This window comes from Carcharodon carcharias, chromosome 2, assembly GCF_017639515.1.
Source record: "Carcharodon carcharias isolate sCarCar2 chromosome 2, sCarCar2.pri, whole genome shotgun sequence".
Taxonomy (NCBI): Eukaryota; Metazoa; Chordata; class Chondrichthyes; order Lamniformes; family Lamnidae; genus Carcharodon; species Carcharodon carcharias.
In genome coordinates, this window is record NC_054468.1 from 113370928 (window position 1) to 113492823 (window position 121896).

The 121896-nt window shown below is 45.4% G+C and overlaps 1 protein-coding gene across 1 annotated transcript; it reads right to left on the reverse strand.

Moving 5' to 3' along the window:
* Nucleotides 1-72493: 72493 nt before the first annotated feature.
* hao1 (hydroxyacid oxidase (glycolate oxidase) 1) lies at nucleotides 72494-121470 on the reverse strand. The gene is made up of 7 exons (XM_041175928.1): nucleotides 118534-121470; nucleotides 104739-104890; nucleotides 81028-81283; nucleotides 78018-78190; nucleotides 75705-75796; nucleotides 73337-73495; nucleotides 72494-72568 (listed from the first exon to the last, which is right to left on the reverse strand). Exons 1-7 carry the CDS (start codon nucleotides 118677-118679, stop codon nucleotides 72494-72496), a joined length of 1053 nt encoding a protein of 350 aa, XP_041031862.1. The 5' UTR covers nucleotides 118680-121470.
* Nucleotides 121471-121896: the final 426 nt, after the last annotated feature.

The window sequence follows — 121896 nt, forward strand, 5'->3', positions numbered from 1 at the left end:
GAAGGAGGATTTTCTTATGAGCTGAGGTTGAGTAGGTTGGGCCTGTACTCATTGGAATTTAGAAGAATGAGAGGTGACCTTATTGAAACATATAAGATTCTTAGGGGGCATTTCAGGGTAGATGCTGAGGGGTTGTTTCCCTTTGTGGGCGAGTTAGGACGAGAGGGCATAATCTCAGAGTAAGGGGGCACCCATTTAAAACAGAGATGAGGAGGAATTTCTTCTCTCAGAGGGTAGTCAATCTGTGGAATTCTTTACCGCAGAGGACTGTAGATGCTGGGTCCTTGAGTATATTCAAGGCTGAAATAGACAGATTTTTAATCAGTAAGGGAATCAAGGGCTATGGGGAAAAGACAAGAAAGTGGAACTGAGGATTATCAGATCAGCCATGATCTCATTGAATGGTGGAGCAGACTCGATGGGCCGAATGGCCTACTTCTTCTATGTCTTATGGTTAGTACTCTTATTTCCAAGTTTTTACTGCATTTTCTTTATGAGCTGCATGCAGTAGGTTGGCAGGGGGTGGGGGGTGGGGGGGTTTTGGAGGAGGGCATCAAAGCCTGAGGAGCCACCAGCAGGGAAGGCTGCTCCTGCATTCAAATGATTCTGCCAGATGATCTTATCCCCTCCGAGGGGCCTGCCTGTTTGGCCTGTCTGGAATTTCTTACTTAAATTGACACTCTTGAGGGCACCTCCATGTGGCAGCACCCTCACTGTTTACCAACCGACCTCAGCAGTGCCCACTTCACCCAGCAGTGCCACCGAGGTCCTAGAGCGGTTTGCCCTCTGATTGGGTCGCGAGTATCGGTGGCCCACCTGCTGCCTTTAATATAATAGCGAGTGCAGAGGTGGGCATTTAGGAGGCGACCTCTAGAAAGATGGATCTGCCAGTCTTCCTTTGGCAAGCGTGGGCTCGGGATCACCAAATAGTCCCAATGTTTGAGACCCGGAGCCCGGGTTGAAATCCAGCCCTTAGCATTTAACAAAAAGACTCTGTAAAAACCCACAAAAGTCTGCCTATATCTACCCTATGATTTTAACCTGAAGGTTAGATTCAATATAAACAATATTCCACGGATCTTTCTCAAGGGACAGATTTGAAAGTGGTGATTGCTACTGAAAAACGACCTTTACAGGTCTGAAGTTGTGAATTTCTTTTCAAAAGATAATTATTTACGTTTCCACTAGTTTTTCCATTGGCCCAGTTTTGAAAACTTGCTCGTGACCTATGAAAATTATGCCCTTGAGGGCAAATGGACATAGTTGTCAGTCAGTGGAGTGAACGGGGTTTGGCATGATCAGCACGATTAACAATTACTCTTTTACAGAGATATTTTAAATGGGAATTTCTAACAAGTTGTTGACATGCACTCCTGTTCACTCCCGATTGGGAAAAATGACACATCACTAAACTATATTGTTCTGGCTAAAACATCACTTGCAATTTATGATGAGTATTAATAATACGCCAAATGCAAAAGTAAAGTAATAATAAACTAGTGGCACTTATGAAAACTAAATCTTACTCTATCCAGAAGAATGTAATAGGATCTTCTCCTAAATATGGCTCCAATAACTGCAAGGCTTATACTTGCACGTGGAGAAGCAAAGTTCTTGGCTGCTTCATAGAATCCACCATTGTTTTTAATCTAGTCAACAATGAATCGAAGAACAGCTTGCAGAATATTTCCCAGGGCAAGAGGCCTAGGAGGTCAGAGTTTTCAATCAAGCCAGATCAAAGGAGATCATTCAAGCACAATTTCGTCCTTTGAAGAAGTGCTGGTTCTTTCTGATATTAATGGTAAATAATGATGGCCGAATAAATGGACATATGCTCCATCACAACCTGCAGTGATGCATGCTGTTCATTTGCAGCCTGCAGTGATGCATGCTGCTCCATTACGGCCTGCAGTGATGCATGCTGCTCCATTATAGACTGCAGTGATGCATGCTGCTCCATTACAGCCGCAGTGATGCACGCTGCTCCATTATAGACGGCAGTGATGCATGCTGCTCCATTACGGCCCGCAGTGATGCATGCTGCTCCATTACAGCCCGCAGTGATGCATGCTGCTCCATTATAGACTCCAGTGATGCATGCTGCTCCACTGCAGCCTGCAGTGATGCATGCTGCTCCATTACGGCCTGCAGTGATGCATGCTGCTCCATTACGGCCCGCAGTGATGCATGCTGCTCCATTACAGCCCGCAGTGATGCATGCTGCTCCATTATAGACTGCAGTGATGCATGCTGCATCATTACAGCCTGCAGTGATACATGCTGCGCCCTTACAGTCTGCAGTGATGCATGCAGCCCTATCATAACTTGGAGAGGTGCATGCTATACCATTGCAGCCCGCAGTGATGCACATTGCTCTATTGCAACCTGGGTGATGTATGCATGCTGCTCCATCATGGCCTGGAGTAGTGCATGTTATCTCATCCCAGCATGGAATGAAGGCTGTACGTGAACCAGGTGTTGTGGTACCAGCTAACGTGCTAAAGTGAATGGAAACATACTGGCCTCTTCAAGGGCATATATGGCCTTTGGGGTTTAAGCCAGTGAAGCAGCCTGGACCTCCTCGAACAATATGACTGCCAGTCAGTCCCCTTGTTGACAGCTGTTGGTGGGTGTGTGTGCACATGGACTTCACCTATTTCATTGAAATACTGATGCCAACATTGTACCTGAACTGGCATTTATGCCTACTTGTGCCATGCTGAGGATGCGCCCGCGCGCTATCCCCACAAGCTCAGGCAGAGTCAGAACTGGACTGTACCACTGGATTCCATTGGATTGTGACCCATGGTGTATCAGGTCCCAGTCCTGTAGTCATGTCAATATGATAGGTGAACCTTTTAGTTCTCTAACCATTATTTAAGAAAACGAGTTAAAATAAGGGAAACTAGAAGGCCTACATCCCTTGGGTTGGTACATAATATTTACTATTGTGTCATAAACTGCTAAGAAATATGTAATATTTTCTTCAGGGAATGCAAAGTGTTACTTTTATGGCCTGTCCCCAATGACTTGTGGCTTAATGGTTTTTCATTAATGCAGTGTGTTTTATATAACATCATATGTTGGCCCCTATTTACACACCAGCTTCTCTGCAGGGTGTTTTTTATATATAGTTTCAATCTTCGCACATCCCACAGTACATTTCAGCTGTGAAAAACCTTTCGAAAATTGTCACAAACCTTTGTAAAATATTCCCAGCTGTAGTCATTTTCTCAGAAGCGCATGTGAGGCAGATCAGTTCCGGCTCAAATATTTTCTTAAGCGGTTGAGTAATTATCATATTTAACTAAAGTGTGAATTAAACTCTGATTAGTACTTGCTGCTATTATCGGAGAGCCATCTCCCCATGCTCGCCAATGCAAAAGGCGTTAGAGATGTGCATTGCCAATTCTAGTTTGATGCGGCATCGGAGAGTGGTGAAAATGTACAGCAGCAATGATGCAACCCTTGAACAAAGCCATTGCGTTTTCAGACAGAAGGCATATTTCTTCCAAAGTATAAGGAGAAAATGTTGCAAATTCTCAGCAAGTCAAGGTGGCGTTTGTGGAGAGAGAAACGGAGTTAATGACCCCAATTTACGGGGAGACGAGAATGGGACAGAGCTGTTTTTGCATTCAGGGAACCCATCAGAGCGCCTCCACCTCAGGTGTTGCCGAATGGAAGGACCAGATTACCATTTACTGTCTCTATTCCCCAAACGGTTAGATCTTTGTCACCAGGATGTGGCCGAGGCCGGTGCGGGGGAGCGGTTTGGTGAGGGGAGGGGTGGTGTAGATGGCTGAATTGAAAGTTGAGGTGCTGTTCCTCCATCTTCTGTTGAGCTTCATTGTAACAATGTAAGACCAAGCTCAGAATGGTCAGAGCGGGAATGGGGCAGAAAATCAAAATATAACTGACCGGAAGCTCATGGTCATGCTTACGTACTGAAGGGTAGGTGTGCGGCAAAGCGATAGCCCAAACTGCGTTTGGTATCCCCCATGTAGAGAGGACTGCACCAGGAGGAGCGAATTCTTTGCTGGCCAATCAAATAGTAAATATAAAACGCCTGCTGTATGTCATAACAAGAGGAGTCCAGTGAGTCCCTCTGCATTTAGGCACATCTTTTTTACTTAATATATGGCACCAACTGCATGAGGAAGCTGCGCTTCAGTAGCCATGAGATTATGGCAGTGACTCGGGAATACAGAGGCTTAAAATTCATATTAGGAAAGTTATGAAATGAATTGCAATAAACCTGGCGCCAGTGGTGGAAAATGGGCCACTGAATAAAGCCAAGTACCATTCAGGCTTAAGAAAACTCAGAGATAAAAACAAAAAGGTGCAGATGCTGGAAATCCAAAACAAAAACAGAAACAGAAATACCTGGAGAAACTCAGCAGGTCTGGCAGCATCGGCAGAGAAGAGCACATGTGCTCTTCTCCGCCGATGCTGCCAGACCTGCTGAGTTTTTCCAGGTATTTCCGTTTCTGTTTTTGTTTAAGAAAACTCAGCACTGAAATAGTTTTCAAAGTTGGCCAACTGGTAGATTTTGAGGACAGTTCCCAGGAGCGATATATAGAAAATGCCACTGACTACGCTGTAAGAAGGAGTTGAAAGGGTGGTTGGTCTAGTTTTCTCCTGAAACCCTCTGGGGGTACCATGGGCCATTGAGTTGGTTGCCTTATTAAAAACTCAGCGATAAAAAAAAAATCCACTGACATTATCGGGAGTCCGCCCACTGGAATCGGTGCCAGTTTAAAAGTAGCAATGACAAGAAAAACAATTTATGCAAGTAACCAGATTCTTCCTTATGCTGATGGTCCAATTAACAACTAGGGTCTAAAGTGAGAAGCTTGACACTCCCAACTTTAATGTATAATGATTTTCGGAGTGGTATTCACTTGAGTTCCGTTACTTTTCTGTAAAGTAGTGAGTGATTATAACCTGAGTTGTAGGTGGAAAGTGGAGAAGAGCTCACATGAAGATTTCATTCAATATTGTTCATGAATGGAATCAACCAAATGTAAGTTGATTCTACAAAGGACGGGAGAGTACGTAAAGCTTACTGTTGAGTGGAAAAACTGAACGATGAGCTATTTCTTCCCATGCTGTACAATTGCATCACCAAGTCAGTGAGCAACTTGGTGGAAATGATGAAGGAGATTTATAGGAGTTAAGTTATATTGGAAAATTAGGCGTTGATGTCATGGTTGCCATTTTGGCATTTTTGCAAAAGGTCCTTAACAAAAACCACCTGCTCTCCATATGCTGGGCTAGGTTTAGTCATCGTGGTGGGGGTCCCGCAACAGGCCTGAAAGCAGGGGGCTACCCCACTTATCTGGTCTGCAGGACCCAGGATCATACCTATTCAGTGACAGCATCCCATTAAGAACAACTGCCTGCACCCACTTGCTGCCAGCCAATCAGAGGCCTGAGGCTCAACAACCTCGGCAGTGCCACAGGGAGCAGTGGCCACTGATTGGAGTGCAACTGGAAGAAGAGGACGCCATGGATAGAAGGCATCTTCACAACCGGGTAAGTGGGGTCTGGGCAGCCCGGGGCGAGTAACACAGCACCTGGCGAGGGTGGGCAGAGGAAGCTTGGCGAGGGCAGGCAGGGGCAGCCATTGCCACCAGATGGCCCTTCTTTGGGCCAAAGCATGCCCGAGTAGGAATGCCACCTCAAGACTGCTGGGAGGTCACCAGTGTTCACCAGGTGGCTCCTTCACATGGCGGATGCCCCTCATATCCGTGGTAACATGGAATGGTGGCAGGAAGGCAGCAGGCACACCACCCACTGCCTTCTCATGCCACTTACATAGGTTATCCGAAAAGAAAAAGAACACAGAGCTGCTCATAAATCTGATGAAAAAATACCTAACTGCAATCTAAAAGCTAACAAGAGGGAGAAGTAAATGTATCCACCACATACAAACCGTGAATGCAAAAGCAAACAAAACAATTTCAGGCACAAAGCTCAAGCATATACACCTGCCCAAAAGGCTCATCGGGTGATGAGCATTAATATCAGCGTCAAAAAATCTCCATTGGCCGCTCTTAAAGGAGCAACTCAAAACACATCAACAACAAAGGCAGATTCAATTCAATCAATCAAAATCCATGGTTCAAAAGGTATAAACCTGCAGGTAGGGACTGAAACAGATAAATGAATAAACCTTAAAACAATCTCGATTAAGAATTTCCTCACAACCTAAAGATCCAGGCTGAGTAGAGCATTAATTTATCTTGCAGAATCTTCAATGCTAAAAGAAAATCTCTTTCTGCATGAAGATACCACTTTAAAGTAAGATTTGGTGTTACATTTTTTTAAAATTATGGATATGGATATTATCAGATTGGTGATCACCTGGAGAACTCCCATGATGTCCTGTGAAGTGGCACCTACTTATTTCCAGTAATGCTCGGTGACCATGGGCTAAATAATACGGTGTGTCTCCGTGGGCGGGACTTGCACCCGGGAGCAGGTGGACTCCTGACCCCCTCCCCCGCTGTCGCAGCACCCCATATAAAATATCATTAACCCAACTGATGGCTGAAGGGCGGGTTTTAAGCCTGCAACGTCGCTGACTTGTCATTCCCCATTCCCCAGCCCAATCCAAGCAGGAAGGCGGGGTGTCTGGCGGCCATAATGGTTGGCCGCGAGGCAGGGCGGGGGCAGGGCAGGGCCACTCATTTAAAGGGCTCTCTAAGGGGCAAAGCCAGGAGGAAGTGTTTGTTCTCTGCAAAACTATAAGGCATTGTTTGAGGCAAGTATTATTATTATGAAAAACGGTCAATATCTGCAGAGGCTTAGAGTTAAGTGTTTTGGCCAGTGAATGCAGATGGCATGAAACCTGATCATCCACATGATGTTAAGATCTGAAAATTGAGCAGATGCTTAGCTATCACATGTTTTCCTCTGTAGATGACTGAGACAAAGGAGTGAGAGGAGAGGCAAAGAAGAAGGTCCAGAACCACCCTAAATTTCGATGATGACTCCCTCCGCACCATCCTGCAGGCTGTGTCCATCAGGCATGAGATCCTGGCGCCAGCTGACAGAAGAGAAAGACTTCCCTCAATTACCTGGCAAGCCTGGACGGAGGTGACCGCTGAGGTCAGCAGCGTGGGGGTCGTGCCTCAAGACTGGAGGCAATGCAGGAAGAGATTAAAATGGTCTCCTGAGATCTGCAAGGATGAGTAAGTCTTCATTCTGTGCATTAGTGTGCAAAAAAGAGGCTGGGAAGTCTTGAAAATGCTCATGCCTTGAGAGAACCTATAAGGCCCAAGGCAGCATTATGCACCACTGTCGCTGCTCATGGCCCCGATACCTCTGCGGAGGTGTCATTAGGGTTTAGGGGTGGGGGTGGGGGGAAGGCCTGAGCCATGACGAATGTATACAGTGTAATGGCTACCAATCATTGTGCAATGTCTGCATTCCTCTCTGAGCTTGGATGCGTCTGAACTTAAGTTGCCCGAAAATAGTCTTCATTGTGATGTGACACCTCCTGTCAGGGGACGCAGGCCCACGTTGTCCGTGAAAGAAACAGGACTGGAGGTGGTGTGCCCAATCGGGCATTCGTCATGCTGGTGGAGAAGGTTCTTCTGCTGTCCTCCACAGAATGGGCACGGTCCATTGGCAGAGGCAAAATTGGAGGGAGGCCTGGGGCTTGGGAGATTGGAAGGGGCTTTAACCAGATCTGGGTCACAGAGGGGGAAAGGGCTAGGGAGAGGGTGGATGAGGCTTGGCATACTTACATGAGTAGCACATGTGTGGTTTACGTGTTCAAATTCCAGGAGGATTCCTGGTAGGAACATTGTGAGTTTGCTGTAAGTGTGATTTAATGGTTGCTAGGTGTCATACCTCATAATCCACATGTTGCCAATGGTGTTTAATATTGTGGCCTCGTACACTTCATGAAGGCTCTGAAAGGTCAATTAACAGCCTTTCTTCTGTGTGTCCTGTGCAGGTGAACATTCTTCTACTGACCCCACCAGGCCCGAGTTGTCTGCGGTGATTCTTGATGCAGGGAGGGGATGTGATGCTGCACCCTCCGAGGGGGTAGAAGAGCCCTCGGAGGGTGCAGCATCACATCCCCTCCCTGCATCAAGAATCACCGCAGACACCGGCACCTCGACAGGAATTGCCCGGCAGGATGAGGGCAAGCACAATCTGGGGAGGCCGCTTCACATTCACAAGCGCAGGCACCGGGGATTGTGGTGGAGCAGGACTTGGGCAGTTAGTGGGGTGCCTAAGGTGATCCAGAAACTGAGACCGAGTCAGATGATGAGCCCCTGGAGTTGTCCGTGAGGAGGCAGATGCTGGAGGTCCAGCGCAAGGTGCAGGGGGATTTGGCGGATATACCAGTGGGGTTGTGTGCTTTAGCCTGGACTGTAGAGGTGTCCATCCAGGCCATGTGCACTGCGAACACCCACTCTACGGGCTTCCTCCGTGGACAGACTGGCGACCGTCCTGGAGAGGCAAACCGAGCCCAATGCAGGGTGGGTTCTCTGGCCTGTAAACCATCACCCTGGCTCTGAGCTCAGGGGTCCCAAGCCAAGGAGCTGAAGTGTAACCAAAAATTAAGTACACGTCCTTTTAGATAGCTAAAAAAGGCCCTGTAGCCTATCATACCGTATATAAACTGCTGACACAACATATTGCAATCAATTGGGAAACTCATGAGCTTAACTACACCATTGAATGAAATTTGAATAATGCAGGCAGGGTCCGGATTTCTAGCCCCACCCACCTGCTGTATTATCCAGATCAGGCATGATGACATCGGGAGTGCAACCCAATGTCATCACACCCAATAATACACCAGCGCGGGGGTATAAGGCTCCCATTTTCTGGGTGCATAATTCAGCCCCATTTGCAAACCCTCTTGGTAGGGAAAACAGTTCAAAGCTAGAGGTGAGGAGCAATGGAGGATACATGGGGGGGAGGAGCATGGGGGAATATGAGGGAGGGGTTGAGGGGTAGGACAGGAGTGTGGTTTAAGGGCCTGACATTCATCATTACAGCTGGATCATGTCCCAGGAAACAGTGGTGGGTGTTCCAGCCTCGCCATCCACTCACCTCCGTTGCTGTCTTGGGCCTGCCTCAGGAGGCAGGGGCCTCCATCCTCCATCCTGCCCCCACCTTCCTGGAAAAAAAAAGTATGGCGGGCGGCCACCTTTTTAAGGAAGGCAGGTCTGCCTGGTCCAAAAGATTCCCGACTCGACCTTCCCGCTCCTGGATGAAAATCCGGCTGGAGATTTCCAGCTTTTCATGAGGGAAGGTTCGAAGAGTCTTTCAGCGGGTGCAGAGGCAGGGGAAAGAGGGAGGGGAGGAAAGAACAAAAAGGGAGAGCAGCAGTGACTAAATGGCAAAAGGAGATAGTAATGGAAAGGAAAAAATAAATCGGCCTAGCGGAGGTGTAAATGGCATCACAGGTACCAGGGCCTGCTGTCAGGTAAAATGGGAGCAGTGGCTACGATCTGAAATTATTGAGCTCGATGAGTTCGGAAGGCTGTAAAGTGCCCAATCGAGACATGAGTTGCTGCTCCTTGGGCTTCTATTGAGCTCCTTTAGAAGAGTTTTAGGGAGCTGAGGGAACGATTGGAGTGGGAGTGGGTCAGAGAATTAAAGCCAAGCAACTGAAAGCTCAATGTCACACTTTAAACATTGAGCTCTTTGACTCATTGGAAATCAAAGTGTATTTTCCTCAAGTAATTAAAGTTAAAGATTGCCCCCTTGTGACTATTTGCAATGTTTCTCATTTCAGCCTATCTCACTCTAAAGGTCCCTTATTATCCCACTGAATTTACTTTTCATTATAAACTGTCGGATGCCTGGTGGTCCATTAGGATTCATTCCTTTTTGTAATGGTTTGATACAACTGAGTGGCAGACGGCATTTTAATAGCCAACCACATTGCTGTGGGTGGGTGGGCCTGGAGCCACGTGTAGGCCAGAGCAGCAGATTTTCCTTCTCTAAAGGGGCATTAGTGAACCTAACGGGGGTTTTTATTTTATGTCACTATTACCAAGATGAGCTTTTTAATTACAGATTCATGACCTGAATTTAAATTCCACCAGCTATGTTGTGGGATTTGAACACGTGCCCCAGAGTATTAGTCATGAAACCGTTGGCCGTTGGTGTAAAAAAAACCCATCAGGTTCACTAATACCCCTTTAGGGAATGAAAATCTGTTGGTCTGGCCTACGTGTGACTCCAACAATGTGGTCACCTCTTAAATGCCCCCCGCCTCTCAGTTGTGTCAAGCCACTACAAAAAGGATTGAATCCTGATGGACCACCGAGCATCCGACAGACTAGTCAAGCAACAGCCTGACATAGTCGTACTCACAGATTCATACCTTACATACAATGTCCCAGACATCATCATCCCTGGCTAAGTCTTGTCCCATTGACAGGACAGAGGTCGTGGCACAGCGGAATACAATTGGGATTGATTACCCTGGGACTTTTCAACATCAACTCTGCACCCTATGAAGTCTCAAGGCATCAGGTCAAGCATGGGCAAGGAAACCTCCTTATGGTTACCACCTACTGCTGCCCCTCAGCTGATGAATCAGACCACTTTGAACACCATTTGGGGGAAGCGCTGAGGGGAGCTGGGGCACAGAACGTACTCTGGGTGGGGGACTTCAATGTCCGTCACCAAGAGAGGCTTGGTAACACCACTACCGACAGAACTGGCTGAGTCATAAAGGACATAGCAACAAAAGGGGAAGACCAACTTGACCTCATCCTCAATCTACCTGTCACAGGTGCTTCTGTCCATGACAACATTGGTAGGAGTGACCACAGCACAGTCCTTGTGGAGACAAAGTCCAGTCTTCACATCGGGAATATCCTCCATTGTGTTGTGTGGCACTACCACCATGCTGAATGGGACAGATTTTATACAGATCTAGCAACTCAAAACTGGACGTGCTGTGGGCCAACAGCAGCAGCAGCAGAATTGTATACAACCATAATCACACAATATACACATATGCCAGACCATGTCGCCTTATGGCAGGTGGGCTTGGCAGGAGTGGGTAGGGGCGGTCGTGGAGCTGATTGCTGCCCCAAATCAGCTCCACGCCGCCATTTTACGTGGCTGGAAAATGTTGGACTGTAGCTTTAAGAGCAATCCTGTGCTGTAAGATCACATGATCTGTGTAAACCAATGTGTTAGCAGAGTGGACAACATCTAGAGAGGGGAAAGTATTTCTTTAGTTATGGAGTTTGATGCACATGTGCAGTTACTATTGCTGTAAATAAAGTCAAATGTTTCCACTAAGAAAAGTTGTCTGAAGATCAACTCTATAACACCTCCATGGCTAATAAGCTGCCAGCACTCGTACAACATGGGGGCTGCATTGGAGACATGTTGGCACCCAGGGAATTGTCACCCTAGTGTATACTCAGGAGAGGTGTTGGTATAAGGGTAATATCACTAGACTATTAAGCCAGAGGTCCAGCCTAATGCTTTAGCGACATGGGGTCGAATCCCACAATGGATTCAATTAATAAATCTGAATTGAAAGCCAGTCTCAGTAATGGTGACCATGAAACAATCATCAATTGTTGTAAAAACCCATCTGGTTCACTAATGCCTTTTAGGGAAGAAAATCTGCCGTCCTTACCCAGTCTGGTCTACATATGACTCCAGATCCACAGCAATGTGGTTAACTCTTAACTGCCCTCTGAAATGGCCTACAGCAAGTTGCTCAGTTCAAGGACAGTTAGGGATGGGCAACAAATGCTGACCTTGCCAGCGACACCCACATCCCGTGAAAGAATGCATTTTTTAAAAACAAAATCATCATGGAACAAAGCGAAACTGGGGTGGCAAAGAAATGTTTAAAAATATACAATTAGAAACGTTTGACGCTACTGTAATAGAATAGGAAAACGAGGTTTTTCCTGGCTGTTCCCCAGGGTACCTGAAAACTCCTTAACACAGCAAAGCCTCACCTTGGAAACCATTGAACCTTCTTACTGTTGATGGAATTAGATTCCCCTGACTAGAAAATAAAGAATGGCAGGATTCAGTGGCCACTGCATGCAGCAAAACTGAATTATGCCTTACTCTTACGTTTCACTGCACTCGTTCCTTGCTAATTTGTTGTGACTAAAATTACCTGACCTCATAGATTAGGACCAATGTTAGAAGAGAAGGCAAATATCAGGCATTCAGTCCCTCACACTAAACGTCAATACTGTGTGAATACCAATTATTCTGTTTCCCTCTATTCAAAACGTTTGGTTGCAACAGTTTTGAAGTGCGGTCCCAAGAGAAACCTTCCTTCATTAGGGTCAATTAATGGGTCGCATTGTCGAAATTAAAAACAGAAGAACAAATTTCGAGCTTAAATGGGACCCAATGGTGGACCCAGAAGGAAATTTAAACAGGCAACAATTGTGTTTCCTAGTTTGTGTGGTAATATCATTCTAAGTCGCCAGACCTTCTATTGAATTCCTACTCTGACTCTATTGGAAGTGCTTGTGCAGCCAACAAATTTAGTTGAGGACACACTTATGCTGGGCCCCAGCCTTGATTCAAAGTTGATTTTATCAAATGCAAAGCCAAAATAAAGACACTAGTGTTGTAGAGGTGGGGCTGGGGGCAAGTGCTCACTCGAATGGGAGTTTCTACATTCTCAGCCCTCTAAGGAACCCAGAATTGCTCATGTAGCCCTATGCCTGGGGAGAACAGGAGTTCCAGAACACCAACGGATGGATGTGAGGCCTACCTCAAGCTCCACGTCCAGGAGGCAGCCTGGATCACCCAAGGAAAAGGTAAATGTTTCTTCAAAAATTTGTTAAACACTTCCCGTGTAATGATATTAACCTGTTTACTGGAAGTGAGTTAATTTTGTTAAAATAGCAGCCAGAGGAGTTTTAGATTAATTTTAAAACACAGAACAAACATGGGGCCAATAAAGGATAACATACTCTTGGAAAATTCCCTGCCGACCTCTTCAGGTGATCAAAACCAGTCTAGGAGATTACACAAACCAAGCATTACCTGTTAGGACCTTCCATTTGATGCAACCTCTGCCTTAGTCAAGAGCCAGTCTAGATCCCTCTTGAAGGAGTTATAACTCACTTCGACAACCAGCAATGTATTCCAGAGGCCCATTACCCTTTGGCCAGCCCAACATGCAGCCTATTCCCAATCTTGTATTGTTTAAACTCAAATCTATTAGCCATCCCCAATCTATTAAACTGGAATTATCTCTCAATAGGATTGGTATCCAGCCTTTTAATTATATTATAAACCTCTATCAGGTCCCCTCTAAGTCTGCAGTGCTTTAAGGTAAATACATCCAGATCCTTATGTCTATCTAAGTAGCTATAAGGTTCTTTAAGTTAGGAATCCTTTGTGTAGCGCTCCTCTGGAATTTTTCCCCAGCCACATCCATCACCCACCATGTGAAGAGATGAAAACTGGGCTCAGTAGTCTGACCATTGCCCTACATATGAATCCAAAGTCTAAAAAAGGTCAGTAGGGAACAGTCTCTGTAGTTGCATAGGAACATGAATCTATCCCCAACCCACTCCCAAGGGAACACGAAACCACATCACTATCATGTACTAGAAAGCAAAGGAATTTCGCCTTCATCGTCTGTGGTATTATCTGAACCACTTGGGATGACTAATCAGTCTGAGCTACCCAGTGGTGTCTTTTTCACAAAATACTTTTTTTAAAGCAACCCAAGTCCATCATTGTTCCACTGATACCAACCCGATACTAAAGAAAACTGTTGGCATAACCTGTGAGGAATCCAAACCAGCAAACCGATTTTCTCCACTGACATTTTTTTAAAGGGACATGTATCATCCAAATATAAAGTACTGCATAATAAATCAAAACTTCATCTGTTAAATGTTCAAAGGTTGACCCAATAAATTGCATAGAAATTGCCTTCACTACTCCCTAACCCCAAAATGATCAACCCTACTAGATAAATGTGCCATCTGTGCATATCCTCAGGATGATCTCTTACTCGTCCCATGTTGCTCGACATATTTGGAACAGAAAATGAAGCTAATCATTGACGTCAATATGAAAGTAGGGCCTGTTTTCCTTTGTGGAAGAATAGATGTTAGTAAGAGGGTGGCATTTGAGGCCTTAAGTGGATGTTGGTGGCTTGATCTGTTTTGGTGGGCTTAGCAAGAGAGAAAAAGGAGGTGGTGTAGTGGTAGAGCCCCTGCATCTGGGGCCAGAAGCTCTGGGTTCAAGTACTACTCTAGGTCTTGTTGTCCATTACGCAATAGCAGGTAGTAAGGGTGGGAGAGTTTCCTGGTCAGCCATACTGCAGGAGACAACAGCAAATCACTGCTATACTTTGCCAAGCATAATCATGGGCCAATCCAATGCAAGTCCATGGTTACCAATGCCATATTAGGGCTGGTACCTGAAGGAGGAGCAATAGAAAATTAATGCTTTAGAGCAAAACTTTAAGTCATTAGCTATGGCAGAACCATGAACTTCACCTAGTTTGCTCATCTGTAATAAGGCCACTCCTTCCTTTTCCTGAATTGCAACACTAGAAGTACAGTTCTGTTAAGCTCCCAGATTCAGTGCTTAGAACCACTAATTGATGATGAGCTAAACACTTTAATGAGGCATACTTGGGAAATAATAGACATTGTCCTTTTTTACATGTCTGCCAGGACCATCATAAAAATCGAACTCTATCAATAAAATCGCAGTCAGCATGTTCTTGTTTGGAATATCTTGTTGACAGGCCAATTTGTGCACATAATTCAAGCAAATCCACTGTTTGTTTTATAAAGGAAACAATGTGAGTTATACATCTGTGCACTGGTCAGAACCTATCTTAGCCCCATGCTTGACATGGGGTTCAGTTCAGAGATTGATGAATAAGCCAGTGGACGCATTTGTAGGTTCAAGCAAAATGGCTGCCACTGTTCCGGAAAAATAAAGAGGAAAGCAAATACTGCACATATGGGTCAACATTGCATTTCCAATTTTTTCATTACCCTTGAGGATTTGAAAATAGGTGTGACCAGGATTCATATCTTTGGTGGCAATATTCAGTTTTATCTCTTCAGCATGACCCTTTAGTTCACGACCATCGCAATGTTATCAGACAGACCATCTGATATCAGCCTAGGTGAGGTGGAACATCCTCCCACTAAACATCATGAAGATCATAGCCATCTTATATGGCTCCTCCATGAGCAGGGAAACCCCACCCATCCCCTCACTCCTCTTGCCCCTATTCCCCAATTTTCCCTTCCTCAATGGGCACTCGCCAATAAATAAATTTGTTCCTCTGTTCAAGCCTAAGCTGAGCTTCCAGCCAGCCACCTGAGCTCTGCCATTGATAAATCACAACTCATTTGTAACTCCTCCATTAGCATCCTGTCCCCATCACTCTCATCCTTGTTTTCATCGACTGGCACCCTCACTGAGCTGAAAGTATGAAACCTGCTAACATTTGCCTGTTAACGTGCTCCTTTTATTCCCTCCTACTTCAGCTTTCTCCAGGACTCCACATAGTCCCTGTTCCCATTGCAAGTCCCCTCTCCTGTTTTTTTTGGCACCAGTGGCGTAGCCTTCAATCACCTTGGCCTTATTTTACTAATCTCCGTCCCTTAAACCACTTTGTGATAATATGTCTTCATCATACCTACCCACACCCGATCCCCATCTTTAAAAACCTATTTTTCAAATACCTTTGTCACCTTCACAAAAATATTCCCATTGGTAGAAGGATTGAGAACATGAGAGCACAAATTTAAGTAATTGGCGAAACAAGCGATGGTGACGTGAGGAGATACCAATGCACAGTAGCAGCATTGTTTACCATCTGTGAGGTATGAGATATTTTGTGCTCTGAGTGCCCATTCTTTTCTTCCAGGAGACTCTGTCAAACACTCCCACCCTACCTGCAACCCGATGATTTATCTGCTAGCAGGTCTCTTTGCCACCTAATCTTCCTCTCCTCGCTGCTAGTCAAGGGCCTCTATGGATGATTAGTTATCCAATGGGATGTCAAAGAGGCTTGGGTGCCAAAATAGCCAAAGCCATAAATTGATGGCATGGTTGGTATTGGAGTGCATGGGAGCATATTCCCCTCATTGTGCCCCATCCTTCCCACCCAGCCACCACTCCAAACTAACCCTTTGTTTACTCAACTGCCTAATTTGCTGAGAACGTGCAATACTCACTGATGCATTTCATTCTAGAGCAGCCATCTTTTATCCTGCTGAGCACAAGGAAACAAAAGCTGATCATTAAATCAACATTTCAGCAATTATTTGCCCCAGTTGTTCCCAGGTCCAGTGTCACATGTTCACCAAGGGGGATGTGAGGAAGAACTATTTTACGCAGCGAGTGGTAATGACCTGGAACTCGCTGCCTACAAAGGTGGTGGAAGTGGAGACCATCAATAATTTCAAAAATAAATTGGATGAGCGCTGTAGAGAAATAAACTTGCAGGGCTATGAACATATGAACAAAGAGCAGGACTAGGCCATTCAGCCCATCAAACCTGCTCTGTCATTTAATAAGATCATGGTTGATCTGATAGTAACCTGAAATCGGCATCCCACCTACCGCCGATAACCTATCACCCCCTTGCTTACCAAGAATCTATCCACCTCTGCCTTAAAAATATTCAAAGACTCTGCTTCCACCACCTTTTCAGGAAGAGAGTTCCAAAGTGTCACGACACTCTGAGTGAAAAAAATTCACCTCATTAAATGGACAACTCCTTATTTTTAAACAGTGACCTCTAGTTCAAGATTCCCCCACATGAGGAAACATCCTCTCCGCGTCCACCCTAACAAGAACCCTCTGGATCTTACATGTTTCACAGGGACAGTGACTAGATTGCTCTACAAAGAGCGGGCGTGGAGTTGAAGGGCAGAATGGCCTCCTTCTGTGTTGTAAATGACTCTATGACCTCAAAGTAAAATGCAGATTGAAACAAACATGCAACGGTATACAACAAAAACAATGGCAACAAGACAATTAAAGTAAAAAGCGTGGAGAGATCCACATAGACCCAGGTTTCATTGTGACTGATTCACAGGTGCTGCTGCTGTTTTATTTTGCCTGCGACAGCTAAATTTATTTAACCTGGTAATGTAACCTGGAGTGTGTGAGGGTCTGTCCCATTTATTAACAATTGTAAAAATGAGGCTAAACTACGCAGTAATTTGCAGCAAGATTGATTTGCAAAGGGAAAACATCAATCATTTGACCAGTCGCCTGCACTTGCCTCAGAATAGAGGTAGATGAAAGTGCCATTAGCTCGTGAAAAATCTTCCGGCAGCGGATCAGGAGGATAAAGGAGCATAGTGATAATAACGAGGCCAAGACCGTCCATCAGATCAGTACCACTGAAAGCTAGCACACAACAGCAGTTGGTTAGTAAGTCAGATTCCGGTGATGAGATAGGACAATTTTACAGCTCACTTTGCGTCTGTGTGCATGTGGATGTTTTATAATTTAAATATAACACCTGGACATTCAAGCTTCATTCTAACACCACCCCTCATTTTGCTCTGCTTTTCTCTGCACGTTGTACCTGTGCTGATAATTTGTCGCCCAGATGGAACAGCAAACCCAAGGTTCAGCTGTATATTATGACTGGAATAATATTTTTAAAGGTCGCATTTTTAGGACCACAGCAGAATTCTAGAGGGGCATAAGATCTTTGCGTTGTAAGATTGGAGTTTATCTCAGGAGTGTCCATTTCTCTTCCTTGTAAAACAAAAACTGTTCCTCAAGAAACGATATATTGCATTGATGCAGATTTGCCATGTTAATTATTTCATCTCTGCATTCTATTCAAGAAGGCTCTTTAAGACTGCAGACATCATTCCACACACAAACAAGAGAAGGAATACCAGGGTATTAATTTCAAATATTAAAATTTATGTCACGAGGTTGATCTCACCATCAGTGAAACCCTGTAGTATTTTTATGATATATTTATGAAATGGTGGTCACATTTATGGGCTACCAGTTTAAAACCACTGTGTGCTTAGAGTGCTACAGCCGACAGACCTTAGTTATAAGGCTGGCTACATAAAGTTTGCACGCACAGTACACGGCAGATCAGCAACTAAATATTATTAATGCTGACAATAATGGATTGCACATCTAGTTCTTTTCTAGACTTTAAGAAGGTAAGTTGGATAAGGAAGTGTCCGTTGATTCTATTCATATGGCCTCCCTACATGGATTCGATAAGGTTCCACATAATGGACAGTTGACAAAAATAAGAGCAAGCTGAACAGGAGACAACTTACTGATATGGCAGAACATGACTAGTGGTAACCCCATGGGAACGGCACTGGGTGTTAGTTTTTCACTATATTTATAAATGACTTTGTTGAAGGAACAGGAAGCCATATTTACTGATGGCACCAAGTTAAGTGGCACATTAAGTAAAGTAGGTGGGAACAGTGGTGTGTTACAGATCATTTAGGAAGTCTGAGTTGTTGCAGCAACACACTTTTCTATGCATGTTGTAGTCTGGAGCTGTGGATAGTGATGGGAGAGGCACCAACATTCCTTCCAGCACCTGGCTGACCAGGAATCTCTCCCACTCTTACTACCTGCCATTGGCATGTGTTGGAAGGATTTGCAGATTGATACACAACCTATTTGGCCGCATTAGAAATGCACCTGCCTTTGGTGGGACTTGAACTCAGAGACGGCAATGCTACCCACTGCGCCACAAGTCCTCCTACATAGATGGGAGTAGGAAGTAGCGATGAGACATTGATAGGTTAAGTGAATGGGCAAAACTGTGAGACTGGGTTCAATGTGAGGAAATGCAGACCTAAGAAAGAGTGGAGTATTTTCTAAATGGCAAGAAGCCAGGAACTGTGCATGAGCAGAGAGAGAAATCGCTAAAAGTTAATAGCATTGGAGGGGGCTACAGCGCAGATTCATCAGAGTGATACCAGGACTAAAAGGATTAAACTATAAGGACAGGTTGAATAGACTAAGCTTGTGTTTCCTTGATTATAGCAGTTTAAGGAATGATCTAATTGAGATGTTCAGGATGACTAGAGGAGGTGATAGGATATGTACAGGGAAATTATTTCCTCTGTTGGGTGAGTTGTTGTTTTATTCTCTGGTTAGCTCAGTTGGCTGGACAGCTGGCTTGTGATGCAGAGTTGACACCAATAGCGTGAGTTCAATTCCAGTACTAGCTGAGGTCATCCATGAAGGCTCAACCTCACCCCTCACCTGAAGTGTAGTGACCCTCAGGTTAAACTCACCACCAGTCATCCCTCTCTAATGAGAGAGCAGCCTATGGTCCTCTAGGACTACAATGACTTTTATTCTTTCAAGGGATGTGGACGTCACTGGCAAGGCCAGCATTTGTTGCCATCCCTAATTGCCCTTGAACTGAGTGGCTTGTGAGACCATTTCAGAGGGGAGTTAAGAGTCAATCACAATGCTGTGGGTCTGGAGTCACATGAAGGCCAGACCAGGTAAGGACAGCAGATTTCCTTCCCTAAAGGACATTAGTGTACCAGATAGCTTTTTCTGATGATTGATGATAGTTTCAAGGTCATCATATCATTGAGGTACCACGTGAAGACAGAAAAAGTATCTTTTTCTAAGAGCTGCCACCAATTAAACTGGAGTTCCTCTTTCTATTTAACCTAACAAGCACAAAGTGAATCTATCAGCTCACTGCTCCGGAGAACTCAAATATTCCATCTCAACTAGAAAGTTCCTGCCAGATTAAGACTTTAGTCTATTTATTCAGCCTGGCTCGGACACAAGGATTATGAGAATAATGGAATCCAATCAAAAGTCTTAAATTAGAAATCAAACTTAATTCAGATATTGATATTTAGAAATATATATATATAAATTTATATCTATATTATATATGTATATATATAGGGATTTGATAGGGCAAACACTGGAAGGATGTTTCCACTTGTGGGAGAGGCTAAAACCAGGGGACACAGTTTAAGAACAAGGGGTCTACTGTTTAAGATAGAAGTGAGAATTTTTTTCTCTCAAAGGGTCGTTATAGTACATGGAATTGTCTTTCCCAGAGGGCAGTACAGGTTTGGTCATTTAATTTATTCAAGGCAGATTTTTGATAGACAAGGGAATCGAGTGTTATGGGGGGCAGACAGGAAAGTGGAGTTGAGAGGACAACCAAATCAGCCATGATCTTATCGAATGACAAAGCAAGTTCGAAGGGCAGAATGGCCTACTCCTGCTCCTAAGTCTTACATTTCTATGTTCCTACTGAAAAATCAAGCAAACAATGCTGAGTAGCCCACAGTGGGCTATTCATCACTTACAATAAACTGTTTGCAATGTGAAGCAAGTGGAAATACATACAATTGCCTCTATGGCATTGATAGTAGTTTCTCTAGTGATTGAGCAAATCACCATTCCCTTCGACTCCAGCAGCGAGAGGTCTGGACAGAGCAGATAGGGGGAAACTGTTCCCATTGAGGGAAGCACTGAGATCCAGAGGGCACCGACATGTTGTGGGGGGGGTGGTGGGGTGTGGGATTTTATAGGGAGGAGGTTATACTGACTTTTCTACAGCGAGGGATTGGGGTGATGCAAGGAACGCCGCTCCACCCCCACCTCTGCCTTAGAAAAGTCAGTTTTCAGCTCATAAAAACGGACTGCCATGTAGCGATAATATGCTGATTGTGGCCTTAATAAGGCGAGAGTGGGACTTAACCGTCCCCCAGGCACAGGGAGTCCTGCCCCTGAGAAATGCCAGCTAATCTGATTGGCCAGCAGCTCTTGTAGTCCCAACAGCACCAGGAGCAAGTAGTGGCTACTGCAGGGACTTCGAGGATTCCTGAGAAGAAGAGATCATGGATAGGATTTTCCCCCCATTGGGCGGTAAGTTCAGGAGCGGCCACGTGCAGGTGCACCTCCGATTGGTGCCCCCATTTGGGGGCTTGCTGCCATTTTAGGTGGGCAGGCCAATTAAGGCCCACCCAGCGTGACGTCCGCCAGGAAGAGCTATGCGTTCCCTGTGTGGACAGGGCGGGGTGGTATTCCCTAAGTCGAGAGTGTGCTCTTTCACGCATGCACATGAAAGAGTGCTTTCATCTCGCTGAGACTAAGAGCTGCCTCAGGGATTAAACTTTTATTAAATTTTTTAAAACCTACATGAAATCTCATCCCGCCCGTGGATGGGGTTTCATGCTTTTTCTGAAGCCCGCCAGAGCTCCCTTAAGGTTGGTTGGGCAGGTCCTTTAACTACTGCAATTACATTTTAAATGGCCCCAATTGGCCATTGACAGGTCAGTGGGCACACAACTGATTCGGCTGTGCCCCCGATGACCTGAAAATGGAAATGACACAGGGTGACATCGGGAGATCCGCCCAACACCATCCTGCATCATTTTATGCGTCGGCTAGCGAGTCTCATCCCCCGCATGCTGACCGGGAAATCCTGCCCCAGGGATACTGGATTTTGGTCAGGGAGGGATCAGGGAACCTAACAAATGGGAGGAAGGTGGGTGGGAGGTCGGGTTTTAGAGTCCGGAGGGAGGGCGGCATAATATGGGGGCCACCATCTTGGGTGGGGGCCCCCGACCGGCACAGAGGACCCCCAAAAAGGAGCACCCTTTCTTCCTGCCTTTTTCCTGAGGTGGCAAACCTGGGGGGCTTGTCTCCTTCATTCCGCCTCCCCCTGCTGCACGTATTATTGCAGCAGAGGTAGAATGAGGCCCTTAGCTGTCGGTTAATTGGCCTAAGGGGGGGCCTAATGCCTTCCTGCCGGCCAAAATATAAGGGGCAGCTCAGGGGTGGGCGGGACAGCAGTGAACCAGGCACCTATTTTACTTTACATGTCCCACCATTTTCAAATACACTGACAGGGGGTTGGGGCAGGGGGATGCCTGAAATTCCCTGCATGGAAAAACTTATTCACACAGCGAGTGGTTAGGATCTGGAATGCACTGCCTGAGAGCCTGGAGGAGGAATATTCAATTGAGGCCTTTAAAAGAGAATTGGACAATTATTTGAAGAGAAAAAACTTGCCGGGGAAAGGCAGGGTGTGGGACTGGGCAAGTTGCTTTTGCATCAAGCCAGCATTGGAATGTAATGGACCTAAGGCAAAGGAAGGAATATAATCCCAGGTTTTATGATGAAAAGTAACAGACCTGAAACATTAACTGTTTTCCTCTCTCTACAGATGCTGCCAGAAAAAAGTATTCCCAGTATTTTCTGTATTTATCCCAGCTTTTATGGCAGATTAACCTGTTAAAAAAAACCCAGAGGCCTAGAAATTGGTCTATGCAGCACATGTCTTTCAGGCACTACTTGGACTACTAAGATTCCAATATGGCGTGCAGGAGGGCTTGCACATTAGCAGCAAGAAGTGCACTGCCACCTTATTAGGTAAGGACACAAGATATGCAACCTGTACCCATCTGAAACATGCACTCACTCCATATGTAAATAAGGGGCCCGACACTAGTTTGTGACCTCTTCTCTAAAAACAGCCACGCCCAAATTTCTGGGCCGATGAGCTCATGTTTCTGGTGCAAATACATGTGTGGTTCGAATATATATCCAAAGTGCTCTTCTCTTTGGTTGAAATGGCAACCAGATGATCAGTCTTCTGGTGCGCATCTCTCCTCAGCTGGGCACCAAGTTTTTCTTTATTCTTTCACAGATATGGGTGTTGCTGGCAAGCTCAGCATAATTGCCCTTGAGAAGGTGGTGGTGAGCCATCTTCTTGAACCGCTGAAGTCCCTGTGGTGTGGGTACTGTCAGAAAAGGAGATCCAGGATTTTGACCCAACGACAATGAAGGAATAAGGAATGGCGATATAGTTCCAAGTCAGGATAGTGTGGCTTGGAAAGGAACTTGGAGGTGACAGTGTTCCCATGCGTCTGCTGCCCTTGTCCTTCTTGGTGGTAGAGGTCACTGGTTTGGAAGATGCTGTTTGAAGGAGCCTTAGTGAATTGCTGCAGTGCATCTTGCACACACTGCTGAGACCACATCACTGACAGAGGAATTGAATGTTTAAGATGTTGGATGGGGTGCCCATCAACTGGGCTGCTTTGTCCTGGTTGGTGTCAAGCTTCTTGAGTGTTGTTGGAACTGCACTCATCCAGGCAAGTGGAGAGTATTCCATCACACTCCTGATTTGTGCCTTGTAGACAGTGGACAGACTTTGGGGAGTCAGGAGGTGAGTTACTCACCACAGAATTCCCAGCCTCTGACATGTTCTCGTAGCCACAGTATTTATGTGGCTGGTCCAGTTCAGTTACTTTGTGGACTAAGTGAATGACAAAAACAGAGGACATCCCTTGTTTGTCACCCTTGCTCGAGAAAACACCAAAACTCCGCTTTATGACGCCTGTTGACAAGGTTGAGAATTCACGGAGAATCGCAGGGGTGAACCCAAGCCCTCCAACCACACGTAAACATTCCTGACCATGCTCAAGGTTAAATGTAATAAATGTACTTCCAATGGGCTCAAGAAATGAATTGAAATTTGTTTACAGGTGTTAAAATTAGCCTAAGATAAGACACAGAGGTTTGGTGTAGCACTGAGGGATGCTAGCTGGCTGCATTCATTTAATGGAATAATAACTCTCCCATTTATTGAACCTCAGCCTCTCTCCCATTTGTTATGATTGGCAAAGGCAATCACTTGAAAGTCAGCGAAACATCTTGAATTGGTAATTTTAGCTGCTGAAGAAGAAAGAACAGCTACTTATAGGTTTGAGATACAGCCAGTGAAGCAGTAATTGGGATACCTATCAAATGCAGCACACCTCGGTATTTAAATGTCAAACTGTCACATTTGTTGGGTCTGTTTAAAGGCAAAATGAATGCCAACTAACAAATTGTGAATTTAACGATATGTTGCAATGTGCTTTTTTATATGCAATTTAATAATCTTCCATTTAGAAATTTCTAATATCATCTTATCAAAATGTACATTGATTATCGAAGGAAGCTGGTATATTAGAAGGCTCTCGAAAAGCCCACAGGGTGAGGTATTTGCTGGGCAATCTCTGAGCTTACGGAAGAGCCCCTCCAACAAGAATCTCAAAATGTTTTAGCACGGTTGCAGGACACTTAACATTAAGTAGATTATTTGGCTTCCAACTGATCAATGTGGGACCAGCATGATGCTTGAAAATGTCAGTCACGCATGTGTGCACATGCACATGTGCATTTGTGCATGATACACGTGTGGGGGCAGAATTTTACTTCCCCGCAGGCTGGTGTGCGCCTGACCCGATCAGGCATAAAATCGCACGAGATAGTTTCGGGAGAGTGTCCCGATGTCATCCTGAGCTCGCGTGATGTTTCGCTCTGCAGGCGAGCGCACAGGAGTCGGAAGTGCGCCCGCCCTCAATTAAAAGGGCAAGTAAGCCCATTAAGAGCACAATTCTCTCTGTTTTTGGTGCCTCACAGCTGGCAGACAGGAAAGACGGCCAGGCGGCCTTTGCATTATTTATCAAACCTCATGCAAGGGCGGGATGAGGTTTCCGTTACTAAATAAAATAAAAATGAAAATCCATGGACAGCATTTTAATCATCTATATGTCCAGGTGCCTGACTGCGATGCTTGGACGTTTTTTTTTCTGATTTTTCAAAAGTTTATTTCATGGTTTCCGAGTCAGCAGCTCCCCGAGGCAGCTCTCTGCCTTCAGGGAGCTTTCTCTCAGCGCTCACCTGCGCCTGCGCTGATGTCAGCGAATGCCCTCCTCCCGAACCCCCCCCCCACCCCAGCAACGCTGAGCTCCTCAGCGCACGCGCTTCACGCTAGCTGGCTGTTAATTGGCCAGCCAGTGTGAAATCACGGCCGTGAGCCGATCACAGGTCGGCGGTTCATTCCCCGGCCGATCTCGGGCCCGCCAAGCTGAAGATTCAAGCCGCTGGCTCTGCTTACAACATCCTGAACAACTGGGGAGCCTGACAGGCAGTAGAAGCCCTGTGGACTTTTCACTGGGAAACCCCTAAGAGTGCTTCCCCAAGCAAACATTGCCCCGAATCATTCATGCTTTACAGCAATGAACTTCAGACTGGTGGATCTGGTAAATGTTCCCTGTGGTCTCCGGGAAACACCCTGTTGCATTGAAACTTCAAGAACATGCCCAGCTATTAGAAGATATTGCAGTCTTAAACTCATCTGTAATTAACCCTGCAGCGTATTGCTTAGCCATTAGCTGTGCAATGCAACAGTAGGAATCCATTGTCTCTATAGCATAAACCCTTGAGTAATAAAAGCAAAATACTGTGGACATTGGAAACCTGAAATAAAAACAGAAAGCCCTGGCAACATCTGTGGAGAGAGGAACAGAGTTAACATTTCAAGTTGAGTATGACTCTTCTTCAGAGCTGAAGTGAGGTAGAAATGTGACGGTTTTTATGCTGTTGAAAAGGGGGAGGAGCAAGAAGAGCAAAAGGGAAGGTCTGGGCTAGAGCAGAGGTGGGGCAGATTAAATGACAAAGATGTGATGGCACAAAAGGCAACAAGAATGATAATGGTTGTAATAAAGAAACAAAGTATTGGTCCAGAGTGACTGTGAATAACAGGAGAATGAACGTCTCTGTCCAAAAGTGACAACATGAGAAACAAGATTCAAACCAGCACATGGCAAAAAAAAACAGAATGAAAATAGAGGAGAGAGTTCCTGGTTTGAAATTGTTGAACTCAATGTTGAGCCCAGAAGGCTGTAAAGTGCCTAATCGAAAGATGAGATGCTGTTCCTCGAGATCGCATTGAGCTTTACTGGAACAGTGCAGCAGGCCGAGGACAGAGATGTCAGCATGAGAGCAAGGTGGTGAATTAAAATGGCAAACATATTGGAGATCCTTGGGGACCACAATGACCATACTTACTAACAGATGTAAGCCGTTAATTTGTAGCTGTGACATTAGCTATATTTCTATTTCAATGGGAACTTAGGAGTTGACCATTCTGCTTCCTCGATCCAGTTCCGCCAATCAATTTGATCATAGATGATCTGTATTCCAATATCGCCCCACTACTTGGCTCTGTAATCCTTAAATACCCTTGTCTAAAAAAAGTCTATCAATCTCAGTTTTGAAATTCCCAATTAGTCCTCCCAGCCTCAGCAGCTTTTTGGGACAGAGAGTTTCAGATCTCCAATACCCTCCATATGAAGAATTGCTTTCTGATATCACTTCTGAATGGTCTATCTCTAACTTTAAGGTTGTAGCAAGGTATGGTATCAAACAAACTGTGCAGAAATGGAGCCTGAACGTAATGCAAAGACTCCAAAGAGGAAGAAAAAAGCCTGTGCGATCAACAAGTTTCAATAGAGCGATGGAGCTATAACTTAATACGAAGAACTGGAGTTAACAAGAAAGCAAAGGAAAGAGCTAATAAATTAGAAAGTGCTTTGCCTGATAGGGTTGACAACTCTGATTAAATGTATTCCCAGAGGTTTCATCACATGACTTGCCCCACGCTCTTGCCATTGGTCGACAAACACATCAATCCTTGTGATGCATTGCCTTCCTTCACCAACTGGAAAGCGAAAGGACTCATTGCCCAATTGGGTGATGCTTGACTGCCAGCCCAACAGCCTCTACCCCTGCAATTTTCAATATTTTCATGAATGGCAAAGAGAAATGATCAAAGAAAATTTAAAAAGAAACAGTCTTTTTTAATGTCTCTCAAGTTTATTTTTCCTCCAGGGTTGCACACAGCAGTGTGCTGGAGATTGATCTTCAATTCCTGGAGACTCCAGGCCAATCCTGGAGGGTTGGCGACCCTATTGCCTATTGAGCTGCCTGGTAGAAATTTGCAATCCTGATTGGGTGACCAATGAAGGAAAAATCCTGTGTGGTTACCCACACTGTGCAACTCATTTTACAGTAAGAGATTATGCTCCCCTGATTGCATCAACTTACTGAACGAGGAAGAGATAGGCAGGAATGCATCCAGCCTCACCAAATCCTTTGCTACCCCTCCCTCCCTCTTCTGAAAGTGCAGCGAGATTTATAACAATGAGCTAATGTTGGGTTTTAGCCCCATTTATGGAGCATTTTTTATAACAGATGAGGCACACATTGATCTCAAAAATGAAGAACGGCAGGGTTGTGAATCTTCCAAGCCTCAGCGTGTGACAAAGAATTTCGCATTGAATAAAACCACTCCTGAAGCATTTGTTGCTGTTGATTGTAGGCAAACACAGAGGCCATCTTGAACGCAACAGGTCCCACAGCAGCAAATGAGATGAATGAGCAGCACATCTACTGCTGATGGTTATGATTAAGGGAGGAATGTTGGCCAGGACCCCAAAACATCTAGAGCCAGCTACACTGATTCAAATCACAAAGGCATTCACCCTGGGAAATTAGCTGAGGTCAGTGGACCATCGCTGTATGTATATGCACAATGGCCAGGGCTTTCAGGCCCCATTGACTTTTGGTGGGACCAGGCGATCCCAGGAGTGGACAGGGCCAGAAAATCCTGCCGTATGAATTTTTCAAAAAAAAATCAATTAACTTAAGTATCTGTCAGCCCATTGCTAAATTTAGACCTGCCCTCATTATCCAGTGATTTTGTTTTCCTACTTGCATGAAGGTAAACCTGGAGATAATCCTTTGGACTTCCTCAATACTCCGGCTAAAGCTAAAACCAGGGAGGTGGATAAAGAAGATTACTGTTTCCTCTGGTGGGAGAGGCCAGAACAATGGTGGTAAAATCTTCAAATTTGAGCTAGGCCGCTCAGATTTGGTGTCCGAAAACACTTCTTCACACAAAGGGTAGAGGAATTCAGGAACTCTCTTCCTCCAAAAAAAGCTGTTCATGCTGGGATTGGGGCAAGGCAACTGAAAAAGTTCAAAACTGAGATTGACGGATCTTTGTGAGACAAGGGTATTAATGGTCACAGAACCGAGGGGGACGGAGTTAAGATGCAGAGAAGCCATCGTTTAATTGAATGGCAGAACAGTCTTGAGGGGCTGTTCCTAAAGCTCCTGTCCCTATGTCACAACGTTCATAATTATTGTTAATCATTAGGCATGAAAGCTGTGCTCATATAACTTAATAACCACAAGATGCTTAACTATAACCCGGAAATCTCCCTGGGGTTGCTCCGGAGTTTTCCACTGCATTTCCGGTGAAGTTACAGCATCAGCGTGGAGACAGCTCTGGGTAAATTCCTGGCGCACTGACAGAATCGCCCAGGAACCATGCTGCCTTCCTTTTTAGCAATCTATATTTAGTCAACTCAAAAAAACTCACCTTAGCTACTTCTAGAAAATTCACAGAAAGGAAAGAAAGAGGGGATTTACATTCACGTCGTGCCTTCCTTGAACTCGGAATGTCAGACTGAAAGATCAAATCTCAGGAAGATCTCAGCTTCGTTTGGGACAAAATCGGAAACTCCCAAAAATGTTGAAGGCTCCAGCCCCCTGATATTAATTAACGTGTGAATCACTGTCAAAGGACCTGGATACTTAGGCATGAAATTCCCCGTCAGCGATTTGGGGGCGGGGCCTGCTTGCCGACGCGGGATGACGTTGGGAGGAAGCCCCGACATCATCTCGCCCCATTTAAATATTCAGGAAGGCGGGGGGACAGCGCGATCAGCTGTCAGCCTGCCAACCTGTCAATGGCCAATTGAGGCCATTGACAGGGTAGTTAAATCAATTAAAGGCCCTACCCGTCCAACCTTAAGGCTGGTGGGCAGGCCAGGAGCCCCAGCGGGCTTCTGATAATACACAAAACCTCATCCACTGGCGGGATGAGGTTTCGTGTCCATTTTAAAAATCTTAAATAAACTTGATGTGAGATTTATTAACTTGTCCCATCTCGTGTGACATTGTCACATGAGGGGGACATGTTAATTTTTTTTTTACTATTCTATTTTGACATTTTGAATCATGGTGCGCACTTTGACAGCTTCCCATCGGGCAGGCCGCTGGGTGGGCCTTAATTGGCCCGCCCACTCAAAATGGCGGCAGGGCCCATTTTGGCAGCGGAGTTCGGCTGTCCGCCCACCAAGGGCAAAATTCTGCCCTTAAAGAATTTCACCTAGTTTTCTCTAATGATTGAACATATGCATACTGGGTTCGTTACTTCTTATCAGTTGCTTATTAAAGTCTAGATAGACAAACATACTAATTATCCCTGAGTTGGTCTTTCCTTTGCGATTATAATGGAAGATTCCCTCACAGCCCAACTGACAAATATACGTCCCAGTGTGAGCATGACGGGATAATGTTGGGTCAGCAATGCGACCTCCTCATGCCAATTCCCAAAATTCGGGAATGCGAGTGGGTGCCGAAAGCTGAAGAGCATCCGCCATTTTGAAATGACCTAATGAACTTGTTAAAGAGCCACTTGTACGCAGTTTCTCATTGCCTGGCTCATTTCTCAGGCGCCGGGCAGGAGAGAATTTGGGAGTGCTTTACGCCAGCCTGTGACGAGGCAGCACAAGGACAGAAGGACAGGCCCGTCACCGAGATTATGGCTGCATGTCACAGCTGATGCTGCTGGTGAAGATGACAGCATCCATACGATATTTGACTTCATTTATCAACTTCTTTGAGCCTCTCGTAAGAAATAAAGAGAAATTCAGAGAGCAAGGGGGCCTTTAAATTTGAGGCCACGACCTGTTCACCGCATAACCCTTCTGCTACGTGACATCCCGGCCTAGACCCCCGCTTGGGTTAAGATCCCTTGGAGCTGCTGATTGGTCGCCCTCCTACTGGACAGCCGCTAACTGGCCTTCTGACAATTGATTCGCTAGAGGTGGGGCCGAGCGGACCACTCACTTCCCATCCTGCCCCCCTCAGCCTGCTGAAAATGGTAAAATCCAGCTCGCAGACACCTGGAACTGGTTGGGGGAGACCCCTGTGCAAGGCTTCCTTGTAAGGCCTGGACCCAGAATGAAAAGAAACAGTAAAAAAAACTGGGAAATAAGAGTGCTGGTCCAAACTGTTTTTCCCTCCTGGGGTAACTCTCCTCACCCACATGGCAACCCCCCTGTCCCCCCCCCCTCCCTCCAACCCACCAAGGAAAGGCAAAATTAAACTTTAAACTTCCTGTAGATCCAATCTGCTTCCGTCCTGCTGGTGTCCTGCTCATCTGTTTAAAAGGGCAGGTTAAAATGGGTGCAGAGTGAGAGGGCAGCCTGAGGAGAGCGGGTAGCTGACTAGCATCACTTTAACTGAGCCTCCCACCCCCCTTCCCCCCGACACTGACCCCGTTTCCACCAGGTGGGCGCAGTTAAAACCAGGGCCGCTCCAAGGCTACACTCAGATTTGGCCATTTGAAAAATACACCAACCACAGAAAATGGTGACATGCCAAGTTTCTGTCCTAACCACAATGAAGGAAACATTTCCTTTGTACACTTAGTGTGATGAAATTCTAACCAGTCTATAAAAGACAAGCTACACAGAGCGACGAAGAAGAAATCTCACTCTTATAGGCTCGAAATCACTGTTTATTTTGAGTGAGTTAATGCCCGCATTAAAATAGCAGACAGATGAATGTCATGTGAATAGGTTCAATGCTTGTCCAATATTATTGCCAGGGGCACTTTCTAGCTTTCAATCTTTTCATGCAAAGGAACTGGATATATTTGCATGAAAATACCCAAGGGGATATTATACTTAAAAGTACATAATTACATTAAGAAGGAATTTGACCGCAAAATGCCATAGTCCAAAAGGAAATTTCTTCAAGATTTAGAGCTGGCCTCTCTTATCTGCATCCAGCTGGTTTGTAGTCAAATGATTGTATTTGGTCAAATACTACAACAGGTATCTAACCTTGGGTTAGTGGTTAATTGTCTCTTTTAGCAGTGAGCAATTATAATCAGGAGACGGTGTTTGCTGACCAAACACATTTGCTTGGGTTTATCAATAAAGCCAGAAGAGAGACTCTGAAACAGGAAATTCACCGGAGAGTGATCTGGCTGGCAGGATGCAGTGCAATGAATCAGCTTTTGAGTGATTTCACAAATGAAAGTTGGTTGCACAAAGCTTTGATTCATTGAACAAGAAAAGGCACAACGCAATGTCACCTCCTGTATGACTTTCACAGTCTCTGTGTCCAAAATTCACGGCCCCAAAGATGTTGGGTGAATCACTGTCACAGACAGGTTTCCAACCAGTGCTATTTTGAATGCTGAATCAGCATGGACAATTCCATTCATGACCTCATGTGCTTCGTGTGACTGGACAACAGTGTTTAGTCATGCTGTTCCCAATATTAACAAGCAACACTGGATGATTCGTTGATCACTCAGCTTGTGCACTATTTTGGTTAAAGGTGTTAGACTAATTAAATGACTTAATCATACTTGCTTTTTTAACCCAGCCCAGATTCCACATCCTCTGGAATATTCCCTAATCAATCAACAAACAAAATGGCAAGGAAGCCACTGCCTGGTTGTACTGTTGCAAACATTGAAAGAGTCATCAACCTGCTGATTAAATGTGGACTATAAATAGAATTTAAATGGGATAATGGGACTGTCTGTGCTCGAAGCAGGACTCCAAACCCAGTTTCCAATGACCCCATTGTACTCCAGCTGTTTGTGTTACTGTGTCATCATCCTTGCACCAGATCAACATCAAAACTGGCACACAGTTGTGTACAGGTCAAGCGTCCACATTTCATATGAACAGTCAGTGTTTTAGATCCACGGACGTCTTCTCCATGTTTATGGAAGAAAATCAACAGGCACTCAACGTTTAAATCAAGACACAAGACATCTGGGTCAGATTTTAGCTTTTGCGCTTGGGTGTAATGAAAGAAAAGGAAGAATTTGCATTTATATAGCGTCTTTTGTGACCTCACAATGTCCCACATCCCGTTATAGCCAATTAAGTACTTTTGAAGGATGGTTACTGTTGTAATGTAGGAAATTTTGCAACCAGCTTGGGCACAGCAAGCTCCCACAAACAGCAATGTGATAACGGCTATATGTTTCTTTTTCTTTGGCTGAGGGACAACTGTTGGCTAGAACACTGAAAAGACCTCCTCCGCACTTCATCAAAACAGCACCATAGGATTTTTTTACATCCCCCTGAGAGGGCAGCTGGTCCTCGGTTTAATGTCTCATCCTTTAGACGATACCTCCAACAGTGTAGCACTCCTTTAGTATTACAGATTGCTTAATTTTAATCCGTTATTTTAAAGGTGGAGAAGTCAAAAGCATGTGATCATCCATGTAACTTTTATATGTGTGTATACATATATTATATATATAATATGAACATAAACATTTAACATAAAAACAGAAAGTGCTGGAAACACTCAGAAGGTCAAGCAGCATCTGTGGGGTGAGTAACAGAGTTTGCTTTGCAGAATGATGGCCCTTGCTGGAGCATTTCAAGCATTTTTGGATTTTATTTCAGATTTACAGCATCCACTGTATTTTGTTTTTGCCGTTGTTATATATTTGCTTGTTTGTCCTTCATTGAACACATGTGCTAGTTAAAGACGGAAAGAAGTTCAGAAACATGGCCCTTCCTATCCCTGTAACCTCCCCCAGTCCTACAACTCATTGCACTCCTCCAATTCTGGCCTCTTGTATCCACAACCTTCAGGAATCCTTTGGGAATAACAGCATAAACAGATGTTAGCAAGAAACAGACTGAAAGCTAATCAAGTGGCTCACAAATGTCAGTTTGAACAAGCATTCACTCTTTAACTTGTAAAATACAAGCTGGGAGTCAATTTTCTTGAATTGTAGGCAAGTCCAAAACCAAGCGATGTGACATAGTCACTCAGTTACTCAGTAAGGAATTCAGGCGGAACTTCTTTACCCAAAGAGGGGTGAGAATGCGGAGCTCACTACCACAGGGATGATAGCAAGACACACGAGGGAGAAAGGAATTGAAGAACAAGCTGATCGGGTTAGATGCAGAGGGATGTGAGGAGGCTCATGATAAACGTGAACACCAGCATATTCCAGTGGGGCCGAATGGCCTGCCCCTGTGCTGTACCCTCTAGGGGGGAATTTAACAAGAGGTACACAACAGCAGCAGAATTGGAAGTGAGCGCCACTTCTACTTGTGTGTTGGGATCCGGCGTACATGGAATTCCAATTGAAATTTAAAGAGTTGACAGCGGACCGAGGAGACGCGTGCAATCGCGCTGTGGGGGTGGCTATCCACTGGTGGACCTGTGACATGTGAATGTCTTTTTTACTGTTGTTTTCTGCCAGACTCTGCAGTGGGGCTCTTGAGCTGTTGTTTGTTAGTGAAAACAGCGTCACCTAACTCCTTAAAATGTCACCACCCTGCACGACTTGATGGAGCTCATTGCAAAACAGCAAGTGGAAATCAGTGCAGAGGAAATAGGAGCAGGAGTAGGCCATTCGGCCCCTCGAGCCTGCTCCACCATGCAGTTAGATCTGATGGATGATGGGAGAAAAGTTAATTACACTTCTCTGATTTTTAATATTTGAAAGCTTTTGCCGTTTATTTGACTGATCCTTCAAAGTCTCCCTTCAGTTTTTTTTCCCCTTACTTCTGAGTTTTTGCTGGGCTTTGCAGAAAGAGTTTTGTTTTAAACAGTGCTACAACATTACAGGTTGAATTTTAACTTGCAGGAGAGTGTGGGTTTGTGAGACAGTGGTGGAAGGGTGGTGTTAAAGGCATGGAAATTGACAATGAGTGACGGGAAAGAGCAGAAAGCAAAATTAGCCAGGGATGGATGATGACTATCCAGTGGACAGATTTGTGCTTTTGATGTGTTGTCTTTCACAATCAATTGACCCTCCAGCACTGAGCTAACACATGGAGAATGACCAGCCAGGTAGGAAGCCAAATATGAATCTTGGCATGAATAGGTGCCTTTAGAAATGCAGGATACGAAGGGAGAATGGGTGCATTCAAGAGAAATGTCAATTATTTTGACCTCTATTGCATCCTGAAGGATATTCTCTTCATTCTTTACACTCGTAGGCCAAATCTTTCTGAAATCGATACAGTTTTCTCCTTCCCAGCTATTTCTGCTTTAAATGAGCAGTTTCCTCACCCACCTGCACAACCATCGCTTTGTACTCGAAATGATTGTTTCCTCAACTCAGAGAAACACGGACAAAACCAGCCCATGAAATGCTGCCAATTCTGCTGCCCTTTCCAGTTTTATGGTGAGAATCCCCGCTGTTCGCTAGTGTCTCGGTCTCACTGGACACATTCAGGAAGCCACAATCCCATCACATCAAATCAGCTCAAGCTGCTCGAGTGCCTGTGGATTGTGGAGATGACCCCATTAGTTAGCGTACCTAGGAATGCCTCAGCAATTTGGGAGGATGTTGTGGGTTCTGAGGTCAGAATCGGAAGTGGAGATCTTCTGAACAAGTTTTAATATCAAATTCACCTGTTAAATTAAGCACTTGTTGAGCAAGTGTACCTTTGTCACGGTCATCACCTGCCTGGTTAATGGATATAAAGTATGTTTCTTTGAGTGGTTTGCTAGTTTATTATTTGCAATGTAAACCAGGCACCTTTCGGGGTTTTGCCTACTTGTTTTCCAGATGTTTCTCCTCTGGTGTTGTGAGGTGTGCAGCAAAATATTACTAATGATTCCAACTGTGGCTGCTGGGCCTCAAAGTGAAATGGAGCATCACCAGAGCACAGAGAGAGAGAGAGGAAGAGACTAGTTGCAGGAATTAACGGTGAGGCCTTGGGAGATGCCGAGTATGCAGTCTTCAATAACAATGGGCAGCTGAGGAGTTACAGGAGGCTTGGGGTCATGACAGTAGGAACAATGCAGCAGGGTAACAAAACTAACAGCTTCTACAACTGTAACGCAAGAGGGCCCTAGAGCTGGCTGATGGGTCTCAGCTCCAACTTTAGAGGACCAATCTCTTCCTAGACACAGAAGGGGTGACTTTAACCCTTCCCACTTGACAGAACCTGGGTCGGCCTGGTTTGTTCCACACATGAGTGTTGGTGAATCCTAGGGGACATGAGCATATGGGGTTCCTGGTGACTTTATTCTTGCTTAATCTTGGTTGTTTGAATGGTAGTGGACCCTCGTCTTCTGTCACTCACTAAAAGGAAGACTTGCATTTATATAATGCCTTTCACAACCTGAGGATATTCAAAAGTGTTTTACATACAGTTAGTTAGTGTAGTCATTGGTGTAATCCAAGACATGTACTAAAACTACATAGAAATGCTTCACGGAGTTTCACAGTGAGCTACATAGCTGGAACAGTATTTGTATCTTCAAATTCCAATCCCTTATGGAATCTCAAAGCTGCCAAACCCCCAGGTCATTAAGCTGCTATATAAATTCACTTACAGACATACACACGCACATGCTCACTCACAAACACACACACACACATACCACACACTCACAGAACTCACAAACACACCCACACACTCACACCACATACACAGGCACACACGTGCATACCACATGCTCACAGACACACACACGCAGATGCACTCACATGCACACACACACACCCCCTACACACAAATATGCACATGGTCATACATAATACACATACATGCATGCACTCTCACACACACACACACACACACACACACACACCCTACACACAAACATGCACATGGTCATAGAGAACACACATACATGCACGCTCACACACACACACAGACACACACATCCTTTATCACTGAAACATGCTCCACACACTCATGCATACACATTTGCACACACTTGGAAGTACTCATCCATGTATACACATTCACACACACACACACAAACACACACACAGACAGAAAAACACATATGCGCACACACACAAAACTAATAAAGTGTATTTAACCCATCTTAAGGAACGTATGTAAACACTGGATCAAATGCTTGCTTCAAAAGCACTCATGCTTTTGGACAGCTATGATTCAAATAATTTACTCTGTGCCTCTCTCTAACCACTTAGAACTAATTCTCATTTATGAACCAACTAAACTAGTTTCACTTTCTAGCCTCTAGACTGAAGTTGAAATATTTCAGGTAGGCATTAATCATACATTAAGAATAGAAACCAGGACAATTACAAGCATGGTTTTGCACAGTAAGGTTTGAATAGATGTACTGCATATCCAGCACTCGGTCACAAAGTAGGTCATGAATTTAACTACTGAGATAAAAGCAAAATCTGTGGATGCTGGAAATCCAAAACAAAAACACCTGGAAAAACTCAGCAAGTCTGACAGTGCTCCTCTGCTCAGATGCTGTCAGACCTGCTGAGTTTTTCCAGGTATTTTTGTTTTTGTCATGAATTTAACTATTTCTGTGGGTGTGTTGGATATTTAAGATTTGGCTGTACCATATCAGTAAATTATTTTTTAACGCAAAAAAAAAGACAAAAATATTTTAAACAGTATTTTGTTGAAGTAAAAAATTGCCTTTCCAAAAACCTGTGCCTCTTCAAAATTTCTGTGTTGCTTCCCATTCATACCTCAAGACGATGTTCGTTTGCAATCACTCTGTATATTACAGCACCATCTGCTGGCTGAAGAGTAGGAGTTCAGTGTGCTCACTGAGGCTGCTACCATATAATAATAATCCTTATTATGATAGATGATTAATAGATGTACATCAATGGATTGCATTCATATTCACCCTTTTTCAGCAGGGTGCAGGAATGTCTGCAGTGGGTAACCTCTTCATCCTGGAAATTCACACAAAGCAATTTGGTGCACAGCGAGACTGCAGAAATTTCCGCTGAATGTATTATTTCCACATTTTCATTCTCATTCCAGGGAAAACAGGACAGGAGCTCCTCACAACTGCATTACCATTAGGAGGCACATTGGACAAGTGCTGACGTGGTCCTTCTATGCCCGTTTCACTCACTCACTTCATGGCCTTATGAGCATGTTTGAAACAGTGGAGAGTTATTAGCGATCTGTCAGGCAGATTGGAGTGACAGCCAGCACTGGGACCTTCAACATCCCTGTGCCAACTGCTCTGAAGCCAAGTACAATATCTATATACATTTTAGTAACACTCACTCCAGCATCACCACTCTAAGTAGCTGTATTGGCTGTGTTAGGTTTCTCTTCAAACATTTCCAGAGCTACGAATGTTATCCCTCTATAATTTGATAACGTCATTGCACGGTGCGTTCTGAAATAAAAAGAAACTCAATTCATAAAGCAGACACTCAGAAGTCAGACAGAAGACGTAAGTCATTCTGTACTAGTCAGCTTGCGAGTGAATTGAAATAGTCACATAACACGTCAGGGCCTGGTTTTCACCTGAATTCAAAGCTGTTCCTGTTCTTGTTCCAAATGCTTCATATTTCTGGGTTGTATGAGGGAGGACAATATAATCTCTGCTTGAGGAGAACAACAGCTTCAGCTCCTGCAACAACTCACTCCAGTTTGAAGCTTCACCCTCATGAGGGGCACTCATTTCTTATTTTACTTGAAAGAGTGAAAAACCTTACATTTATTTTGGCCACTCCACTGCTAATTCTGCTGAAGGTTCTGGCAGAGGCCCCATTTACACATGTGCCCTTCACAAGTATGATCAGTCGAACCTCTGTGTTATACTACAGAATGTCTGGTGGTGAAGGATAGAACTGGAGCCAATCTTTACATACTTTTATAAACATTTATTTACGGAGGTACACTTTGCAAGCATGCACCTCCTAACCCCAATCACCACAGTTTCAGTCTCTTCCTATTTATAGGAGCACAAGTGAATCCCCAATTCGTGTATCTGCTTGAGGAGAGGTGATGGAACAGTGGTATAATCATTTGATCAGTAATCCAAGATGCATTTCTCTGGGGACCCGGGTTCAAATCCCGCCATGGCAGATGATAGGATTTGAATTTAACAAAAATCTGGAATGAAACCATTGCTGATTGTTGTAAAAACCCATCTGGTTCACTAATGCCCCTTTAGGAAAGGAAATCTGCTGTCCTTACCTGGTCTTTAACTCCAGACCAGACCCAAAGCAATGTGGTTGACTCACAAATGCCCCCTGAATGAGGGCAACTAGGGGTGGGTTATAAATGCTGGCCTGGCCTGTGATGCCCACATCCCATGAATGAAAAAAAATGTCCGTGCAATTAATATACAATTATCCGCCCTAGTTCCCCGACTCCACAGACTTGCAGGTCATTTTGGGGCTTGTGTTCATCATGCTCACACAGCCATTTATACCACCCCTCAACCCCATTTAAAATTGGGGCCATAATTTCACCAGGCTACAAACAGACGCTAAACTTCACCAACGTACTCCTAGTATCACTATGCATAGACTGGAATTGCGAAGCAGCATCCCACCCTGCCAGTGTGTGGTCCCAGGAAGTTCGACAGTAATTCCAGGTGGAACCTTGCAGAGGGGACGGGTGGTCTCGGCTGGTGAGAGAACCCACCTCGCCGCTTTTATGGAAGACCCGCTGCATCTTGTTCCACGCCGGCACTTGACCGGCCAGCGGCAGGACCTTCCCCGGATCAAGGACTCTAGGGGCAGGAGCACCACTCATTGAGAACTGCCAGCCAATCAGAGACCGGCAGCTCTATTGAACGACAATGGCACTGGAGCGGCAGAGACTGCTGCCAGTGTGACACCCACCCGAGGCCTAGCATCATCGCTGGATCCCAGGCCAGTTGGCGCTGGAGCAGGAAGGCCGTCTATGGGCCTTCCTGCCATGGATTTAATTGGGGTGGAGCTTGGAGAAGTGGCCCTCCCACCTGATTAAAGGCCCCCCCGCCACTTACCCACCACCACCAAACTGACAATGGGGTGGATAGCGCCCTCCATTTCTACGCCTTTGTGGCAGTCGTGCAGCAGTCATTTTGAGGAAATTCGTGGTTCAGTGACCAGAGTTATTCCTACCTCAGTGCATTCAAAGAACTGTTAAAGACTGGCCTACCCACCTGAAACAGTCCGACCGACCCCAAACCATTTTTATATCATGGCCGCTCGGCAGAAATATGATCCAAGCTGGAACACTGATTGAGGATTATATCTGCAAACAATGTCAGTGGGAAACCAACCAGGATGCGTGATGTGTATTTTCATGTCATAATGACTTTACTATTTAGATTGCAAACTAATTTCCAATGAGAATAGTCACTTGGCCGATCTTGGTCTGCCCATCTGGAGAAAGGTGGATCGCCCATTGTGACGATCTAATTGTTTCTTAAACTGTTCAAGGTATTTTACTTCCACTATTCTATCTGGAAATGTAGGCCTCAGTTTATATGAAGAACTTCATGATGGCAGTCTTTAAATTACCTTTGTTTTGCAACTTAACTGAACGATGTGAGACTTTGGAATTCATAAGACTAAGCATTAGGGTAGCAGTGTCATTTAAGACCCTAGGGGTGGTCACCCTTGGCCTTTTGTGAGTTGCCCCAGGCCCAGGTAAGGGTCCCATTCTGAGGGTTTCGAGACTTGGCAACCTCATTGGATGGTCAATGCACTGGAAAAAGAGCTAGAACCTCGGGAGGCAACTGCTACCTACAGGCTGAGGATCCTTCGGGAAGAGGACTTGCATTTCCTTTAAACACAAAGGAGGAAGATGATGGGAAACCACCTCATGTATTCTTTTCCCCAGTCATACTGATCATTTCTCATTGAAGTTGAAAATGGGAGGCTTCTATGAGGAACTGAAGGGGAAAACACAAGACCACAAGGGATAGCGAAATGTCCAGAGGACCTGCCTTAGGCAGATCATCACTGCATGTATAAGAGGCTACAGATCATACACCACAACTGAGGAGAAAATGGTGGAAAGAAAGCACACACACCCACAAAAACACAAACACATATTCACACACAAACACTCACACAAACGAATACACATACACACACATATTCACACATACATATTTACACACATACATACACACAACACACACAAACACACTAACATACACACAAACATTCACACACAAACACAGACACACACACTCACGCACGCACACACACCCACTCATACACACACACTCTCTCACTACACCCCCACACACACTTATACACACACACTCTCTCACTCCCCCCCTACGCACACACACACACAAACTTGCAAATGCACACACACGCACACAAACTTGCAAATACACTCACACAAACACATACTCGCAGGCACACACACACAACACAGACATTATCAGAAACGCAATTATGGGCTTTGATAAAAACTTATGGTTGGATTAATGTCGGCATGAGTGAAGGCATTGTTTTTATGAAGGAACCTGAGTGAGTTGATGAGTACGGAAAAGGGTCTGAAAATGAGGGCATAGTTGCGATGGGAAGAGTGAAGATGTAGCCAGGACAGTTCATGGATTAGTCAGGTGTGATAGTCAGATGATGGCCTCCAGTGTCAGATTACCAAGAAATGATTGATCAAGCTGAGAAACAAATATGTTCTGCTTCTTCTTCATACTGCTGCTTATCCACCTGATCCTCCCATTGCTTTTGTGTACCACATAACACACTGCCATTATCACCAGAACTTTATGGTGTTACGACCAGTACGGGACGAGATCCCAATTGGTTAATTCCCCGGGTGAGATCTCCAATTTGTCACAACCGGGACAGGACCTCAATTTTGTTATGATCCCAAGTGAGGAGGAATGAGCTGGGTCCCCTCTTTGTTCAAGCCCCTCGGTTGATCACAATAAGGGTTAGTTTAAAAATCCTTTCCCCCATGGATATCTTTTTATTTTTTATAAGGAGTCGATTTAACGAGGCTTTCTTGAGTCAAAGAAAGAGTAAGTTTATTAGTCACTAAAACCCGAGGAAAAATAATCAAATGACACAACACATGCATACAGGTCAGAAATGAGAAGTTAAGAGCCAAAAAAAAAGTTTAAAAAAAAATACAAATCAGTCCTTGTCCATGAGGCATAGACGCAGCAGTTAAGTTGGGTGATTTTGGCAGACTCAGTCTGTTGGAGACACCTGTTAGCTTGTCCAGAGAAAAGGAATGTTGGTTCCTGGTTCTGCAGGGTAGCTGAAGAGGCCTTATTTCCTTTTGATTGTGGCTTCTGCTGAGTGTTGCCTCCAGCAACAGAGAGAGAGAGGCTTTGCCTGCAAACTGCAGGTGTGACTACTTTTCATTCATGGGATGAGACTGGCTGTGCCAACATTTATTGCCCATCCCTAAATGCCCTTGTTCAGAGGGTATTTGAGAGTCAACCACATTGCTGTGGGTCTGGAGTCATATGTAGGCCAGACCAGGCAAAGTTGGCAGATTTCCTTCCCTAAAGGGCATTAGTGAACCAGATGGGTTTTTTCATGACAATCAACAATGGTTTCATGGTCATCATCAGGCATTTAATTCCAGGTTTTTGTTGAATTTAATTGCCACCATCTGCCATGGCAGGATTTGAACCTGGGTTACCCAGAGCATTACTCTGGATCTCTGGATTACTAGTCTAGTGACAATTCCACTCTGCCAACACCTCCCCCAAGTGCAGGAAGGTGGGGTTAGACTGGGCAGCGCTTTGTCGACCGGCTCGAACCTGATGGGTCAAATGGCCTCCTTTTGTGCCGTAAATTTTCCATGATTTTCCTGGGATAGTTGAAGTAAATAACATTAATGTATTTAAGGGGAAGCTATAACAAACTGATGAGGGGAGAAAGGACAGAAGGCTACGTTCTGATAGGGTTAGATAAAGTCGGGTGGGAGGAGGCTCGTGTGGAGCATGGACCAATTGAGCCGAGCAGTTTCTTGTGAGGTAATTTTGATGTAATCTTTACTGTTTGGTACAGCCCACTCTTGTAGTAATGTGATCCATATGATGGGGGGTGGGGGTGGGGGTGTTGCAGGTGGGTGCGGCAGCATCTTTCATGAAGCAATAAGCTGAATGACAGAGGGAATGTTCCCAAAAATGACATGAACTATCATCAAAAAGTAAGATGCCACGACCAGTAGGTTAACCCGCTTCTGAGGCCTCACAAATGCTATGGAGGGAGTGGGTTCCTCCATTCTGCAGTATCTATCCTCTTCCCATTCAAGGCATTGTCCACTCTAAAGTGCAGGGTAACAGACGGCCACTCTGAGATTACTGGCACTCGCACTGCTTCCAGTTTAAGCCAGGAAGGCATCATTTGATTAGGGAGGAAAGGAATTACACCATGCATGGCACAGCATCTTGATAAAGCACTAAGATGAGGTTAGAATGCTTGTGCCAGCAGGGTTAAAACCCCAAGTTCTTTTTCATTATCTACAATTTTGGAGCCCTTCATTTTCCAACGGCAGCCTGAAGCCCTGTCTGCCCTCTCAGGTAGGTGTAAAAGACCCCATGACACTATTTTGAAGAAGAGCAGGGGAGTGTCCTGGTCAATATTTACCCCTCAATCAACGTCAGGAAAACAGGTTTCTTCATCACTGCCACATTTCTCTTTGTGGGAGCTTGCTGTGCACAAATTGGCTACCCCACTTCCTCCGTCACAACAGTGGCTATTCCTCAAAAGCAACTGACTGGCTGTAGAGAACTTTGGGACATCCTAAGGTCATGAAAGGTGCTATATAAATGCAAGCCTTTCTTCGCAACCACCAAAGCATTGAAACGGCTCAGGCTAGCGAGACATAGAAATAGCAAAAAGAACTTCAGGTTTGATGCTTTGCCCAGAGCGTGATTGAAACTGAGCCTTGGCTCAATGGGTAACAGTCTCCCCTCAGAGACAGAATATCCTGGGTTTGAGACCCATTTTGTTTTTGAGAGCTGAACACAAAACTCTCAGCTGGAAAGTTAAGTGCAGTGTTTGAGTGCTGGACTGTCAGAGGGTGCTGCCTTCCAGATGAGGCCCCATTCCTGTCATCCCAAGTGCTTGTTAAAACATTCCCACGACACAATTAAAGAGAGTGGAAGTAGAGTCCTGGCCAACGTTTGTCCTTCAACCTGAAAAACAGATGATGGTCTCACCAATGTATGCAGCACCTTGCTGCGCACATTTCCTATATTATCCCATATCGTTGGCTGCAAAACACTTTGGGGGTATTCTGAGGTCATGAATTGCTTTCTTCCTCTCTCTTCCTCCCTCGCTTTCCACATTATTTTATTCCATTTAGACGGTGATGGTGAAAATGAACTACCCCCAAATTTCAACGTCTATCTTATCATAAATACCACACGATGAAACATGTGAAAATCCCTGAAAAGAGAGACATGTTGCTGAAGCTTTTCCTCTTGCACTCATCAGGCCAAGCGCAAGAGTGTCACATTTCAAACTATCACACAACAATTTATACATGTAATATAAATTGTTGTAAGCATCTGAACTTTGGTATTCTTGCATTTGTCCTGGTGAGGGCAAGGGGAAAAGCTTCAGCAACATGTTTCTATTTTCCACAATATTCAAGTTCTGTACTCCCAAGCAACTGCATGAAAATTTATTCAACGCATGACGTAGCATTATGGAGGAGATCAGTAGCTACAAATTGGCTGGCAAATATTATGAACAACAAAGAAGCATTTTCGCATACATGAAGCGGCTTGCTGTCAGAAGTGGTTCCGTTTTTTGGTCGGCCATTGTTCTATGAGACTAAAGCACTGGTGGCCATCTTGTACAGAGGCGTGGTTTAGTTGCTGCTGATCTGTATAGGCCCCTTCCAGCAACTGGCCAAATAGCTACTGTCCTCAATTTTCATGTCTCTTACAACAGTGACTACACTTCAAAACTACATCCTTGACTGTAAAACACTTTGGGATGTGATGAACTTAAAGAGCATTACATGAAGACAAGTCTCCCTCTTTTCATTTTAAACCGTAGAAACCACTTATCTGTAATGACGCCAGTTCCTGTTTTATGTTGTGATGTGATGTGCATGTACCTTTAATGGGTGTCATCCATCACCATCCACCACGAGACAGGGTGTGGGGTGGAATCTTGTTGAGGCATCAAGGGTCTTGCCTGTTGGCCGGAGAGCCAGCGAGAAACCCACCCTGCTTCTTCCCCAGAAAGCCCACCAAAGGACAAGCCAATCAGGCAGTGGCATAGCCAGCAGCGGGCCTCCCACTGGAATCAGGTCGCTGGGGGGTGGATGTCTCTCCTAGCAGGAGCTGCCAGTCAGAGGCCGGCAGCCTTTGCGCTCAGCAGCGCCATGAAAGAGATTGCCAGATGGACAGCCCCAGATTCCCAGGAAACAGAGTGACCCCGGACAAAGGGAAGAGATGCTGGGCAAGGGGGGGGGAGCTTTTTCACAGGGTGGGAGTCGGGGTGGGGGGGTGAGTTGTGAAGGGTGCTTGGAAGCAAGGGCAAGGGCTGTCTATCAATAGGGGAGGGGGTGTCTCTCCCCTCTTCCTGATGGACAGTCCCTTGATCAGGCACTGAGTGCCCTCGATCGAGGATATCCCCTCCACTTCCCCAACGGGGGTGACCAGCTGCCCACAGGGTAACAAGTGGCATGTGCACTTCATGGCAACAGTTCTGCCCGCCACAGGGTTAATGCCTACGGCAGTGGGGTGAGGCCTTAAGTTATTCTTCAGTGGATACTTAAGGGCCTCAATTGGCAGCAGAGTGAGAAGGGCGACCATGGACCTTCCTGCCCAGAAATTAATTCTGGTGGTGGCGGGGCTTCCGGTATGCCACTATCCCATCTAAGTGCACACCCTTTCCACCTCCAAGCTCACCACCAGTGAGAGCACAAGATCCTGCCGGTGATGTATAACCCCATGACTCTGTCGACAGAACACAGCAGCAGCCTTCGGGTCAGACACAGCCTCCTAGTGACCATCATCTGTGTATAGTCTAACCTTCAAATAATTTCGCCAATCCTTGTTGTGCGATTGGCACATTCGGTGATAAACAAGAAGAACGTGACATTTTAACCGAAGGTTGGGGAGTGAGGGGTGAGATCAGTGGACAACTCTGAATGCACAATTAGCACCAAGTTCCATTTTCATTCTAGCCAAAATATTCCTCAATGTTTGGGATTGTGCCAACCAATCAAATGCATGACATTGGTCTCTACAGGTGGCTGAAAGTAGGGGGTTCCACCAGTAGCAGCCACTTACCCCTGTCACCTGCAGCCCTCTGCCCTTAGGAGGCAGCCCCCAGGAACTAACTCTGGAGAGGAGGCTCCAGTGCCTCCAGAAGCAACTGGCAGCAGGATAACTCAGGCGAGCTGCGGCTGTGCTATTCTGATTGGTACTCTCGGCATCAAGAGTAACTCTGTGAAGCAAAGGCGAGCACAAAATAAGATGCACAGTTATTTCAAAGTAAATCCTGCTGGCTGCAGAGGCTACTCCTGATATGAAAGGGGGTGGGGGGGGGGCTGTTTCCTGGGCAGCGGGGTTGGCTGAAGGTCCCGCAGAGCCCCCTGGAGGGGTTCGCCCAGCCATTTCAACTTTGGGGAGTGAGTTCCCCCCCCCCCCAACTCACCTCACTTTAGGCCCGATGAGCATGCGAGGAACCAAGAGGAGCAAGGCGGCAGTAATGATCGGTGGCTGACAAGTCCGTTCCCCCTGTGCTGCCTCTCAGCACATAATGACTTCATTCAGCAGTCACTGTTCAAGCATGGAAACTGTTGGTAAAGAAATCCCACAGATTTCAGACGAGCTTTCTGCGCTTTGAATCAAGAGCTTTTTTTTTCTCTCTCATTTCCACCCCCACCCTCCCCCCCACCACCCCTCCAACTCCTTCCCCCCTTCCACCCTCCCTGTCTGCACTGCAGATTTTTGCCAGGGATAACATAAATATTCATCAGCTGATATACGCAGTAGCCGCAGGGTTATAAACGGGTTAGATTACCTCCCTGCGTTCACCGATACATCTGCACCATGGCAGCTTCTGGTCTTTGCTTTAAGCCAAATGACATTTTCCAAAACCCCTAAAATACTCTCTAGGGTTTTTAAAGTTAGCCAAGCTTTAATGTGCTAAGCAGAAATACTGTCTGCCTTTTATTTGTCTTGGGATTACAGGAAAATATATATTACTTCTCAAGCCTTTAAACTTATTCATGGCTTAACATAATAGGCAGAAGTGTTGGCAGGTCTGCTCCCTGCATCTCAGCTCGCTGTTTTTCTCATGGCTTGTTTTAACACTTTCTCCTTCTGAATAATAAAAAAGCACACAGGGATGTACGCTGCTGGAGTGAAAAAAAACACACAACACAAAAAATATTTTGAACTTGCAGGCTCCAGTCCTATTGCAGACCACAGGACTGAATAAAAAAAATAAACCACTTACTGAGTTGCTTTTTCTAAGTGCTCGCCCATTAAGCATTCACTGCTCCTTGTGCTACGTTGGCAGGGAAGCACTTTGGGACATCCTGAGATTGTGAAAGGCGCTATATGAATGCAAGTCTTTTCTATTCCCAACATTTGCTCAAGACCCATCAGCGAAACCCAGGGACTCCAAGGTATTTCCTCCAGGAGCACCCAGTGACATAGACCCATAAATAATGATTGGAAAAGAAAATGTATGCACTTTTTTTGCTATAATCTGATTGGGGCTTGCCAGTGCATGTGCTCAGTTAATTTTTGTGAATTTATCAGAATGATATGAAATTCACCAAAGATCCCGAGTGATGAGGATGAGAAACCTCAATCCTGTTCCTTGATGAACCCACAGTGCCAAGTCTCTCGCTAATTTGGCATTTCTTGGCTCTAACTTTGGCAGTCTGACTCAGATGGTCACTGGGTGGCTGGGTGTAGGGAACGGTAAAAATGTTGCAGCCGCTGTGCGGAGGCTTTGCTGAGGTTGCGATGGGGTAAGTTGTTGGGGCAGAAGGGGGAAAAACCTAACTGTTCTCTAGACCTGCCCTGGGAGCGTGCAATTGACGCTGGTGTGGCATGCGCAAGTCTATTCAATCCCCAGTGCTAACATCCACCATGTCAGCCAGTAATAAATTCATAGAAAGAGGCCTTAAAATTATCAAATTGACAGATATACAAACAGAAGAGCGATTCCGTGAATTAAATACTCATTAAGTGATATTGTGAATATAGCTGTTTTCTTCTGATTAAGCTTCTTCTTGAGTTCCCTGCTGAAAGGCAGGTGTAACCCACAGCTCCATGAACTCCACCACGGGTAAGGCAGGGAGACAGGTCCCACATCCATCCCAGCCGGAACAGGGATCAGACCCCTTGCTGTTGACACCAATCTGATCCACATTGGCCATCCAGCCAACCGACACCCCGCCCACCCACTGGGTTCCGTGTTGCTGTGGCAACATGCATTTTTACATGCATGTTGCAGCCTGGAGCTATGGACAGTGATGGGAGATGCCCCAACTTCCTTTCCATCATATGGCTGACCAGGGGTCTCTCCCACTCTTACCACCTGCCATTGGTGTGCATTGAGGGGATTTGTAGGTTGATAATCAACCTGTTTGGCTGCGTTTTGAACACACCTTCCTTGGTCATCAAGTCAAAGGCAGTGACAGTGCGCGCTGTACCACTAAAAACTCCTCTGATTGAACTAGTTGGCTCTATAGGGAGCTGAGTATTGGTTCCAATCATCCTAATTCTATTATAATTTTATCTTAATTCATGCAATCCTTTTTAAGCACGCTGAAACAATCTTGACTAGAATGCTATGAGGCATACTGCTTAAGATGTATTCTTTTGTGTGATGAAGCAGTGCAATGTAGGGAAGTGAATGTAGCAGGGATGGATATTAAGTACTACACTTCTAAGTATCTCTTTGTGGGGGGGCACATTTACTCTTTTTAAAGGAATACTGCCACCTGGTAAAATGACACACACAAGGCACTTACTGAGGTTAAGGGCAAAATATTGCGGATGATGGAAATCTGGAATAAAACAGAAAATGCTGAAAAAACTCAGCGGGCAGCATCTGTGGAGAGAGAAAACTAGAGTTAGCGCTTCGAGCCTGTACAACTCTCCTTCAGAGGTTTCTGAGGTTTCTTAGGTTTGTAAACAGAAAGAAAAAATGCAGTTGGCAATGTCCTGTAGTTTTATACATAAAAATTAACAGGACGATGATTGAATGCGAGAATAACATCACAGTAGTTACACTACTGCAGCATAAGTATTAGTCAGACATCATCACTAATCTTAGGGGGAATTTTCCGTGCCCACTGATGTCGGGCGTGTTTAGCGGGCGTGAGCGGACAATGTGGCAAGAAGGCCAAAAATCTGTTTAAGGGCGTCAGGAAACCGGTTTGCAATCGTCTGCTCTGCCCATCAATGGCGTGGCTGCATTTCCCGCTGTTGGATGTCAGGAACTTCATTGTAAAACATCTACATATCATTTTGAGCCCAGCTCACTGGAATTAACACCCGCACCATCCCCCCCCTGCCCCCCCTCCCCAGCTGGATCGTCCACCCATTTGGGTGGGAAAACATGCTGACGCAGAACACATCTTGACAAGTGTGACATGCCGAAGTCGGGACTAACCACCAGGGCCTCGCTCACATCGCAGACACCCGAGGGGCACTAGTTGCTGGAGTCCGACAACAACGGGACCCTGGAGGAAGGTCCATGACATGCTGGGTGGATTCTCATGGATATGGCTCTGCTGTGAAGTAGCTCACAGAAGATGAAAAGCCACCATTGAGGGTCTGCTCACAAGGGATGATGGTCGATGGGGGGGGGGTGGGTGGTGGTGGTGGTGGTGGTGGTGGTGGTGGTGGTGTCCAGGGGTGGGTGGAAGCTCCAAGGGGGAACGGAATTCTAAAGGGTGGGGGCAGGAGTCTGGAGGGGTGGATGCCCAGGTGAATGTGCAAGGGAGGACTCTGATGAGTTCATGACCGGCTCCTGGGGGAGCGAACTGAGGGTGGGCATGCTATGAGGGAATGGTGAGAATGACCGAGGGCAGAGTGAGGGAGTCGGGTGGGAGGGTGAGGGTGTGACAGTATTGGTAGAAGGGATGGCGAGTGTAGTTGGTGGGGACTCATAGGCAGATATGGACCCTGAGGTGTGAAAGAGGAGATTGGGGAGCTTAATGTGGATGGAGACGGGATTTTCAGGAAGGAAGGGAACATGCACGTTCACCTGGACATCCCTGCAAACAAAGGGTTGTGGTTGGTAGGTCACAGAGCGAAGGTGGAAGGTGATGCCTGGGGGGGTTGAGAGCGATGGGGAAAGGAAGTGGGTAACCAGGGGAGAGGAAAGGACGGGGAAGCACAAGATAAATGTTAGATGCACCATGCTTGCCAAGTTGAAAGTGAAAGAGAGTCATGGTGGGCGAGATCAGATGCTGCATGGGAGTGTGATGAGTGAGTGGGCAGAGATGCTGCTCAGCTCAGATGGACACCTGAAAGAGAACTCCAGCAGGCAGCATTGAGAATGCTCAGGACATTGAAATGAGTTTGATACAGGAAGGATCCACATGCGTGAGAGAGTGCTTGCACAAGGCTCCAAAAGGCCCTGCCACACACACACTTCTCCCTCCAGAATCACATGTGGACTGGCTCCATGCAGTTGAATTGTTAGAGGCGGGGGGGATGCAATGGGAGGACTCACGAAGCCTGTCTGCTGAAAGATATCATTACACATTATTCTGTGAAAGTGAATATATTTCCAGATTGTAAAGTGACAAAATGTGTTCACTCGTGCAAACAATTGTGATCAGAATTTCTTAACTTTTGAGAATCACACAGTGCAGTAAAGGCCCTTCGGCCCATCGAGTCTGCACCGACATGTGAGAAACACCTGACCTACCTACCTAATCCTATTTACCAGCACTTAGCTCTTAGCCTTGAATGTTATGATGTGCCAAGTGCTCATCCAGGTACTTTTTAAAGGATGTGAGGCAACCCGCCTCCACCACCCTCCCAGGCATTGCATTCCAGACCATCACCACCCTCTGGGTAAAAAAGTTTTTCGTCACATCCCCCCTAAACCTCCTGCCCCTCACTTTGAACTTAAGTCCCCTCATGACTGATCCTTCAACTAAGGGAAACAGCTGCTCCCTATCCACCCTGCCCATGCCCCTCATAATCTTGTACACCTCAATCAGGTCACCACTCAGTCTTCTCTGCTCCGACGAAAACAACCCAAGTCTGTCCAACCTCTCTTCATAACTTAAATGTTTCATCCCAGGCAAAATCCTGGTGAATCTCCTCTGCACCCCCTCCAGTGCAATCACATCCTTCCTATAATGTTTCGACCAGAACTGCACACACTACTCCAGCTGTAGCCTCACCAAGGTTTCATACAACTCCAACATGCTCTCCCTACTTTTGTAATCTATGCCTCGATTCACAGAATCACAGAATTGATAAAGGCTAGTGTCCCGTATGCCTTTTTCACCACTCCACTAACATGCCCCTCTGCCTTCAGGGATCTATGGACACACATGCCAAGGTCTCTTTGTTCCTCAGAACTTCCTAGTGTCATGCCATTCATTGAATACTTCCTTGTCAAATTACTCCTTCCAAAGTGTATCACCTCACACTTTTCAGGGTTAAATTCCATCTACCACTTATCTGCCCATTTGACCAGCCTGTCTATATCTTCCTGTAGCCCAAGCCACTCAAACTCAGTGTTAACCACCCAGCCAATCTTTGTGTCATCCGCAAACTTACTAATCCTACCATCCACATAGTCATCTGTGTCATTTATATAAATGACGAAGGCCTTGAACGCCTTAGGCTTCTAGGTGCTGCCCTGACATCCACAATAGGGGTAGAGACAAAATGTGCAATGTTTGGCCCTGTTACCTCTGATGCCTTCGGCATGGGTCCTCTGGAGAGCCGAGGCCTTGGGGGCCCCAGCTTGCTTTGGCTGTCTTCCTGTGGGCAAGCTGCTCCCTTTGTGGTGACAGAAGGAGAAGTTGAGGGTGTCACAGGCAAAGGGGACTCAGAGGGAGCAGACAGCCGCTGCAATTCCTGAGTGGATGACCCAGCGGTGTCTAGCTGCCGCTCCTCCTCACTTCGGTTGCCCAAGGGCTCCGGCCTGACTCTTTGAGGTGCCCCCTTTCCCTCTTGCATTGACACTGCAGGAACTCACCCATGGCTAGTGCGATGAAGTGCAGGTCTGCGCACACCTCCACATTCTGCTGGACCAGGGTCTCCATGACTTCCGCCATCCTCCTCATGGAGACCTCCAAACATGCACATGTGGGCACCACTTCTTCAGAGAGCAAATAGACACACCCCTCAGACTCACATGCCACTCCATTGATGTTCTCCCGCCTTCTGCTGACTCTCCATGATGAGTTGGAAGGCCAAATCCAGCGGGTCGTCAACTGACCTGACAGATGACTCTTTCCCAGCAGTCCTCCGACTGCCAGTGAGCTTGGCTGAACCTGCCTCCTCCTGCTGCGGAGATGTGTCCGTGAGGCGACCACCAGATTGTGAACATGAGCTTGCTCTAGATCTAGGTCCCACTGAGGTATGTGTCTCTGCGCTGGTGGAGGGTGGAGGTAAGTGCTGTGATGGGTCTTCCAGGCTGCTCATTTCCAGCTCTTCAATGGAGAAGGTGTCCTCTTGGCTGGAGGTGAGGGCCTGGATGGAGCTGAGGGACTGGCTGGCTGAGGGTGTCGGTCATTTGGCAGAGCTCCCTGTGAATCAAAGTAGAGACAATTAGTGCATGGCAGCAGAGTCAAAAGCAGGAGAGAGGTGCTCACAGTTGCAGTGAGAGGGGGATGATGTGGTGCAGGGTCCTCACGAGGGTGTTCGCCGCCGACCTCACCGTCACCGCAGGCAGGGTTCATGTCCTCACCAGTCAGCACGATGGCTCACTCCTCACAGTGAGTGAGGGGCCGAATGTGGGCAACGCCAACCCCAGTCTGGGACTCTCCCTGCTGATGTTAGCCAGCTTCTCTTGCATGAAAACAGATGGAGAGAGTGTGAGCAGAAAGCATAGCACTGCATGGAATGTTTGTGTGGTAGGCGGAAACATACACAGGAATGAGGAAGTAAGCTCCAGAGGATATGAGCCTATTGGAGATGTGAGGGTGTGTGTGAGAGTGAGTGGTGTTGCCCCCTGAGGTGTGAGATCCCTGTGAATGTGTGATGGGTTTGTGAGTTGAGAGTGATAAGAAAAGTGAGTTATCCTGGTGGAATGGACGAGACCAATCATCCTATAGTGGCACTGGGTGGCTGTTCTCTGTTGCAGGGCTTTGGCGCTGACCCCCACTGCCACTGCCTCCCATGCTGGGTTGGTGATGTTGCTGGCCCTCGTGCAGCCAGAGCAGAGTTAGAGGACAACCGGCCCCCATTGCGTTCAAGAGGCACTCAAGAGATGCGTCATTAAACTGGGGGGCTGCAGTCTTCTTGCCTTTCGGGGGCCATGTCTTCTGTGCAGCAGTCCTGGGCTGGAAGCGCTGAGAGGTATGCGCACGGCTGCACTTTAAATATGGCATCCGGCGTGGTGAAGTGGTGGGATGATGACGTGACGGACGAATGAGAACCTGTCCACCATCGAAATGGTGTGCTTCCCAGGAATGCATAATTAACCAGGTGGGATTGGGGCGATACAGTACGAAAACCTACCATTGCGGCTGGTGGGAAAAACATTCTTTTTCCCGCCCGCTGCCACACTTGAGGCAAATCTGGGATGATTCCGCCCTTAAGAGTGGATTATTCCTGCCTGCTCCAGGAACTACGCTTGTTTGAAAATGTCACGATAAGAAGTCATCTCTTAGTTTTGCTAAAGTGTAAGTTTTTCCAGTTGAGTTCTATTGGAGGAGTGAACTGAGGCTCAGTGGCAACATTTTCACCATCACAGCCAAAGGTTATTGGATCAAGACCCACCCCAGGGATATAAGCTTGGCTGATATTGCAGTGCAGTACAATATTATAGGAGTCAGAGGTACTGGCCTAGAACTTCCAGTCTCCAGATGGTCATACCCACAGAGGTACCCAGGGAGAACCCCCCAGAAGTCCGGACTTCATGAGAATTGCCCGGGAAGTTTCAACTTCCAATGGGCAAGTCCCATGCACCTGGAACCTTCCAAAATGGCCTCCAACTTTGAGTCAGAGTGGGAGACTTCGGACAGTTCCAAATTACTTACCTGGATAGTTACCCAGGAAATGTTAACTTCCCATGGAATACGGCAGCTGATACTGTAGAAAGGGGGCATGGTTTGGCTTCTCCTGATGATTCTGTCCTAGCAAAAAGGACTCCCAGTCCAGAAGTCTAAGCCAGAAATGCGGAACTCCAGTGCTGAATAATAGGAGCAGAGTGACAAGCCGACGGTGATTGCTAACCTTCAGAGGACTTGGCCCATTGTCTTCTGGATGAAACTATTAAAGTGAGACACCATCTAGCCTCTTGTGTGAATGTAGAAGATCTCTTAGCACTAATTATAGAACAGCGAGGAGCTCCCCCTGCTGCCCTGGCCAATACTTATTCCTCAACCACCATCACTAAAAGAGATGATCTGGTTGTTTCTTTCACTGGGATTTGTGGGACCTTGTAAATTGGCTGCTGTTTACAACAATGATGTGGTTTCTAACGTGTTTCACTGGCTGCCCGGTGTGACCAGTGCTAAATGTATGTAACTGGGGGCTCTAAATTTAACATTGTTACTCCCATTTTACCAGCCTAAAATGGGCATAATAATAACAAATTTAGCAGGGCAGAGGCCTGTGCCTGATCTGGATGTGAGTTGGCTGGTGTGAATTATATTGTTAGGATACACAGGTGAAGGGCATTGTTTAATTAAGTACTTTGAGTACAAATATATATAGGGGACAGCTGGGGCACTGGGAGGGGTTGAGAGGAGAGCTACAAGGTTGAACAAAGTCAATAAACTCTCTCAGTAAAGGAACACTCTGTCTTGGTTTTGACTTCATTAACCAGCTTGGATTCTATTAACAGCTAGGGCCTTTTTTGAGGTTGGGGGTGGGGCTGCCAACTGGCTGAAGTGAGGCTCAATCCCAGTCTCCTACATTCACTTTCACTGAGTCTCAAGGACAGGACAAAGAAAGCTGTACATCAAAGGTCACCTTCAATAAATATAACAGCCCTGCCCTCTCTGACCTTCACATCATATTGGGAATTGTTAGTTGTAGTACCCCAGAAGCTGCTAGAAGGTCCCAATGTCCAAGACCTTAGGCCTAGCTCCAGGCCTGTGGGGTTCTTTATTTAACCCCCACATTAACTGGCGCTGGGCTATGTCAGGGCCTGGTAATCAGAGATTACCCCAGGACATGTAAGTGGCCCTGGAATGGGAATCCCAGTAAAGTGATTTTTGAGTAAGGGCTACAAACTCTGGATGTGTGTTGATCAAGAAAATCTTTCCTAAAATGCTTCATAAAGGAAGACTTGCATTTATATAGTGCCTTTAACAACCGTAGGCAACCACAAAGTGCTTTACTGCCAGTTAAGTGTAGTCACTGTCATAATATAGAAATGCAATTGTGCACACAGCAAACTCGCACAAGCAGCAATGCGATAATGACCAGATGATCTTGTTTTAGCAATGTTGGATTTCCATAGGAGCCAGTCTAAGGGCCAAATATTCAGAGGGCTTGTAATATTATAGCCCATGTGCTATCAACCTATGCAGTCAAGATACTAAATAAGGCCAGTCCATTTTGTTGTTACACCAAGGTCGATTTATAATATTGGTGAACTCAAAACTCTCGCATTGTGAATTATTTACAAGTGAATTCAATAAACCTAAGAAACAAGCATATCCTGAGCTTTCGAGACGTTATCTAATGATACTGTGCCTGGCTTTTGCTATGGATAGATTAGATCCAATGTGTTTAACGGCTTTTTAATAACTGAAGGAATTTAGAGTAAAATCTTTTATAACAACCTTCCTGATGCAATACCTTGTAGGATGAAGCAATAGGAATGAATTTCCCAATGTTGGTTTGTACTCCAATTTGTGAAGCAAACCTTTTTTCCATTACATTCTGACTAGACACTCAGGAAAAAATTGCAGCTGTTATACTCTGTGGAACATGGAAAAACGTAAAAACATAAAACACAAACTATAAGAACTTAGTGAGGATATTGTAAGTATTTTTCTGCCCTGATTTTAACTCTACTTATGTCCCATTCCCATGAGGCACAGGATGCTAAAATCAAGGGCTGTGACATTAATTATATTTCTACTTTAATAATTTGACAGTAGGCCATTCCACTCAAGCCATTCAATTAGATTCTGGTTAACCTGAACCTTAATCCCAGCCACCTTCCTTGGCTCTGTAAGCCTTAATACGCTGGCATAACAGAAATTTTAGTTCTGAAATTTTCAATTGACCCTCCAGCCCCAACAATTTTTTTGTGTGGGAGAATGTCCTAAATCTCCCTTTTTCTACATCATTGGCAACTGACTTTTAGAAGGATCCAATCACTTGATCGATCTCACTGAGTTGGGCCACTGGATACTTAACCCTTAAACCAACAGTCCATGTCCAAATGCACCAAGACCCGAATAATACCACCAGGCTTGGGCTGACAATTGGCAAGTAACATTCAAGTGCCAAGCAATGACCATCTCCAACAAGAGAATCTAACCATCACCCAATGACTTTCAATGGCATTACCATTGCTGAATCCCCAACTACCAACAGACTGGGGATTACCATTGACCAGAAAATAAATTGGACTAGCCATATAAATACTATGGCTACAAGAACAGGTCAGAGGCAAGGAATCCTGCGACGAATAAATCACCTCCTGACTCCGCAAAGCCTGTCCACCATCTACAAGGCACAAGTCAGGAGTGTGATGGAGTATTCCTCACTTGCCTGGATGAGTGCAGCTCCCACAACTCTCTAGAAGCTCCACCATCCAGGATAAAGCAGCCACTTAATTGGCACCACGTCTACAAACATTCACTCCCTCCACCACCGACGCACAGTAGCAGCAGCCTGTACCATTTACAAGATGGGTTACAGGAATTCACCAAGGTTCCTTAGACAGCACCTTCCAAACCCACAATCACTACTGACTAGGAGGAGAAGGGCAGCAGACACATGGGACAGGATCTTCCGGTCGGCGAGCGGGGATGGGGCCTGCTTGCTGAAGCGTAAAATGATGTAGGGATGACGCTGAGTGGAACTCCCGATGTCTCCCCACGTCATTTCCATTTTCAGGTCGGCGGGGGTGCAGCCGAGTCAGCTGTGCGCCCACCGCCCTGTCAACGGCCTATTGAGGCCGTTGAAAAAGTAATCAAAATCATTACTGGATCCGCCCATCCAACTTTAAGGTTGGTGGGCAGGCCGGGAGCCCTGGCAGGCTTCAGACAAAGCATCAAACTTCATCCACGGGTGGGATGAGGTTTCATGAGGGTATTTACATTTTTAATAAAGGTTTCAGTTAAAGTTATGGACATGTCCCAACTTGTGTAACAGTGTCACATGAGGGGACATGTCAGGGAAATTTTTCTATCATTTTTATTGCAAATTTTAATTTGGAGCTGATCTCCCTGAGACAGCACTTAGCCTCAGGGGGATCAGTGCATATGCGTGAAAGAGTGCACTCCCAGCCGAGAGAATCCACCCCCCGCCGCCCCCAACAGCACAGGGAGTGCATAGCACTTCCTGGCAGATGTCATGCTGGGCAGGCCTTAATTGGCCCGCCCATGTAAAATGGCAGCGCGCCCCCGATTAGGGGCACCGATCAAGGCTCACCCACCCACGCCCACTCCCATACTTCCCCCCCAACAAGGGAAAAATTTTTCCCATGGGATCACCACCACCTGGAAGTTCCCCTCCAAGTCACTCACCATCCTGACTTGGAAATATATCGCCGTTCCTTCACTGTCGCTGGGTCAAAATCCTGGAACTCCCTCCCTAACAGCACTGTGGGTGTACCTACACCACATGGACTGCAGCGGTTCAAGAAGGCAGCTCGTCAACACCTTCTCAAGAGCTTCTAGGGATGGGCAATAAATGCTGGCCCAGCCAGCAAAGCCCACATTCCATGAATGAATTAAAGAAAAGATCCTGATACCACCTGTTAATAGGCTCAAAGGAGCATTGAATACCAATGTGCCAGTGTTGTGAGAAGGAATGTTTCTGAGGATGTTAATGGGAGAGCTCACTCCTGTCTATCTGACTGCACCAATCCAAATGGTGACAATGTAATAGCATTGTGACATTACGTTTTGGGTGTTACCAGATTTCACACTAGCATGAACACATTGAATGGTCTGATGAAGCTGACAAATGCTCTCCTCCAGTGGGTGTGGATAGGGTTTGACAAGCCAATACCTGTCCCCTGTTACTGAGCTATATCATTGCCTTTTTTTTATATATACCCTCTAGCTTGAGTACTGCTATCCAGAGACAGTTCTAAAACAAATGAACAGCACAATGTTAGGATGCTGCATCCTTTTTGTGTCCAGGCTCTTATCCAGATACTTTCAACCACATCATTATGTCCATTCCTCCTCCATGATGGTGAGAGGTTCTTTCCCCAACATATCCCTGCAATCTCAAATCCTATCGCATCTTCCGTATCCTTTGGCTCTCACATTCCAGCGTTGTCTCCATTTTCCTCTTCCCTTCACCTCACCGATGATGGAAGAGATTTGAGCTGTCTCACCTCTAACACTCTGGAACTCCTGTCTTTAACTATCCCACTGCCCTCAATATTCTCTTCGCTTTCAACCTCAGGTGATGTCCATGGCTCAGTCACTAGCTTTCTTACCTCTGAGTCAGAAGTTATGCATTCAAATTCCACTCTTTAGGGTTGAGCACAAAATTCTACGCTGACACTCCAGTGCCATACTGAGGGAGTGCTGCACTCTTAGAGGTGCCATCTATTGTATTAGACTTAAAACTGAGGCCATGTTTGCCTCTTATGGGGGTGGACATCAAAGATCCCATGGCATCGCAATGAAGAGGAGCAGGAGAGCTACCCCTGGCTCTGGCCATTATTTACCCTTCAATTAATATTACCCAAACAAATGAACTGGTCAATAGAACAATGCCGTTTGTTGGAACTTACTGTGCAGAAGTTGGCTAGTGCATTTACTGTATTAGTCTCTTTAAAAATAATTCATTGGCTATAACACATTTTGGGATGTCCTGATGTTGTGAAAGGTGCTATGGGAATGCAAGTCTTTATTTTTCTTTTCAAAACCCATCTTGTTGGCTAACTGCAACTTCTAATTCTCATCCCTCACAGTCCATTAGGCCTGCTGGTCTACCTTGAAAAATGTAATTCAAATATCCTGCAGACATTCAATTATCATTCAGAAGGAAGGTTTGTTTTTAACAAAGCTACAAAAATGCAGCATTCCTTTAAAGATTCAGATTTTTGTCAAACTTGAGTTTGAATGGAGACCAATTTTCTTTATTTTTTTAATAGGTAAACAAATAAAGTTTCTGTAACTTGGAGAGCATTGCTTTTATTCATTCACTATTTTGAACTTCACAATGTTGCCACAGGCAACCGTAATTAGAACTCGTTTTCCTCCTTTATCGCCTTCATCCCTGGCCCATGCTGTCCTGCTTCAGACAGTAGATGGTCTGTTCAATAGGTTTGCCCCATTCGACTAGCATTAAGTGGACTTATACAGGCAAAGAGAGAGGCCATCTTGAGATAGAACAGGGTGTCATGAGACTTGCCAACCAGCATACAGTGTACAAGATTCAGAACTCATTGAAACATGCAAGGTTCTTTCACGGGGTGTGGGCATCGCTGGCAAGGCCCAGCATTGGTTACCCATCTCTAATTGCCCTTGAGTAGATGGCAGTGAGCTGCCTTCTTGTATCGCTGCAGCCCATCTGGTAACTTCTCTGTTAGGGCTTGCTCGGCCAATTCAGAGGGCAGTTAAGAGTCAACCACGTTGCTGTGGCCTGGAATCACATGTAGGCCAGACCAGGTAAGAAAGGCAGATTTCCTTCCCTAAAGGGCATTAGTGAACCAGATGGGTTTTTACAACAATCAATGATAGTTGTTATTATCGCCATTACTAATACTAGCTTTATATTCCAGATTTTATTAATTATATTTAAATTCCACAAGCTGCCGTTGGGATTTTCACCCATGTCCCAGAGCATTAGCGTGAGCCTCTGGATCACTAGCTCAGTGACACTACCACTATGCCACCGTCTCAATGTGGACAGTGAACAGTTTGTTTCCCCTGGCTGGGAAATCTAGAACAAAGGGGCACAGTCTCAGGATAAGAGATCAATCATTTTAAGACTTTCCTTCACCCAGAGGCTTGTGAATCTTTGGAATTCTCTACCCCAGAGGGTTGTGGATGCTCCATCATTGAGTATATTCAAGACTGAGGTGGACAGATTTTTGATCTCTCAGAGAATCAAGGGATATAGGGAGTGGGCAGGAAAGTGGAGTTGAGGCAGAAGATCACCCAAGATCGTTCTGAATGGCAGAGCAAACTTGAGGGGCCATATGTCTCCTCCTGCTTCTATTTAAAATGTTCCTAAGTTCTGTAGCAATGGGAGAGCTCGCTTGCCAAATTAAGGAAGTGACAAAGATGATTGATGATGGAAGGGCAGCGGATGTTATATACATGGATTTCAGTAAGGCCTTTGACAAGGTCCCTCATGGCAGACTGGTACAGAAATTAAAGTCGCACGGGATCAGAGGTGAGCTGGCAAGATGGATACAGAATTGGCTTAGTCATAGAAGACAGAGGGTAGCAGTGGAAGGGTGCTTTGCTGAATGGAGAGATGTGACTAGTGGATTTCTGCAGGGATCAATGCTGGGATCTTTGCTGTTTGTAGTATACATAAATGGTTTGGAGGAAAATGTAACTGGGCTAATTAGTAAGTTTGCAGACGACACCAATGTTGGAGGAGTTGCAGAAAGTGAAGAGGATTGTCAAAGGATACAACAGGATATAGATCGGTTGGAGAGTTGGGCGGAGAAATGGCAGATGGAGTTTAATCCGGACAAATGCGAGGTAATGCATTTTGGAAGGTCTAATACAGGCAGGAATTATACAGTAAATAGCAGAACCCTTAAGTGCATTGACAGACAGAGGGATCTGGGTGTACACGTCCACAGGTCACTGAAAGTGGCAACACAGGTGGATAAGGTAGTCAGGAAGGCATATGACATGCTTGCCTTCATTGGCAGGGGTATTGAGTATAAAAGCTGGGAAGTCATGCTGCAGCTGTTTAGCACTTTGGTTAGGCCACACTTGGAGTATTGCATGCAATTCTGGTCGCCACATTACCAGAAGGATATGGAGGCATTGGAGAGGATGCAGAGGAGGTTTACCAGGATGCTGCCTGGTCTGGAGGTTATTAACTATGAGGAGAAGTTAGAGAAACTCGGATTGTTCTCACTAGAGATTAAGGGGTGTCTTGATAGAAGTTTACAAAATTATGAGTGGCATGGACAGAGTAGATAATCAGAAGCTTTTTCCTATGGTGGAAGAGTCAATTACTAGGGGACATAGATTTAAGGTGAGAGGAGAAAACTATAGAGGAGATGTGCGGGGCAAGTTTTTTACGCAGAGGGTAGTGAGTGTCTGGAATTCGCTGCCAGAGGAGGTGGTGGAAGCAGGTACGATAGTGGTGTTTAAGAGGCAGCTTGACAAATACCTGAATAGGATGGAAATAGAGGGATATGGACCCCGGAAGTGCAAAATGTTTTAGTTGACGAGCAATATGATCAGTGCAGGCTTGGAGGGCCAAAGGCCCTGTTCCTGTGCTGTACTTTTCTTTGTTCTTTGTTCTTTTAACATTAATTCATGTTCCACCATAATGACCTCCACAATACTTGGTTGAATTGAAATCACCTTCTTACTGAACACAATGTAATGTGACCCCTGACTCAATGGGAATGATGTTATGGAGGGGTTGCTGGAAGATGCATGTGGATATCCGTTGAGAACAGATTAACCTCAACTGTGATTATTCCCTTCGCTTCTGATTCACTCTCTATGTTCATACATGGAGATTAGGCAGCTGGATCAGGTGGACGAGGGACACCAGTGCCTGTGGAATCAGACCACATCAAATAAACTGAGGTTGTGCATTGTCTCAGCACTGTATGCACAGTTCTAGTATCACTTTTTTAGCAGGAAAAGAAAAGTTTGACTGGACGTTTGATAGAGGTATCAAGATCATGAAGGATCTGGACAACATACATATTAGAAACTGTTCCCATTAGCAAACAGATTGAGAACCAGAGGGCACAGAATTAAGATGATTGGCAAAAGAAGTGATGGTGGCATGAGGTAAAACTTTTACACACAGCATGTGGTTAGGATCTGGAATGCGATGCCCGAGAGTGTGGTAGAGGCAGGTTCTATCAAGGCATTCAAGAGGGAATTGGATTATTATCTGCAAAGGAAGAACATTCAGGGCTACGGGGAGAAGGCAGGGCAGTGGCATTCAGTGAATTGCTCCTTTAGAGGGCCAGCAGAGACACGGCAAGCTGAATGGCCTCCTTCTATGCTGTAACCATTCTGTGAATCTATGAGTCACGATTTCAATACAATGAAAATGCAGAAAGGACATAGAGTATGTAAGACAGCTGGGAGCACAGGGTGGATCAAGCAGCATCCATGGTGAGAGAAGGGTAGGATTAATGTTTCAGGTCAATGACCTTAGTCAGAACCAAAAGATGTGTCTACCTGCATTTGCATTCACCACACTCCCTGGCCACAAGAAGCTACTCCACTTGGCCAGATTCTCCATGTTTCCCTCCCCTTCTGCCATTATTCTGAAATCAGTCGCTCTGCCTCTGGGACTCACCTGGTTATGTTGCATATTTTAAATGTTTGATTTTCCTCAGAACAATGCAGCGGTGACATTGGTTTCTAAGCGTATAGGAACTTTGACTTTGAATGTGATGTTAAACCAAGGTGCTCTCTGCCCTATCAAAGGGGCTGAAGTACATGATAAAAACCAGTGGCACTGTTTTCAGAGAGTCCTCCTGGACCACTGGCCAGCATTTACCTCAACCAATACTACAAGAAAAACAGCTCTTGCACATTCATCTCATTGCTGTGCTCAAGCATCTACTGACTTAATCATAGGAGCTTCACAAAGCAAATCATTCTGTTTATGAGAGATGCAACAAGTGCACTATAAATTCAATTTCTCTCTTATTTCCACCCCAGGCTATCTGAAAAGATTGAAGACCTGCATCAACCTTATCATTTGTCTTTTTATTTTGGATTCACTCCAGCTGGTTCCACGCTACAATGGTGTATTCTGAAACATTCTGAAATGTAACAATCACCTGCTCTCCCCTGAAAGGGCAGCAAATGCCTGGGAACATCACCACCCCCAATATCCCTTCCAAGCCAAGCCACACACCATTCTAACTTGGGGTGTATGTGTAAATTGGGTGTTCCTTCATCATCATTGGTTCCAAATCTTGGAACTCCCTCCCTAACAGCACTGCAGGTGTACCTACACCACATGGACCTGCAGCGGTTCAAGAAGGCAGCTCACCACCACCTTCTCAAGGGCAGTAAGAGATTGGCTGGAAATGCTGGCCTAGTCAGCGACACCCACATTCTGTGAATGAATGAACGAAAGAATTTTTTATTACAGAAACATTAAAATATATGATTGCAGTAACTCTCACAGTGATCGAAATGACTAATTAACAAAGATTAATATCCAACTGCCCAAATTTAATCAACATTATGTGCTAAGGTTTATTAAGAGAAATATACCATATTTTTTAGCAGTGTCATGCAGTAAATCGATATAATATCATTGAGGGACTAACAAGTGGTTTGTTGTTTTCATGAATACAATAGTTCCAGACAAAGCTAATTTACTGTCCGGACTCCAGTTTTCTCTTGGAGACTTCTCGAATATGGTTTGAGCAGACTGCAGCGCCTATTGCTGATTCTGTCATGTCCTCTTAACAATGAGTGTCCTCAGATGCGGGATGTTGTCCAGGGACTCTTTTTCACAAGAGACTTGTCAACTTCGTCCACACTGCGACACCCTGAAACAATTATATTTCGCCTTTAAATCCATGGCTGTGAAATGAGGAGAGTGCAATGAGTTTAATGTGTTTGTCTTCACAGTGATTTCATCTGAGCAACACAAGAGGTGTGTACTGTGTCACTCCAGTGGGTTGACTAAAGCCCTTAAATGGCCAACAAATGGCTGCTTAGGGACCTCCTCTGGCTGACGCTGGGATTTGACCTGCAGGTGGAGGGTGCTAGGGCCAAGTAGCTTCATTGCCGGGTTGGTGAGAGGAGTCCTTCCCTGATGAACCTGGACCCTCAACCCCCTCACCAGAGCCAGTCTGACAGGCCCCCAGGGAAACCCCAGGCTAATCTTGAAGTCTGTGTCCCTGTCATCTCTTCTTCGAGGACTGACACTGCGGTGGTGGTGGCATTGTGTTACTGTCAATGGACCATTCCTGAGACCCAGGGTTTCACTCTGGGAACCCGGGTTTGAATCCCACCGCGGCAGATGGTGACATTTGAATTCAATAACAATTTGGAATTAAAAGTCTAAAGACAACCACAAAACCCGTTGCCGATTTTCGTCAAAACACACCTAGTTCACTAATGCCCTTTAGGGAAGGAAATCTGCCGTCCTTACCTGGTCTGACTTACATGTGATCCACAGCAATGTGGTTGACTCTTAAATGCCCTCTGAACAAAGGCAATTAGGGATGGGCAATAAATGCGGGCCTAGCCAGCACATCCCAGGAATGAATTTTATTAAAAAGCGACGCTGTTGTAACTGGAGGACTGCCAGCCATTTGATTGGGCAGCAGCTCTTAGAGGTGGGGCTTCCTCCCCAATGGGGGTGAATCTCTTGCCTCGAGCCAGTTAATGGCCTGAAGGCTGTTAAATCGGTGCCGTGCCACCCAGTCAAGCAGAGGTGAGCTCAGTTCCGGGTATCAGCCTTGTGGGGGGTCAGGGTCACCAACTCCAGGTAAAATTCCAGCATAAATCCCACCATGATAAATGGGGAATTTAAGTTCCATCATGAAGTGAGAAAAGCTGGTGTCAGTAATAGTGACTATAAATCTATCAGATTGTCGTAAAATCTCATCTAGTTTGTGAATGTCCTTCCATGGAGAAAATGTGTTGTCTTTACCAGCTCTGACCATCAGGCCCACAACAATGTGCTTGACCCTTTGCTGTCCTCTGAAATGGCTTACCAAGTCACTAAATTGTATTCAAGAAGGCAGCTCACCACCTCCTTCTGAAAGGCAATTAGGGATGGGCAATGAATGCTGGCCTATCCAGCAATGGCAAAGAATATTTAGCGTTGGGCCCATTACTTTGGTTTGGAAGCACTATCTTCTTAGCCGTACAAAGCAGAGGAAATGTAGGCACAAATTTATGACACCAGAGGAGCAATTTTAACTCTTGGTGGGGAGTGCAAACTGCCCATGTGTGGTCTGGTCAATAGTAACAGCCAGGCCTCATTGGCATTCCCCGCCGGTCTGGTGCCTATCAGGCACAAAGAGGCAGAAAGAGACAGCTGAATGTTTTCGGGCAGATGAAGAGCAGGTGACTTGGAATCAAGGAGGGTGGGGGTTGCTCAGCCTGATCTCTGTGGGAAGTGTGGGGAGAGCCCAGGAAAGGAGGGGCCTATACTTTCCTTATGAAGCCTGGTAGCAGGTTTTTATACCTTCCACCAATTCCTCCCTGTCATATGGAGCAGGGAGCCTGCCCCCATCATGTCCTGGCCGAGATTGGTCCCTCAACTAACATCATGGAGAAAACATGAACATTATCTCACTGCTGTTTGTGGAGGTTTGCTGTGTGCAAACTGGCTGCTGCGTTTCCTACATTACAACAGGAACTACTATTTGAAAAGTAACTTATTTGGTTGTAAAGCACGTTGGGATGTCCTTAGGCAAATTGTTCTTTCTTTCCTGGCTGGGGTCAGATCAGCTGGAGTGTACTTCAGAGGAGGGGGAAGAAAAACAGGTCTGGTATCTATTGTCCTTCACTTAAAGAAGATCCATGCACGTGTGATTATCTCTTTAATGCACCTATTGGATTATATCAAGAAAAATTGAAGGTACAAACTGTTATAGGGTGTTGGATACCATTAAGTAGGTCTTAATGAAGTCTTCATAGTAGGTTAACTGTATGTATTTATTAACTACAAGGACTATGTACGTATGTGCAATAAACAATTCAAGCTAGGAACTGTCTCCATGCTTGTTTGTACTCACAACTCTGCCCAACCCTAGATTGACTCCTAGGTGCAAGACATGTATTCTCTTACATCACTTTGTGGGCAGTACTGTACCCAGTACTATATTAACATATGTGACAGAGCTTTATACTACACAAACTAATTCAGGATATTCGTAACCCTAATGCCATGAAGGGTGGGGAGGATGATCCACTCTCCGACCGCAAACTGGCTCTCTGTGAAATGGGCAGTGAGGAATTCCATTTCCCATGCCCCAGTCCAGCGATCTTCCTGGATTCCCCCTGGACCCTGATCAAGATTTCAAAGCCCCTTGCGAATGAAAATGGAGGTGTCACTGGACTAGTATTCCAGAGGCCAGGATTAATGCTCCGAATGCACCAGTGAGTTTAAACTCCACCTGAACATCTGGGAGAATTCAACCTCAGTTAATTAATAAATCTAAAATAATATGCTAGACTTGTTAATAATATGGTATTAGCACATTAAAGGGATGACCTAAGTTCAGGAAACCAGGAGTTAGAAGTGTTTTGGGTTGAGCTAAGAAATGATAAAGGCAAGAAGCCACTTGTGGGAGTGGTGTACAGGCCCCCTAATTGTAACTGCACAGTAGGGCAGAGTATAAAAGAAGAGATAATGGGAACTTGTCAGAAAAGTACAGCAATAATCATGGGGGATTTTAAGTTACATACAGACTGGAAAAATCAGATTGGCAAAGGTAGCATAAATGAAGAGTTCATAGAATGTTTTCGGGATAATTTCTTAGAACAGCACATTCTAGAGCCAACCAGAGAGCAGGCTTTACTAGACCTGGTATTGAGCAATGAGATAGGATTCATTGATAACCTCATAGTGAAGGCACCCCTAGGTAGCAGCGATCAAAACGTGATTGAATTTTACATTCATTTTGAGGGAGAAACGAGTATATCCAAGACTAGTATGTTAAACTTAAATAAGGGCAATTATGAGGGCATGAAAGCAGACCTAGCTAAAGTGAACTGGCAAATGAGGTTAAGGGACAGGTCAATAGAGATTCAGTGACAGACATTTAAAGAGATATTTCAGAATACACAGAACATATACATTTCAATGAAAAATAAAAATTCCAAGGGGAGGGCCCATCATCCGTGGTTAACTAAAAAAGTTAAAAGACAGTATCAAACTTAAAGAAAATGCACATAATTACACAAAGGCGGGTGGCAGATTAGAAGATTGGAAAGAATATAAAAAACAGCAAAGAATGACAAAAAGATTAATAAGGAGATAAAAATTAGAGCATGAGAGAAAGCTAGCTATTAATATAAAGACAGATAGTAAGTGTTTCTATAGCCATTTAAATAAGAAAAGAGTTAACAAAGTGAGTGATGGTCCAATAGAGAACGCATCTGGGAAATTGATAATGCAAGGTAGGGAGATGGTGGACGAATTAAACAGGTATTTTGCTTCAGTCTTCACTATAGAGGACACAAATAACATCTTGGAGATAGCTGTAAATCAGGAAATAGAAGGGAGGGAGGAACTTGGGAAAATTACAATCACCAGGAAAGTGGTACTGAGCAAATTGTTGGGGCTGCAGGCTGACAAATCCCCAGGTCTTTCACCCTAAGGTCTTGAAAGAAATGACTAGTGAGATGGTTGATGCACTGGTTTTAATTTTCCAAAATTCCCTAGATTCGGGGAAGGTTCCATTAGATTGGAAAATAGCAAATATAACTCCTTTATTCAAAAAGGGAAGGTGACAGAAAGCAGGCAACAAAAGGCCAGTTAGCCTAACATCTGTCACAGGGAAAATGTTAGAAGCTATTATAGATGTTATAGCAGGGCACTTAGAAAAATTCAATGAAATCAGGCAGAGTCAACATGGTTTAATAAAAGGGAAATCATGTTTAACAAATTTATTGGCGTTCTTTGAAGGAGTCAAATGGGTTGGGTATAAAGGGGAATTGGTGGATGTACTACACTTAGATTTCCAGAAGGCATTTAATAAAATGCCACATCAAAGTTATTGCAGAAAATAAGGACTCATGGTGTAGGAGTAAGGTATTGGCATGGATAGTAGATTGGCTAGCTAACAGGAAACAGAGTAGGCATAAATGAATCTTTCTCTGGTTGGCAGGATGTGACGAGTGGTGTGACACAGGGATCAGTGCTGGGGCCTCAACTTTTTACAATTTATATAAATGACTTTGTTGAAGGGACTGAAGGAATGACGGCTAAATTTACTAACGACACCAACATAGGTAGGAAAGTAAATTGTGAAGAGGACATAAGGAGGCTACAAAGTGATGTAGATAGGTTAAATGAGTGGAGATCTGGCAAATGTGGGCAAATGTGAAATTGTTTATTTTGGCAGGAAGAATAAAAAGAAAGCTTATTATCTGAATGGTGAGAGATTGCAGAGCTGTGAGATTCAGAGTGTTCTGGGCGTCTTAGTGCATGAATCACAGAAGTTTAGCATCAGGTACAGCAGGTAATTCGGAAAGCTAATAGAATGTTATCATTTATTGTGAAGAGAATTGATTACAAAGTAAGGAGGTTATGCTTCAGTTGTACAGGGCATTGGTGAGACCACATCTGGAGTATTGTGTAAAGTAATGGTCTCCTTATTTACAGAAAGATGTAAGTGCATCAGAAGCAGTTCAGAAAAGATTTACTAGACTAATACCAGGAATGGGCGGGTTGCCTAATGAGGAAAGGTTGGACAGGTTAGGATTGTGTACACTGGAATTTAGAAGAGTAAGAGGCAACTTCATTGAAATCTTTAAGATCCTGAGGGGTCTTGACAGGGTGGATGTGGAGAGGATGCTTCCTCTTGTGGGAGAATCTAGAACTGGGGGTCACTGTTTAAAACTAAGGGGTCACTCATTTAAGACAGAGGTGAGGATAATTTATTTCTCCCACAGGATAATGAGTCTTTTGAACTCTGTTCCTCAAAAGATAGTGGAAGCAGAGTCTTTGAATATTGTTAAGGCAGAGCTAAACAGATTCTTGATTAACAAGGGGGTGAAAGGTGACTTGCAGCAATGTGGGGTTGAGGTTGCATTCTGATCAGTCATGATCTTATTGAATGGCAGAGCAGGTTCGAGGATGGAGTGGCCAATCCTGCCCCTAATTCGTATGTTCATATGTTCGTATGAAACTACCAGTTGTTGTAAAAACCCATTGGGTTCACTAATATCCTTTGGGGAAGGAAATCTGCTGTCTTTACCTGGCCTGGCCTACATATGATCGTGAACCATAACAATGTGGCTGACCCTTAACTGCCCTCTGAAATGTCCTAGCAAGCCACGCAGTTCAAGTGCAATTAGGGATGGGAAACAAATGCTGGCCTTGCCAATGATGCCCACATCCCATGAATGAAAAAGAACAAATGTACAGCCCATTTATCCATGAATAGTTTGCTGCTTTCTTCATGGGGTTTGGTGGGGGTGATTTTTTTTTCTGTCCTCACACAACAGCACTAGAAGGAACAGCAACAGGGCATGAGGAAGTAACCATAGTAACACGGCAACCATTCTGTTTTGTACTTTAAAAATATACCTATTTCCTAGATGACTGACACAAACAGTGGCATCTGTAAAGCCAAGAAGACTCGGAAACACAAAAGGAACATTAATCACTGACAAGAGACTCAAGTGGACACTTGCAAACATAATTACCAACGCTGGCGTCACTGCATTAGAATGAAATAACAGAGAGAATATGTTGGGAGCTACAACAAGCCAAAACAGACAGCGATGTTGAAATGGCTGGTACAGAATGTGGCTGCACCTTAACTGCGGGTACCAGGCTCCAGTGAATGATGCCAGCTCACATGCACAATAACATGTTAAGACTACACTCAGCAGCCATAATACAGCCTTCAATTCTGTCTCAAAGTGGTGATCCAAGCTGAAACACCAGTGAGATCCCGACTTGATGATGCTTACAACCACTGTTCAAACTGTTCCGTCATCACTCAATCATTTCCTTTCCTTGCTTACTATCGGGCTTCTTTCACTCTGTCTGAAATCAAGATCACAAATTAAACAAGGTATCTGCTTATTTGTACAGTTTAAGGTGATAAGTATGACCAAGCCTTGACCCCAACAGCTCCTTCCAAGTTGAGGGATTGCAGGTGGGGTAAGTGCAGTGGTATGGTTAAGATGGATTACCAATGCCTATAAGGTCCAATGGTGGCACCCAATCCACCAACAGTGGATTGGCCAAATTCATCTCAGCTACATGGGCCGAGGCAGGAGAAGAGACAGACAATGCTCGGAAAGTGGGTGGGCAGTCGTTGTGATGGAGAAGATAACGGGTCAGAAATTCAAGCTCAGGCTCAAATACGACACTGTGGCTCAGTGACCCAGAAGGATGTTTGGAATTGGTGGCTGCGTTTGTGGCAGGAGAGGGGAGCAGAGACCGAGTCTGAAGACAACAGCTTTGGTCTTCTGAAGGAAATTGCGGCTCATCCGGGATTGGATGTCGGACTAGCAGCCTGACAACAAAGCCAGAGCGAAGATGTCAAGAGAGGCTGTGCTGAGATAGCAATTCAACTGATAATGGTTTGAGCATCATGTCTTCAGAGATTATCACTCTGGGCCACCTGAGATTTAGGAAAGGGAGGAAGGAAAGATCATCATGGGACTCCAGGCCTGATGGCACAGAAGAGAAGCCATTACAGGAAATTCTCTGATAGTCATGACAGGCCAATCCAACTGTGGAGTACACTATTTCAAAAGAAGATGAAGGAAATGCAGAATGAACAAAACCTGATTTACTATTTCTGTTTCATGCATTGGAATCATTTGCTTGAGTGCCTTAACATGCTCCCATTATTCAGCACTTTACTGGAATTGCAACACTTTATAGAATGGATGAAAATTTGTGATAGCCATGTGTAACATTGCCCAAAATGAAAAAAAGAGGTTTAAAAAAAAACTTAGGTCAGAAAAAGTTGACTGTCGTTATGTTTTCAAGCAATTCTAGAACTGCCTGAGCATTTGCAGACCAGGTAGGAACAGTACAATCTAAAAGCTAGCTTTGCTTGCACTCAAGTGGTCATTTGTTGCCAATGTTGAGGTTTAGAGTTGTCACATTCCAGCACAATGGAGGATCCTTGCCCGTGTGTGCCACACTCACAGATGCTACACTGGAAGGCATGTTGGACAAAGTGAAGAAACAAGGATTGTTCTCTTTGGCAGTGAAAGGCATGTTCCAACTAAAAATGTCTGGTGTGACAAACATTATCATGGATGGGTCACAATGAAGAACACTGACACCAATACCCAGTGAACCTGGTTACAAATGCAGAACAGGACAAGAAAGGTAGCAAGGTAACGATTTATTCTAGTGTCCCGTACCAAATAACTGCCCTAAGTATACATGACGGGACTTCAAAATCCATCACCAAAAGTGGCTCCACTACACCCAAGTCCTGATGGACGTATCTGCCACATTGGGCCTGTGGCTGTTGATGAAGGAACCATAATGAGGGAAGAACCTACTAGACCTCGTCCTCAACAATCTACTTGTCATAGATGCAACTGTCCATGACAGAAGGAGTGACCATCGCGCAGTCCCACCTTCTCACTGAACATACCCTCCAACATGTTGTGTGATACTGCCACTGTGCTAAATGGGATAGATTTAGAACAGATCCAGCAGCTCAAAACTGGGCATCCATGAGGCACTATAGGCCATCAGCAGCAGCGGAATGGTATACAATCTCAATCTGTAACCTCATGGCCCAGCATATCCCTCACTCTACCATTACCTTCAAGAAAAGGGTTCAACCCTGGTTGAACGAAGGGTACAGGAGGCCAGGAAAAGCACCAGGTATGCCTATAATTGAAGCGCAACCTTGTAAAGTTACAATGCAGGATTACTTGCGTGCCAAACAGCAGAAGCAGCATGCAATGGACAGAGCTGCTAAGCAATCTCACAACCAACGGATCAGATCTAAGCTCTGCAGTCCTGCCACATTTAGTCGTGAATGGTGGTGGACAATTAAACAACTCACTGGAGGAGGAGGCTCCACAAATATCCCCATCCTCAAAGATGGGGTGCCCAGCGCATCAGTGAGAAAGATAAGGTTGAAGCACTTTCAGCAATCTTCAGTCAGAAGTGCCAAACGGATGATCCATCTTGGCCTCCTCCTTCAGCCAATTAAATTCACTCCACAAGATAAAAAGAAGCAGCTGAAGGTACTGGATACTGCAAAGGCTATAGACCCTGACAACATTCCGGCAATAGTACTGAAGACTTATGCTCCAGAACTAGCCGCATCTACTCAACAATGTGAAAAATTGCCCAGGTATGTTCAGTCCACAAAAAGCATGACAAATCCAATCTGGCCAATTACCAACCAATCAGCCTCCTCTCAACGTGACGGAAGGGGTCCTCAACAGCACTAACAAATGCCACTTACACAGCAATAAACTGCTCACTGATGCTCAGTCTGGGTTCTGCCAGGACCACTCAGCTCCTGAACTCATTGCAATTTGGTTCAACCATGGACAAAAGAGCTGACTCAAGAGGGGAGGTGAGAGCGACTGCCCTTGACATCAAGGCAGCATTTGACAAGGAGACGTAACAAAATTGGAGTCAATGGGAATTGAGAGGTGGAAGCTCTCCACTGGTTTGAGTCATACAAAGGAAGATGGTTGTGGGTGCTGAAGGCCAATCAGCTCAGCCCTAGGATATGCTGCAGAAGTTCCTCAGAGTAATGTCCCTGGCAGCATTGCAGAAGGACACACATACTGGAATTTTAAAGAGGCTTCACATAGCAAATCCTTTCGCAGCAATTGGCTGCATAATACCTGCTCATTATTAAAACTGATATTGATAGATTTTTGTTAGGCGAGTTTATTAAGGATTTTGAAATCAAGGCTGGTACACGGAGTTAAGATACAGGTAAACCAGGATCTAACTGAAGGGGCAGGACAGACTCAAAATGCTGAAAGGCCCACTCCTATTCCTATGTCCCAAGGTCCAACATTGTGTCGGTGACATACATTTTGAAAGAGATGACAATGCTTTCCCAACAGTAACCACACAACTTAACTGTGGACATCTCACTCGGCATGTGTGCAGGATTATGAAATACGCCGTGCATTGCCTATGTAGCAGGGAGGTCACTACTAATTAGGAGCACTTACTCAACGTGCATCCATTTCTTGTTACAGAACTCCAGAGTCAGCAAGACCATGCCTCTTGCCAACAAACATAGAGCTCTGCGTCACCATGATGATTTGAAGCAGGCCCAAAACCCTTACCTCGACATGGGGAATTTTCACAATTTCAAAATAAAAAGAAAGAAACAAGGTGAGTCATATCTGGCAGATTCTAGGCGGAGTTCAACTGATAGCTGGAAATGGGAAGCAGCTGGTAAATAGACCCAGTCCTTGGTAAGTTGTTCGATAATTGAATGACAGTGGGGAAGGAAAGAGGATAACTGAAACAGGGAAAAATCAAACTAATCCAGATAACAAACGAGAGGAAGGAAACTGAAGAACAGACAGAGCTGGTTGACGGATAGTTGGACTAATAATGTTGTAGACATTTTCACTCTTTAGCAGAATATGATTCACAGTGTTATGTAAATATTCTTAATGCCAAGATAACTATTCGGAAGCCACTAACCTGCGAGAGCCAATGCTAGCTTGAATTCTTCCTTTAACATCTGCAGCACATCACAAACTCCTTCTTCTCCCTATTGTCTCAAGAAAAGTGTGATTCAAGAACATTGACATCATTTTATGGTAATTCATGCAGGCCCCAAAATTTTTCTGCTTTTGTGTCAGCCGTGATTCAGTTGGTAGCACTCTCACTTCTCAGTCAGAAGGCTGTAGCTTCTTGGAGATCCAAGAGCAAAAATCAAACTGATACTCCAACTGAGGGAGTGTTGCACTATTGGAAGTGCTGTCTTTCAGGCGAGATGTTAAACTAAGGAGCCGTCTCCCATCTCAGGTGGACATAAAAGATTCCTTGGTACTATTTTGAATGCTTATCTTACAATAAATATCACAAAATCTGATTATCTGGCTATTTGTGGGATCTTGCTGTGTGCAAAGTTGGCAGCATTTCCTACATTACAACAGTCACAACACTTCAAAAAATTGAGGATGTGAAAAATGCTATATGAATGAAATTATTAAATATCCCAACAGGAGGACACAGGGAAATCTAGTTCCATTAATCAGCAAATAAGGGAAGAATTGTTTCAGCTGCAGGAGTTATCCTTTATCCAGTTGGACCAGGCTGAGACGCTCTTTCTCAGCCACTGGATGGTTCAGTGCCACTGCAGATTTCCAAGTTCCTCATATGACAAGATGCCCAGGGAGCACTGAAAATGACACAAGCCCCCTACCGAGCCCCAGCCTCCCAGGATTTAGGACAGGGGGCTCAGTGATAATAGTGGGGTGAAAGCTTTCCAACTATACAGCAGGGATGTCCTGGATTTGAACCACCCCCTCTTTACCTGGTATGCCAACCCCCAGAGAATTGGTCTTCCCAAAAACACAGCCTTGGCGCCCAAAGCAAGAGCTTTCAGCACATCGGTGCCCTTCCGCACTCCACCATCCAAGAAGACTTCAACCCTCCCTTCTACAGCTTCAGTGATCTCAGCAAGGGCATCAATCTGAGCGGAGATGGAGACAAGCATGACACAGGGTGTTTATTTAAATTCTTGAGCTGTAAATTTAGAGCTTATTATAGTAAACTGTGTTAGCCGTGGCACTCTCAGTTGTAATATGCTTTTTAAGGGACATCATTAGAAGAGAAATGTTCATGTCACCCAGTCTTAGTTTCACTTTTGCTATGAGCAGAGCCACATGCACACAGCTCTGATGTCTTCAGGCTTCATACCGATGTATATCTGTTCTCATGTTCCTAGTTTCAATAAACGAATGGACAACGTGTTTAGCCAATCCCTTATGAGTGATTGGTGCCTTGTCTCTTGCACAGTAACTATGCAATATATTGGTGGTGGCATAGTGGTATTGTCACTAACTAGTATTTCAGAGACCCCAGGGTAATGCTTTGGGGACCTGGGTTTAAATCCCACCATGACAGATGGTGAAATTTGAATTCAATTATAAAGAATCTAGAATTCAAAGTCTGATGATGACCATGAAACCATTGCTGATTGTTGTAAAAATCCATCTGGCTCACTAATATCCTTTAGGGGAGGAAATCTGCCATCCTTACCTGGTCTGCCTACAGGTGACTCCAGATCCACAGCAATATGGTTGACTCTTAAATACTCTCTGAACAAGGGCAATTAGGGATGGGGCAATGAATATTGGCCTAGCCAGCGATGCCCACATCCCATGAAAAAATTTTAAAATATACATATATATATATTATATTGTTATAATAACACAACACCGTCTTGCCTCTGAGTCAGCAGGTCATGGATTCAGATCCCACTCCAGAGATTTGAACACATAAGTCGAGGCTGATACTCCAATGCACTACCAAGAGGGTGCTGCACTGTCAGATGTGTGATCTTTTGGATAAGACGATAGACGAATCTGCTCTCAGATGGATATAACATATCCCACAGCATTATTTCAAAGAAGTGTAAAAGAGCTATTCCTGGATTCCAGGCCAATATTTATTCCTCAATCAACATCACTAAAAAAACACAGATTTATCTGGTCATTATTACATTGCTGTTTGTGGGAGCTTATACACACAAACTAACTGCAGCATTTCCCACTCCTCTTAACTTCCTCTGCTCTAAGGAGGATAAGATATTGGGATGGGGAGAGGAGAGAGAGTACTGGGGCTACTAGGGCAGTGTGGCCAGGAAATTTAATGCGGGAACTCCCTTTGTGTCAATTCCCTCACTATCAACATTCTGGGGGATACCATTGACCATAAATGGAACGGGATCAGCCATATAAATACTGAGGCTGCAGGAGCAGGTCTCTGGCGAGTAACTCACCTCCTGACTCCCCAAAGCCTGTCCACCATTTTTAAGGCACAGGTCAGAAGTCTGGTGGAATATTCGCCACAGGTGTGAGTGAATGCAGCTCCTGAAGAGGCTCGATACCACACAGAACACAGCAGCCTACTTGACTGGCACCCCATCCACCAACTTAAACATTCACTCCCTCCATCATTAGCACATGCCAGATCCTACAAGATGGAATGTAGCATCACACCAAGGCTCCCTCAACAGTACCTTCAAAACCTTTGATTTCTACCACCTAGAAGGACAAAGGCAGCAGGCATAAGGGAACACCGGTCAGCTACAAATTTCCCTCAAGTCACTCATCATCCTGACTTGGAACTATATCATCATTGCTTCACTGTCGCTGGGTCAAAGTCCTGGAACGCCCTCCCTAACAGCACTGTGGGTGTACCTACACCACAGGGACTGCAGTGGTTCAAGAAGGCAGCTCACCACCACCGTCTCAAGAGCAATTAGGGATGAGCAACAAATGCTGGCTCTTCCATTGACGTCCACATCCCGTGAACAAATAAAAACATGTGGCTGGAACATATGGTGGTTCAGCTATATTATGGAGTAGCTATCCTATTGTCACTGAAGGTGGAGCTTGAGTCTTGCACATATCTCGTGCACAGCCTTTCAGGGTCATTTACAGTGCCCCCTCCCCCCCCATTGATGTACTGTAGACATCTCAGATGCATTGTAGAACTCAGGTTTGGCATCTGGTAATACATTCTGCCCGCTGTGGGCATTATCGGCTGCATTGTGTTAATGCCCAGAATCCTAAAGGGCCTAGCATCAAATGTTAGCCACAACAAAACCCAGAGCCCCTTTATTACATGTCCGAACGGCTGTAATATATTGGATGTAGGTTGGGGGTTTAACTCACAGTTGCTGGTACACAATCCAATTGCCTCGCTCCATGATTTGATACAAGTATCCCAACAATTCCATGCTTAACCGCCTCTCTGGCATCATCAGCTAAAATTACAAAGACCTGGCAGTTAGTAACATTGGCTAAAATAGCTTCTAGTGAAAATAAAACAACAGCATCTGTACAAACATTCAGGAGTGACTGAATAAACTGCGGGAGTGTAAGTTTCACCAAGCACGTCAAATACTGCGAAAGAGCCTTCATCTTTACACTTTCACGGTCCCTTGCTTATACTAGCTTTCTTCTCCATGCTCTGAAAGAGGTCTTCTTGACGATAGGTGGTATGGTTTCATATCCAGAGTGTCAGTCAGGTTACCTTGTACTGTGATACCTCCATTTATCTTAATTAAGAAACCCTTCCACTGAAATGTTTTTGTATCGTTTTAAGTTATTAATATGATTACAGTAATAATGTGTATTTAATTTAATTACTTCACATGTCAAATGAACATGATTGATTGCTGAATTTGTTAAAGAATAATAAAATTCCAAACTAAGATGGATTATGAGACTTTCTCTACAACACGTGCTTTTTGCATCAATATCATGCTTCCCTTTTCATTCCAGAATAGTTTGTCCTTCAATGTATAAACTATTTCCTACACTGTCAAGATGGGGGCCGGAAGGGTTACCTGCCTGCAAGCAGCAGATAGCCAATTAAGCTAACTGGCCTTAGTTGGCCATTTACAGAGGCCGACTGGAGTTTTCCAGTCAGCTGAGGGCCACCATGGCAACGGGGACTAGGCTAGCTGAGTGGAGGAGGCCTCCCAGCACAGCAGACTAGGAGGCCAGCATTCCAGGCAGGCTTTGAGGCCCTCCCCATCTGCCTGCACACCCTGCAGCCACAGGCTGGCCCTGTGAAGAAGGACTTCTCCTTCCACAGGCCCAGCTGCTGAAGTTATGTTTTAATTTAAAAGTTGCACAGAGGGCACTTCAAAATGGAAGTGCTCTCCCTCTCTTTCTCTCTCTCTCCTGAATCACAGGTTTCATCGCCTTAAAAGCTGGAGCGAGGGCCTCCTGTTGGCCCTCTAGCTGGAGAGCCTGCCCCGCTTGTCCTTAATTGGACAGTGAGCCTGCCCTCTGACCATGAATTTTTAAGATTAGGGGGCGTCCTTTTGGGACAGAATTGAGGAGAATTTTCTTCTCTCAGAGGGTTGTGCGACTTTGGATCTCTATGCCTGAGAAGGCGGTGGAGGTGGGGTCATTGAATATCCTTAAGAGACAGGTAGATAGATTCCTGTTAGGCAAGCGAATCAAAGATTATCAGGGTAGATAGGAATGTGGAATTAGTAATACAAACAGATCAGCCATGATCTTATTGAATGGCGGTGCAGGCTCAATGGGCCGAATGGCCTACTTCTGCTCCTATTTCATATGTTCATCGTATGTTCATATGTTTGTATGCTCGTATGAATTGGCCAATCTGGGGAAATTAGGGGTCTGTTTCCCACACAGTCAGGGTCCTGACCTCCATTTGACCCCAGTATCAGGGTCCCCGCCCCAAATCCTGCCCATGATCCTTTGTTCACTGTTACTCTCACTCACCCACAGAGGGACAACAGGAGGCCCTCACTCCAGCTTTTAAGATGGACCGTGTACTAACTAGGAGGACTTTCATTAGACTCAGCAGCTGGGGGACCAGGGAGAGTAAATGATTTTATCGTTGCGCATCGTGCAAACCAGTGTTTGTTTGCAGAGGTGAGTAAAACACCACAAAATGTTTGAGGACTCTGGGTCTATACTCGATGGAGTTTAGAAGGATGAGGGGGGATCTGATTGAAACTTACAGAAATACTGAAAGGCCTGGATAGAGTGGACGTGGGGAAGATGTTTCCATTAGTAGGAGAGACTAGAACCCGAGGGCACAGCCTCAGAGTAAAGGGAAGACCTTTTAGAATAGAGATGAGGAGAAACTTCTTTAGCCAGAGAGTGGTGAATCTATGGAATTCATTGCCACAGAAGGCTGTGGAGGCCAGGTCATTAAGTATATTTAAGACCAAGATAGATAGGTTCTTGATTGGTAAGGGGATCAAAGGTTACGGGGAGAAGGCAGGAGAATGAGGTTGAGAAACTTATCAGCCATGATTGAATGGTGGAGCATACTTGATGGGCCGAATGGCCTAATTTCTGCTCCTATGCCTTATGTCTTAAGAGGCATTCCAGCTCATCAAGAGTCTCCTTTGGCAGGGGGCAAAGCTAATTGGGCTCAAGTGGAACTTGCTGCGTGCAGCACCTGAAGTAAAGAGTGACTTTAGACAAGCTACTTACCCCTCAAGATGCCTTTGAGAACAATGGGCAGCTTGGTCAGCTGTCTCAGCCAGTCAATATCCTCCCATTTTACAGAGGAGTCGATAGCATCTGCTGTGTATACGGCCAATCCGCTATCATCTCCATAGTCCTTTTTGGAAAATGCCAGATCGAGTGTCTCAAAGTTTGCCATCCTGAAAACAAACAGTTCACACCAGGAAATTTGGCTCCTTCCATTGATAATCATACAAACAGATTTCTAGAGACAGAGACCGATAGGAGTACAGCCCTGCTTTACCATTTTCTTACTTAAAATGACCTATCTTGCTATCCCAATTCCCTGCCGTTTCCCCCCCCCGAACCCTTACAGCCTCACGTATTGCCATTGAAAATATCTCAATTGATTCAGCCTTCTGAGAGATTGCACCCCATCCTTGCAAAGCTTACTGCCAGGAAACCTTTCTGGATTATTTTTTGACTTTAATCCTATTTTTCCCTTATTCATTCATGGGATGTGGGCATCGCTGGCTGGGCCAGCATTTATTGCCCATCCCTAACTGTCCTTGAGAAGGTGGTGGTGAGCTGCCTTCTTGAACCGTTGCAGTCCCTGGTGTAGGTACTCCCACAGTGCTGATAGAGAGAGTTCCAGGATTTTGATCTAGCGAAGTGACCACAGGACAAACGTCAGCTGCACAAGCTCTGAGGGACCCTCACTAACCCCCCAGGAGCCTCAGAGGGTGCAGCATCACACCCTTGATCCCCATCAGCACCAACACAGATACACGCACCTCGACGGACGTGCAGGAGTCACTTCTAAGGGATCCATACACTGGTGCGGGCACATCACAGTGGCAAGGCCAGCTGTTGGGCACTGAGATGGAGCAGACCCCTGGCACTCGGAGGAGTGTTGGAGGCAACCTGCATACTAAGCCTCAGGCTGATAGCGAGCCTCTGGGGTCGCCTGTCAGGCAGCAGATGCTGGATGTACGTTGCAAGGTATGGAGATGTGGCAGAGGTTCCAGAGGGGTTGCATGCACTGGCACGAGCAATGGAAGAGTACCTGCAGGCCATGAGCTCTGCAACCAGCCACTCGACAGAATGCATAGCTTCCACCATTGAGAGACTAGTGGCTGTCATAGAGGGCCAGACCCAGGTAGCTCACCGATGGGTATGGACCCACACTCCATCATCCTGTCTCTAAGCTCAGGTGCCCAGCACCAGGGCGAGAGGGGGATGAGGAGTTTGGAGTCACATCCAGGTCCTGGTTCCTCTTAGGAAAGCAGGAAGAAACAGATGGGCCTCGTGACACCATAGGGGCGGCGGCTGCTGCCACAACCGGGGACACTTCTAAGTGAGCTTCTGATGGGGGCAGCATTTCCACCTCAGGAAATGGATGAATGGAGTTTTAAATAAAAATAAAAATAAATATGACCGCAATACCAAAGCCTCCCTGACCTGTTCCTGTAAAGTCAACCACAGTCCTGCTTGCAGCACTTCATGTTGAAAACCAATACTCCCACCAAACGTGCTTCCCATGCATCCATTGCATTATGGTGTTTGGCTCGGGTCAATTGGGCTTGCCAGCAAGATCAGTTGCCCTTTGATTATTTTTTCAAGAATAGCAGGTGGGCTGCTGACTTCCATATTATGGGGAATCGGCGACCTGATGTCAGGTTTATGGCCCGACTTCACCACATCCGATTTCAGACAGGCTTGGGGCGGATGGCAAAAGCAGTCCTGATCTCGGAGCATGAAATTCAGCCACCCTTTTCTACACGGATGGATATGCAGGTGGATGGGCAAGATATTGACAAAATATTGGCAAGGCTACAAGGCAAGATGGATCTTCCTCCTGGTTCTGGGATTGTGTCATTGTGGCCGAGTGCAGGGAACTGTGTGCAAAATCCCACGTCATCGGATTTGAGTTGGTTCAGGACCCAAAGTATTTTTCAATAAACAAGACAGGCAGTATCACAAAGATCCACCTTCAATATGTCTTAATGTTAATTTGGGGATGGGTGGGGGTGGGGACAGGGGCACGGAGTTAGGCTTGCACATCATTTTCTACACCTCCACTTTGCAGGAAGCCCAACATAAAGATTTTCCAGAGTTGCTCGATGACAGTTTAAAATCATGAAGAGGAAAGAACATTATAAATTCTAAGTGGATCGTTTTGGCACTTTTGAATGATTTTTCTTATTTTGCTTCCCTTTGGCACTTCAATTCTCATGCATCTTCATGCCAATTGGCATCTTTTTTTTGCTGCAATGTCATTACTGCCATCTTGGGTTTCCCAGTGGGAATCCCACCCAACAAAATGGCTTTGAAGAAGATAAAGGTCATTGGCGGGAGGCCATGCAGGATAGGCTGTGTGAAGTTATATATTCAGCCAGAGACATTTAGAATTAGAACCGCACACATGGTTAAACATGGATCCTTGTTTGTTATTTTACTCTTCCTAGCAGACACCCTCTGCTGGTACATGTGTGTATGGTAGCCTCAAATAGACAAAATGCACAATGCAATTTTCGATACACTACAGACTGCACAAAAGATATTCTGTTCCAATACGGAGCATCCATGAAGAAGAAAGATGATCTTATGTTGACCCACTTATTGCTGATGGATGCTCCACTTCCCAAGGTAAGATGGAATCATTGATCCCAAAAGCATTAATGCCTTGCTAACTGGAGTGTCAAATGCTTCCTTAGAAGCAGCATATTTTACATCACGTGGACATTATATGAAGGAAATCATGTCCCAGAATTTAGGAAGGAAGGAAGGGGTCAAGAAGTAACAACTAAATCAGCAACATGGAATAGCAATCTAATAGCAGCTTTATCTCAATACTTAGTGATATCAATATTCAATTTTAAACAGTTACCCACAGCCAAGTTTCACAAAAAGCAAGAGAAGAATTGGCCAACACAGTAATTTGTAATTCTCCTCTGATAATGTGAGATATTTACTCCCACTGGCTCATGGAGAAAAACCCTATACAGCAGATTTTGTCTCCAAACACATGTATCACCTGAGGTGAGGGGGCAGTTTGAATTTGTTCCGCACGTCTGCTAAACGCTTCCCCAGGTACGGAGTATCCACGGTTAAGAAGATTCCTCGGAAGCCGGCCTTTTCCGCTCTCCTCACTAGGGATTTGGTGAGCTCCCGATCCTTGTAGATGTACAACTGCAGCCAGCGAATGGCACTGGGCACAGCCTCAGCTACCTGCTCAATGCTGGAGGTAGCCCAGGTGCTGAGCATCATTCCTGTATCTTGAGATCTGCAAGCTATAGAGTCGGATTTTTAAAAAAAAATGTTAGCTACAGATTGGAAAAACATCATTCTTGAGTAAATATTTGATGCAGAATGATTCTCACAGAAAACAACACACCCAAAATATATCATCACTCTCCAGTGAAGTCTCACGTGGAACATGTGGAGTTTTTGCATACTCTACCTTCAGAAGAACAGTCACTCATTTTGTAACTATTTGAGCTTGGAGCGACTTGGGGGTTAACATGTTGCTAAATAAATTGAATCTCCCCCCCCCACCACTTCCTCCTGATATGCCTTCCACCCCACCCCCCAGCCCAAGAGACCAGTTGAGGTTGTCTGGTGCAATGGGTATTGTCCCTGCCTCTGAGTCCAGAAGCTCTGGGTTCAAATCCCACACCAGGACTTGATGCCCAAGGAAGGTGAGTTCATAGCAAAGCCAAGCAGGTTGAATATTAACCTGTGAATCCTCCCAATGTACACCAGTGGGAGGGATTCTTGGTCAGCCAAGTGATGGAATGAAAATTGGAGCCTCTATCGTCACTATCCATGACTACAACATACATAGAAAAATGCATTTTGCCACTGCAGCTCGGACTCCCCTGGGGAGGAGCTGGTTGGCTCAATTGGCTGGACAGCTGGTGTGGGTCAGATTGGTGCTAACAGTGCAGGGTTCGATCCCCATTCTGGCTGGGGTGGATTCAGGGCTTGCCTCTTTTCCCTACCTGTGACAGAGGTCACAGTGCTGTGGGTCGGACCTGCCTTTGGGCAGAGAATAGAAGGAGGGATTAGTTCCACAGGGTGGCCATGTGTTAGAAATATCATTTAAACTCAGGAAAAGCACATGTCCACAATGGAACATACGGAACACATGGAACACACATACCACCTCAGTTTGAGAAAATTGCTATTTTTCTAGGGCATTCTAGTGAACTTTTCCACAGATTATGTTGGAACGGTTTCAATCAGCTGAGTCAACAGACAGGTATCTAGGTGGTAGGAAGTTTAACTGGCAACTCAACTGGCCAATACCAGGACACAGAGAGCTGGAAGAAGGTCAGAAGGTTAGCTGTCTAGGAGGGACATTAACACACGGTCTGCAGTAATTTGGGACAGTTGTCAGATGCATTGGAAATCCTTGTTCCCATCTTCACCTCATCAGGCAACTCACCAAGGCTCCTTCGACAGCACCTTCCAGACCCATCACTACCACCTAGAAGGACAAGGGCAGCAGACACATGGCAACACCACCACCCCCAGGTTCCCCTCCAAGCCACTCGCCATCCTGACTTGGAAATATATCATTGTTGCTGGGTCAAAATCCTGGAACTCCCTTCCTAACAGCACTGTGGGTGTACCTACACCACATGGACTGCAGCAGTTCAAGAAGGCAGCTCACCACCACCTTCTCAAGGGCAGTTAGGGATGGGCAATAAATAATGGACTAGCCAGTGACAGCCACATCCCATGAAAGAATCAAAAAATACCGGCAGAAGTATGGTGGGTTGTGACACTGTTAGACACCTATACAAAACAAAACAGATCCAATCTTAATACTAGGGGACAGGGTGGATAGAAGGCACTTTTTTCCATTAGCAGAGGGATCAATAACCAGGGTGCATAAATTTAAGGTAAGAGGTAGAAGGCTAAGAGAGGAGTTGAGGAGAAATGTTTTCACCCAGAGAGTGGTGGGAGTCTGGAACTCACTGCCTGAAAGGGTGGTTGAGTCAGAAACTCTCGTAATATTTCAGAAGTATTTAGATATTTACTTGCGTTGCCATAGTCTCCAAGGCTATGGCCAACCGCTGGAAAATGGGATTAGTGTAGTCAGATCGTTGTTGACCAGTGTGGACACAATGGGCTGAATGGCCTCCTTCTGTGCTGTAAATGTCTATGTGTAAAATTGGGCTGAACTGTTTCACATGGAAAGTTAGTGGAAAATATATATAACAGTGGGCACATTAAATATCTGCAAAGCAGAGGTTAAAGAAATAATCTCTGATTGGATCAAAATCCACGCGGGCTGTTTGTAACCCCTGATCCTCAATATTAAATTATTACCTTGAAAAATGTTGGCACAAAATAATATACACTGTTAACAGATTTGAGAATTATTTTATTAAAACAAGTTAGATTTTTTGCTTCTGTTGAAACATCATGGGAAAAATTTCCCCCCCACCCCCATTGGAGGGGGGGTTGTGTGGGGGCAGGTGGGGTTGGGCGCAAACCTGATCGCTGCCCCCTGATTGAGGACGCGCTGCCATTTTACATGGGCGGGGCCAATTAAAGCCCACCCAGTGTGACCTTCTCCCGGAAGCACCGAGCGCTCCCTGTGCGGGCGGTGGGAGGGGGATTCCCTGAGTCATTCCCCGTGCATCTCCCTAAGGCCTCTGTGCCTCAGGGAAATTTGTGTAAATTAAGGAAATTTGAATAGAGGTGGGGAAAAAAATTTAAGGACATGTGTCCTCCTATAAAACTGTCACAGGAGCTGGGACATGTCAATGAATTTTTTAAATAATTTTTATTAGATTTTAAAACACTTCATGAAACCTCATCCCGCCCGTGGATGAGGTTTTGTGATAAATACAAAGGCTGCCTGGGCTCTTCGTCTGCCCCCACCCCCCCGCTAACCTTAAGGTTGGACGGGCAGCTCATTTAATCATTTTAATTAGTTTTTAACAGGCCTTAATAGGCCTTTGACAGTTCAGTGGGTGCACAGCCGAACTGAAAATCTAAATGATGCACGCGGTGACATCGGGACACCCTGGCCGACATCACCGCGCATCATTTCACACACCGACGAGGAGGCCCTGCCCCCCTCCTCCGCTCGCCGATAGGAAAATGCTGCCACATAAGTTTCATCAGGTCTAAAGTCTGCAGCACAAAAGAAAATATTTTCAAGTATTTCTCAAACGTTCAAAATTTTACTTGTAAAGAATCAACATAGAGAAAACATCACCAACAGTGCTTAAAGGGTGCCCAATGTCTAATTAAAGCCTTTTATCTTTCTTTACTGCTACCTCAATGGTCTATGGTGCAGAAGCTACTCCGAACACCTCTCACACCCCGTGTGAGAATCTTATCACACCGAAAAGCTTCTGAACACAGTTGGTTTCTTTGACTCTGTAGCAAATGTTTGCTTTGTTTTCAGCTTCCAAAGATACTTGTTCGATTTAACCCAGCCATAGATTGAGGAGGTCATTGCCTGTCTCTGTCAGAAATCAGAAGCTCCATGTTCGAGTCCCACCCCAGGGCTTGATGACCAAGGAAGGTCTGTATGACTCTTCTTCATAGACACTCGAAACGTTAGCTCAGTTTCTCTCTCCACAGGGTGGTGCCAAACCAGCTGAGTTTTCCCAGCATTTTCTGCCTTTATTTTGAATTTCCAGCACCCGGAGTATTTTGCTTTTACCCCCGTTGTACCTTTCCTGGGAGTGGGCGATGGGATGATGGTGCAGGGCAGTTCCCTCGGTATCTGACTGGTCCTGTAGGCAGGGTTGGCGAGGCCTCAGGCTAGTAGCCCACTGGACAAACCGGCACTGGCACCAGCTGACGGGCACACACCAATAACGTCAACTGTGGCAGAAACTGCATATGTGTCGGCAGACCGAATGTGCGTGCACAACTGATCCCCCCACCATGGCTGGTCAGTGTCAGGAGTTACAGTGAATACAAATTGCACTGATCGACCATTAGCTTCACAAAAGCAGCGTTTTATTCCCTGTCTTACCATTGAAATGCATCGGATGGCACGATGTTGCTGTATTTGCATCGTTGACACGAACGAAACTCACCACAGAAAGTTAAAACTTGTCATTACGAGCGCAAGTACCCTCCTAACAATGTGATAAGTATTCATTATTACCCATCAGCTTCTTGTAACACTGGAAATGCATCAGAGGTAGTTCAGAGGAGGTTTACCAGACTGATATCTGGAATGAGTGGTAAAAGCAAAACACTGCGGATGCTGGAAATCCAAAACAAAAACAAAAATACCTGGAAAAACTCAACAGTCTGGCAGCATCTGCGGAGAGGAACACAGTTAATGTTTCGAGTTCGAATGACCCTTCAACAGAACTAAGTAAAAGTGGAAGAGAGGTGAAATGAGTGGGTTGTCTTATGAGGAAAGGTTGGACAGACTGGGCTTGTTTCCACTGGAGTTTCGAAGAGTGAGGGGTGACGTGGTTGAAGTATATATGATCATGAACGGTGTTGACAAGGTGGACATGGAAAGGGTGTTTCCTCTTGTGGGTGAGTCCAAAACTAGGGGGCACTGTTTTAAAATTAGGGGTTGCCCTTTTAGGACAGAGATGAGGAGAAATTTTTTCTCTCAGAGGGTTGTGCGACTTTGGAACTCTCTGCCTCAGAATGTGGTGGAGGTGGGGGTCATTGAATATTTTTAAAGCGATAGGTAGATAGATTCTTGTTAGGCAAGGGAATGAAATGTGGTAGATGGGGAATGTGTAATTCAAAACACATACAAATCAGCCATGATCTTATTGAAAGGAGGAGCAGACTGCTTTTATTTTGTAAGTATGTATGTTGGTATGTTCAGCACTGAAGTTTATCTCTTACCAGTTGGAGGCTCATTCCTTCAGCTCTGAATTGTTTCAGGAGATTTTGAAATGACAAATTTAAGAAACAAGGTAAAAATGTTAATTTTTACCTTGTCTCGTTTCTCTCTCGATCCAATCTTTCATTCCCTCTCTCTATTTCTCTTTCTGTGCCTGATTGAACACTAAATTCATCCAACTTACATTTAATTTACACTTCCTTCTCAGTCGTTACTCTATTCACAATCACTCTTTCTGATTGATTAAGGAGATGCAAGGTTGTTCATTCAGCTTCCTGATGCTCGATTTTCCCTCTTTACCACGTTATCAGTGCACACTTTCAACAATGTGGCACGCACAAAATTTAAAAACCTAAATGTAAGAGGGGACAATTAATTAACGACAGCCATCGTTCCTGCCACAACAAAACCAGGGCCAATGAAATGAGCGGAGCATGAATTTTGAACATTGGAAACCACAAATGATATTTATAATATAAAATAAAAGCAAAACACTGCAAGTGCTGGAAATCTGAAATAAAAGCAGAAAATGCTGGGAAAACTCAGCAGGTCTGGCAGCATCTGCGGAGAGAGAAACAGGGTTAATGTTTCAAGTCCGTCTGACTCTTCTTTGAGCTAAAGGGGATTAGATGCATTGGAATTTAGACCGTTTAAAGACGGAGGTGGAGCAGGTGAAGCAGGTTAGAAGGTCAGTGATAGGTGGGGACTAAGGAGAGATTGACAAAATGTCATGGACACAAGACGAAGGGAGTGTTAATGGTGGTGGTGAAGGCGAAAGAAGGTGCTGATAGTGGCATAAAGGTAAGAAAGCGCAATGTGTTAATAGCAGAACAAGGGTTAGCACTCTGTGAACTCACAACATAGGACAAGTGACAGATGGCCCTTTAGGGAGAGGGGACAGTGGTTGTGGAAAAGGATAGAAAAATGAATATAAAAAAGAGACAAAACAATGAATAAATATAAAACTAAGTGAATAAAAAATAAAAATAAGTTTTAAAAGAAGGATTTAAAAAGAGATGAAGATGGAGGAGAGAGTTCATGTCTGAAGTTGTTGAACTCACTGTTAAGTCCGGAAGGCTGTAAGGTGCCTAGTCAGAAGATGAGATGCTGTTCCTCCAGTTTGCGTTAGGCTTCACTGGAACATTGCAGCAGGCCAAGTTTGGACATGAGGAGAATATATTTTTATATGCCAGTTGTTATAAGCTGGAATTTACTGTCTTGCCTTGGAAGAAGCAGATTCAATTGTGCCTTTCAAAAAGGAATTGAATAAATACTTGAAGGGGAGTAAGTTGCAGGGCCATGGGGAAAGAGCAGAGGAAGTGGGAGTAATTCATAGAGTCGGCACAGGCACACTGGGCGGAGAAGCCTCCTTCTGTACTGTAAGATTCTGTGGGCAGAATTTTCTGTTCCCATTGGTATGGGACGTCACGGTGGGCATGAGCGGACAACATGGCGGGAATGCCAAAAATCAGTTTCACGCCGTCATGAATCCAGTTTGCGATCGTCCACTCCGCTCGTCAATAGCGAGCCATATTTCCTGCTGCCGCATGTCAGGAGCCTCATTGTAATACATCTGCATCTCATTATAAACCCTGCTCGCTGGAATCATCCCCCCCCCCCCCTCCCCACACACGCTGGATCATCCGGGCACAACGTGTTTCACAGCTGAACATAAGAGACGTGCACTTGGCGAGCTGCACTTCACTTGGGACTTCGAGGTTTGTTTGCCAATCTTGCTTCAGGCAGCACTCATGGTCACCAGCCCCAGGCTTCACAGGCAGCACCACATCACTTTTAGGGAGTTCTCATGGGCAGGTCTCTACCTACCAGACCAGCCGTAAGGCAGGGGCGGCTTTTCAATGGCTGCAGGGCTGGGGCTTGCTCGGGGAAGGGGGAGAAGTGGCCTAAGGCAAGGGAAGAGGCTGCAGGACGAGGGCTGTACTGAGGAAGGGGGTATCCCAGGGAGTGGGTGTGTGTGGGGGCACATGTTGATCTGTGCAAGTGGCCTCAAGGTAGTGAGGGCTGAGGAGGCAGTCTCCAGAGGAGATGAGGCCAGATGGAGATGTGAGGGTGTGTGTGTGAGAGAGTGAATGGTGATGTCCCTTGTGCTGGCAGTGAGTGAGATGTCAGTGAGTGTGTGATGGGCTTGTGAGTGTGTGCATTTAGAGTGATGAGATGGTTGCCTTACCCTGGCAGCATAGATAAGATCATTCATCCTCTTTCTCCGCTGGATGGCCGATTTCTGTGCATAATTGGCGCTGTACACCACTGCCATCATGAATCCGCCTGCCAAGCCGGAATGGTGAGATTGGCGGACCTCCTGCGGCCAGAACAGGGGTGGAGGACGTCAGGGCGGGGCCTCCGAAAATCATTCCAGTGATGGGTCACTGAACTCTCCTTGGCTTTCAGGGCCATGTCTTCACTGGAGCAATCCTGGGCTACAAGCGTTGAGAACTGTGTGCGGCTGCAGTTTAGATATGGCACCCGGAGTGAGGAAACGATGAGGTAACGGCGTGGCAGGCGATTCAGAGGCTGCCCGCCAGCCAGATGCCGTGTTTCCTGTGGCTGCGTAATTAATCAGGTGGGATTGGGATGATACAGTGTGAAAAGCCGTCGTTGCAGCCGGCAGGTAAAACATCCTTTTTCCTTCCGACTACCAAACTTAGTGCAAATTTGGGATGATTCCACCCTATGATTGGGCTGATGTGATCATTTGTAGTGTTACAGTGCCACCTCCTGGTTTAATGCAAGTCTCACAGTCACTTACATATTAAGAATTATAAATGCTGACTGCCTGATAATTAGCAAGCCTGCGATGGGAATGTTGGCTTAAAGGATAGTTCACAGTGAATTAACTGGAGATAAATTTAATTTCACTTCATTAAAGTATTAATGTAAACTTTACTGGTATGTGTGTTGAGTGGGCTGGCAGGGTCAACATCACAGGATTACTTGCCTTCAAATGCAGTAGTTCTACATTAAATTTGGCAAATTAAAACCAATACTATATAACTACATGCAAAGCTAGTAGTCACCATTCTTTAAAAAATAACCCAAAGTCGGATATATGCTGTACATTTGAGGGATTTTTAATCTGTAATGTCTGCTGCATTTGATAAAGTAAAGAATCTAACTTTCAGGATGCTCGATATAAAGAAACCAATATCTGTGAAAAAAAACCCTTCATTGAGGTGCGTTATTAATTAATATAAATGACTGTTTTTATATATTTACAAACATACGAAGAAGGAGCAGGAGTACGCCATTCAGCCCCTCGAGCCTGCTCTGCCATTTAATAAAATCATGGCTGATCTGATAGTAGCCTGAAATCTGCATCCCACCTACTGCCGATAACCTATCACCCGCTTGTTTACCAAGGATCTATCCACCTCTGCCTTAAAAATATTCAAAGACTCTGCTTCCACCACCTTTTCAGGAAGAGAGTTCCAAAGACTCACAACCCTCTGAGTGAAAAAAATTTAGCCTTATCTCTATCTTAAATGGGTGACCCCTTATTTTTAAACAGTGACCCCTAGTTCTAGATTCTCCCATAAGACAAGGGAGGGTCGTGAGTCTTTGGAACTCCCTTTCTCAAAAGTGGAAGAAGGATCTGAATAGTTTTAAAGCAGAGGTAAGACCATAAGACATAGGAACAGAAATTAGGCCATTCGGCCCATTGAGCCTGCTCCACCATTCAATGATGGCCGATAAGTTTCTCAGCCCCATTCTCCCGCCTTCTCCTCGTAACCTTTGATCCCCTTACCAATCAAGAACCTATCTATCTCGGTCTTAAATACATTCAATGACCTGGCCTCCACAGCCTTCTGTGGCAATGAATTCCATAGATTCACCACTTTCTGGCTAAAGAAGTTTCTCCTCATCTCACCAGGTAGATAGATTCTTTATAAGAAAGGGGGTGAAAGGTTATCATTGGTGGGCGAGAGGTTACAATCAGATCAGCCATGATCTTATTGAATGGTGGAGCAGGCTCGAGAGGCTGAGTGACTTACTCCTGTTCCAAATTCACATGTTGGTATTAGGGAGTGGTTAAAATGTGGAACCTGCAAACATGGAGCAGTTAAGGCGAATAGCATAGGTTCATTTAAGGGAAAGCTAGGTGGGTACATGAGGGATAAAGGAATCGAAGGGTATGTTGCTGGTGTGAGATGAAGTGAATAGAGTTGGACGAGGCTCCCTTCGGGGAAACACCTGGATAGGCAGTAAGTTTCTAGGCAGTAAGTTCCATGTAACCAGGCACCGCCTGCTCAATTCCAGTAGAGTAAGGCTCCCACCATTTCAGGTTTGGACCACTTGTGTATTTTTGATTTGGGTCGATGACCTAGCAAGCACTCAACGATCACTAACAGGCGGTTTGCTGGTCGGGGGAGGGGTGGGGGCGTGGACAGGGCCAAAGGGGCATAAGTAATCAGGTGACTCCAAAGCAGAGCTGAGCCAGAACAAAACAATAGGAAGAGGAAGTAAGGAGCTCCAGCGAGCAGGCGAGTGTGGGTTACAGTATGTTTTTTTTGGTGGGGGTGGCGGACACCAGCATTCTTGCTGCACTGGGCCTCAGGAAAGTCCTTAGACACCCTTTCAGTGTCAGTTTGATGAGCTGCCTCCTCTGGTCTGCACTGATGAAGGGTCACACGGACCTGACACGTTAACTCTGTTTCTCTCTCTCCCCACAGATGCTGCCAGACCCGCTGAGTTTTCCCAGAACTTTCTGTTTTTATTTTAGGTTTCCAGCATCCGCAGTATTCCGTTTGAATCCCCTGGTCCCTGTTTAAGACCCCTGTGCGTGGTCCTTGCAAAGCCCATTGCTACTGAAAACTGCTAGCAGGGTGCAGCCAGCACAGGACTTGCATTCCTCGTTTTGATGGGTCGACTGAAAATCACAACAGGCCTTTAGGCTTCAACAAACCTCAACTGCCGTCCAGACCATTTCCAGCGTAAACGGGGAGTTGACAATCATTCCCACTCTCAGATGCCGAGGGGATGAGTCAGACAGGATCTCCCTTTTCTCTTCTGTGCTCTTTTCACCTGTAATCGATTCATATGATGCAAGAGCCTCCAGTCTGCCCTTTCTAATAGAATCCATTATTTTATCAGCTATCAGTGTTAGGCTTTGGCCTGTACGTTCCAGGGTCAGAGACGCTGTCCTCCTTTTCTTTACATACTACAGTCACCAGCCCTTTGGAAGCACTGTATTGCGGTACTGCCATAACAACCAGTGGTCCTTAAACTTCCTCCCCGATACACTTCAGCAACCCAATTATAGGCCATTGATCCCTGGGGTACCCGCTACAAACTCCCGCAAATCAAACACGCTGGCGGTGGGTGTGCATTGGCGGCGTGAACGGGCAATGTAGCGGGAAGGCCAAAAATTGGTTTCACGCTGCCATGAGACACATTTACAATCATCCGCCCGACCATGTTTCCCACTGCCGCAGGTCGGACGCTTCATTGTAACACAGCTCGCCGGAATCAACCCCTCCCTCCCACCCACCACCAACACCAGATCAGCCGAGCATGTCGGCATGATTGCCACGCCAACGTGTTTCACAACAGCGTTTATCAGATGTTGCGCCTGGCCGGCTGGACTTCAAGGAGGTGAGGGTGCAGTGACGGCACATAGCGCTAGTGAGGGTCACCTGGTTGATCTCTAAGGTCAAGGCGCCACACGTTCAAGCATGGGCACAGGCACATGCACGTCGCATCTTCCCAGCTGGCTGACCATGCGATGCCGGAGGAAGGGCTGCCCTGCATTTGAGGCAAAGTGGGGAGTGGTAGGTGGGGGAGGGCGGGGGAGGGGCAGCACTCCGGTTGATGCTACTGCACAAGCACTTCTGGAATTAGGTAGAGGTGGCTGGGCGAGGGAAGCGGCCACACATTAGGGACACCCTGTATATAGTGACCATTCCTCTGCAGCTGAGAGAGTTCAGACACAGCCACATTGATATGGCTGGAGTCGGGTCTCTAGCTTATCTGCCCACTCAAGCAACGCAGAGGCATGAAAGTGCCAGCAAGTGTTCCAGAGCTTTTCACTGTAAAGTAATGAGCGTTTTATTGGGCTGCAGAACAGTTGGACAGCTGTACGTGTTGCACAATGTCCTTGCTAAAGCTGACCATGGAGCAGTCACTGGTGGAGATGCTCACAGCCCCTTGCAATGTCATCATCCTAGTTTGGTCCAGTCTCCCCCATGGTTCAAGCTAACAGTGCAGCCTTGCAGCGCGGGTTAGGAGAATGTCTGTGCCTGAGCTGAGAGCACAGTATGCAGTCCAGTGGGCAAAGCTGCCGCCAATCGGTCAGTTGGGGTGGGGCAGAGGTGGGCAGGGTTTCGGGCAGCCATGCAGCGCACTAATCTCTGGCCATCCAAGTGGTGGCCATTGCTCTCTGGGATGCATTAAGGGGCATCCCTTAGAACCCAAGAGAGGTTAGCACACCCATGCTAACCCACGCGTCTCTCTCTTCCATCTTGCAGGAGGAGGACATCAGAATCATGGAACCTGGTGCCTATCTGTATGCCTCATGGTTTATAGAGAGCAGAGACAAAGGAGAAGACAGCAACTGAAGCTCCTGGCTGCACAGAGGGAGCAGCAGCTACCGCAGGCAGAAGGGGCGACTGGGGCTCCCACACACGTCACCCAACAGCTACAGTGAGCCAGTGCTGGTCGGTGCTCAGCTAGACCCAGGGTCTATAGAAGCCGCCTTTCATTCCTGCAGATGACCGAGAACTGGTGTTGCCAAAGACTTCACATGTCCAGGGAACTAGTCAGTCACATCTGCCAGCTGCTGCAGGATCCGGTGCCACGGGGACATGGAGGGCATCCACTGCCAGTGGCTGTGAAAGTGACCACGACACTCAATTTTTATGCTAGTGGCTCCTTTCAGGGCTCCACAGGTGACCTCTGTGGGATATCACAAGCCTCCACCCACAAGGTCATGGGTGCCATCTTCACAAGGGCACACAACTTTGTGCATTTCGCCCAGGACCAGCATAACCAGGATGCAAGAACGATTGGATTTGCCCAGATCTCAGGTTTCCCACAGGTGCAGGGTGCCATCGACTGCATTCACGCTGTGCTCAGATCTCCAGCGTAACACATAGTCAACAATGTCAACTGCAAGGGATTCCATTCGCTGAATGTGCAGCTGGTGTGCGACCACCAAAAACGCAGCCTGCAGGTCTGTGCATGGTTTAAAAGGAGTGCCTATGGCTCCTACTTCCTCAGTCAGCCTCTGATCCCTGATGTCTTCCAAGGTCCAGAGAGGCTGCGGTGTTGGCTCTTCAGGGACAAGGGCTACCCGCAGAGGCCATGGCTGATGACACCCATGTGGCGGCCTCAGACTGCAGCAGAGTGACGCTATAATGAGACTCATGCTGCAACTCGCAATTTGGTGGAACAGACCATCAGGATGCTGAAGATGAGGTTCCGGTGCCTGGACCAGTCTGGTGGAGCCCTGCAATATAGTCCACAGAGGGTGTCATGCATCATCGTCGTCTGTTGCGCCCTTTACAATCTGGCACTGCAACGGGGAGAGGATCTGGCTGAGGAGGAGTTGGAGAAGCTCAAGGTCTCCTCCAATGAGGAGGACGTCAAGGAGGATGAGGGTGAGGAGGTCCTTGGAAGCGAGGAAGACAGCAATGAGGCCCTCACACTGGCCAGTCGAGGCAAGAAGAGAGGATTCGGATGGGCTGGACACTCTTGGAGTCACCTGGATGAATGGCCCTGAGGGAGGGGTGGGGGGGGCTACACCCGCTAGATCTGTGGAGGGTGATGACAACTTGCAGTGAGGACACTCCACAGATCTTCACATAGCCCCTGAGCATGTCTGACTCCTGTCTGGCCGAGGGCAGCTCGCTTGCGCTCTGTGATCAGGATCATATCATAGGGATGCAGCCGTGAAACTTTAACTACACCTGATCCTTTGTCAGCCTTCAATACCCGATCCCTTCAGGAGCACAGTGTCACTGGTTACAGATGCTGAAGAGATGGGAGCCAGCCCCACCTTAAAGGTGCTGAGAGCACACAGAGAGAATGAGGGATCTCTGTGTCACCTGCCCACTACATTCTGGCAGCAATGACCAGCACCATCGAGGTGCAGGCATCAGTGATGTGTCCAGGGAGTGTGACGCTGGACCATCACTTTGGTCTGAAGGCTGCACAGAGCACAGGGAAGAGGCCCTGGACTGAGACACCTGCCTTTATCTTGTGCAGAAAGGTTTCACATCTGAGTGACAAGAACACTGCTCATCAGAAACAAGGAGCCATAAGCAGGGAGACATTCTTGGGAGTTTATTTACAATAGTGAACTTTATGTACATGTGATTACCACCCATGCCCAGGCTGTGCAACTGCATCTTCTAATCTTTTCTAACCCTGCCGCCACATCTTGGTGCTCCACTGGCATCCACAGTGGAGGTGGAGGCAGCCTGCTGACTGTGACACCCTGTCTGTGATGACCTTGGCGGGCGTCCTCTGGAAGGCCGAGACCTGGAGAGCCCTGGCCTGTTTTCAGAGTCCTGCTGTGTGGCAGTGGCACCCTCCTCGAGCTCTGGAGCTGGAGCTGCTGGGGTCACAGGAAGAGAGGATTCGGATGGGCCGGACACTCCTGGAGTCACCTGGATGGATGGACGCTACACCTGCTGATCCTCCTCCCTATGGGTGCCCAAGGCCCCTGGCTGATTCCTTGAAGAGAAGGGGAAGCTGGAGCAAGATTGAGCTGCCCTGCACCCCTCTTGCGTTGACACTGTTAGAGACCAATTTTGGTGGCAGCGATGGAGTTGAGCCCCGCAGCAGTGCAGGATCGATGTCCTGGACCAAGGTCTCTATGGCGGCTGCCATCCTACCAGTGTTGATCTTGGTGTGTTGCAATGCCAGTGCTAACACCTCAGCTGAAGACAAACGGGCCCCTCCATCGTGCCTTGCAATCTGAGGAATGCAGCGGACATCCCTTCCATGTGTTCCCGAGCTCGCCTTTGCAGCTTCAGCAACTGAGACATGACCGAGTCCAGAAGCTCATCAACTGGCTTAAACTTAGCAGATTTGTAGCTTCCAGCAGTCCTCCGCGTGCTGGGGAACTGGGAAGCCCCTGCTGCCGCATGCTGCGGATCAGACAGTGCGATGTTCTTAGCAGATTGTGATTCCGAGGCGACTCTAGAATTAGGTGCCATCAAGGTGTGTGTCTCTGCGCTGGTGGAGGGTGTGGATGAGCGCTGTGGCGGGTTTTCAACTGGGGTTTCAGCAGGTTCCTCATCCCAGGCCGAGGCTCTGGATCATGGACACCCTCGGCTGTTTCCCAGATGTTGCCTGCGAAAGCAAGGAGAGATAATTAGTGCATGGCAGTGGCCTGTGAAACAGGACACATCACTCACAGCATTGTTGTCTGATGGATGTTGCACTGCTGGGTCCTCACTTGGTAGAGCACCGCTGACCTCACCATCAGCACAGGAATTGTCCAGATCCTCACTGGCCAGTTGGATGGCTCTGTTTTCAAAGTGTGTTAGAAACTTGATGTTGGGCATTCTTCCGCCAGTCTTGTTGTGTGCCAGCTTGTCTTGCATGGATAGAGATGGAGAGAATGTAAGGAGGACGCCTGCCAGGCCAGGTGATAAATATGCCTGGCCTGTGTGGGTGATGAGTGGTGCCATGGATGGGAAGGAGACAATGAAGGCGTGTGTGAGAGAGTGAATTGGGACGTTTGTTGAACTGGCAGCGAGTGACTTCCCTGTGGATGTGTGATGGGTTTGTGAGTGTGTGAGTTGAGAGCGATGAAAAGAGTGACTTACCCTGGCGGAACGGAGGAGATCACTGGTCCTATTGCGACATTGTCCTCTTTTGCAGGGCGTTGGCACTGACCACCAATGCCACCGCCTCCCAAGCCAGATTGACGATGTTGCTGCTCCTCCTGCAGCCAGAGTGGCGGGGGGGGGGGGGGTTAGAGGACATCATGGCGAGCCTCCATGGCATCCAAAAGGCGTTCCAGGGAAGTGTCACTGAATCGGGGTTGGAGGGCATGGGGGGAGGGGGGGCACGGGGTGGGGGAGGGAGGGGGGCACAGGGTGGGGCTGGAATCTTCTTGCCTTTCAGGGCCGTATCTTCGGTGCAGCAGTCCTAGACTGGAAGCGCTGAGAGGTGTGCACGCAGCTGCACTTTAAATATGGTGCTCGGCATGAGGAAGCTTAAGGTGACGGCATGGCTGGCAAAGGAGATTCCAGCCGCCAGCGAAACGGCATGTTTCCCTGGAATGCGTGATGAATGAGGCAGGATTGGGACGATACGGTGTGAAAAGCCGCCATTGAGGCCAGCGGGTAAAACGTTACCGTGTCTTGTGCAAATCTGGGACGATTCCACCCACTGTTTTCAAAATCATCTGTAGTACTGGATTACCACATAAATTAGCTGGCAAGCTGTTTTATCCTTTGTAAAATACTTCTGGAAAATATTCATTTAGTAGTTCAATTATTTTCCCTTTCACTTCATATGGACTTTGTTACCACCGGCTGACGAGGAGTGAGCTGACTCCCCTTTTGTTCAGCCCCCTCAGTTGCTCACAACAAAGGTTTGTTGAAAAGACCTTCTCCAATCCAAATGTATTTGCTTTTTAACAAGGAGCCAATCAAACCAGGTTTTCTTGACTCAAAGAAAGGGTAGGTTTATTAGTTACTAAAACCCAAGGAAATATAATAAAAGATGCAACACACACACGCACACTCACACACATTCAAACACACACAATCAAACACACACAAACACATACACTCAAACACTCACAAACACACTCACACAGACACAAACATACTCACACAAACACATACACTCAAATACTCACAAACACACACACACACAAACACACACAATCAAACACACACACACACACCCACACAAACACACACACTCACACAAACACATACACGCAAATACTCACAAACACACACACACAAACACACACAAACACATACACTCAAACACTCACAAACACACTCACACAGACACAAACACACACACACACACATTCAAACACACACACCCACACAAACACACACACTCACACAAACACACACACTCAAACACACACTCACACAAACACACGCACTCTCAAACACACACACAGACACAAACACACACACTCACACAAACACACACACTCAAACACACACTCACACAAACACACACACACATAATCAGACACACACTCTCTCACATACAGTATCTCACGCACACACTCACATACTCACACACACACACACACACAGGGGTGTCTTTCTTGCTTCTTTGTCATTGTTCTTCTGCTCTGCCATTGCCCAACACTGGTTTTCTGAGCCAGCTTTAAACTCATTTCTCTGTGTATTCCCGGGAGAGGAAATTGGCAAGTCTTGCATCCAAAGCCCATTTTGCTTTCAACCCAGAAACTTTTTGAGACACTCTGAGATATAAATCAACAGGAGATAATTTCTTGGGTAAAAGCAAAAATCTGCGGATGCTGGAAATCCAAAACAAAAACCAAAATACCTGGAAAAACTCAGCAGGTCTGGCAGCATCTGCGGAGAGGAACACAGTTAATGTTTCGAGTCCGAATGACCCTTCAACAGAGTGTTGAAGGGTCATTTGGACTCGAAACATTAACTGTATTCCTCTCCGCAGATGCTGCCAGACCTGCTGAGTTTTTCAGGTATTTTTGTTTTTGTTATCATTCCTTGGGGGGCTGGTGTGCGTTGTAACTGGCTGGGAGGGCCATTTCCATTGTCTTCATAGGACACAGGAGATTAAAGTCTAGCCTTTTGCATTTTTCATGCCTTTCTTTCAAAAGGCTGTGAAACGGGCCTCAACACCTCCCTAGGTGCATAATTCCATGCAACCTCTCAGGACAGGCCTGCCAGTACCAGCCATATCGAAAGTTTCCAGAAGGGGTCACTTTACAGTATCAACCATCTTTTGATCAGTGTCTTTTTTTTAGTTATTTTTGAAAAATCAGGTCTTCTTTAAACATTTCAATAGATCCTTATAGTTAGTTGTAGGTTGTGGATCACTCTCACTCTGACATCGTGTAGGCTGTAGCGACAACTTTAACCTTTTGCAGATTTAATTCCTCTTTTAGTGTTATGATACTGTAAAGTTGTTTTATTATCATGCTTAACATCTTCAGTTCCTTTATCTCTCGAGTTCTCTTTGTGCTTACAACATTTTAATCAATCCCGCCCAATGTTCTTCTTTCATGCAAATGTACAGTTAAATCCAGAAGTTGCCATCTCATATGCACTAATCATCACTAAGCTGTGCTGCAAGAATGTCATCATCCTTTGGCTCCCCATTCAAATGTACTGAATGGTGTGAGGTTCCTGTATCGACATCCTAGATATGGACTAAAGCTGCCATAAAAAGTTAAGGTTTGTCCATTCCAGACTAAGCAACTCTTTCTAAAGATCTGATAAATCTTAATTTCTATGAAACAAGGCACTGAAAACTAACTTTAGCAAGCATGGAATCTCATTCTTTCAGCTTTTAATTATTGCTGGAGATTTAAACAATTGCATATTTTTTAAAAGCAAAAAACTGCGGATGCTGGAAATCCAAAACAAAAACAAAAACAAAAATACCGGGAAAAACTCAGCAGGTTTGACAGCATCTGCGGAGAGGGATACTGTATTCACTGCGCTCCTCTCCACAGATGCTGTCAAACCTGTTGAGTTTTTCCAGGTATTTTTGTTATTGTTTTACATATTTTTTAACTTTCTCTTTCTGTGTCTTTAATCTCTCTTGATTCAACCTTTCTTTCAACACTTTTTATTTTGTTTTCTGTGTCTGACTTAACGTCAGTTTTGTCTTTCATTTAATACATCTCTCACAAATTCAACTTCATAGAGTACGTGAGAACATGTTTACTTACAGAAATTACAATGAGGAGCTAACTATGTAAATTTACTGACTACTGTGTTTTAAAGCTATATCATTGAAGAGGATCCCAGATTTGATACCTAGCCTAATGGCAATTCGTCAGTCATAGCAATGGTGGCAGTTCTTTAAAGGACCTGAATCTACCCGGAGCAGAGAACGGGTGGGGGAGGAGGAAATATCAAACAGAATTGCTACCCCTGATTGAAATATACAAACCTTTATTGTATTCTGGTTTTTGTTAGTCACAAAAGGAAGTAGTAACTCCACTGTGCAGCATTAAGTGCAGGCATTCTTTAAATTTCTTCCTGGATTTAGGCATCACTGGCTGGGCCAGCATTTATTGCCTATCTCTAATTGCCCTTGAGAAGGTGGGGGCGAGCCACCTTCTTGAACCGCTGCAGTCCGTATGGTGTAGGTACACCCACAGTGCTGTTAGGGAGGGAGTTCCGGGATTTGGACCCAGCTGATGACATTTAACATAACAGGCAGGAGTAGACCACTTGCCCATCTGGTCTGCTCTGCCATTCAATGAGATCAAGGCTGATCTGATTGTGGTCTTAGCTCCACTTTCTTGCCTGTCCCCCAAAACCATGGGCTTTCTTGTCAATCAAAAATCTATCTAACTCAGCCTTGAATATATTCAATGACCCAGCCTCCACTGCTCTCCGGGGAAGAGAATTCCAAAGATTAATGACCCTCTGAGAGAAGAAGTTCCTCCACATACATGTCCTAAATGGAAGACCTCTTATTTTAAACTGTGCCCCAGCCCTAGTTCTAGATGCCCCCAAGAGGAAACATCTTCTCAGCATCTACCCTGTCAAAACCCCTCAGATTTGTAAATGTTTCAATAAGATCACCTCTCATTCTTTTAACCTCTAATGAATATACGGCCCAATCTGCTCAACCTTTCCTCCTAAGACAACCCCTTCATCCCAATTCATTCATAAGTCTGACTTTAGTCTACAGTGTGAGAGAGCCGAAATTAGTTAAACTCCTCTCCTGATTTCTGTTTCTATTGAAGTCAATAGGATTGAAATTCAGGAGTGAAGTGTATGGGGGTGGTTGAATCAACAACACTCATTTAAGCTAACGTCAAAATTGCCCCCAGGGCATTATATATTTACCCTTTTAGAAGAACTAAATTCAAAGTAATAAGAAGACATCCAAAGCAAGTACATTGGAGGCCAATGTTCAACACGTGAGTCAAGGGTCAGCAGAACTCCTTTGAATAAATAATTCTGAGCACACAGAATGAATACATAACAATGAACTAAACAAACCTGTCCTGAAATGGGTTAAAAACTAATCAAAGGTCAAATGAAGAGGCAAAATGACCCCTGAAAGAACCTGCAGGGGGAAGGAGGAAGAGTTGACCCTGCAGAAAGATCATGGGCGGGATTTTCCGAGCCCGCGTGCTGCAGGACTGGAGATTCCCGCCCCAAGTCAACGGAGCTGTGCTGGTCCGTCAAATTTTCCGTCCTGCCCAGGACACTTCCTGCAGTGGGCAGGACTAGAACATCCTACCCTCTGGGCTGGATTTTTTGCGGTCAGTGGCGAACGATTGGCATTAGGCTAGAACTTGCCCGGACACGTTCTGTGAGCTTTCGTCCTGGAATTTGGTGTCAGCAAAAATCCAAATAGCCACACTGCCCTCCGCAGGGCATCTGGGACCTGTTTGAACACAGCAAGGAAAAGTGTATCGCCCTAACCAATCAGATTGATGAGTCCTTAAAGTTAGCATATCGAATTCAATGCCAAATCAGATGCATAAAGCAAAATAAAGAGAGGGAAAGAAATATTTTGGGTTAAGAGTGAAAAGGGGAATTGAAAGGAATAAAATAAAATAAATCTTTAATATTTTTAATCTTCAAAAATAATTAAAATCAGCAGTAATGAGACACCACACTTGTAAAAGTTAATTTTCAGTGACAGAGAGGTTATTTGGCAGTACCTAAGACTCACTATGTCATTAAAAGGGTACTTTACACTGGAATGGAGGAGCTATAATTTTTTCTGGTAAGCTTATGCTGAATCAATGAGATAAGTAGAGGAACATCACACCATTCAATTCAATGTAATTATGAGGCCAATGGTGAATTTTTCTATTTTTATTCATTCATGGGATGTGGGCATCGTTGGCTAGGCCAGCATTTATTGCCCATCCCTAATTGCCCTTGAGAAAGTGGTGGTGATCTGCTTTCTTGAACCTCTGCAGTCCACGTGGTGTTGGTACACCCACAGTGCTGTTAGAGAAGGACTTCCAGGATTTTGACCCAGCAACAGTGAAGGAGTGGCGATATATTTCCAAGTCAGGATGGTGTGTGACTTGGAGGGGAACTTGCAGGTAGTGGTTTTCCCATGTGTCTGCTGTCCTTGTCCTTCTGGCATTTGTGAATTTGGAAGGTGCTGCCTAAGGGGCCTTGGTGAGTTCCTGCAGTGCATCTAGTAGATGGTACTAGATGCTGCCAATGTGCGTCAGTGGTGGAGGGAGTGAATGTTTGGGATGTGGTGCCAATCAAGCGGGCTGCTTTCTCCGGGATGGTGTCAAGCTTCCTGAGTGTTGTTGGAGCTGCACTCATCCAGGCAAGTGGAGAGTATTACATCACATCCTGACTTGTGCCTTTTCGATGGTGGACAGGCTTTGGGGAGTCAGGAAGTGAATTATTCATCACAGGATTCCTAGCCTCTGATCTGCTCTTGTAGCCACAGTATTTATCTGGCTAGTCCAGTTCAGTTTCTGGTCAATGGTAACACCCAAGATGCTGATAGTGGGGGATTTAGTGATGGTAATGCCATTAAATGTCAAGGGGCGATGGCTAGATTCTCTCTTGTTGGAGATGGTCATTGCCTAGCACTTGTGTGGTGCAATTGTTACTTGCCATTTGCCAGCCCAAGTCTGGATATTGTCCCGGTCTTGCCGCATATGGACATGGATTGTTTCAGTATCTGAGGAGTCGCGAATGGTACTGAACATTGTGCAATCATCAGTGAACATCCCCACTTTCTGACCTTATGATGGAGGGAAGGTCATTGATGAAGCGGCTGAAGATGGTTGGGCCGAGGACACTACCCTGAGGAACTCCTGCAGTGATGTCCTGGAACTGAGATCTTCCTTTGTGCTAAGTATGATTCTAACCGGCGGAAAGTTTTCCCCCTGATTTCCATTGACTCCAGTTTTGTTCAAGCTCCTTGATACCCATTTGGTAAAATGCTGCCTTGATGTCAAGGACAGTCAATCTCACCTCATCTCGGGAGTTCAGCTCTTTTGTCCATGTTTGAATCAAAACTGTAATAAGATCAGGAGCTGAGTGACCCTGGCAGAACTCAAACTGGGCATCAGTGAGAAGGTCATTACTAAGCAAGTGATGCTTGATAGCACTGTTGGTGACCCCTTCCATTATTTTACTGATGATTGAGAGTAATGGGGCAGTAATTGGCCAGGTTGGATTTGTCCTGCTTTTTGTATACAGGACATACCTGGGCAATTTTCCACATAGCCGGGTAGATGCCAGTGTACTGGAACAGCTTGGCTAGGGGTATGGCAAGTTCTGGAGCACAAGTCTTCAGTAATATTGCCGGAATATTGTCAGGGCCCATAGCCTTTGCAGTATCCAGTGCCTTCAGCCGTTTCTTGATATTAGGTGCAGTGAATCAGATTGGCTGATGACTGGCATTTGTGATGTTGAGAACCTGTGGAGGAGGCCGAGATGGATCATCCACTCGGTAGTTCTGGCTAAAGATTGTTGTGAATGCTTCAGCCTTATCTTTTGCACTGATATGCTGGGCTCCTCCACCATTGAGGATGATGTTTTCTGGAAGCTTTGGATGAACACTGGATCTCGGAGAGCAACTTCCGTATTTCAGCATTTTACTGTACACCTGCCATCACTGGAAGTAGTTGACCAATGTATGTTTTGGTAATGGTAAGCGCTGATAGTCTCACAGCTAATTCTACCACAAAATCCAGGCCCACAAACATGATCACGGGGCCTGGGCCAAAATGGGAAAATGTGTAGCTGCAGAGGCAAATTAACAGTTAAAAAAACTCTTTCAGTACTGCATTAATAACAGAGGTTGAAAGCATAAAAAGATCCAAAGGACTTGCAACTGGATGAGCGCAAAACAATCCACATTCTGAATTATTGCTTCCTCTTTTAAATATTCAAAAGGGAAGAGTCAGCAGAAGGACCTCCCCTAGCAGGTATAACCTAGATATAATCAATGACTTTGAAACAGATGCGAGGGAAATCCTACACTGAAAGGGTTCACAACAAAGAAATCCTCAAGTGCATGGCAGGACCATAGGAAAGGGTTGCACTGTTGAGCGGTACTATGAAGGGCTCTCTGTGCCTAGTGCACTAAGAGGGAAGACCTGAGGTCTCGAAGGATTTTGCGTTCATTGAGGTGAGAGACTAGGGGTGAAGGGGACGGCGATCACAGGCTCAGCACAGGCTGAGGTGTACAAAATTATGAAGGGCCTAGATAGGGTAGACAGTGGAGAATTGTTTCCCCCTACCTGAGCCGTCAATTACCTGGGGGGGGCATGGATTTAAGGTGATTGGTGGAAGGATTAGAGGGGACATTAAGGAAAAGCTTATTCACACAGAGGGTGGTGGGTATCTGGGACTCACTGCCTTTATCGGTGATTGGGGCTGAAATGCTAAGTAATTTGAAAGGTACTTGGATCTGCATCTGAAGTGCTGTAACCTGCAAAGCTACAGACCAGGTGCTGGAAAGTGAGATTAGAATGAGCAGCTAGCTTCTTTTGCATCTTCTTCTGTTCAGCACACATGATGGGCTGAATGGCCCCTTTCTGCTCCATAACTTTTCTATGGTTCTATGGTAGCATGGATGGTGCTGGGATCAACGGGTTCTGTGAGGTGACTCCTAGGATCTAGAGGCACTGCAATGGTGATCAACGTGCATAATTATCTCCAGTTTTTAGATGTTATTTTCTTGTTTAAGTGTCCACTGAAATTGATTTGCATATTGCTCATTATAACATCTGCCATATAATCAGTGCAATCGGGTAACATCTTAGAGTGTGAGTTTTTAATATATTTATTGCATTAGGAAGTGTTCCATGATGAATCTAAAAGTGGAGATTAATATGGCTGGAAATTGATTTATCCCAAAACATATGCATTTTTAATCGGTCTGTCTAGTTCAGCGGCTGTGTACAATCTCATTTTAAATAACTTAAAATGACATTTTTTTAAACGATACAGAACCACTTACTCATTTCATTGATATACACTAATCAGTTTCTTCAGAACATAAATTAAAATAAAATCTAATATGTAAAAGCAAAAGGTGCCTTATAGCATTTTGGCCTTTAAAAAATGGCTTACTTTTATGAGCCCCCTCCAAGGCCCACCTATTATGGAGAATAGGGGGAATTTCTTCTCTCAGAGATCCACTAACCTTTGAAATTCTCTGCCTAAGAGAGAACTGTGGAGGCATAGGCATTGAAATATCTTCAAGGCTGAGATAGGTTTTTGAACTATAGGAGAGTTGAGGGTTATGAGGAACAGGCAGGGGAGTGGAGTTGAGGCCAAGATCAGATCACCCAGATCTTATTGAACGGCAGAGCAGGCTCGAGGGACCGAGCGGACTACTCCTGCTCCAATTTCTTATGTGCTCATCTTATTAAATGGGCGCGATTAGCGGAAACTTGCCTTGTGGTTAATTCGATGTGGCAGGTGTGGCCAGTCTCGTGGGCAGGACTGGCTTTCAGCGTGATGTTTTTTAACAGATGGCAGAAGCCCGATTTGTGCTGGACGTAACTTGGGCCAGAAATTCCGCAATCTTTTGAGCTTGTTTGGCCAATGCAGGCAAACTACACTGAGAAACAACCCTGGACAGTCAAGCCAGGCCCTGACGTTCAACGTGTTTTAGTTAAATAGGCTGAGAATGCGGGAAGGAAAATGGTTACGTCATTAATGCAAGTCACGGTAAGTAGCTTTGAAAAGAACTGAGCTGGCAACAACATCGATTACCTTTTACGGTTGCTACTTCGCCATCTGGATGGGCCATCCTTTGCATAGCAGTGGCCGAAACACAAATGGGCATGCTAATTCTCTCTCCCAGGACAGTCACAGACAAGTCCATTTTTGACACATCCCTAAGCACACGTGGGCAGAGCCTCCACCTGATAAGACAAACGGGAGAGTTAGAAATGGGTCTGCTCCAGGATGTACTAACTTGCTGTACCAGTGGACGATCAGAACCAGGCTCAGCCTGTGATTTCCCCTCTGGGACTTTGCCAATGCATTTTTTCAGAAGGAGTGGAAGAAATCTGAAATCGGTGCCTCTTTGAGGCAGCTACGAAATAAGTTGACATGAGTTTAAATCCTATCATGGCCTCTGAGGAAATAATTAATTAGATAAATCTGCCTAATAAGCTTGTATCGGTAAAGATAACCATGTAAGTACTGGATTGCTGTAGAACATACCTGGTTTGGGACTGTTTTTTAGGGAAGGAAATCTGCCATCCTCACCTGGTCTGGCCTGCATGTGACTCCAGACCCTACATAAAAACGTGGAAAGTAGGATCAGGAGTAGGTAATTCATCCCTTCGAGCCTGCTTCACCATTCAGTGTGATCATGACTGATCCTCTATCTCAACGCCATATTCCTGCTCTCTCCCCATATCGCTTGATGCCTTTGGAGTCCAGCAATTTATCTATTTCCTTCTTAATTATATTCAGTGACTTGGCTTCCACAGCCCTCTGTGGTGGAGAATTCCACAGGATCACCAGCCTCTGAGTGAAGAAATTTCTCCTCATCTCAGTCCTAAATGGCCCACTCTGTATCCTGAGACTGTGACCCCTTGTTCTGGACCTCCCCAGCCAGAGGAAACATCATCTCTGCATCCAGTCTGTCCATCCCTGTTGGAATTTTATATGTTTCATGAGATCCCCTCTCATTCTTCTAAACTCCAGTGAATACAGGCCTAGTCGGACCGACCTCTCCTCGGACGATAATCCTGCCATCCAAGGAATCAGTCTGGTGAACATATGCTGCACTCACTCTATGGCAAGTATATCCTTTCTCAGGTAAGGAGACCAAAACTGCACACAATACTCCAGATGTGGTCTCACCAAGGCTCTATACAGCTGCAGTAAGACATCATTGCTCCTGTACTCATGTCCTCTTGCAATGTAGGCCAACATACCATTTGCCTTCTTAATGGTTTGCTGCACCAGTAATATGGTTGACTATTAAACTCCCTCTGAAATGACCAAGCCAATCAGTTGCATTCATGAAGGTGGCTCACCACCACCGAAGGACAAATAGGGATGAGCAATAAATGCTAGTCTTGCCAGTGAATTCCACATCAAAACAAAAAGTAACAAAGGCCTAGAATCTAAGAGGTTGAAGGATGCTGATTACTTTCGAGATGAATGATAAACTGTTGGAACTGGCTGCCTGAAAATTGGTCTGGAAAACCAATTGTGAAAAATCAGGTAGACTTTCCAAGCCCGCTTGCTGACCTGTACAAATTGAAGTGGCTCCTCTTGAATAGGAGAAATTATTTTTGGCAATTCTTAAATCTTTGGACTGAAAGTATTTTCTCTTCTACTTCAATGAGAGATGTCCTGTACTGAAGAGAATATGCTGGAGATAGTACACTCTGCACTACCAGCAGGCTATTCAACCTCAAAACATCTCTGCCTGTGGAATTTAGTTTAGGGGAAGATTGGTAGTGCCGTGGTAAGGTCGCTGTGCTAGTCATCCAGAGGCCCAGGCTAATGGTCTGGGAACATCGCTTTGATTCCCAACACGGCAGCTGGTGGAACTTAAATTCAATTAATAAACCTGGAATAGAAAGCAAGTGTAGGTAATGGTGACCATGAAACCATTATTGATTGTTATCATTGAACCCATTTGGTTCACTAATGCCCCTTTAGGGAGAGCAATCTGCCATCGTTACTTGGTCTGGCCTACTTGTGACTCCAGTTCCACAGTAATGTGGTTGACTCTTAACCACCCTCTAACATGGCCCAGCAAGCCACTCAGTTCAAGGGCAATTAGGTATGGGCAACAAGTGCTGGCCTTGCCAGTGATGCCCACAAAGGAAGAAGGAGTAGACTACATGGCCCATCGAGCCTGCTCCATTATTTCATATGATCATGGCTGATCTTTGGCTTCAATTCCATTTTCCCCCCCACTCCTCATATCACCTAATTCCCTGAAAGACTATCTATCCCAGCTTAAATGTATTCTCTACCCATTTGCCAAAGATTCACAAGTGAAGAAATTTCTCCTCGTCTCAGCCCTAAATGATCGGCCCCTTATCCTGTGACTGTGCCCCCATGTTTTAGGCTCCCCGACCAGCGGAAACCATCTCTCAGTGTCCGCCCTGTCAAACCCCTTCCGAATTTTGTGTGTTTCAATGAGATCGCCTCTCATTCTTCTAAACTCCAGAGAATACAAGACCAATTTACTCAGCCTCTCATCATAGGACAACCCTTTCATTCCAGGGACCAACCTAGTGAACCTTCGCTGTGCTGCCTTCAATGCAAGTATAACTTTTCTTAAATGTGGAGACCAAAACTGCACACAGTATTCCAGACGCGGTCTCACCAAAACCCTGTACAACAACCCCCTTGCAATAAAGCCAACGTGCCATTTGCCTTGCTAATTGCTTGCTGCACCTGCAAGCTAGCTTTCCGTGTTCCTTGTACAAGTACACCCAAGTCCCTTTGAACAACAAGTTTACAAAAATATTCAGCTTTTTTATTCTTACCACCAAAGTGAATAACTTTGTACTTCCCTATAATATACTCCATCTGCCATTTTGTTGCCCTAACACCTAACCTGCCTATATCAGTCTACATCCCAGGAATAAAGAAAATTACACTGCAACGAATCCATTATGAAGGCATTGGCTGCATTGCAGGAAATGGTTACTGTATGAAGACTCTTTTGTGACCTGCGTTAAAATATCTCTCAGAACCACTTGTTTTTAAACTTAATGTTGTAACTAAATTAATGCCAACCTTAAGAGAGCTGTGCTACCCGACATGCGGTGGGATTTTCCACACCCACCAGCCACTGCGATCTTCCGGTCCCACCGCAAGTCAGTGGGCTTCTGGCTGAGGCGCTGCCTTGCCCACAGCGGGGGTCCCGCCTGTGACAGGGCCGTAAAATCCCGGCCATTGCCTGCCCTCTAGTGAAAATAGAGTGAGCTGCACCCAGCTGGAATGGTTGCATGTTGTGCCTGTTCCCCTAGTCAGCGTTGAGTAAAGTTGAATGTCCTGGCAACTATGCTGTGGATACCATTGCACAACATATTCTTTGGATATTTGTAGGAGTAATGACCTATTTAAAATAATGCTCCTACTCAGTTGCTAAAACTTAAGGTAAATGGAACAAAACAACTTCCAGAATAATATCTCAGCCTTCCAAATCAATCCAAAAGTGCTCGTGGAATATGTGGCAAAGCTTCTCCTGTCTGTATACCTGTTTAATTCACTGCCACTTCTCTTCCAGGGGTACCCACCTTGAAGAAGTTCTGCTCTTCTTATCAACATGACTTCCATTTGTCTCTTTTACCTTTAATTGTTCATCTTCATTGCTTTCTGTTTCCCTCCTATCTTCCCCTTCCCTCGCCCCTTCCCATCCCTCTGTACTTGCTTTAAACCTGTCTCATCTCTGACCTTCTCCAGTTCTGATTAAAGGTCATCGGCCTGAAATGTTAACTCTGTTTCTCTCTCCCCAACCTGCTGAATCTTTCCAGCATTATCTGTTTCTATTTGTCCGGCCTGCATCAGCCTCTCCCTGGGTAGTCACCATCCTGCAATTTGTCCCATCTGTGTGGGAATGTTCTGATGCTAACCTAATCATCATCTAGGGTTACTGCAGTGTTGGGAAATCAGTGACGTGCTCATCCCTACAATCTCATGAAGTGATGCTGCAGTTCCAGCAACGCTCCCTGGATTTAGTGCATCAGTCAAAGTGGGGTAGAAGGGATTTCATGTGATCCCTTCCTCCCCGAAGTCCCAGCGGGAGACGTGAGGGCAAAAACGGTTCGTTTTCTCTCTGTTGAATGGGGAAACGGTTCCAAAAGGCCACCATCCGACAGAGCTGGAGGTAGGCATCGAGTCATCATCTGAAAAATCGCTGTCCCCAGGGCATGGGCTCAATGCAGGAAAAGGTTCAATTAACAAAGTAACAAGGGTGAGCACAGGTCTATACATCACCATCTCTCATCCAGTCTTTTTCTTCCTGTTGCCCAATACTTTGAATATTTTTCATTGCATCATATTCTTCCTCCACAAGGCAATGCTGTACCATGTCTCCTTCACAATCCAACACAGCTCTTTCCAGCTGCCATCACAGCATCCCACTAGAATCCTGTTTTCTCATTGTAAAAATTATAGCACAAGGGAGGGTCCCCGATCCCGTATCCCCTTTCCCACTTCACACTGCAGCCACGTACTTTTCAATGAACACCTCCACATTTTCTGATCACTCTCTTCTTGTTCTCAGCAAGTTCCATGCCTCTCTCGTCAACAGCCTCTCAGTCACTCTCCCCCTCTATTCCTGCAGGAAGAAATGCCTCAGAACCCGAGGAAGAGCACCAGGATCGGGTGAGGGCCATTCAACATTCAGGCCTAAAACCACATAGGGCATGCAGACCCCGCACATCATCAGCTCAGCAGGAACGCAAAGGTACAGGAGTGTGGGCTTCAGGACTTACATGAGCAGCATGGTTGCCTATTCTTTGCACATCAGTTCCATTTACCTAAAGTAATCGCGGGTTCACTTAGTCTGACAACAGCATGTCGTGTGATGAAGCCTGATATTGGTTACTGTCAAGTCTGTCAGTTCTTGCCTTTATCTCCTTACTCAAGCCCTTCTCAAGGCCAGAAGTTCTTGCTGAGCCAGATTGCCACCGTAACAATCCACAGCTGAGTCCTGCACAGGCCCTGGCTCCCACAGACCCTAGCTCACAGACCCTAGCTAACACAGGCCCTGGCTCACACGCCCTGACATCCATGTGTCCTGGAGCCCGCAGACCCTGGCTCCTACAGACCTTAGCTCACAGGCCCTGACTCCCACAGGCCCTGGCTCACAGGCCCTGCCTTTCACAGACCCTGACTCCCAGAAACTCTGACTCCCACAAGCCCTGGCTCACACAGACCCTGTTTTTCACGGACCCTGGCTCAAGGGCCCTTACTCTCACAGGTCCTGGCTCCCACCGGCCCTGAATCCCATAGACCCAGGCTCTCACAGGCTCTGGCTCACAGGCCCTGGCTTCCACAGGACTGGACTCCCACAGGCCCTGGTGCCCACAGGCGCTGGCTTTCACAGGCCACCAGCCAGAAGCATCTCAATGTCCTCACGTGAGACAGTAGCTTCCCACCAGAAAGATTGCATGGGCTAGGCTCATTTTCTCTGGAACATAGAAGGCTAAGGGGAGATTGAATTGAGGTGTGGAGGACCTATAGAGTGGATAGGAATGACCTAATAATTATCAGAATAACAACCAGGGACAGAGATTTAAAGCAATTGATGGAAGGATCTGAGGAGAGTTGAGGAGTAATTTTTTTTCACCCAGAGGATGGTGGTAGAACTCACTGCCTGCAAAGGGTGGTAGAGGGAAAAGTCCTCATCACATTTAAATACTTCAATATGTACTTGGGGTGTCATAATCTATAAGGTTCTGGACTGAGAGCTGGAAGGGGGGTGGGGTTTAGACTGCATGGATATCTCTTTTTCAGCCATAATGGACCATGTGGCCTCCTTCTGTGCCATATGTCACTGAGGAAGCATCTCATAGGTGCAGCAGGAACATGAAAAACACTAAAGACTGGCAAGATGTGTTGATGCTTGGTGAGTCCGGGACAATTATTGATCTTGCCAGTAAATATCTTGCTCTTTCAAATGTGACACTCTTGTTAGGGTCACCCAGGTGGTTTTATAACAGCCTCCAAGCCTACACTGTCAGGCTGCCATACATAGTTAGTTCAAGGAATGAGTTGTTCTTTAGCAAGGAGTGTTCATGCAGATAGGGGATTGTGTAACATTTCAGGGAAATGAGCAGATCAGTCAAAAGCGCTGAGCAATTAAGTCAACTTTGGTATCTCTGCCCACAAGGTTTTGTAAAGGTCCCAGTCTCTCTGTTTCTTCACCTGCAAATCTTCCTCATCGGATAGGTCAGTTCCTCCACCTGCTACTCCTCCTCCTCTATGTGCAGTTTCCTTTAGGCAGCAAGGTTCCAAAATCATACAAAACACGACCAGAACAGGCGAGGCCGTGTACGTGGGCTGTATTAAGTAATCGCCCTGACCTACCCAGGCATCTAAATCATCGTTCAAGGAGTCGGATAATTATCCTGATGGCCGCATGCCTCGGTTATGCAGAGGTGCTGAGGTAACAGAAAAGTGTCAATAAGCACGATTAGAGAGAATAGCCCTTGTTCTCGGAGCAACCACCTCTTAATGTTCTTTAACAAGTGTAATATTGGAGCAATGGTTGGTTGGCAAAAGGTAAGGACATTGTGCCAGCTGCCTGGAGACCCAGCAGCACCTGCAAGATTCTGTGGTGATGATCGTCGACAGGCTGTGTATTCATGCAGTGTAATCTCCTCCTGTTAGAAAATGCAGCTGGCTGCTTTTAAGGGACTTTGATGGCGAGATGTGTGCAGTCAATGATCCCGGGCATGCAAGGGAAGCCAGCCACTGCACCAAATCTCAGAGCCCTTTCATTTGGACTGCTTGCATCCTTTAGAAAGATCCGCAGTTGGTGTCCCTGGCAAAGAGGGCATTGGTGACCCTACCACAGAGGGCATCAGTGACCCTGGCATACAGGGCATCGGTGGCCTGCTTGGTGAAATTATGAACAGCAGGGAGATGACCCCTGCACCACTCTGGAAAAGATCTCAAGGCAGAGAAGTCAAGGCCTTTGGCTGCGTTCACTGCCACTGGCAAAACATGGGCACCCTGCCCAGCAGGCTTTAGGGCCTTGTTTCAAGAGGCTACAGAGTTCCGGAGAAGTGCAACCTTCTCACTACACATCCAGGAAACTGACCCTGAACCATTAGGCCTATAGGCTGGAGGATGCCTTCTGTGAGTCGGTCTTCTAAGTGGTCCAACTACAGCTGATTGTAGCAAGGCAGTCACTGTTCTGGCTGCTGTTCCTCACGCAGATTAAAGGAACAAGAATGGCACCCTTCATAGGCTGAGCAATTACTGAGGGTGTGAAAGCAACATGAATGAGGGGTAGGGAAGGGAAGGTGGGTAGGAAACTATCTCTGAAGCAAAGCCTCCTGTGGAAATCTAAACATAAGTCAGTATCTGTTATGACCCAGCAGTTGGTAAAGCTGAGTTATTTAAAAACCCCAGAGGGAAACCTTAAACAACTGTCATAACCTATATTTTAAATGGTATGTTTGAGAGACAGCTCTAAATTCAGAAATCAGACCACCAGTTCTTGAGAGGTTTTATGTCAAACTACATGAGACACTTATTAATTTACACAAGTGGAATATATACACATAGCTACAAATTACTACAATCATAACTTTTAACAACTTCCCAAAATAATCTCCACTAAGGCAACAACAACTCATAGACTGTAAGCAGACACCAGGCAAAGCATTTTCACCTTACAAATTCAAAATGAGGTTCCTTTCAGTTTGGTTCCTTTGCAGACACAGTGGTAGGTTTACAGGCTTTCATGCTACATGCCTCTGCCCTGCACACACAAAACTGCTATCGGGTTATATCCAGCAAACCTCATTGAATGTAAGTTCTCATTGTATCACCAGCCCCTTTGAACTCCACCTCTTCTAACAATAAAGCCCCTTTCATAGTACCAATTTTATTAGTAATATAAACATTGTTTGGTCTCTGCTAGCTAGGTGCCAGATTTCAGTTCCCTTCTTCAGTGCTCTATTCAACAAAATGCAAATGCACTCTACCTCTCTTACATCTCAAAACTAGTATACATCAAAGCACCCAGGCTAGCTGGCTTTATTCCAATTAAGATACACCCACAGATTAACCCTCCGGTTTTAAAAAAATAATTTCCAATAATGTTATATACATTAATAGCTTCATGACGGTATCCATGGTTTGAGTGCTTAGAGGTGAGTGCCCCTTAAAATATCACATCCAATGACCTTGAGGAACCAAGGTTTTAATTAACTGGTTAAGCACTTGTCAGAAACTCAGCTCTAACACAATAAAGTCATGTATCCTAATGAGATATCATAAGACCTTGATTTGGATGCTTTGAGCGGGCATCTTGGATGCCTTCGGCAGTAGGTGGGAATCGGGTGGGAACAGTGCGGTAAGTCTCCTGATGCGATTTTAACTTGATTAAAACCCCATTCTGGCCACCCAGAGGAGGGAAAATTCCTCCACAAGTCTATGGGTTGTTGTTGCCTTAGTGGAGATTGGGAAGTTGTTAAAAGTTATGACTGTAGTAATTTGTAGCTATGTGTATATATTCCACTTGTGTAAATTAATAAGTGCCTCATGTAGTTTGACATAAAACCTCTCGAGAACTGGTGGTCTGATTCCTGAATTTAGAGCTGCCTCTCAAACATACCACTTAAACTATGGGTTATGACAATTGTTTAAGGTTTCCCTCTGGGGTTTTTAAATAACTCGGCTTTACCAACTGCTGGGTCATAACAGATACCGACTTATGTTTAGATTTCCACAGCCCACCCAGTCTCCCAATGCCATCTACATGACTTATATGAGAAAACACGCCAATGAAATAGCTTTGCCACCAAAAATTAACCACTTGGTCGGATATATTTGCACTGATGATGAAGAAAAATGGCTAAAACCTCAATGCAAGTTTGCGAAGAGCTCAAGCCTTAAAATAAAACAAAGGAATAAATTCAACAAGAGTAAATTACAAGTACAGAACAAGTGGCTACATTTGGCCCAAGATGAAAAAAAAAGCTTAAAAGAAATGAATTGGAGGACTATAGAAAACTTCTTAACAATTTCAAAACGAGCGGTAAGTACAAGTGTGAACGATGATAAAGATCATCAAAGCCAGAGCAATGCTAATCTATTGCAAACCTCTGGTGATATGCGCCAACAGATATAGAAATTAAACATCTATCAGCTAATACAGTTAAATTAGTTCACAATTTCTTGAAAGTTGCCCCAGTTCTGAAGGTGTTCGCAAGCTGAGTCCCAGCAGGGTCCTGAAAGCCCTGAAACCATGGGACTTTGATCAATCAGTGGTACCACAGAAAGGTCACAGACAGATTGAACAAAGAACTCTAGCTCTCCATTTTAACTCCTAAATTAGAAGTTAATCTCAAAACACCATTAAGAAAAAAAAGAGTTCCATTTATATAGTACCTTTCACAACCACAGTTTGTCTCAAAGCGCCTTAAAGCCAATCAATTTTTTAAGTGTTGTAATATAGGAAATACAGCAGCCAATTTGTGCACAGCAAGCTCCCACAGGCAGCTTGATGTGATAATGACAAAATAACCTGTTTTTGTGATGTTGATTGAGGGATAAATATTGGTCAGGTCACTGGGGTGGGGGGAGGAATAACTCCCCTGCTCCTCTTCGAGGAAGTGCCATGGGATCTTTTACATCGGCCTGACAGAGCAGAGGGCGCCTTGGTTTAATGTCTCATCCAAAAGATGGTGCCTCTGGCAATGCAGCATTTCCTCAGTACTGCACTGGAGTGTCAGCCTTGATTGTCAATTAGAGGGAATTGCACCAGCGTACAACTTTTATTTGCAAAAATATACTTTATTTATAAAATATCTAAAAGAATATTACAAAACATTACGAGATAGCCATCGCAGAAAGTGCGATGATATTTAGATTTTCTACATAAAGCATGTTGCACTCTGAGGTGCTTCAATGCAAATGTAATACATGTAATATTCACTGTATACATTGCCCGCACATGACTATAGGTTCTAGGAGAGGAATTCTGGTTGGCGGGGGGACCCAGGGCAGGCTTACAGCAGAGGAGCCTGATCTGCATATTTAAAGAGCACACCACCAGCTTCGGGCTGCTGTCCTCACTGCTTCTATTTAATATTGGTTTTCACCCAGATCAGGGCAGGAAAGGAGTGGGTAAGTTCCACCCCTAACCTGCTGCCCCACCCACCTCCCCCCAACTCCATTATAACAGCACCCCTGGATTCATAGGGCTGAGTTCAGATGAAGCGCTTTTTGCGCTTTTTACATTCTAAACCTGTGTTTCAACGGCTTACCAATTGCAAGGGTGAGGCCTGTCTGTCGGGTGATAATGGGTGTTCCTTGGGATTGAAGTAGGACCTGTACCTCTTTATATAGGCTCATTAGATATAGCTGGCATGGTCATGTTGAATGCTAGGTTGGCTCTCTATTGCTTCTTGCTTCCTAGTGTATCTTTCCTCATTTAAGGGGAGGTTGGATGAGCATCACTCTGAGCTGTAGCTGCTGCTTTAGTGCTCACTTCCACCAGGTTGTTGGAGCCATGGGCAGTCTGAGGATGCCCAAAGGATCTGCAGGGGAACACACACCTGAGGCATGGTGGCATGGTGGCATGGTGGCATGCTCTGGCATGGTGCAGGCTAGATGGAAGCACTTCCGAAAGCAATAGCTTAATGCTGGCACTCAAGTCTTCTGCCCAACAACAACCTTTAAAGAAGTCCAAAGACCCTTGGGTGCGCTTGTACAAGGAACACAAAAAGTTAACATGCAGGTGCAGTAAGAAATTAGGAAGGCAAATGGCATGTTGCTCTTTATTACAAGGGGATTGGAGTACAAGAATTAAGGAAGACTTGCTACAGTTGTACAGGGTTTTGGTGAGACCGCATCTGGAGTACTGTATGCAGTTTTGGTCTCCAGATTTAAGAAAGGATATACTTGCATTGGAGACGGTACAGTAAATGTTCACTGGGTTGCTCCCTGGGATGAGGGGGATATTCTATAAAGGGAGGTTGAGTAAATTGGGCTTATATTCTCTGGAGTTGAGAAGAATGAGAGGTGATCTCATTGAAACCTACAAAATTCTGAAGGGGTTTGACAGTGTGGATGCTGAGAGATTGTTTCTGCTGGTTGGTGAGTCTAAAACACGGGGGCACAGTCTCAGGATAAGGGGCCGATCATTTAGGACTGAGATGAGGAGAAATTACTTCACTCAAAGGACTGTGAATCTTTGGAATTCTCTACCCCAGAAGGTTGTGAATGCTCCATCGTTGAATATATTTAAGGCTGTGGGACAGATTTTTGGTCTCTCAGGGAATTAAGGGATGTGAGGAGCAGGCGGGAAAATGGAGTTGAAGCCCAAAATCTGCCATGATCATATTGAATGGCGGAGCAGGCTCGACAGGCCGTGTGGTCTACTCCTGTTCCTGTTTCTTGCATTTAAAGGAGCTGCAGCATTTAAGAGGTACATCAGAGTACTATTCCTACCCTGGCCGTGTGGCCCCACCCCCTCTATTCCCAGTCCCACCTCCAACCCCACTCAAGGGCAGAGCTGAGAGGTTTCTGGGAGTGAATGATGAGGGCGGTGTTAGACAACCTCACAAGGACAACTTAATGTTATCATTTTTTTTATTCTTATCTTTTTCTTGATCGCATGAAGGCAAGAACATCATTTATTTGAATCTGTAGTCTAAATGACCTCAATTATATTTGCTAAATTTACCGTTCGAAGCAATATGCAGCCTTAACAATGTCTGATGATTCTGAGCTAGCAGGAGGCCACTCTAGAACCCCAAACTAGGCAGGAGCACCAGAAGTGCATCAAACTCATTTGTAGGGTGGTGCAGGCCACCGTCAGAATGTCTGGAGTAGCGTCTGGGAAAATAATGGCACGAAGGACCCGAGCTGTGTGACTTTGTGACTTGTACGGGAGGAGGCAAATGGTAATGTGGGAAAATAGCATCTGGTCGGAGAGGGAGAGAGAAAGAAATTATAATATAAACGTAAAAGCAAAATACTGCAGATGCTGGAAGTCTGAAATAAAAACAGAAAATGTTGGGAAAACTCAGCGGGCCTGTGGAGAGAGAAACAAGAGTAAACGTTTTGAGTCTGTATGATTCTTCTTCAGAGCTAAAGTGAAGCAGAAATTTCATGGACTTTATACAGTTTAAGAGGGGGTGGAGCAGGTGGAGCAAAATAGAAGGTCAGGGATAGGTGGGAACTCATGTCATGGGCACAAGATAAAAGCACTGTTGGCGGTGGTGTTAAAGACTAGAAGGTGCTGATAGTCGCATAAAGGTAAGATAGCAGAATGTGTTAATAGCAAAACAAGGTCCAGCGCTCTGTGAAAGCACAACATAGAAACAAGTGACAGATCACCCTGTGGGAGAAAGTAGTTATGATACATGCCTCTGATAAACAGAAAAAAAGAGGATGGAAGGGCAAGAGGAGTGATCAGGTTTTCCAAAAATTAGAAAGAGAAAGTCAGATAGTGAAAGATTAAAACAGGTTAAACATAGAAAGAAGCTAGACTTGCATTTATGGTCTCAGGACATCCCAAAGTACTTTACCGCCAATTAAATGCTATTTAAGTGTCGTTACTGCGATCATGTAGAAAATGCAGCATCCGATTTATGCACAGCAAGCTCCTTCAAACAGCAAGGTGACGATAGTCAGATCATCTGTTTTTGTGATAAATATTGACCAGGACACTGGGGATAACTTCTCTGCTTTTCTTCGAAAGAGTGCCCTTCGATCTTTTCTGTCCATTTGAGAGGGCAGAAAAGATTTAACATCTCGCCCAAAAGGCAGCATCTGTGACTGCGCAGCATTCTCTCAGCACTGCATAGGGTTGCCAGTCTACATTGTAACCTTAAGTATCCGGAATGGGACTTGAATGCACAACTTACTGACTCAAGAGGCAAGAGTGCTTACCCACAGAGTCACAGCTGAGACTAACAGGCTGAGAGCAGTAAAGAGGGTGAACTGGACTGGAACTGTTCTAGGGCACACAATAAAGAGGAAGAGTCTGAGAGAAAAAAACATTTAAACTGGCAGGTGAGGGGATCATTAGCTCGAGGCAGGGCGACAGCTAGATCAATGAGACAAAATCAACAGCGTGAATTAGCACCTACAGGAACATGGTGAGAAATAACGCTACATCATCAGGACTGTCAGCAAGTCAATCTTATAAAATTCCTTTGTACGGGCAGTATGAACAAAGAAACACAAAAAGAAACAGGTTTACCATTGTTTTTAAAGCAGGAATGAAAGGGATATTGAGAAGAATTTGGGATCATGTCCTGTAGACATTTCAGAATATTTATTTATTCTGCAAAACAAAATGTGTTAACCTAATTGAAACGTTAACTCATTTTTAGCTATTGTCAGATGCTCATAAGGAAGAGCATTCACCTACCAAACACACAAATCCCCTTTAATACTTCATCCAAAAGTCAAGCTAAACTGTTAACAATATACAGGTTGGTGACAATTGCAGCCAAACACTTAATATCTTCACATGAAATTGCTCTAGCCACTATTTTATCAGAGCACTGAGCTCTCTACATTAAACAGGTCGTGCCAAGTTGAATTAGCAGACTGAGTATTGTCACACATTTGCATTATGTGCTTGTTGGTTAATGACAACAGTCATTTCTAGCCAATTCTTAAAATGCCCAGAAAATCTGTAATTATTGTAAACATTTGCTAGTTTATTCAGACTGTAAGAATCAAAATGCAAGCATTTTTTATTCATTCACTCTTTCCCGATGTTTATTTCTTTAGACAGTTTAACAGAGCAATAATTTTCCAGATACATTGACAAGTATGCAAAGCAAATCAGGATGTTCTGCGCTAAATTCATTTCCAAGAATACCTTGAGAAAGCAGCCACATTGTCCCTTAATGTCTGCTGTTCATCTGCTCCTGAACGGTAGTAATCATATACCGCTTTGGGAAGGATATCTTTCGCATGTTGTTCAAAGTCATTAATGCACACTGGTTTCCTTGGCATTCTTTCCATTTCAACTTGTGGCACAGTCAGCCAGGAACCACACCACACTGCACTCTGCCCTCCTACATGGTTAACATTTAACTCTCAGGTTGACAGCAGAGGTTTACTTCGCGTACATCATTACTTATCTGAGATTTATAGAGGCCAACCACCTCCCCACTGACCCCACCAAGAAAATGAGCATAAGTTCGTCATCAGCTTCAAAAAAAGCTCACACTGGCCAACTCCCAGAAAGTGGGCACCTCAAGAACAGCACTGAGTATCAGCTTATCATATGTCGAGGTCACTTTCATACTCAGCTGGGCAGGGAAATCAGGAAACTGGGTGAGCTGGTACGATTCGAGCCTATATCATTTAATCCACGATCTTCCATTCCATTTCTGAGAGGGGGACTGCTCATGCTCAGTTAATACCTTTGCCCCACTGAGGCAAAGTAGACAGCAAAGGGACACGCATTTGAAGAGAATGAATTTGCAGGGCTAAATTAGACAAATTTAACACTTTCAACAATTCGATATTTAAATTATGCTGGCTCAAGTTCCTGGCTATCGTGCCAGGATTAAGCTTTTTTGCCTTTGAAGTTTATTTTGGATGGTTGCCAGGGAAGCTCTAGGTATGATGAATGAAGAACTGGCCTTTGGAAGGTTTTGGGTTGCTCTCGGGATCCTATGCTTTGCATTTATATTGTTTTGCAATGTTAAAAACCACCTTAATTAAGAACGTCCACTTTGGAACAACTTTTACATCATTTTAATTGTCAACATTGCTCATTGCTGTCTGGTACATCACTAGAGTGAGGCATTTCCATCATTTCCAGTGGCAGAACGGATCAGTCACCAGAGTCAACAGATTTAAGGTTCTTAGCAAAATAATGAGAGGCTAGGTGAGGACACTGCTTTTAAAACGCAACGAGTTGTTATGATCTGGCGTGCGCTGCCAGAAAGGGTGGTGAAAGCAGATTCAACAGTAACTTTCAAAAGGCCATTGGGTGAACACTTGAAGGGGAAAATTTGCAGGGTTATAAGGAAAAGGCTGTGGAGTGGGGCGAACTGAATAGCTCCCTCAAAGAGCCAAAACAAAAATGATGGGTCGAATGGCCCCAGTGTGTGCCGTAACATTCTACGGTTCACACAAATTCAGCAGAACAGAAACAAGTGGAAACAGACACATAAAACTTAATCTTCCAATACCAACTGCCACAGGAGCCTTGGAAAACACAAGGCATGGGTGTAAGGGTCACATAACATCCACATACCTGTAACCTGTACGCTTATGAATGCTACAGATTTAGTGACCATTTCCCATCAAGCAAACAGTAGTTATTTTACTTTCCTTACGGTAAGTGACAAAATTAAGCGGTTTCAGTTAGCCGCAGTGCCTTGTGACAGGATTTCGATGGAGCCTGTAGCCATTCTATTCACACGTTTTACTACACGGGCAGTGGGCCCCTGGGATTGGCAAGTGAGGCAGGGCCAGGGGTTGGGGCAGGGAGGGAAGGTGCAGAGGACCCTTGAACGTTCATGGCGTTCTGGTCCTCCTAATTCCTTAATCCATTTGTGTTTTGAGGTGCAGTTACGGTTGTGATGTAGGTAAATGCAGCGGGAAATTTAGATACAAGGTCCCAGAAACAGCAAAATGAAAACTGAGCAGATAAGCTTTTTATTTTAAATTGGTCTTGGTTAAAGGATAGGTTTTGGGCAGGATGCTGGGAAAAAACTCCTTACTCTTCTTTGAATAGGGTCATGAGACATCGGAACATCTCATCCAAAAGCCTATGAGGCACTCCTTGCAATCGTTGCTCGCGGCGGAGGTTGTAGTATCACTGGAAAGGGAGTAGGCCGCTCATCCCCTCTACACTGTTCCACCATTCAATTAGATCATGGATGATCTGAATCCTAACTCCTTCTGCCCACCATTGTTCTGTAACACTTGACAACACTGCCTAACAAAAATCAACCCTTGGAAGTCTTGTGTGTCAAGGGAAGTTGCCACCTTCAGAGGAAAAGAATATAAGATTAGAACATAATAGGAGCAGGGGTAGGCCATTCAGCCCTTCAAGCCTGCTCCATCAATGAATTAGATCATGGCTGATCTGGTCTGGCCTTAGCTCCACTTTCCTGACTTCCCCCCATAACCGCTGTGTCCCTTATCAATTAAAATCTGTCTAACTCAGCCATGAGTATATTCAACGACCCAGCCTCCACTGCTCTCTGGGGAAGAGGATGCTAAACGCTAACAACCCTCCGAGAGAAGAAGTTCCTCCTCATCTCCGTCTTAAATGAGTGACCCCTTGCCCCTTAGTTCCAGATTGGCCATTCTTTCAGCATCTACCCTGTCAAGCTCCTTCATATGTTTCAATAAGATCATCTCACATTCTCCGAAACTACAATGAGCTTAGGCTAAACTTGCTGTTTCGGCCAATCTTGGTTCTGTAACGTTTAATACACTTGCCAAAAAAAATGAACCCTTGTAAGTCTTGTACAAGGATGCAAATTGCCACCTTCAGGGAAGGCAGGGGAAAAGAAGATAAAACTGGATGGAGAAAATGATAACTAGTCAGCTCCTGAATCTTGTAAGAGCACAAAATGGACATTGCTGCATTTTCCAAGCACCAACCAATGCCAAACACTTTTTGTCTATTCTTTCAAGGGATGTGGGCATCACTGGCAAGACTGGCATTTGTTGCCCATCCCTATTACCCTTGAACAGTGTGAATTGTTAGGCCAGTGAGAGGGCAGTTAAGAGTCAACCACAATGCCGTGGGGCTCGGGTCACATGTAGGCCAAACCAGGTAAGGACAGCAGATATAAAAACAAAAACAAAAAAACTGCGGATGCTGGAAATCCAAAACAAAAACAGAATTACCTGGAAAAACTCAGCAGGTCTGGCAGCATCAGTTCTGTCGAAGGGTCATGAGGACTCGAAACGTCAACTCTTTTCTTCTCCGCCGATGCTGCCGGACAGCAGATTTCCTTCCCAAATGGACATTAGTGAACCAGGTGGGTCTTTATAAGAATTGATGATAGTCGTCATGGTCGCCATTATTGAGACTAGCTTTATATTCCAGATTTTATGAAATGAATTCGAATTCCATTAGCTTCCAGGGTGGGATTTGAGTCAATGTCCCCGGACCATTAGCCTGGGCCTCTGGATTATTAGCCCAGTTCGAGGTGACTATGTCACCTCCTCCTCCTCCTGTTGACTTGGCTGTCACGCTCTCATTTTG

Excerpts from the sequence above, each read along its gene's own strand:
- hao1 (XM_041175928.1), bottom strand. The coding sequence starts at position 118,679 with ATGGAAAGAATGCCAAGGAAACCAGTGTGCATTAATGACTTTGAACAA. Across the intron at positions 78,191-81,027 it reads AAACTGCCCCCTCACCTCAG|GATGGCAAACTTTGAGACAC; the intron begins GTGATACATGTG and ends GTTTGTTTTCAG. Across the intron at positions 72,569-73,336 it reads TCTGGGGGTTGGCATACCAG|GGAGAAGAAGGAGTTTGTGA; the intron begins GTAAAGAGGGGG and ends TTGAGACAATAG.